The 144,179-nt window shown below is 40.6% G+C and overlaps 1 protein-coding gene and 1 pseudogene across 1 annotated transcript; both read right to left on the reverse strand.

The window, feature by feature from the left end:
* Window positions 1-2,278: 2,278 nt before the first annotated feature.
* slc2a15a (solute carrier family 2 member 15a) lies at window positions 2,279-112,759 on the reverse strand. Its single transcript, XM_072391613.1, has 12 exons — window positions 112,715-112,759; window positions 106,875-106,973; window positions 84,481-84,641; window positions 82,458-82,582; window positions 81,791-81,936; window positions 46,428-46,560; window positions 33,673-33,860; window positions 16,389-16,499; window positions 14,947-15,048; window positions 12,683-12,758; window positions 7,387-7,514; window positions 2,279-2,533 (listed from the first exon to the last, which is right to left on the reverse strand). The coding sequence occupies exons 1-12, from the start codon at window positions 112,757-112,759 to the stop codon at window positions 2,279-2,281; spliced, it is 1,569 nt and encodes a 522-aa protein (XP_072247714.1).
* A 25,514-nt stretch (window positions 112,760-138,273) lies between these two features.
* The window catches only part of LOC140312524 (general transcription factor II-I repeat domain-containing protein 2-like), a 15,424-nt pseudogene continuing 9,518 nt past the window's right edge, over window positions 138,274-144,179 (reverse strand).

Genomic DNA, 144,179 nt, shown 5'->3' on the forward strand with positions numbered 1-144,179 from the left:
TATGTAGCACCCCCTACAAATTTTCTAAATACCCCTGCCATTGGGCTTAGTTTTGCGTAAGCTGGCGAAATTCGGTACACACATTTGTCATGCCTGTCGTGCACTAAAAAAGCCTCTTGACGACATGGCACCAGGTCCACAGGACGTCGGCCATTTTGAATTGAACATGCAAATTGGTGCCATTTTGCCTTTTTCCACACCTCGCATATGATCGAACTCCTCCTGCATATTTAATGGTTACGCTTTCAAAATTGCTCTGGCTTCAGCCATAGGGGATTAAAAGTTGTGATCAACTTTTCCAAAGCCTGAAGGGTGTGTCTGTGGCAGACCCTCAAACTTTGAAGACTCGTTCCTGCTCGCCACAAAACATAAAGTTACTTATAACTTTTGCATACATTGTCCGATCTTCACCAAACTTCGTAGACTTACCCAGGACTCTGCCCTGACTGCGAATATATGCACATACTGAAACTCACCTATAGCACCACCTGCTGGGGGTTGGAAACGTCACTTTGTTGCAAATCTTCACATATGATCGAACTCCTCCTGCAGATTTAATGGTAACGGCTTCAAACTTGGTCAAGTTACTCTTCAGCCATGGGGGATTAAAAGTTGTGATCAAATTTTCCAAAGTCTAAATGGTGAAATTATATTTATTAAATTGTCTGATTCATCAATTTGGAAATTCTAGTTGTTTTTAGCCTGAGAGCATTTTCAAGCAATATAGATCTTTTGGATAAAGTGTACAACTTTACTGTGTGTACCAATTCTGTAACATTATTGATAATACAGAGTGCATATAAAATAAATGTTTGTCAGTATGAAATTGTGTATAGGAAATCATGAAAATCATAAAATATGTGCATCATAATGTCTTTTAATTTTAATTCTCTGTTTGTTGTGTGGCACCCTGAGCACGTTTGGGTTAATATTTGCACATTTTCATAATAGTTTTGTTGCATTATTCTGGTTTTTACCATACTCGAGTGGCTGCTAGTATGGAAGAGGTAGCTGTACCAGGGAACAGCTCCTGGTTTTCCAGTTTCCTGGTTCACTCTCTCTCTTCCCAGGGTGTAAAGTTTGTGAGGCTAACACAGTAAGCCCATGAGTTTGATGCTCATTGAATGAGAGTAACCAGCCCATGTCATTATTTTTTTGCTGTTTATTCTCCACAATACTTGGATTAGACTTTGAGGAAGTGCAGAGAGGCTGTGGGTGGAGCTCATTAGTATATTCATAGATCACCACTCCATGGATGAAAAAGTTGGAGAATCATACCCCATGCTGTATCAAGACCATGGGAGGTTTGTAATGAGGTTTGTCATTAAACAAACCCAGGCATGATTGTAACGTATGTGTACATATGGGGTTCTTGACTGTATTTCAGGTACAGCTGCCATGCAGACAATGGAAGCAGGCACAATGTTTGTTTCAGTGAGCTGTGTACATTACTCATAAACAAACTATTAAAACTAACACATTTTTTATTTCAAGTGCCATGAAACCCTTTACTCACCAACCCCATAAATCCTACTGCTGACCCACTGAGAAGAGTGTTGATGAGAGGATGGAGTACAAAACAATAAACTTGATGCACTGAGAGGTTAACTATTTATTCCAAACAAGATTCTATTTTCATAGCCCTGATTATCCTTCAAACTTATCTTAAGTTATTTAAACTCAGGGCAAATTATAGAATTCTGACCCACAAAATGCTGTAGACATTGATCACAGAGATAATTATTGGAAACAATAACCAAAGCAATAAAATACAATTCAAAACGATCAAAGCAATATGTTTTTAACATTTTCTGCATTTGTTTGAGCTATTGTCACAGCTGTGTTAATATCATGCAATCTGTTTTTGCCAAGGTTGACATTTTTCATGGAATTAGTTCTGAAAACTGTTAAAAGGTAGTGTCCTCCTCCCTTTTTTTTGCCAAATCTGTAAAACTTTTTTTTTCAATCCCCTTAAATTATATATATTAATTATATATATAGTTAAATTATATGTATAATATAATGTCTTTCAAAATGTACTTTTTGATTGGAAATTTTTTGTTAAACTGAATAAAACATCAAATTAGTGAAAGAAGTTGCAAATTCCACAAAAGTTAACAACATCGTGTATGAAGCAATGTTTAGAACCTGAATGTTATCAAAATGGAAAGTCCATCTTAGCTCAACTAGAGCCCACTCAATGCAGGTGAGGTGTCTTTTGGTTTACATAATTATGTATTCCATGGTTTTCTATTCCCAATTAGAACCTGAGTCTCAGTTAAGGTACAGATGAGGAGCTGTCAGACTCCAGTGAAGCATGTTCCACACCACCATAGCCATTCATTTTCTTTAGCTTCAGGTGGTCAACATGGATCAGACCCTGGGTCTCCAGAACTGCTTCTTTCTTAGAGAACATCCAGCTAATCTCCATGAAGGTCTTGTTTTTAGTCTCTGGGATCACAACATAAACATAGACAGCCACAGACACACAAATGATGGCAAACACCAAGTAGCAGTAGGACCCAGCAGACATCTGACGGTTGAATGCAGAAGATGGATGGATGGCAATTGGAAGGACAGAGAGAAGAAGGTAGGAACATGAGTTTTGACTTCAGTGTTTCAGAACTGAGAGCATATATTTTCACTTCATGTCATGTATAGATAAGACACAAATATTCAAAGTTCATTGGTAGGAAACAGAAACCAAAACTGAAAACGCAGTAAAAATGAATTCTGTCATACGATTCTAAGTTTGCTTTGAATGTGTGCCCAAGTACATCGGAATAGCCCTTGAACATGATAACTTAAAATTGTTTAAGAGCAATAATGTGGATTAGAACCAAACACAGTGGGTAATCAGTGATCACATCACATTAAAGGGGAACTCTGGTATTTTTAAACATAGACCTTATTTCTGGCATGAAATACATTTATCTACTCACCGACAACAGTTTGGCGAAGGTCGGCGTCCTTCGGGAAGCTATTTAGAAAACTCGCGATCAGCGTATATCCATATAACGGAGTGAACAGGGCAGGGACGATGCAGCCTCTAAAGAAGGCATTATCTGTCTTTATTTCACCAATACTTTAGGAAGAATGAATGAACGAATGTGTACTATAGCTATGTTAGCTCATAGCTGCTGTTATGTGGCTACTTACGGCTATAGGAGAGCTAACTGAGGGATTTCTACACAGGCACTCTACTGGGACCACTTCATCCACACGCCCCCCTGAAGCACAGTTGATTTACTCCTTGCTCTGTGACAGTCGGCTAACTTCACACAGAGTTTGCTACTGCTAGTTTTGTGCAACGTGGCAGGATATTTATCAAATGTTTACAATGTGAACGACGACTTTGAGTAAGATGGTTCTTACCGGAGTGAATGAGCTGTGCTGCAGCCATGCGTGTGGATGAAGTGTTCCCAGTAGAGGTGTGTGTAGAATTCCCTCCGTTAGCTCTCTTACAGCTGCAAGTAGCCTCGGAACTGCACGGAAAGAACTGTGTGTCTGCTAGTGTAAGTTTTTTCTAAGTTTCTTGCCTAATTCAATATCTGTTGTTGTTGTGAGAGTGATCAAAACCCATCCGTGGGTGAAACCTGTTGCCTAGTAGCCTCGGTTGGGCCATCGCAAAGCAATCAGAGTATTCAGGAGCTGTGAACGGGCGGTCACTCTCCTCTCTGAAAACACTTGCTGGTTAACTCTCGGTGGGCGGTCTCAGCCTAGTGCAATTAACGAACACATGAACGGCTGTGCACAACATAAAGTAAAAAAAATGGAAATACACCCAACTGCTACCTGAAGCTAAATACAATACCTTTGAATACCACGCCATCTTGGTAACTGCACGTGATTGTCGTATATCGCCCACCAGGACAACTCGGTGACTTTCTAAATGAACTCGACACCTTGCTCTCTTCTATCTTGGAGCATGACTGTCCCACAATTGTCCTTGGTGACATGAACATCCACTTTACCAAACCAAACCAAACCAACCAAACCCTCCCGATCCTCCCAGTCTCACCCCTGGCTTAATGATACTCTCCAAGTGTTGCGCACCAATCTCAGAAATGCCGAAAGAAAATGGCAAAAGTCAAAAGATCCGGCAGATCTAGCTAAATTCCAGGTGCTACTATCATTCGCATCCAGTGTCACTGATGCAAAAAAGTCTTTCTACAGACTTCTAAAATCATTGAAAGGGCCGTCTTTAAGCAGGTCAACGATTACCTCTCTCATAACAACCTCCTTGACCCAAACCAATCTGGGTTTAAAAGTGGACACTCCACGGAGATGGCTCTGTTAGCTGTGACAGAAGCCTTAAAAGAAGCCAGAGCGACAGCTACTTATCCTGCTCGACTTATTGGCTGCATTTGACACTGTCAACCAACCACAGTATTCTTTTATCCATGCTCTCAAGCATGGGCATCACAGGGAGAGCACACTTCTGGTTTGAATCGTACCTCACTGGTCGGTCCTTCAAAGTATCCTGGCTTGGTCACACTTCTGCAGCGCACCACCTTGCCACAGGGGTCCCCCAAGGCTCAGTACTGGGACCTCTTCTCTTTGCCATATACACCAACTCACTGGGACAGATCATCCGATCACATGGCTTCTCATACCAATGTTATGCTGATGATACCCAGCTCTATCTGTCATTCCCACCTGACGACCACACGGTCTCAGCATGAATCTCAGACTGTCTCTCTGACATATCAGCATGGATGAAAGCCTATCATCTCCAACTTAACCTCCCAAAAACTGAACTGCTTGTCTTTCCAGCCAAACCAACCATACAACACAGCATCTGCATCCAAATCGAATCCCTATCTCTTGCTCCATCAAAGGTTGCTAGAAACTTGGGTGTCATGATTGATGACCAACTAACCTTCAAAGATCACGTTACCTCGGTTGCTCGTTCATGCCGCTTTGCATTACTAAACATAAGAAAGATCAGACCATACCTGACCCAACATGCCACCCAGCTCCTGGTGCAGGCCATGGTCATCTCCCGCCTTGACTACTGCAACGCTCTCCTAACTGGTCTCCCAGCCTGTGCTGTGAAACCTCTGAAGATGGTCCAGAATGCGGCGGCGCGTCTGGTCTTTGATCAGCCTAAAAGAGCACACGTCACCCTTCTGTTCATTGAACTCAACTGGCTACCCTTAGCCGCCCGCATCAAATTCAAGTCACTGATGTTAGCTACAAAGTGCTTAATGGAACGGCTCCCATCTACTTGAATGCTCTTGCAAAGGCTTATGTCACAACTGGGTCCCTCCGTTCGTCGCAGGATTGTCGTCTAGCAGCTCCTACACCACACCTAAGACAATCCAAACTCTGTTCATGTGTCGTCCCACGATTGTGGAATGACCTACCGAGCGCTACCAGAACAGGGGCGTCCCTGTCTATCTTCAAGAAGGTCCTGAAAACCCAGCTCTTCAGAGAGCATCTCCTATCCCAGCACTTACCTTGTACTTCCCTACCCCCTCTATCTCTGCACTTTATCTTTCTGCACTTCTTTCTATGCCTACACCCTATCTCTACTCTGTCACCTCTGACATAGTCAGACTAGTGGGTTCCTTCTATGTAGTTTATTGTTAGCTTTATATAGCTTGTTAAATCTTCATTTGTAAGTCACTTTGGATAAAAGCGTCTGCTAAATACATAAACATTCATACATAAACATAAACATAAGTAGCCACATAACAGTAGCTATGTGCTAACAGAGCAATAGTACGCTTTCGTTCATTCATTCGTCTTAAAGTATTGGTGAAATAAAGTCAAATAATGCCTTATTTAGTGGCTACATTGTCTCTGCCCTGTTCACTCCGTTATATAATAGCTTCAGAAGGACGCCGACTTTTGCCAAACTGCTCTCGGTGAGTAGATAAACGTATTTTATGTCAGAAATAAGGTCTAGGTTTAAAAAAAACGGAGTTCCCCTTCAAGTTTAACAGCCCCAATCCTGAAAAAGTTGTGATGCTGTGTAAACTGATTAAAAACAGCAACATGCAATGATTTGCAAATCTCATAAAGTCATTTTCATTCATTAACACAACATAGAAAACATGAAATGTTGAAAGTGAGACACGCTGTTACTATAACATTACTAATTCATGACAAATATTAGTTTAATTTGATGGCAGCAAAAAAAGGATAGGGGTAGAAAAATTGGACAGCCGGGATATGTAAGAAACAGCTGGAAATAAGGGATATGTAAGAAACAGCTGGAGAAAGGTGTTGTAACAAACCAGCTTAACTGGCAACTGGGCAGTAACACAATGTGGTCTTTTAAAAAAACATCGTAGTGAGGTAGACTCTCTTAGAAATAATAATTGTCAGAGGTTTAGCAAAAACCTGCATCTACAAATTGTGGAGCAATTTCATAATAATGTTTCTCAATGTAAAATTGTGAAGACTTTGAATATTCCTTGATATCATCAAAAAATTCAAAGAATGCAGAGACATTTCTGTGAACAAGGGACATGGCTGAAATTCAACATTCTTCAAGCCCTCAGAGAGTGCTGCAATAAAAACAGACAAGATTCTTTCATGCTTATCACTGTATGGGCTCAGGGACACAAATAATCGTCTGTGAACACAATTTGTTATGCCATCCACAAAAGCAGGTTAAAGCTCTATCATACAAAGAAGAGGCCATCCAGATGGATGACCAAGATGGCCAAATTTATTTCAAGATTGACTGAGGTACCCATCTTAAATTAACTCTGGCCTAGGGTTCTGTGGTCAGACAGGGTTTAGAGGAACGTCTACAACCATCCAGACAACTTTTTTTTTCTTATTCAGGGAAGACCTTGAACATTCCAGGAGGGCAATGCCAAACGGTATAATGCATTCATTACAACAACATGGCTCAGTAGCAGAAGAGTCAAGATGCTACACAGACATTCTTACAGTTTAGACTTTTTACCAACTTAAAACATTTAGTGGATCATGAAATGTAAAATATGACAATGAAGACCCAGGACTGTTGAGCAGCTTGAATCCTATATGAGACAAGAATTAGACAATATTCCTCTGTGAAAGGTCCAGCAACCTCAGTTCCCAGAAATGCAGTAACTTAAAAGAAGTTAAAAGAAGAGGGGATATTACACAGTGGTAACATGACCCTGTCCCAACATTTTTGAGATGTGTGCTGACACTAATTTCTAAATTATCAATACTTTTTCATGAAATAGTAAAATGTCTCACATTCAAAATTTGATGTTTTGTTTTCTATGTTCAATTTTCAATAGAATATTGGTTAATGAGATTTGCAGATCACTGTTACGTAAACTTATGTTCATTTCACAGAGTCAATATTTGTGGAATTGAAGCTGAATATCATTGTTTAGGACAGAGACTCATGACTTCATAATATATAGCATTCACCTGTAAGAAGGGGAAGACAAAGCCCACAGTGAAATTGGACAGCCAGTTAAGTGACCCTCCTATGATGTAGGCTGCAGGGCGATGGGACTGTTTAAACAGCTCTGCTGTGATCAGGAAGGGAACACCCGCTGTAGCAGAAACATATAACATACATATAATACAAACATGTAAAAAACAAAATTACTAATTACATTTTACTGTTGTTGCAATGAGTATACTCAAAAAGGAACAATAGTGAATTTGTGGTTCATTTCAGTGAGGTTTACTTCTTGTGTGACATACTTAAAGGGGAACTCCTCGTTTTTTTTTATTATAAACCTAGACCTTATTTCTGCCATGAAATATGTTTATCTACTCACTGAGAACAGTTTGGCGAAAGTTGGCATCCTTTGGAAGCTATTTAGAAAACTCGCCATCGTAGTATATCCATATAATGGAGTGAACAGGGTAGGGATGATGCAGCCTCTAAATAAGGCATTATCTGTCTTTATTTCACCAATACTTTAAGACGAATGAATGAACGAACGCATACTATAGCTCTGTTAGCACATAGCTACTGTTATGTGGCTACTTTCAGCTATAGGAGAGCTAACGGAGTGAATTCTACACACACCTCTACTGAGACCACTTCATCCACACGCATGGCTGCAGCACAGCTCATTCACTCCGGTAAGAACCATCTTACTCGAAGTCGTCGTTCACATTGTCAACATTTGATAAATATCCTGCCACGTTGCACAAAACTAACACTAGGAGGACGCCGACTTTCGGCAAACTGTTCTTGGTGAGTAGATAAACGTATTTCATGCCAGAAATAAGGTCTAGGTTTAAAAATACTGGAGTTCCCCTTTAAGAGGAAAGTCAAAACCTTCTCCTTATACTGAAATGTTAAAAGGAAAAGACTTCACAGGAAGTCTGTGTAAAATAGTCAATCTGAATCAGACAAACAAATTCAGGAAGGAAGAAGGCAAAATTGAATGAATAAATTAAAAAATGCCGAGGTTTAACACTTGTAAAATGGTGAAAATCAATGGAAACCTGAGGATAACTGGTGTCCAAACCAGGCACGCTGCCTTGTGCATGCTCAGGATAGAACATTGAATCAAAGAGAAGATTGCATTAAAATTAATAGAAATATAATTGCCTTGAATGGAACTGTATCTTTACAGGGCCTTGAAATAAAATTTGTTGGGATTTGGCACCATTTAAATAAAATAAAAATTTTAAGCAATTAAAAGCACAGTCGCCTCACAGCGAAAGGGTTCCAGGATCAATTACCAGCTGGGGCCTTTCTGTGTGGAGTTTGCATGTTCTCCCTGTGTATGCGTTGGTTCTCTCTGGGTACTCCAGTGGGAAGCCCCACTGTCCAAAAGCATGCATGTTAGGTTAACTGGTGTCTCTAAATTGTCCCGAGGAGTGTGTGTGTGGTCATTTGTCTCTGTGTGGCCCTGTGATGGACTGGCGACCTGTCCAGTGTGTACCCTGCCTCTCGCCCAATGACGGCCGAGATAGGCTCCAGCACCCAGTGTGTGGACACAAGTGGAAAATTCATGTGTTTGGGATAGTTGATGTGAGAAAGCATCTCTGCATTGTGAGGGCGCAGAATAGTATTCATGAGCCGAAAAGTGCTTTCAAGAGCGCATGCACATAGGGGAGCTATTTGCACAAATGTAATTTGCAAACGTGTAATCCTTTCTAAAAAGAAATGTCGTTAGGGGTGAGTGTGAGCGTGTGTAATTGTTTGTCTAGTTTGTGTGGCCCTGTGATGGACTGGCTACTTGTCCAGGGCATACCCTGCCTCTCGCCCGATGACCGCTGGGATAGGCTCCAGCCCCGCTGAGACCTGACCGACGAATTAAGTGGGTATAGAAAATTGATGGATGGTAATCCTTTCTCTACACACTCAACTGCTCAACACAACTTTGGTCTTTGTTTTTTCTTTTAAGACCCTGGATGCAGGAACAGTGTAAAATGTTTCTGCTCCTCTAATTACCCCATGTTAACTCATATCATTTTAAGGATCAATTTATCATATTATATGTCAATATATAGTATGATAATATATCTTTTAATTCTACTTTTATCTAAACTTTTATCATCCCTATTACAACTACTGCTTAATCCTGCATGCTTGTGAGCTTACCTTTCCACTCATGAAAACCACTATGTATCCTAGCAGTGCACAAACGCTCCTTCTTAATGTTAGTTTTAAACCCATGATAGAATTATGCTCAATGCTCAAAGGTTTGAATTGGGCTGTAGCTGAGCTGAATTATGTTTCTCATACTGCTGCTAAATTATATCATGTGCATTCAGTTTGAACTTAAACAGGTTTTTAAAACCAATTGGACTAACTAGACTACTTATGCCCTATTTCCATGGGGATACCTTTATTTAACTCTTCTGAAGAAGCAAGAAGGCCTTTATTTGTAACAGGCTTGCATTTCCTTATAAATGTTTGATAAGTACCATATACATGGTTACACTCCAGGCTATTATTCAAGACCTGCATATCAAATAACTAATATTCTTGAAGAAATATGGTAATAAGCAAGAGGCTAGCTGGGAAACAAACAATGAACTGGTTTGGACAGGTAATAAAACAGCATGACACGATAAAACAGGAAACACAATAAGCATGAACAGGGTGTTAACAATAATTCTGATCATTCTAGAATAGCGCCACCATAGAGCTATTTTTTACTAAGCTTTTTGTCTCTGAAGAAGATAGATTTTAACATTATTTCTTTTGCATGGAAAACTGCCAACAGATGCTTAACTTTGTAAACTGGCATTTTTTCATCTGGAAGACTGGCTTTGGCTGGCTTCATCAAAGGGACGTGAACAGTGGACTGCACTTTTTCTTGGTCAAAAGACAATGCAGCCAGACTTTGGCAAGATTGATGGCTTTAAATATATGAAAAATAGTTGGGTTCAACTTGTGGAGGGGAAAGTCTTGATAGGACAGCTCAAACTTCTATTCTAATTGATACCCTTGAGCTCAAGAGCAATTCTTATCAGCTGAGCGTATAATCACAGCTTGTTGTCTAGAGTAGTGCATCCCAGGCTTTTGCCTATTTAAGGCAGTACGGCCCAAAAAATCATCAGCCGCCCACTCTCCTTCCTGAAGGAGAACTGTACAACATCTGAATTATAAAGCAAAGAACAGTGACATCTATTTGTTGACTGTGCAATATCATCTAAAGTCATATCAGTGCATTTGTAATGGGATTTTGTGATGTTTCAGTTAATTTGATTCTTTACTGATACTGCTAATTATTTATATATTTATTTGATCTTAAATAAATTGAAAATACACTTTAATTTAATCTTATTTATCCATCCATCCATCCATTTTCGATACCAGCTTAATGTTTATGTTTATGTATTTAGCAGACGCATTTATCCAAAGCAACTTACAAATGAAGATATAACAAGCTATATAAAAAGCTAACAATAAACTACATAGAAGGAACCCACTAGTCTGACTCTGTCAGAGGTGACAGAGTAGAGATAGGGTGCAGGCATAGAAGGAAGTGCAGAAAGATAAAGTGCAAAGATAGAGGGGGTAGGGAAGTACAAGGTAAGTGCTAGGATAGGAGATGCTCTCTGAAGAGCTGGGTTTTCAAGAGTTTCTTTAAGAGTTTCTTGCTTAATCCGTGGTCGGGTCATGGGTGGGCTGGAGCTTATCCCAGCGGTCATCAGGCAAGAGGCGGGGTATGCCCTGGACAAGTAGCCAGTCCATCACAGGGACAAACAGAGACAAACAAGACAAACATCTATGCACGCTCACACTCACTCCTAAGGACAATTTTAGAGTCACCAACTAACCTAACAGCATGTTTTTGGACAGTGGGAGGAAGCCGTAGTACACAGAGAGAACACACACATACACGGGGAGAACATGCAAACTCCACACAGAAAGGCCCCAGCCGGGAGTTTAATCTTATTTAACTTAATGTATTTATACAATGACAAATAATGATATAGCCTATTCTATTCTACTAGTACATAAGCAGCTGAGTAACATCTTAATCTTGCATTTGCATCCTGTGAACTTTCATAGATAACACCCCCAGAGACCCAGAAAAGGAGTAAGACCTGAAGCTGATGAGCACATGAAAAAAAATGTATTCCAAGTTAAATGATTAGAGAGAGAGACATAGGCTCTGAGACAGGTGATAAATATCCTGCTTGTAATGCTCAACTTATTATTTTTATTCTTATGAATTAAAGTTATAGACTTTAAAGGCTTTTTCTGTCAGGTAGAAGGATTTTAATTCTGAGGAGTTACAGCAGTATATTATGTTCCAAGCGGTTTTCAAGAATATTGTGGACGGTTCATTCATCTTTTCAGGGTCAGAACAGTCATTTACCAATTGATGTAGAACATTTATGTAGTTCCCTAGATCCCTAGATCTAGGGAAGATGTTCCCTAGATCCCTAGATCTTCAAATTATACAGTTTTGACACCAAAGTAGCAACTTTAAAGTTGTTGTTTTTTAACAGAGATACTCTCGGTAAAATAAGTTAATTAACAGACTTTTCCATTTAATGTAGTGGTAGGTCTAGCATTAGTGCTCTGAGGGTTCAAACCTACTGGTCCAGTTTACCTCTACCTTCCAAAGGACTGACTGGCATTTTACTTGTCATCTTGCCTATAAACTTTGTAGTTGCTAGTTTATCAGCTTGAAAAGAATCGGTAAACCTGATTTATTTTGTAAAGAGTAAAACTATTCTTTCACAGTTGCACTGAAACTAAACTGAAATTATGAACATACATTCTCCCTCACTTGTTGTTAGCAGTGTCTGTGCAGGTATTTTCATTTGAGTTATCTAACTGAGAAATGTTTGCCTTCTTATCAAAAGAATGAAGAGCAATTTGAACTGACATAAAAAAAATAGAGCTGAATGGAGAAAATAATTGAACTGAAAAAAAATCTAATTATGTATATTTGCAGTGGATTTGGTATGTATTGTATTTTTATTAACCTTTATTTATACAGGTAAAATCTCATTGAGACCCAGGGTCTCATTTGCAAGAGAGACCTGTTTGTGTACTGTACTGTATGTACAGTAATGATGGGGCACCTATACTTATCCAATGTTTTGAGCTTATTGGTTATCTGTTTTAGAAATAATTATAAACAAAAACATGAACATAAAAACACAGTAGGTTCAACTAATATAAGTGTTGAACATCAGTAACTACACTAACTTCATCAGAAAAGGGATAATTAGAAAATAATTTTGGAATTTAAATGAACTAGTCTTAATATGCAGTTAGGCAACTTGCCTGGTCCAATACAGAAGCCAGCGATGATGCCAACCACACAGCAGACACTGATGTAACGCATGAATGACAAGTGAACCTGTAGGGAAAAGAAACAGCATAACACTGAAAAAGTCAATTTTATGATTATTAAATTTTATTATAATATATTTTCTCTCTCCAACCTTTTTCACAATTTGTCTTAACAGTAAATAAATCATTGAAATTACAACTAAAAGTCGTTTTGCTAATGATAGTGTGACCTAAGTCTTTCACAAAATGCTGTATTTTGGTTTGGTTTCAGTTAAATTAATAAAAACACAGTATCAGATATGTTGATCATCTGAGGTTATATTTACCTAATTTTCAGACTTGGTGAATGGTTGATTTTTTTTTCAGTATGTCTTGACATGTAAAATCTTAGAATTAACAGATGGTGTACTTTCTTTTTCACATGACAAAACATTAGTAAATATAAACATGTTTTAGCCTGTGTAAGCAATAGGAGTCTATTTCTTTGTTGTCCTTTTTCTTTCGGAGACAGCGTTTGCTGCAATACTTAACAAACTATCAAAGTACACAATATAAATGAATCAGCAGTCCAGTAAAAAGTGCATGTTTTAAAAGTCCACAATCATGTGTTAAAGTTTAAAATTACCACATTGTTTTGACATTATAGCAAAATCTTTTGAAATACACACACTGACTGAGCTGGGGTCCATTTCACAAAGCAGGTTCAACAAACTCTACTCTGAGATAGAAAACTCTAAATGCTGATTTGAGTTAGTTTAGTCAACTCTAAGTAGTTTCACCTTGATTGAAGCGCTATAAAAAAACAGCATCAATGGAGCCCCGAGTTGACAAGTCACCATGGCAACGGGGAAGAGGAGGGCTACGTTTTTCACCAACCTTGAATCAGAAATTTTAATGCGCTCATACGGCGAGTTTCAACAAGTTTTTAGAAAGAAAAGCAACACCGCAGCTGCAAAAGAGAGGGAGACGGCGTGGAAAAACATTGCTGCTCGGGTCAGTGTGTAAGTTTAAATGTAATCCTTTGCAATCACAATAATAGTACAGTGGAAAACTGCTTGAATGGTTGTCTATTAATTTAATTTAGGTGCAATTCCGTGGGGGAGAAGCGCACTTGGCAGCAGCTTAAGATGAAATATAAAAACATTGTTCAAACAGGTAAGACCTCAGCGTGGAGGAACCTCATTTTGATGTTTTACACTGTAAAGTAAAAATTAAGTGCAGTTGTTTTATCCCCAACATAATGCTGTTTTCACGCACAAATGTCTTCTCATCTATATCATGTTCTGTTAACTAATTAAGCCTATTTAAACTAACACAGACTTCTACTCAGCCAACAGAAAGAAGGCGCCGATGCCCGTAAAACGGGTGGTGGCCCAACACCGCCACCTCTAACGGAGGCAGAGGAGCTGGCCCTAAACCAGAATATTGGAAGGCCAGTGGCTGAGGGATTTCCTGGAGGGCGCTCATCCTCTGAGTCCACCCCCCAAGACACAAGTGCCTTTATAAAACGTATAGATATTTTTTTTTAAGCCTATTCATACAAATATTTATTTTTCTTTTGTCCCAACAGATTCTGATGGTGCCGCTCAAAAGGATAATTGTCAAGAAATGCTAAAACATTTATGTTTGATAACCATCTCCCGATGAATATTTAATTCTCTGCACAGTAATGCTGCACCTTTATCCATGGGATCGTTGTCAAAAGGACATGTTTGTGAAAAAAGTCGCCTCCCACTATGCCTTATGGACTTCAAGAACTAGAAGAACTAGGCTACGCCAAAACACGCCTGCTGACTTAATGACTGAGTGAGGAAATCAAATGGCATGTGTGGCTGAAAGAGGGCGGAGACAGAGAGAAACTCGAGGTTCACTGAGAAAAATTTGGTCCCGACCAGGTTAGGTTCATAGAGTCTGTTACTACGGGAGCTGATCGAGAGCTTAAGTTACGTCTCTCTCTGAAACAGGCTAGAGTTACCCCTCTCTCTCTGGTTTGACTTACCTGCCTTTGTTAAATGGAAAACTCAGATTTTCCCTCATTTCAGGGTTAATAAACTCAGTTTTCACTAAACGTGCTTTGTGAAACGGACCTCTGGTGTTTAAGTAAACACTAAAGTATTAAATTGTTGCTGTAACTTTTACAAAACTTCTAGTCTTCCCAGTCTTATTCTCTCTACAACCCCCCCCCCCCCCCCCACACACACACACACACACACACAGACACAAGCCCACGCGTACGCAAACAAATAAACACACACCTGTAAAATTAGGGTTAAAGTGATTCCAGCACTGCAGATACCCATCACTGCAAAGCCCCCAATCATAAGAGGCCTCCTGCCAAGCTTCTCTATGGTGAAACACTGCAAGGGATTCAGAGCTCATGTTAGGCACTGTTAAATAGCTCACAGCTTTTTTCCTGTTTTCATGTTTAAGTCAAATATGACATAAAATCTCACAGCAGAAATTGTAAGCTTCAGAATAAACCAGAATAATCATATAATAATCTGGCATGCCTTCTCGGGGCTATAGAGCAGTTTGACCCCTGTTAGTGCAGCACACTATGCACTCCACAACGGCACAGGTGCTTTTATGCATATATGTGTGCAGTCTGTTGCTCCGATTATGCTTGGCAGTCCAGCCATGGCATGAAAGTCCCTCTTAATTTGTACTTGTTCGACAGCGGTGTATGGGAATTTGATGTACCATGGGTGATAAACTGATGGAAAGTTTTGATGACCAAGGGGAGTGTACAACTCACAGAGGACTGGGACATACTCGATCGGTCTCCAATCTCCCTCTGAAAAGTTCCCGTGGCTAAAAATCCAAGGGTGTTGAGGACGTGGAATTGGGTTTGATCGGCATGTTTCTCTCTGGAATTGTGGCTCTAGCAAGCTGCATATTTGCAGCAGCACAGTACTTGGCAATTTAAATCGCAATGTCAGCCATTTGTCTATCTCCGCGAGGATATCGACACGGTCTTAGAACACACACTCGCTTCCAAGAGCTTGACGTGCTAAGGCATCCAGAAGTCGGCAAGTCAGCCGCTGGTTACACTTCCCATTGACCTTGTTATATACAAATCAAATTAACCTTCAATTTAAGTCAAACAGAATAAAGTCAGCATAATTATGGGGTGTAATGTATATTTATTTATGATTGCTAAGTAATTAACTGTACAATCCATTAGTGAAGCAAACTTGATTCGAATAACAATGGACTAATTTACATGACTCCTATAACAGGTCTGGATCACTCATGAATTTTCTTCGTACCTGAAAAAAAACTTAAAATAGGAAAACATTGTTGAATGTGCAAGTTCTCTTAAATCACTCGTACGCACGATTTAAGAACAAATCTGTTAGTATGAATGGTTGTTGCATGAGCTAGGACTGCTACTTTGCAGCTTTTCATTTTTCATTTATGAACCTTGTAAATACAGTAACTCCAAACTGAAATGATAAACACCAAACAAGTGCATATATATAGTTAGCATCAGCAATATTTTTTCTGTATTCAGTTTATAAGTTAGAAAAATATGCTCAACATTACTATTTATCCAAAGTTCAACCACACTTCTTGACTCAAGTTATTAATTTGAAAACAATCAATAATATGAGTTCTTTAGAACACAACACCAAAAAAACAGAAGGAAAAAAATAAAATGGGTACAATATCACTTTACATGTTATTGTATGTTTACCCCAATAAGTCCAGCGATGATCTCTATAATTCCGGTTCCTGCTGTAGTATACTGGATCTCTGGAGCTGGGATACCTGCATTCTCAAAGATGTCATTTGTATAAAACCAGATCTGTGGTTAAAAAAATAAAAAGGCACATAAGATCAGTCAAGTAAAATATATATAAATATATATATTTATATATAAAGACAAATATACTGTCTTTCACAATTACAAATAACTTGTTTTAACACTCTTTTTGGTCTAATATACCTGTGGGCCCTGTCTCTTTTTAACTGTTAGGGGTAAGATAAATGTTTGAGGGAGTGAGGTAGTTACCATGGAGATATTGTAGTAACGTTTTTAAAAACCTCAAACAACAACTTTCCTGAATAGAAATGACTTTTAATTGGGGGTCCAGCAGCAAAGCTGCAGACACCCATTGTTGTGAGAATGCTTTAAGGCATTGCAGGTGCTTAACTACTCCTGCACCTACTCTTTCACTGATTTCAACAATTTTGGTATCAAAACGTTCAGCTCGTTCAGGAGATAACTGCTATGACTGTTATGACTTTGGTGTTGATATCTTTTAAACTTTTTAAACTATTCAACTTTAATTAAACTGTTTTCCCTCATTCAAATGAATGGAAATTGCTTTAAACTCTTCAAAAACTTCCTCCTCTTTCCAACCTAACTAGTTGAGCATACTTTCAGCTAGAGACACCATTCAAACTTTAAACGGGTCACAAGACATTCAGCTATTACCAAATTATTCAGTTTTGTTAATATTAAGCCAATTTGGAAGTATGACAGTTTCAAAAACATGAAAATTGTAGCTCCTTCTTCATTTTTATGAATGAAAGGCCAGCTGAGTGGCATTCAACGAGCCCCAAACTGCCCTATTTTAGAGGACTCATAACTTAGCCACACGGTATCACAGAGACATCGTTCAAAGTTTATGTGTCAGGAAAGACTAAACTTTAACTGTGGTAAAGGGCTTGTTGATAGCTTATACAGCTTTGACACAACGGCAGTTTACGTTTTATGTAGCCAGAGGACCTCAGCTCATGCAGCTCACACTCTAACTCCCACTCTAAAATGATTAAAAAAAAACTTTCTCAAACAAATGTCTCTCACGTCCAAAATATCTGCCTGATCTAGACAGATTTTACATCAAAACGTAGGTATTTTAGTCCTCTTTCACCCAAAGTCACTCTCATTGAGCTTGGCCTCACAGATTTCTCACAAATCATCTCCAAGCGCAGAGAGAAGACCTCCAGCTCCAGCAATGAAATCAGTGTGAAAGACTCATTTTAAAACTGCCATAAAAAACAAACCTTACACAAGAGCAGAATAAAAATTACACCTCTGGCTTCCCACATCCCTTCTGGCGCTCACGGTGCAAGAATTATTGGGATACGACTTCTACTTTTCGAACAGCAACCGTTTGTTCCAGACTTGTGCTTCATTATTAAACCCCCAGATTTTAAGGGGACAAAGTGAGGTGCAGATTTGTCAGTTGGCACGTGCAGCTGTTGCCCACAGACACTGATAATGTTTTTATGAATGAGAAGATTAGAGTGGCAGACTGATCATTTTAACTTTTTCAGATATTCAAACAAATTCCTCTAACTTTCATACTGTTTAACTCAGACAAACAAATTATACCTTAAAATGTAGGTACACTTGTCCTCTTTCAGCTGATGTAACTACTAAAGAGCTCACATTTACAGAATTCCAGCTATGAGCCTTGAAGCTAGAGAAACCTTTCAATTTCTCTCACTAACTCCAATGGAAATTTGGTCTGACGCCAGAGACAGGTTCAACTGTGTTCAACTCACTGCCGTTTAAATTTTTTTCACTCCATTGAAATAAAAACTACATTGCCACGTTCCTCCAAGCCTTCTGCTTCTTACGGTCTTCAAATTATTTTCCTCGCTCTTCCAGTTTTCTCACAGGAGGTCATAGTATCCAAAAAAGCAATTTCTGCAGGTTATACAGGGAGAGAGCTCATTAAGCCGCAGCTGTTTACAAACATTCCTATCACTGATGATGTCACTCTTCCACCCCCTGCTGTATATTACACTGAAGCCATTAACTATTACTCACTTGATTTCTGCTAAATTTTCACTAGATTCAGCTTTTTGAGTATGGTCAACTAATCCCATTCAACTTAAAAAGCATTCTCACTGCTGTTTCGCAGGGACAGCTTTTATCTTGTTTCAGTAGCTTTTCCTATTATCATTATTATCATTGGGGGTCGAGCAGCAAAGCTGCAGACAACCATTGTTTTAGTAGCGTTTCCTATTATTAGTGATCTACTTTTCACTGCAATTGAAGTCTATGGCAGCCCCATAAACCCTATGGTAAAAAGTTTAGAAATTTGGCACACGTATTCAGAACAGTCCCATTAGCAAACTCAAGAATTTTTGTGCCCAAAAAGCAAACTCTCTAGCGTCACCAACATGCCGAAGTTTGAAGTGCATTCAGCTGCGTAACTTTGGACACGTTGGTCCAAAATTCACAAATTCGGTACCGTTGGAATCCTTGGATCATAACGTCAATTTCCACCTCACTAGATTTTTCGTCATTTTGGATTTTGTTGAAAACCTTAAAAAATTTCCAGCGGTCGCAATTTTCTACTGATTCTCTCGAAAATTGGCACAGACTATCTTTGGACTAATCCACACAAAGGTTAGGAGGTGGATTTTTCAATTTTAACTTTATTCACCCACTACAACCAATCAAACTTGGCTGTGACAACATCAAACAGGAAGTGAGGCCATATCCTTTAAGTGCCATTTAAAGAGATGAAGTCACTGATTTTGGGAGGGGAAAAAACAAGATTACCTATTTTTGATATGAAAAATGATTGGAGACAGGAGATTTTTTACCTGTTATTACAGTCTTGGATATGTCAAAGATTAGTAACATAATTGAATTTGATGCATATTTAGTTTTTGTGTAGCATCAGATTTTCAAAATAACTTCCTTTCACTCACAAGTGGCTGTTTTCAACCTCAGTCAAAAAAAATCTACATTTGAACCCTTTAAATGCCCATTTAAAAAATAAAGTCACTGTTTTCGGGAAATAATACACACAAAATGAGCTATTTATACTATAAAAAGTGATCGGACATCGGAAATTTGGGTCAACATGTTGTCCTGTAAATGAAAGAGGGACTTAGGGTGTCAGAGTCATGTGTGACAATTTTTTTTTACCACCTACCCACTTGCTCAGGAGCTCCTGAAGAGGAAAATCGCCTTGGTTGGAACTGTCATAAAGAACAAGCTAGAGGTGCAGGTTAAAGGCCGAGCTGCCCTCTCCTCCAGATTTGCCTTTACCAGGAACACTACAGCTGTGAGCTACGTTCCAAAACGGGGGGAGGAACGTCAACCTGCTGAGCACGAGGCACCCGGAGCCAGCAGTGACGAAAGGTCCAAAGCAGAAACCAGAGAATGTCGCCGCCTACAACCGCTGCAAAGGCGGTGGTGACAATCTGGACATGGTATGTGCCAGTACATATTTAACGCATGCATGCTATTCTTGTTCATTTTTACTGAAATTGTGTGCTTGTAAGAGATACATTTAGATAATGTTTGCACATGTCATGTGCAACTTTAGTTCAAGGTAAACACAAGAAGCGTGTGCTAAAGAAAAAAAATGGACCAGACTCTATATACCATAATCCCTATATAGACCATTGAGCAGTGCTGACACTGGGTTCATCAGGTGGGAACCTTCTTTCATTAGTATTTCATCTAGTTGGGCCCACGACACCTCCAGGAGGCTAGACAGTGATCACTGGTGTCCCAGAGTCACTCCCTTAATGCCAGCCATCATTGCTCCTCACACCACAACAACCATCTTTTTTTCCACAACCACCAGCTTCCCCAGCATCTCACCAACTCTGCACCAGTCATAGCGGGGTGGGGATACAAACCCTTGTTCGGGTAGGGTGTAGAAATAGAACAGGGAAAGATAAGTAGGAATGCGATTCAAAACCTGGTTCGGGTAGGTATAATGAAAGTATACAGGGTGCCAGAGGTGGAGGCAGTACAAGACACACTAGCAGATTCAGCAGACAAACTCACCTAAACAGTCCTACAGTCACTAAAAATATGGGCTAACTCACTTGAAATGGCCATCTGGTTTCAAGAGGCTCACATGGGCCACGCCCTCCACTTAAATATATCTTGGATGAGACTTGAGGACTGGATCAAGATGGCGGCGTAGCCTGAAAGCTCCACACAACCGAACACAAACTTTAGAAAAACCCCACAAATGCACCGATAATTTTGGAGCAAACAGAGCGCCTCTTGATATGTCAGAACCATCCTAATCGAAACCCTACGATATTTTCACCAGAGCATGCAAAGCAAGTATTGTTCAGGCAACAACTTCTCCGGCATCGACGGTGGCTAATGAAGCTAACAGCATGGCTAATATATCTGACGTGCTGGCAGAGCTGAAGTCCCTCCACTCGGACTTTGGATCAAGACTGGACAACATTGATAACTGTTTGTCGGATGTGGCAAACTCAATTGTGGCAACTGAAAGTAAACTTTCAGACATGGAAGAAGACGTGGCTGCAAATGCAACACGTATCGGAGAGGCAGAAACACGTAGAGCAACAACAGAAGACAAGCTGCGGAACACTCAAGAGGCATTCGCCTCAGCCACTAAACGAATTGCCTATCTTGAATCAAAAACAGAAGATCTGGAAAATCGAGGCAGAAGAAAGAACCTGCAGATTTTTGGTCTACGTGGACGAGCTGAAGGAAATAAGCCACTCTTCGACTTTTTCAACTACACTACCACGATGGCTCGGCTGTCTTGATAAAACTTTCACTTTGGAGCGAGTTCATCGCACACTGGCCAAACTTAACCAGAACCGAGCAGTTTTTGAAGTTTCGGGAGAAGGAATTTGTGTATCGCAAGCTTTTTTCACTCCGAATCTGTCTGCAGAAACGGCCCATATTCGGCGAGAATTTGCCCCGGTTGTGAAGCAGTTTGTGGCCATGGGAAACTTTCGAGGATTTAATCACAATCCTTGTAAACTGAGAGTGCTTCACAATGGATGAATTCATCTCTTTTCAACACCGCAAGAAGCCGAGAAGTTCCACCAAGTCATGACACGACCTGCATAAACACTGTACAGACGCAATGCACAGTTATTATGATGTTTCAAAAAGTGGAGAGTTCGAAGAGCCATGGGACAACAGACAACAGACGGAACACTCTGAGATAAATTTGACAACTCAGTACATCATCCTTGGAAAACAAGGGGCAGCCATGAATGTGGAACCAAATGCATTTATTTCTGAATGGTACAACGTGCCAGAATCTGCTCCACATTTTACTTTGTTGGTGAATGAAATTTCAAAGCAAAGGATTTGGGGTCCATGATGAAAACTGCTTTAGGAGTAAAGTGGAAACAAACAGAAAATCCATTAATCTTCCAATCACAAGATGCAACAATGATCAAAATCCTGTGCAGTGTATCAGCATTGGCAAAACCACAGGTAATAATGGCATTGGCAAACCAATCAGTTCAAATAGCAAAGCAAAAAGAGTGAAAGTGATTTGTTGAAGGAAATTATATCTCACATCCCAAACCAAGTGTGGTCTGAAAATGAGGTGGATGTTGGTTTGGTGAAATCTGCTAATCCAGTGAAAGTACAGTTGACACTCAACGTAAAACTTCTTAATCGTCGTCAGTATCCACTCAAACCAGAGGCAGAGGAGGGTGTAAGTGGGACAGTAGAAGGCTTTGCAGGAAAAGGAGTGCTGGTTGAGACGGATAGCATGTGTAATACTCCAATATTTCCAGTATTGAAGGCAGACAAATCCAAGTACAGGTTAGCACATGATTTGCACATGATAAACGTGATTGTCCAGGACTGGCCAGCAGAGGTGCCAAATCCTTACACACTCCTCACCAATGTGCCTCCTGATGCAATTTTTTTTTACAGTGATTGATTTGTGTTCTACATTTTTCAGAGTTCCTCAGGCAAGATGTTTGCAGTTTATGCATATTTTGATGTATCCAGATGTGAGAATACAGAAATGTGCTACATCAAACCCTGTAGATGTCATTCCACTTGAGTTTGAAGGAGAACCACCTGAGTGTGTAGCAGAAACCATGAGGTACAATAAACTAAGACCTGACTTAAAAATAACTCCACTTGTACAGGCCGATGTTACCTATTTTGTGGATGGATCATGTTTCAGAGATCATTTGGGTAATGACGCAGGTTATGCAGTTGTGAAACAAGAAGGTGGAGACTTTGTGACGGTGAAAGCTGAGAAGTGTGAACAGCCATGTTCGGAACTCAGTTGGTGGAACTGAAGGCATTAACGGAAGCATGTATAATGGCAAAAGGTAAGGTTGTAAATGTGTACACAGATTCTGCATATGCTCATGGTTTTTGCTATTTGTATGGAGCAGTTTGGAAGCAGAGAGGGTTCAGAAGGGCAGACGGAAGTCCAGTGCGACATGAGGACCACATAAAGGAGTTGCAGCCATGATGCTCCCCTCGAAACTGGCAGTGACAAAGTGCCAAGCTCATCGTAAACGTAACGAGATGGTCAGTCAAGGTAACAACGCGGCTGATGAAGCAGCAAAAGTAGCATTGAGATGCCAGCTTGCTGTTCTGGCACCAATGGTGTCACTGGAGCTCAGAAGGAACTCCAGAAGGAAGTGACAGGAAGCAGGTGTGAGAGAGCACAATGCCTGGACATGGAGAGGTGCCACAAAGAACGAAAGGGGATTGTAGAGATCACATGATGGGCTCCTGGTGGCACCGGTGGCTCTGTTGACAATGCTGATTTCGGATGTTCACAGTGTGCATCACTGCACCAGGGGAGAGGTACTGAAAAAGGTAAAACAACAAGGATATTGGTCACTGTACATGCATGCGATGGTTGATGAAGTGTTGGGTCAATGTGAAATCTGTGCACAGAACAATGTGCGAAACGGTGTGATGACACCAGTGGGACACATTCCAGTGCCAGAAGGACCCTTTAAATCATTGGTCATAGACTATGTAGACACGATTAAAACATTACAGGGTAAAAGGTACATGCTCGTGGTGATTGAACGTTTCAGCCGATGGGTCGAAGCAACTCCATCCAAGGATTTGGGAGCTGAGACAGTGGTAAAGTTTTTGGTAAGGGAAGTGATTCCATCAAAGATTAGCTCAGATCGTGGGTCTATGTTTGTGCAGAAAGTTGCAAAGGGCATTTTGCAGCAGCTGCGGATCAAGCAGCGCTGTGGGGCCGTGTATCATCCACAGAGTCAGGGGATGGTTGAGAGAATCAATGAAACCTTGAAAGTAAAACTGAATAAAATCTGTGCTTCAGCTAAACTAAACTGGGTGGATGCTTTGCCGCTTGCACTAATGAGCTATCGTATGCAGACTCATAGGGTCACGCACCTAACACCGCGTGAAATGCTAACGGTTTGACCCATGCCAGCACCTTATTTGAGGGCTCCCTTTAAAGGGCCCCCACTTGAACAGTTGCAAACACAGTTGAAAGCTTATATGAAATAACAAACTGCTATCCATAGAACAATCTATCTACAGGAGAAGGCCAGAGACTTGGATCTCGAACAGCTGGTTGAGAAACCAGTGGAACCAGGTGACCAGGTGTACATCAAAGTGTTCCGGAGGAAGTGGCACGAGCCAAAATGGGAAGGACCGTACACAGTGGTGTGAGCAACGCCAAAGGCAGTTCAAGTGGAAGGTAGCAACACATGGTATCACTTAAATCACTGCACTAAGGTTCGGACCAAAGACACAGACAAGGTTAAGTCCGAGGGAAAGGATGAACAAAATAAATGTTTTAAAATCTCTGACACTGATGAGCATCCAGATAAGGGTATTGGCAAACAGCATTTGTCCAAGAGAGCAGAGTCTGGAGATGATGGACAGGATCCCACAAACAGTAGGGTCTGGAAGAAGTCCCGTGATGAAGCCACCCCGGAGGGGAAGGAGCCAGACTGGGTCAGATACGTATGATGCAACAATACACCCCCACTCAGACCATGACACACCAGAAACTTTGCCAACAACACGAACTAGGATTGAATGTGAACATGCATCTGAAAAATTTAAGCTGAGAGGGATTCCTTTTGAGTTCAAACCATGCAGTGAGGTGGCGGCAGGATTTGAGTCTATTTTGCCATGGATTACAATTAACAAAAATGTGGATTGGATTAACTACATATACTACAACCAACAGAGAATTCTTAACTACACAAGTGAAGGGCTTGTAGCCTTTGGAGAACAACTTCATAAGACAGGTAGGATGGCTTGGAAGAACAGACAAGCCATAGATTGGATATTAGCAGAGAAAGGTGGTGTTTGCCACATGATTGGATCTGACGGGACTTTTACAACTGCTATGAATAAAATCAAAGATTTAAAAGAGGCGCTGAATGAAAATACTGGTGAGTGTGACTAGTGGTGGAATGATCTGGATGGGATTTTGGGGACTTGGGGAGCGAGGGCATTTGAGATGGGAATGACTGTATTGGTAATACTGATAATGATCTCCCTATTGGTGTGTTGCATTATACCCATTTTGAGAAGGTGGTTGCTACAATTGATATTGTGACCTTGCGAGGCGTGGTTTGAGGACCACCGCATGGAAGAACTGGTCAGCAATCGGGTTGCCAACTGTTCACAAAATTCTTTCCTTATGTGTAGAACCGAAGATAGCCTAACAGGGAGAGGAGGTGGTTAAAGAACTCTCTAATGGAAGTGAAGTGCTAGTAACCTCCCCTTCCAAGATAGCTTAGCAGTTCCAGAACCAGCCGGACTGGTGTTCAGCCAGAAGCAGACGACTCCAGAGTTGGTGACGGGACTGGACTGGATGAGCTACATTACAGTTTATTATTTTTATTATTGTTTGAGTATTTCTGATTTCCTGTATTGTACACGGTACAAAACTGTGATTTATTGAGTTATTCACTTGATATTATGTGTGCATTAATTTTATGTTTATCATCAGTCATAACTAATCACACATATGTTCATTGCCATTCGTGTCAGTCAACTGTTCGAAGCACGACCTTTAGTACTAAAAGAGTAATTAAGTTGTCGGTCGCCAAGTGGGGATGGGGCCATAGGAGAATTTTCCCGTAAATAAGAACATGAGGTACAAAAGTAGCAGCCAACGGGTTTTTCGCTCCTATGCACTGCAAACAGTGGACAAATGTAATGGTAATGTTTAAGGATTTAAATGATGATTGTTCATTCATTATTATTGGTACGAAATGATGAGCTTTTACAGTGTCTAATTTGTTGATTCGAGGTGTAAAACACACACTTTATACGTTTTTCAGTCATTTTATCATTCATTCATTTTATTATTCATTCATTATTAGTGTGATTTCCTTGTTTTAGCATTGCTTTTACTGCACACATATATTCCCTTTTCAGTCGATTGTATTTAATTCTGTATGGTAGATATGTTTCAATTGATAATTTTTTTGATTATTAGAATAATTTTGTTAAAATTTCGTGATAGTTTTTTCTTTAGATATCTGCGCATTGCAGATTTAACAATCAGTTGAGTAATGAAGGTTGAACTATTCTGGAAAAGAGGTTCTGTTCCCAGCATCATGATGAACACTCCTGATTTAGTAGGTTTAACTAATTTAGTTGGATTTGGGCCACGTACACACTCGGTGATATTGAAAGGTATAACGACTGAAGTCGTTGGGAATTTCCGTGTATGCTGAAATGTATGGCTCTGTGACGGTCTGTTCAATAAATTCCCCATAAGAGGTTGACCACGCTGAGTCTGACCACTCTTTTCTCTACAACACGATTTGCTGGAACTGATACCTCGCACGTACAGACGAGGAAAAAACTGACTGAATTCGTAAAAGATTTAAGGCTAGTCGATGTATGGAGGGAAAAAAATCCAAACAAAAAAGAATTTTCCTGTCACTCTTCTACTTATAAAACGTGTTCACGTATTGATTATTTCCGATTATTATTATTATTATTGATTATTTATCTGTTGAACTGTTTATTAATGTCACAAACTGCTGGTATGACAGCATAGTGATTAATGATCATGCAGCTGCCTCAACGGAAATATACTTAGGCATGTTTGCTCAACATTCTCAGAGATGGAGGTTCCGGGTATATTGGTTACAGGATCCATCCTTTCTTAAATTCATAGGAGCCTGCATAGATAACTGTTTCCTACTAAACACGGATGAAACAACCGCCAGTGTAAGATGGGAAGCATTCAAAGCATATATATATTATTAAATACACAAACTCAAAGATTAAAATGAACAAAAAAGAAAACATTGGAAGGACAGATTAAAACACAAGAATTAGATCTTTATGAGAATAATGACGAGGACAAACAGCATTAATTAACAGTAATGAGAGCTGAATACAATAAACTCACAACTGACAGGGTTGCTAAAAACCTCTTATGGACAAAGCAAGCATACTATGATCAGGGTGAAAAGCCAAGAAAATTACTGGCTTGGCGGGTTAAGAAAATGCAAGCCGAAAGAACAATTAACAGTGTAAAGACAATGTCAGACCGAATTGAAATTAATGCAACCTTCAGAAATTTTTATGAACTATTGTACAAATCAGAATATGCAGAAGTTACACAACAGCAAGTATTTCTCGATCAGCTACAGTTCCAGAGCTTATCTGAAGATGAAAAGGAAGCACTGGATGGGACATCGGAACTGCACGGAAAGAACTGTGTGTCTGCTAGTGTAAGTTTTTTCTAAGCTTCTTGCCAAAGTGATCAAAACCCATCCGTGGGTGAAACCTGTTGCCTAGTAGCTTCGGTTGGGCCATCGCAAAGCAATCAGAGTATTCAGGAGCTGTGAACGGGCGGTCACTCTCCTCTCTGAAAACACTTGCTGGTTAACTCTCGGTGGGCGGTCCTCTCACTAAGGTTAGAGCTTTAAAAACTCACAACAGTACACTGAAGGTATCGGAACTGCACGGAAAGAACTGTGTGTCTGCTAGTGTAAGTTTTTTCTAAGCTTCTTGCCTAATTCAATATCTGTTGTTGTTGTGAGAGTGATCAAAACCTATCCGTGGGTGAAACCTGTTGCCTAGTAGCCTCGGTTGGGGCGTCACAAAGCAATCATAGTATTCAGGGGCTGTGAACGGGTGGTCACTCTCCTCTCTGAAAACACTTGCTGGTTAACTCTCGGTGGGCGGTCCTCTCACTAAGGTTAGAGCTTTAAAAACTCGCAACAGTACACTGAAGGTATCGGAACTGCACGGAAAGAACTGTGTGTCTGCTAGTGTAAGTTTTTTCTAAGCTTCTTGCCTAATTCAATATTTGTTGTTGTTGAGAAAGTGATCAAAACCCATCCGTGGGTGAAACCTGTTGCCTAGTAGCCTCGGTTGGGGCGTCACAAAGCAATCATAGTATTCAGGGGCTGTGAACGGGCGGTCACTCCCCTCTCTGAAAACACTTGTTGGTTAACTCTCTGTGGGTGGTCTCAGCCTAGTGCAATTAGCCAACACACGAACGGCTGTGTCCAATTGTGCGCACAACATAAAGTAAGGGGTGGCGCCTGAAGCATCAGCGGAAGCGTCAGCCATTCTCGTGTGAAGACTAGCATGTCTACCTGCGCGTGTCCACCGAGCAAGGCCACTGAACAAGGCAAACCTGTCCTACTTGCCTCATCCATGTCGCTCTGGCATCACCACCTGCTTTAAAATGTGCCTCAATCCCATTCCTGTTGTCTCCGGCTTGCACAAAAGGTTTCACACAACCAAACGCCACCGCAACCTTAACAACCTCCGCTCTCTAAAGCCCACTTCACTCTGTGACACACCCCTGTCTGTGGGGTTGTGGAATTGCCAATCGGCGGGAAACAAAGCAGATTTCATTATGACGTATGCCAACCACCTGTCTCTTGACATCCTGGCTCTCACGGAAACCTGGATTAAGCCTGAAAACAAAGCTACCCTGGCTGCACTTTCAACCAACCACTCATTCTCCCATACCTCTCGTACATCTGGGAGAGGTGGTGGAACGGGCTCATTTCCAACAAATGGAAATACACCCAACTGCTACCTGATGCTAAATACAATACCTTTGAATACCACGCCATCTTGGTAACTGCACCGGTCAAAACCTATATGATTGTCGTATATCGCCCACCAGGACAACTCGGTGACTTTCTAAATGAACTAGACACCTTGCTCTTGTCTATCCCGGAGCATGACTGTCCCACAATTGTCCTTGGTGACATGAACATCCACCTTGACAGTCCTAACTCTTCTGATTTTCTGACACTAATGCACTCGTTTAAGCTACAACTGCTCAGCAGTCCTCCGACCCTTAAAGCTGGCAAAGTGCTAGATCTCGTTTTCTCAAGAAACTGTGCCACAGAGGCCCTATCTGTCACACCTCTGCATTTCTCTGACCACTATTTCATTCAGTTCGGAGTGAGTCTCTCGAGAAGACCATCTGCTTCTACCCCTATGGTTTCCTTCCGCGGCAATCTCTGCAACCTGTCGCCCACCCGCTTCTCCTCCGTTGTTGCCTCCGCTCTTCCAGCCTCCAGCACATTCTCCTCCCTTCAGGTTAATGATGCCACGGAGTCCCTTTGCTCTACACTGAGCTTATCTCTGGATAGTCTGTGTCCTCTATCCACCAAACCCTCCCGATCCTCCCAGTCTCACCCCTGGCTTAATGATACTCCGAGCGTTGCGCACCAATCTCAGAGCTGCCGAAAGGAAATGGCACAAGTAGAAAGATGCAGCAGATCTAGCTAAACTCCAGGGCTACTGTCATCATTCGCATCCAGTGTTACTGATGCAAAAAAGTCTTTCGACATCAACAAGATTCATAGTACTACTGACACCCGGAAACTTTTTTCCACCTTCAAAACTCTACTTAATTCTCCGCCTCCGCCACCTGCTACGAATCTAACAGCAGACACCTTTGCCTCATTTTTTACTGACAAAGTGGAAGCTTTATGCAAACAGATTACCGAACCTGTTACCACAAAATCTGCATGCAGAAGTCCTACTGCATCATTTTCCTCATTTACCCCTCTCACTCAGAGCAGTGTGTCTAAACTTCTCACATGTAGCCATCGTACTACATGCCCGCTGGACCCCGTTCCTACTAATCTTCTCCAATCCATTGCTCCTACTGTAACTGCAGTTACAGCAGTCACGTATGTGATTAATGCTTCACTGACATCGGGCACATTTCCTACCACATTCAAACAAGCTCAGGTTACACCGCTGCTCAAGAAACCTTCCCTCCCTCCAACTCATGTGGATAATTATCGCCGGTCTCTCTCCTCCCGTTTCTGTCTAAAACCATTGAAAGGGCGGTCTTTAAGCAGGTCAACGATTACCTCTCTCATAACAACCTCCTTGACCCAAACCAATCTGGGTTTAAAAGTGGACACTCCACCGAAACGGCTCTGTTAGCTGTGACAAAAGTCTTAAAAGAAGCCAGAGCGACAGCTAAGTCCTCTGTACTTATCCTGCTCAACTTATCAGCTGCATTTGACACTGTAAACCACAGTATCCTTTTGTCTATACTCTCTAGCATGGGCATCACAGGGAGAACACACGCCTGGTTTGAATCATACCTCACTGGTCGGTCTTTCAAAGTATCCTGGCTTGGTCACACTTCTGCAGCGCACCACCTCGCCACAGGGGTCACCCAAGGCTCAGTACTGGGACCTCTTCTCTTTGCCATATACACCAACTCACTGGGACAGATCATCCGATCACATGGCTTCTCATACCAATGTTATGCTGATGATACCCAGCTCTATCTGTCATTCTCACCTGACGACCACACAGTCTCAGCACGACTCTCAGACTGTCTCTCTGACATATCATCATAGATGAAAGCCCATCACCTCTAACTTAACCTCCCAAAAACTGAACTGCTTGTCTTCCCAGCCATACACCACAGCATCTGCATCCAAACCGAATCCCTATATCTTGCTCCATCAAAGGTTGCTAGAAACTTGGGTGTCATGATTGATGACCAACTAACCTTCAAAGATCACGTTACCTCGGTGGCTCATTCATGCCGCTTTGCATTACTAAACGTAAGAAAGATCATACCATACCTAACCCAACATGCCACCCAGCTCCTGGTGCAGGCCATGGTCATCTCCCGCCTTGACTACTGCAACGCTCTCCTAACTGGTCTCCCAGCCTGTACTATGAAACCTCTGCAGATGGTCCAGAACGCGACGGCGCGTCTGGTCTTTGGTCAGCCTGAAAGAACACGTCACCCCTCTGTTCATTGAACTCCTCTGGCTGCCCTTAGCCGCCCACATCAAATTCAAGTCACTGATGTTAGCCTACAAAGTACTTAATGGAACGGCTCCCGTCTATTTGAATGCTCTTGCAAAGGCTTATGTCACAACTCGGTCCCTCCGTTGGTCCCAGATTGTCGTCTAGCAGCTCCTACACCACACCTAAGACAATCCAAACTCTTTCCATGTGTCGTCCCACGATTGTGGAATGACCTACTGAGCACAACCAGAACAGGGGCGTCCCTGTCCATCTTCAAGAAACTCTTGAAAACCCAGCTCTTCAGAGAGCATCTCCTATCCTAGCACTTACCTTTAACTTACCTACCCCCTCTATCTTTGCACTTTAATCTTTCTGCACTTCCTTCTATGCCTGCACCCTATCTCTACTCTGTCACCTTTCACAAAGTCGGACTAGTGGGTTCCTTCTCTGTAGTTTATTGTTAGCTTTTTATATATCTTGTTATACCTTCATTTGTAAGTCGCTTTGGATAAAAGCATCTGCTAAATACATAAACATAAAACATAGACATTAACAGTTGAGGATCTTTATGACGCCATGAACAGTATGAACAGTGGGAAAGTACCTGGCCCCAACAGGATACCTATGGAATTTTATAAGAAGTTTAAACAGAAACTCGCGCAACCTTTACTAGATATGTTTAATAAATCATATAAAACAGGAACTCTTCCTGTTAAGATTAGTTATGATAACTGTGATACTAAAAACCTGACAAATCACCAACCAGTTGTTCATCTTTCAGGCTCATTAGTTTAATGGGATGCAATACAAAAATATTATGCAAAGTACTCTCTAAAAGATTAGAACAATATCTTCCTCAATTGGTTAGTAATGATCAGAATGGTTTTGTATTACAAGGCTTTCATAACATCAGGAGAGGCTTAAATGTACTGTTTGAAAAAATGAATGGCAAAGACACTGCAATGTTGTCAGTTGATGCTAGTCAAGCATTCAATAGAATAGAATGAAAATACCTTTTTGATTTGCTGCCTAGATATGGTCTAGGAAAAACATTCCTCAAATGGATTAAATTACTGTATACAAACCCAACAGCAGAAATATTGACTAATAATACAATTTCTAAACCTTTCAGTTAACAACGCTCAACCAGGTAAGGCTGCTCTCTGTCTCCTCTGCTTTTCATCTTAGATATAGAACCTCTCGCGATCGCAGTAAGGACATGTAGGAATATATCCGGCATCAGGATTTGAGACATAGAGCATTATATAGCATTATATGCTGATGAAATAATTTTTTTCTTAATGAACCTGAGGAACAGTATTCCAAATTTGACTACTTTACTCGAAAACTGGCGAGTTTTCTGGATATAGAATAGATGAATCTAAGTCAGTATTGTTATTCCTAAAGAAGAAGAAAGACGCCATCTCAAAATAAATATACCATTTATGGCCCACGCAAGATCGATTTAAAAATCTGGGTATCAAGATTGGCCCAAAAATTTACGACATTGTCCCTATAAACTATGACCCTCTCGTAGATGAAATAACAGGAAAGTGGGACCGGTGGTCTAAATTGCCAATATCAATGATTGGTCAAATAAATCTTACTAAAATGTCTATTATACCCAAATTTATATATCTTTTCCAAGCATACCCGCTTCCATTACCAAGTAACTATAAAAAAAAAGTGATAGTATATTTAGCCAGTTCATTTGGAACAATAGAAAGGGTAGAATCCGGCTCAAGTTATTATATTTACCCTATGAAAGGGGAAGACTTCAGAGGACACCCTGCAAAACCTGGTATTCCTGCCTTCTGCATAGTAGTATCTATTAAGTTATTCTTTTCTAAATAACTAACTAATCTCTGTGCAAGTACACTAAAGAAAATCTTCCCCTCTACATTTAGGAGGGAGATCATCCAAAAATGACTCGGGTCCGAGGATTCTTTCTCCTTTGGAATGAGAACGCCTCCTGCCCTACACCATGCTTTAGGAATAAACTGTTTCTTCCAAACTATTCTTAATTGCCTCCACAAAAACTTTAGGATAACAGTTGCACTTTTGTAAATCCAGTAGGGGACTTCATTTGGCCCTGTGGCCGACGAAGCCTTTGCACACCTGACTACCTCCTCAACCTCTTTCCACCAAGGTGGTATAAAATCCATCTTATGAGCTATCGCTCCTAATGGTGGCATGTCAGGTGGAAGGCCTACAACTCTACACTGCTCAAGATCTGAATATGTATTTCTTAGATACTCTTCCACCTCTGACTTTGTTGCCTTAAGCTACCCTCCCTTTTCCTGGTTAAACAACCCTTTAACAAAGTTGAACGAGTCCCTTTAAAACACAGTCCATACATATCTTCTTTCTCTTTTTCCTGAGATATTCAGTCCTTCTGAGTATTGCTAGCCTTCTTTCCTTCACCAATTTCTCCATCTCTCTTTGCAGTCTAGACTTAGCTAAATGTACTCTTTCAACCTTCTTTCTATCTTGCACCCCAAATCTTTCTACACCATAAGAATAAATTATCGTGTAGAAATAATTGCTGCTTCTGCTTTGCGGCTTTGCGGTAAGACATATTGCATCATTTCCTGTTGCTTTGTGTGTGCACTGTGATATTTCTAGCTCATCTTGAACTATTAATAATCACCTTATTTCTCCCTATAATTTACACATCTTGCATAGTTAACTCTATCGCATACTTGTTATATTCTAACGCTCACTCTTACAGATCTTTAGTTTTTATTTTTCACTTTTTAGCGGTGTGTCGGGTTCTCTAGCCGTTGTGTTCTTTGATTTGCCGTTGTTTTCTCTTTTGACGTTGTTGTTTCTCTTTTGCCATTGTGTTTTCTCTTTTGCTGTTGTGATTTGCGCTTCAGGGCAGTTTTGTATATAAAATTAAAAAATTTATTGAAATATTGACTGAAGTTTGATGAATTTCTTCTTGTGAGTAACCACGTTAGACAGCTACAGAATACTCTTTTTTGGTAGACATCACACAGTTTAGTGTACTTACAGCATCGATACCAGACAGTTGCATGCCAATGTTGATGACCACCACACTGAACACCTGCAAGCGGACGGTGTCATCCAGCAATAGTTTCCAAACTGACAGTGTTTCTACCGACAACAGGGAATGCTGCTCCTCTTGCATTTCTTCAATCTCAGCCTGGATGTTACACTTGGCTCTGTACCATTTCAAAGCTAAAACAGACATAACATCAAAAGTTATGTAAAACATTTAACATTTAGGCCAGTTCAAGTTTATGTATTTCTGTGGATTATTGTTTTTTAATTCAACATGTGGAAAGTCAGACAAACAAACATTACTGCCTGCTAAGACAAAGGTAAATTTAGAATCACCTATCAACTTAAGATCCCTCATGGCATCGTTATAATAATGATAAAAAAAATAATAATAAGAAAAAATAACTTGATGCAAAAACATTGTCATTCACTATATTCAGATCAACTTGAAAATATTGGTAACCTCATTTAATTAATAACCACAAATCATGGCTCCTAACAGGTAATAGGTCACTATTACCTCCTTCCATTCACACATTTCATGGTATTATTATAATAAACGACAACATATTACATCAAAATAAAAATCCAGAGGTATACTGATTACCTTAAATTAAGTGGAAATAGGTAATGGGTCAATTTGCAACTCTGATTAATGTTTTTTACAAAGCAACTACCATACGTTTTCACTTAATCTTTAAGTCTCAGGGTATCAGTTTTAATGAAGTTTTTTGATTAGAATGAATGGAGAGATGGCTTCCGACGACGCCATAAGCTTCATGCTGCACAAGACACTTTCCAGCGTGGAAACTCGAATGGGGAACTATGTGAGAGCGCTGTTTGTGGACTACAGCTCAGCATTCAACACCATAGTTCCCTCCAGGCTGGTTGCTAAGCTGTGTGATCTTGGACTGAACTCCTCTCTGTGTAGGTGGGTCCACAGCATCCTAACCAGCAGATAACAGGTGGTACGCGTGGGTTCCCATTATTCATCCCCCCTCACACTCAACACTGGATCCCCTCAAGGCTGCGTGCCGAGTCCCCTGCTGTACTCCCTGTACACACATGACTGTGTGTCCACACCAGACAGCAATATTATTATTAAGTTTCCTGGTGACACTGCCATCGTGGGAGGAGGAGGCCTACAGTAAGGAGGTCATCCACCTGGAGAGCTGGTACCGGGAGAATAACCATCTGCTGAATGCCAGCAAAACTAAGGAGCTGATTATCAAGGTCAAGATCAAGGTCACATTTATTTATATAGCACATTCAAACAACCGAAGTATACCAAAGTGCTTTACACAAATATTAATAAAACTACCATGAAAATAAAAAGCATAAAACAAGAATAAAAGTATCATAAAATAAGAACAGTAAAATAAATACAACAGTATGCAAAACCCATCACACATAAAATAATACAGGAATCACCAGGAAAAATCAAGTCTGATTCACAGCAGGACCAAGAAGACTTGAAGCCCAGGAGAAAAAAATGATTTTTAAGGAATACTTAAATGACTCCAACGATTCAGCATGTCTAATATGAAGTGGCAAGATATTCCATAGCTTTGGAGCAGCCACTGAGAACGATCGCCCATAACAGTTTTAAACCTGAATATTGGGACCTTAAGTAGCAGCTCATTAGATGGTCTGAGGGCTCTGACTGGATTATAAACTTGGAGTAGTTCTGCGAGATACTGAGGGGCCACACCACTTAAAATCTTAAAAATAAACAGTAAAACCTTAAAATGTATTCTAAAATGGACGGGAAGCCAGTGCAAGGAGACCAGAACAGGAGTGATGAGTTCCACGCTTCTCAGTGCCAGTCAGAAGGCGAGCGGCAGCGTTCTGTACTATCTGCAGGCGACGGAGGGAGCACTGATCAAGACCTATGTATAAAGAATTGCAACAATTAAGCCTAGAGAAAATGAATGAATGAATGACTCTTTGCAAGTCATTAAATGATAAATATGGCTTCACTTTTGCCAGGAGCCAAAGCTGGTGAAAGGAACTTTTACATCCAGGTGTCTCTCCTTAAGTCTGTTTGGCAGGGGTGTTTTTGTCTTAAAAAAAAAAAAGTTCATGCATTATAAACTTATCATCATAAACTTGCTTATTATACGCATTATTCTGGTGTAGACATGAATTGTGATAATGTTCTCAATCATATCTTACAATCTTGAGCCATTGCGAGTCAAATCCATTGGCTCTGTGTTTTTTAGACCTGGAAAGAATAAAAAGTTACTGTAAAGTAATTATAACATTGTTTATATTCCCAACTTATATTGACACCAGAATGACTGCCTGAATACCCTCAGCTTGACTCGTTGTGCTGCAGAGGGGCTTCACTCGCTTCCTTACCCTGGTCTTCGGCTTCTGGCTGAGGCTGAGCTGTATTGCTTTCGTATCTGGCAAATTTACCACATCTCATCAATGACACAAATTATTGCATTTTAGCTGCCTGTCTTCAGTGTCTACACTCCTTCACCTCTCTTGTCTCTCCTCTTCTCGCTCTGGTTTGTAAAAAATTTGCTGATTGTCACGGTTTATGTTCTGTTCCATGTCATGTCTCGTCATTTCCTGTTTTATTTTGAAAAGTCACTGATCTTGTCCTCTCGTTTCAGGTAACTTGCCCTTCCTCCCGTGTCATGTGTTTCATTGTCTTCCCTGATACCCAAGTGTTTCCACCTGTCCCCCTTGGTCCCTCATGTGTTCAAATAGTCTGCGTTTCCCTTGTCTTGTGCCAGTATGTTGTCTCTTGTCTCTTTTGAGTACCTTACCAGCCATCTGTCTTGTCCCATTTCCATGATTCCACGAGCCTGCAGTGAGCGTTCCTCCTGTAGTGCATCTTGCTTTGTAATTTATTGTTGTCCATAGCCTTAGTTTATTTATTGTAACGGTAAGTTTCACAGCTTTGTTTTTCCTCCGTTTTCAAGGAGCGATTTTTGTTGTAACTATTCCTAGTCGCCTCCGTTCAAGGAGAGCTTTTTATTATCGCTAAAGTTTCATAGAGCCTCTGTTTTGTGAAGAGTGCACCTTTTGTTTTATTCCGTCTCATTTTGAGAGCGTGACTTAGTTTTGTTAAAGTGTTCATAGCTTTTCGGTTTTCCTCCCAGTTTGGAGAGATTTTATGTCTGTTAACTTTCATAGCTGCGCTCCTTCTCCACCTTAGCTACGGAGGACAGCACTTAGGATTTTCACAGCTTTTCTTTTGCGCTGCCGGGAGATCGCCCTGCAGTGCATTGCTTTGTGTGTTTATTATAATAAACCTTCTGAACCCAAGAGACCCTGCATCTGTGTCCTAAGTCCTTGAGGTTGCTGACAGTACATATTGGCCAGTGAGGACGCAGCAGGGTCGAGTCACGCCCCCAGTATGGAGCCCTTGGTGTACCACACTGTCCTGAGCCGGTACCGGGCCCTGACCAACTGCTCGGTCGGGGGGGCCGACATGTCTGTCTGGTGGAGGACTGCTGGGTCCGTTCTGGACATGTTGCGGGCGGGGCTGCTTCTGGGGACCCCCACATTCTGAGCAATCTGGGACCAGGCCAAAGAGCAACAATTCAAAGCTCTGATGGAGCTATGTGGAGCAAAATCGACCATGTTAGTGGTCACGCTCCAGGAGAATTTCGCTTCTCTCCCTACCTCCCCAGTGTCTGCTCCTGTGTCGCCGTCCCCTCAGCCCGCCGCCACGGCACAGCCCGCTGACTCCGCCGCCACAGCACAGCCCGCCTTCCCGCCGGGCTCCTCCACGTCTCTGCTGGCTCTCCAGCCGGGTGCCACGTCTCGCCATCGTCCACGGAAGCCGGAGTGGGCTCATGGTCCTTGCCCATGAAAGCTTGGGCAAGCTCGCGCCATCACCAATGGGATCCTGGCTGGTGGGGGCCCAGGCTGGCTCACGGCTGATCTCGCCTCACTGCCCTAAAGGGGCGACCGGGTCGCCGGAAATCTGGCCGTCCGCCAGACCGACCCGGCGTTGGGTCCTTCAGAGCCCCTCCCTCCCACCCTATAGGGATGTCTGGTAGCCATCCTTGAGGTGGGGGTTCTGTCACGGTTTATGTTCTGTTCCATGTCGTGTCTCGTCATTTCCTGTTTTATTTTGAAAAGTCACTGATCTTGTCCTCTCGTTTCAGGTAACTTGCCCTTCCTCCCGTGTCACTGATGTTATGTTCCGCCATACCTGCAAAACTGATATTGTTAACTAATACTGGTAATATGATTTTATGTAGCATACAGTGTTGGTCATCTTACTTCCGTACGTTGAAGTAATCGAGTTAGTAATAGTTACCTCGTAAGAGTAATTAGTTACTCAGCAAAGTAACTGTGACGTCATATTTCATGTTCTATAACATCTTTAGCGTCAAAGATGTTTATATTAACTGATTGAAGAATAAAAAAACTATATACAGTATTTTAGAACATCTGGTATTCATTTGAACTCAATAGACTTCAGCCTGCCATATGACATGCATAATAAATATAGAAAATAAAATTCAAATGACCAAAAGTGCAAAATTGCAAAATTAAGAAACGCATGTAAACTTGGGTAAAACGAAACAAGGGAAAATCTGGCCATTAAGTAATGCAAATCTCGGTGACTGTATTTTACGCCTACTGCACAATAAACAGAGTGTCACTTGGTTTGGATGTGTGTTTCTGAGTTTAAGGCTGGGTGAGCAGGTTTCCTTGGTTACCAGTTTGGTTGCTGCCTGCTGGCACACCTGTGCTTCATCTACAGTCATTAAGATCCAGACCTAAGGAGCAGTAGGAGCACCAGTCTTCGCCACATCGTTGTACCATTTTCCCTGGTAATCACGCCGCTTTACTCTTGCTTAAAGATTAAGCTGTTTCTGTGTACTCACCTTGCTTCCATCATTCCAGCGATGTCCCCTCCGAGATCCTGTCAGATTACTTTGTCGCCACTCTCAGCCTACCTACACTTTACCTTCATCGAACCCACCTCCGTGTCTCTCCAGGAACACAACCTCTAGCCAGTCAGACTCTGCGTCCTCCTTCAATCTATTTCCACCGGCTTACAGTAAGGTTGTCCTTGCTTTCTCTCCCTGGATACTATTCAGTTTTGGATCATAAATTAACTTCTCTCTCTTCGTCCAGTTATGCCTGCCACATAGTCTCCTGCGCCATCCGGTTCCTTCCATTCCTCAGACCCTGGACTCCACATTTACCACTGTCTTATGAGAAAATAAAATAATTTATCTTTACATTGAATCTTGCGATTGAGTCCTTTTCCTGTTTTGGCTCACGCCCGTGACAGAACACTATATTTATATATTTGGGCTTGGGGGTGGGTTAGCAGCAGCAGCAACAAGTGTCATTTTAGCATGTGTTGATGTGAGTGGTTTCATAAGATTTGAGTTGCTTGAGGCGGATGTGGATAAAGTCTTTTTTCCTGGGCATAGCTGCATGTTACAGAAACATTCTTGCCTTTAATTGAAATGAGCGAGAAGTAGTGCCGGTACTTCCAGTTTGAGGATGCTACCTTTGAATTTCCCTGGCTCATTGTCATTGTCGCTGTCTTGTTGTGTTTGGTCCGACCAACAAGCCAGGCTGAAACCGGTGAGTTTTCCCAGATGCCAGAGCCAGATGGGCCTTAACTGGGCGCTCACACCAAAAGCGACCAGAGCGACCGGCGGGGTGAGCAACACGATGTTAGGGACTTGAGCGATGCGAACACAAAGAAAGTTAAGAGAGGCTCAACTTTATGCAAATAAGCAGTGGTGCGACTGCGCTGGCAGCCAATTGTGGGCCAATCTGGATTCCGAAAGCAGAAAAAAGGCTGAAAAGAGCGGAAAAAGGCGAGAGAGAAAAGAGACGAAAACAATGAAGGAAAAATTAATTATTGCAGTGGCCGGTTTCCCAGAGCTTTATGATACAAGTTTTTTGTCTACAGAGACAACCAAACAAAAAGATGCTTGGAGGAAGGTTGCAGACCTTTTTGTAGTATCTGGTGAGTTGTGGGATACAATGGCTACATATTTGGCGCTATATAAATAAATAAAAACTGAATTGAATTAACGTCTATATGCAGAGGGAGAGTTAGTGATGTTGTGTATGTTGTTTACAGTTGATTGTAGGAAGAGATGGAAAAGTTTGAAAGACACAAAGGAGGGAAGAAAAAAAAGAGAAGGAGAGGTGCAGGAGCAGGGCTGAGCGTCCACAAATCGACCGTGGCGTTAAAGCCAAATCATGACATTTTAAAATGCTTTCATGGAGAACAAGGCCACCAGCAGTACCCATTTATAAATGGATTATTATGTATGCCTGCTGTTTCACAGACTTGTCCCTTCGTTCGCTTTGGTCACTTCAGTCGCTGCCTGCCAGGCAACTGCAGGCGACGCGATGTGAGCGACCAGAACGATCACAGGCGATTTTGTTTCTTTTTGTCTGAACATACAGTAAGAATCAATACTGTGAGGATGAGGAAAAGCTTCTTCCCCTAGGCCATCCGTCTGCTCAACGGTGAACATTAAATTGGGATTGTCACTTTCTGTCTGTTAATATTATACATTTTTCATTATTTTATTTATTTTTTATTTTTATATTCTTAATTTTTCATTTTAATTCTTACCAATAAAGGTAGCAGGACGAGAAAAAAAATCACTGCACATTGTGCTCTATGTGATTGTGTATGTGACAAATAAAACTATCTTGAATCTTGAGAATAGGTAATTGTAATGGGTTTGGTTTGGACCCAATAGCAGTACAAAGACAGGCAGGTATAGCTGATAACAAACTTTATTAGCACACGTCCAGGAAACAATGGCAGCAGGCAAAACAGTCTGTCTTCTGGCCGCTAGCGTTTAACAGTCTTTATTGAGGATTGGAGGTTAGACCCAGCCAACCCAGACCAGGACACTGGTGAGTGAAACTCAGTCTTGTGCTCACTCAGTGAAGGAATAATCAGAGTTCCAGAACTGCAGGAAGCCACAGAGGAGACAGGAGTAATACTCACTCTGTAGAGATGAATCAGGTAATCACCGGATAGCCAAGGTAGGAGACAGGCAGAATCCAGAAAGGGACAGGCGAGGATTGTGGTCGGGGATGGAAGGCTGAGGTTATTTCTGGGATATCCGTGAGGCAGGGATGAACTGTGACTGTTTATTTGATGTTTTGTTTTATGCAGTTTTATGGTGAAAGAAAATGGAGACAGGTGGATTTTCATAGTTATTAAAAAATAATGTTAAATGTATCCCATCCATCCATCCATTTCCTATACCGTCAATCCGTCAGTCGGGTAGCGGGTGGGCTGGAGCCTATCCCAGCAGTCACTGGGCGAAAGGCAGGGTACACCCTGGACAGGTCTAAATGTATCCCTCCATGACAATAAAGTTTCAACTTAATTTAAGAATATTTCTGATTTACCGTCATTTCTAATTTCCCCATTATTAGGGCCCGAGCTTTGAAACAGCGAAGGCCCTATTGTTCCTGAAGGCGTTATTATTAGGGCCCAAGCAGTGAACTGCAAAAGCCCTTTTGTTCCTAGGCGCTATTATAATTGTTTGTGAAACTTGCTCCAAACCAAGCTAATTTTGGCAGGGACGCCAGTCGTGGGGGTGGGGAAAGCACAATTTGGCATTTGTGAACGTTGGCGGCACAATATGGTTCTGTAGTGCGACTTACATCATTGTAATTACGCCAAACGAATGGGTCATTTTGCCGTACCCTGACGAAACTCGGTACACGCCTTCGTCATGCCTGAGGCACGAAAAAGCCAATGGACACCATGTTGCCAGGTCAACAGGAAGTCGGCCATTTTGAGTGGAACATGCGTTTTGGCACCATTTTTGCCCGTTTCCACAGCTCGCATTTGGTTGAACTCCTCCTACACATTTCATGCTACAGGCTTCAAACTTGGCCATGTTACTCTTCAGTAATGGTGGACTAAACGTTATGCAAAACTTTCTCAAACCTTAAAGGGTGTGGCTATGGCAAAACCTCTAAATTCGATGACTGGCCATTGCTTACCATGAAAAACAAAGAAGATTATAACTCCCTCATACATTATTCAATCTATCCCAGACCTCATAGGCTGCATTTGGGCTCCACCCAGAACACATACATATGACCAAACTTACACATGTTTATAGCACTACCTATTGGTGGCCAAAAACATCACTTTTTACACCTGGCAGTACTACACCTGGCTGGAATTCTCACATCCTGCTCTACAGTTGATGAACGGCTGTGCGGTGCGCATCAGACTGAGTCCAGCGCATACCCCAACGTGCGCATCTGCGAGGGCCTGTTCATGGCTGCTTGCAGCTTTAATTAGGGTCCGAGCTGTGAAACAGCAAGGAACCTATTGTATCTGTTGACGTTATCATTATTATTCTTTGCACTTTAATCGCATTTTTGAGGGCTTTGCCGTGCGTGAAAACTCACATATTTTGGCATGCGCATCAGGGATTGTGCGGCATTTCGAAAAACTGTAGTTGCATCATAATTGCTCGATAGCGCCCCCTAGAAAAATGAATAAATATCTGTGACGTGGGACTTAGTTTTGAGTAGCCGGATGAAATTCGGTACATGCCTTCGTCAAGCCCAGACGCACAAAAAAGCCTCAGGACATCATAGCGCCACGTCCACAGGAAGTCGGCCAATTTCACTTGAACATGCAAATTGCTGACATTTTGCCTTTTCCCACACCTCGCATCTGATCGAACTCCTCCTACAGATTTAATGTTGACGGCTTCAAACTTGGTGTGCTTACTCTTCAGCCAGGGGGATCAAACGTTGTGATCAGATTTTTGAAATTGTAAAAGGTGTGTCCGTGGCAGATCCTCAAACTTTGACGACTTGCCACTGCTCGGCACAAAACACAAAGTCACTCATAACTTTTGCATACATTGTTTGCTCTTCACCAAACTTCATAGGCTTGTCGGGGACTCTGCTCTGACTGCGTACATATACGCATAGTGACACTCACCTATAGCGCCACCTGCTGGTGGATGGAAAGTCCCTCTGTTTCCACACTTCTTAAATGATCGAACTGCTACTAGATATTTAATGCTACCGGCTTCAAACTTGGTCAGGTTACTCTTAAGCCATGGGGGATTAAAGGTTAGGAGCATTTTTACCAAAGACTGAAGGGTGTGGCCGTGGCGGGGGAGCGAAGATTGTGTTATGGCGGTTGTGGATTAAAAGCTATATCATCATCGCAATATCATGACACTTGGCACACATGTCCACGCTGACGACCTCATATGTATGTAAAGCGCCCCCTACAAATTTTCAAAATACCCCTGCCATTGGACTTAGTTTTGCGTAGGCTGGTCAAATTCGGTACACGCCTTCATCATGCCCAGGCGCACTGCTTCCGCACTGCTTCCGGTAGCGCTCAAGATGGCGGCGACCGATCTAACTCCTGTAAGAGATGTGCGATTTTCGTTAAATGTATCGTCTGTTTCGTCTCAGTCCTGTTCAAGAAGAGTCTACAACAGAAGCCTACTACTTGCATTACGGAACTCCAAGTTTTCAAACTATCTTTCCGGAGTGGACTTTGGACCCACATACACTTGGCAAGCTAGGTATGCTAAACCGGAAAGCATCGGACTCTCCTCCAGATACCGGCCAGCGCTCATGGCGATACAAGCAGCGGGAGAGAACTCGCAGAGCCAGCTTACGACGCAGACGCGGTTGCCGGGCAGGAGTTAGCACAAGGCTAAAAGCAAACCCGTTCAGACCTGCACTTCCCTCGATTCTACTCTCCAATGTTCGTTCGCTGGAAAATAAAATGGACTACCTCAGATTGGATCTAACTTCACAAAGAAAGGTGAGAGACTGCAACGCCATTATTCTCACAGAGACTTGGCTCAACCACACTGTCCCAGACAACGCCATCCAGGTAGACGGCTTTACATTTTTCCAAGCAGACAGAAGCCAAGTTCTCAGTGATAAATCACGAGGAGGTGGTGTGTGCATTTTCATCAACAATAACTGGTGCACAAACGTTAAAGTCATTTCAAGTCACCCTGTGAGGATAGCACAGACTTTCTCAACGCATTCAATGTATTCTTCAGCCGGTTTGAAGAAAACAACACCACCACTCCAACAAAAGCCCCTCAATGCTCAGAAGATGCAACACTGCAACTGGACCCAGCTGACGTGCGGAGAACCCTGGGAAAGGTGAATCCCAGGAAGGCTGCGGGCCCAGACAGCATAACTGGGCGTGTGCTTAGAGACTGTGCTGACTCACTCACAGATGTTCTCACAGATATCTTCAACATCTCTCTTAAGCCAAGCTATCATACCAGACTGCTTCAAAGCCACCACCATCATACCGCTACCCAAGAAATCTCCAGCAACATCACTTAATGACTACCGGCCCATAGCACTGACTCCCATCATGATGAAGTGCTTCGAGAGGCTGGTCAAGGCTCACATAACATCCAGCCTACCCACCACCTTTGACCTTTTTCAGTTTGCCTACCGTCCCAAGCGCTCCACTGATGACGCCATAGCAGCAGCACTTCAACTAAGCCTGGCTCATCTAGAAAACAAAAACAGCTGTGTGCGGATGCTGTTCATTGACTTCAGCTCCGCCTTCAACACAGTCATCCCACAACACCTGGTGGACAAACTCCAAACCATAGGCATCAGCACACCACTCTGCAACTGGTTACTGGACTTTCTCACAAACAGACCACAGACAGTACGAGTTGGCAAAAACTTATCACAGACCACCATCATGAACACAGGGGTCCCCCAGGGGTGCGTGTTGAGTCCCCTGCTCTTCACCCTGATGACCCATGACTGCTGTGCCAGAAACAACACGAACCGCATCATTAAGTTTGCTGATGACACAACAGTAGTTGGCCTCATCAGCAACGATGACGACTCATCCTACAGGGAAGAGGTGCACCATCTCATCAACTGGTGTGACACCAACAACCTACACCTTAACGTCAACAACAGTGGACTTCAGAAAAAAAATCACAAGCCACACACACCTCTCACCATCACTGGCAGTGCTGTGGAATCAGTGAAAAGCACCAAGTTCCTGGGAGTGCACATCACTGATGACCTGACATGGACCACCACCGCCCTCGTCAAGAAAGCACAGCAACGTCTCCACTTTCTGCGCAGGATGAGGAGAGCCAGTCCCAACATCACCAATGACCCTACCCACCCCTCACACACACTGTTCACCCTCCTGCCTTCGGGCAAGCGCTACAGCAGCATGCGCTGTAGAACCAACAGCTTCTTCCCACAGGCCATCAGACTGCTAAACTCACTCCTGAGGGCATGACTTTAACCCCCCCCAAACATACACACACACACACACACGCACTCAACCAAAGGACAACCACTCTATACACACTGGCCTGCACCAAGTTTACAACTTTCATCTCCATGTTGCTGCTTGCACCATGCACTCTGCCTCATTGCACCTTGTTGTAACTCAATACTATTGCAGCAACATATATACCTTAATGGACTCTTGTAACACTGACAGTCTAGAATGTATGCCCACAGTGCCTTCTGTTGCTTGTTATATGTTACTGTCTAATGTTAGCGATATCTGATATCAACTGCACTTTATGTTCTAGTGTGCTGTAAGTCTCAATACAGTTATGTCTTAGTTGTATGTCAATTTTAACTCATGCACATTTGGAGTTAGATAAACGAAATTTCAGTCTGCTTGCAATGTACTGTTGTAAAGCTTCATTGACAATAAAGTTCACTTTGACTTTGACAAAAACACCTCTTGACATCATGGCGCTTGGGCCACAGGAAGTCGGCCATTTTGAATTGAACATGCAAATTAGTGACGTTTTTGCCTTGTTACACGCCTCGCATCTGATCGAACTCCTACAGATTTAATGCTACCAGCTTCAGACTTGGTGTGCTTACTCTTCACCCATGGAGGATTAAACGTTGTGATCAGATTTTCCCAATTTCTAAATGGTGTGTCCGTGGCAGACCCTCAAACTTGACCAAACTCACACATGCTTATAGCTCCACCTGCTGGTGGCCATAAATGTCACTTTCTACGTCCGGTGGTACTACACCTGGCTGGGATTCTCACATCCTGCTCTAAACTTGACTGACGGCTGCGCGGTGCACATCGGACGGAGTCCAGCGCATACCCCGACGTGCGCACATGCTCGGACCCGCTCATCGCTGCTTGCAGCTTTAATTTCACTTGTGTTTTTGTTTCTTATTACCCTTTCACCCTTCGATTTCCACATGTTACTATCCCTATTAACCTATTGTTGGTGCCATGGTATTACATAGTTAATATTGTATAACTAACCTTATTAAATCATATTATAATATATTTTAACTGAGCTGTGATATAAAGTGTTACATAGAAGTTATTTTTTGTATCTCCAAATAATTTTTCCTGATTCAGTACAGTGGTGTCATTTACTACTCATCTGCACTATTGATATTAATTTGGTTATAAAATGGTTAATTCCTTCTCCCATCTTGTTATTCTCTGTTGTGTTACTACTCTAGTACATAATTAGCTAATTCAGTATAGTGCTACAGTACCATAGATAAATGCATCAAAGTACTGAAAGTGTAACTACATAAAAGTGACAAAACAATCTCTTTTGAGGGAAAGATACTATTAAAAATTGAAATGTTGAGACTTAAAGTTTTTTTATTTGGGTTACTACTCTCATTTAATTGATCCCCCAGCTCAAGATATTAAAATAGTGCTTTGTTCCTCTTGTACATCTCTCTCTTTGTAATGAGAGGCCGGGTCACAACACAAACCTGTTATTGTGGCGTGGATATTGTCCTTCTCAATCAGCAAGTACCGAGGGCTCTCTGGAAACCATGGCAGCAGCATCAACTGGATAAATGTAGGTACCACCACCACCGAAAGAAAGAGGGGCCAGTGCTCCTCCTGTAAGAGTCACAACATCAAGGGCATCAGTTTGCATAGGTACTATTGGGACAAGTCACAAACAAGGTTTGGGAAAGACAGAGTTGTCCCTACCAAAATTTTTGATAATATTCTAATATAAAATTGTTTTTACATAATGCATTAAATATATATATTTTTTCACAAACTCATTTGTAGCATTTGTAGTGAACTATTTTTCCGACGTGCCCTCTCCTTGCAATATTCAGTATAACCTGCATGGCAACAAGGTTAGATATGCTGCCATTTGATAGGCTGAATGTCAGCTCCTCTCGTCACCACTCCTGACGAAGAGTGGCGCTGTGTGGCAAAGTTGCTGTAAAATTCTGGATTGACGTTAAAAATAACAGATTGTCTAGATGCCACAAAATCATGAATGTAAATCCACATTGATATTTCGTTTGGTCTCAAGATTTTTGCCTGTGTTTCTGCTTTGTAAATAGAAAATGTCACAGAAAAATAAAAGAATTTCACCACTCAGAGAGTAAGTAGTAGTTAACTATACACACTATGGTAGACTGGGAAGTGTCCCTACCAAAGATAAGACCAAACTTACACCTTTGCACGACATCTTATATTCACATACATGCAGAGAACATACGGAAAGTAATACCATAATGCTATTATCAGGTACCCTGGAAGTCAGAAATTTTGTCTGTCTTAATTTTTGAATAAATAAAAAATTTTGCTGAAATCCATAAGCTTCACAAAGAACAATAAATAAACCAACGGTCAGGGTAAAGCTGTGAGACTCCAGCCATGCCTCAGATACACAGTGCTAATGGTCATAGGGTTGCTATAGAGGGCAAATATGTAAAGTTATCCCATCGATACAGACTGCAAAACCTCTTGTTTTTCATTTTAAGGCCCATGTTAACAAGTTGGAGCTGCCAGAAGAGCTACACAGCCTTGGCACAACTAGAGACCAAAGATAGGAACATGTTTTTTTCCCCAGTTCTAAAAAAGGAAAAAGGTAGTCAAATAGACAAAGTGATAAGCTAAGTTTCTGCAGCCATGTTTTATTAAAAAAAAAAGAAAAAGAAATAAGGAAAAGTAATATTACCATCCTAATATTCTTGCGACATTCTCATCTGGGTTCCAAGCACATCCATTTTATCTGCCAGTGATCTCACACTTCCAGTGGTGATCCATGAAAGAAATGGTTTAAACTTTTGTCTGAAACCGTTGTTTCAGTCTTAAAATAGCTTGATTTCAATAAAGGGAGTTATATTGTACAACTAGTTATTTCCACCCCCTAAAGTACCTTTAAAACACTAACATACATATTTGTAACACCAACAACGTTTTGGTGTATTTTACCTGATAAAATATAACCCCCCAAAAAATACTTATAAAATATATTAGAACACGAAAATACAGGAGTCTTGCTGAACACCTAGACAAAACAGTCCTGATGACTGATGGAGACAGCTATGACAAAAACAATGATGTGTTAACAGATCTCAACTACTGAAGATGCCTACGATGGTAACTATGATGATACAGGAGTCTAAGCATCTACCCTGGGAAGAAGAGTGAATGGCTGATGAGATACCCTACGAAAATGATGATGTATTCTGATTCACTTGTATGTAATATATATTTTTTTAAATAAAGTTTTACTTTTTTCATGCGTTTTATTCCTTTTTTGGGTTTTGAAATAAGCATAAAATATTAACAGGAGGGAAAGGATAGGTGGTCACTTCCTGTTTTATTTCATAGAGCTCCCCCCTTGTTTACTCTGTTGAGTAATTATTGCTGTGTTACACCTGTTTTTGTTGCTGATTACCTCTCACCTGATTTCAATCCTCTCTTCACTCCCTATGCATGAATACCCCTGGTTTTAGTTCTTAATATGTCATGTTCTTTTTTTCCAGTGGATTCTCTCTCATGTTTTCTGCCTCAGTTCTGTCAATTAAAAGCCACAAGACCATCTACCTTCTACATCTTGTTCTTCTCTCCATTATCTGCACTTGGGTCCATTCCTCCAGTAATCCATAATCGTGACAGAATGATCTGACCCCAAAAGGACCCAGAAGACTCTTTTGGCCACGACCAACAAGCCCCAGTCCAGTTAAAGATGGTTAAAGTGGCAGTTAAGACCTTCATGGACACGGTGGATGAGCCCTCGGGACCCTGGGAGAAACTCCTAGTGTCAGGTGAACTTGTGGAGGTGCTTAGAAGTATATCTCAGCTTTTCTCTTCTCCAGGTGTGGTTGAACTGAAGGAAGAAGCTATGCTGGAGCGCTGCTGAACTTTGGCAGAGATCTCCAGTGCGGTGCCTCCAGCTGCCTGCTTCTCCTTTCTGGTGTGGCAGACACCACTCATTCAGCCTCTGAGGGGATCAACTATGCTGCGTCCCCTCTTCTGGGGTAAGTTCCAGGAGAAGGTGAGGCTCCAGGGAAACCCCTGCGCCCCTTATCCTGAGCTGAAGGAAGATATGGAGGGAGATATAAATACTCTTTTTGAGCATTTCTGCCAGTTGGCGGTCAAAACAAAGCACTGCCAACTCTGGGATCTCAGCAGATGCTGGTCCTGGCGAAGCCCACTGAGAGACACCTACAAAGGAGCAGGGCCAGTATCCATGTCCGAGCCAGAGCCAGCATCCATGCCTGAGCCAGGGTTCTCACCAGAGCTAGGTGTACCTTCAGGACCTGCCGCAGATTTAGCAGCACTAAGCAACAACTTTCTCCTGAGCAACAGTCTTCTCCTGAGCCAGAGCTTTCTCCTGAGCCACAGACTTCTCCACAGACTTCAGAATGCTCCTGAGTTTTTGCTGCAGCTGTTGTGTCAGCCAGCACATCAGCCTTCGTCAGAGTCTTCACTTCAGTCTAAGCTATTGCCAAAATCTACACCTAAGTCTGAATTTTCGCGAGAGCTTGCCCCTGAGCCTGAAACTTCCCCATAGTCTGTGTCAGAGCCTTAACCTTTGCCCGACTTGGTGTCAGAGACTGTGTCTGCATCTTTATCAGAGCTTCAGCCTTCAGAGTTCAGGTCTCCAGCACCGTGGCCATCAGGGCTCCAGTCTCCAGTGCCCCAACCTTCTGATTCCCAGTCTTCAGAACGTCAGTACTCAGAGCCTCAGACTCCAGCGCTCCAAACCTCTGTGGTGGAGTTCCAGCCCTGGTATACGCCACTTGCAGTCCAGCCTTTGTCCATGCCGCCTGCATTCCCATTCCTGTCCACGTACTTGTGTTGATGCCCACTGCTTCTGAATCGTTGGCACCTGCAGTGTCAATTCATTTTCCTGAGTGGGTCCTAGAGCGGGATGCTCCTAAGTCTGCTCCCGTGTCTGAGGGGGCCATGGGGGGCTCAAGTCCATTACTGCTGGTCCCTCCATTCTTTGGATTCCTTGTCCGGTTGCCCACCTGAGAGGCTCCTTGGGTTAGGGCCCAGGAAACAGGCCCCCCAAGGCAGGGGGACAAGGAAGAGGGACTGGTTGTCTGGTTCTGGGTCTGGACTTGCTACATCTCTTGGGGGTGTTCGCTATCTTGGGTGGGTGGAGTTCCCTGGGGGCTAGACACTTGCCGCTCCATTGAGGTGGAGTGTGTGTCTTTGTATTTGCGTGACTGTGTGTCCTTGTACCTGAGAGGCTGGGTCTTTGGGTGAGTGTGTCTTTGTAAATACGTGAAAATGTGTTTGTGTCTGAGTGAGTGTATGTCTTTGTATTTGTGAGTGTGTGTCTTTGCGTCGTGTGCATGGTTGTCCACCGTCATGCCAAGGTTCGAGGCCTGTTGTCCTTTGCCCCGACTGTGCTGTTCACTCACAGGGGGAGCAACATTTGGGTTCCTGGAGAAACTTTACATGTCCTCTTGGGTGGGTGGAGGTTTGGTCCTTGGGCACGTGGGACTCTTGGTTTCACGCTCAGCTCATGCCAGGCACACAGCCCGTCATCCCTGGTTCTCTGGCTCCTTCATTCTCCAGCTGTGGGGGCTCTACCTGGGGCCTTCCTCTGCGGTCCACTTGGCTGGAGCATGGCTTTCTTGTGATGGGCTACCTGATTTCCCTCCTCCTTACCTCATCAGGGTTACTGGTTGCCCAGTTATGGGGGCCATTCCTGTCTGCTCCTAATCTCTGCAGTGGGGTGTGGTTGCGGCCCCTTTTGATATGTAATTGACACACACACACACACAAGCATTCATTCATTCACATGGTCACCCCTCTGTTACTTTTAGATTTAATGATATGATACACGTGGTTTCACCCTAACCCTCACCATTAAAATAATTAAATAATTTCATCCAGCAAATTATTACAAACAATAGTCTAATTGGTTTTTGTTAAAAGTTACAATTAAAACAATTAAGGAGTAATAAAATCACTCTGCTACTTGGAACACTAGTGGATCAACTGGGTCATTACAGCTTAACAAATTGGGTCTTACTCACCTTAAGTGAACAACTCTGTACCCTAAGTATATATTCTGTAGCCTTGCATATCACTTTTGTCCTCAGCAACTGATGGACATTTTTAACACTTAGCCACCACCCGTTTCAAGAGTAAACTCTTGAGACCCATACACTTTTGAACATTCAGATATCACTTGGATATCACTTTCCCACCTTTCCGAAGTTTTTAGAATTTTGGTGTGACAATATAAAAACTAGCAGACTGTTACTGATCGTTACGGACTTACAGTCTTGCACAAGTCAGACAAAACACTTAACTACCATTAACTACCAGTCCGTTAACGGACACACAGTCTTGAAATAAACCCTGTTTTTCGGAAGTCTGCATCTGGGTCCTCCTTTCTCGAACCACGATCTTGACAGAAGGATTGCCAGACATGGACCCAGCAGTCTTCCAGGCTCTCCAGAGTCGACTCGCGGACTTGGTCAATTGCTTGGCCAAGTTGGCCGACATGTTTGACCGGTGGAGGGTGTCTGGTGACTTCCTGGAGGTATTCCGGTGGGGGCTGGTTCCAGAGATCCCCGCACTCCAGGAAGCCTAGGAGGCGGCAAAAAAAGTCCAATATGCGGCGATGGTGGACCGTGGTATTGGCCACGCTCCACCAGACTCACCTCTTCTTTTGCCTCCCCAGTGTCTTCTCCCGTGTTGCCGTCCCCACAGCCCACCGCTATGCCCCAGCCTGCTGCCGCCGTCCTACCCCAGCCTGTTCCAGCCATGATCGAGCCTGCTCCAGCCATGACCCTGCCAGCCCGCCCCGCCGGTCCTTGCTCCGGCGTTCAGAGCCCGTCCCTCCGGAGGGGGCTTTGGTCTTTGCCGAGGGGTGGCTGGGTGGATTCATCTCTGTCCTTCTTTTCGACAGTGGGAGCCCAGGCGGGCTCACTTCTGTCCTCGCCTTCACCAGTGGGAGCACGGGCGGGCTCACTTCTGTCCTCGTCTTTGCCATGGGGAACCCGGGCAGATTCACCACTGCCTTCACTAGTGGGAGCCGGGGCGGGTTCGCTTTTGCCCTCGCCTCTCCTCGCTGCTGCTCTGGAGGGGCGTCCAGGTTGCCGGAGGTCTGGCACTCCGCCAGACGGGCTCCAGCCTTGGGGATCACGTCGCCGGAAATCTGGTCGTCTGCCAGAAGGGATCTGGCCGTAGGCCCGTCAGAGCCCCTCCTTCCCACCCTTTTTGGATGTGTAGTAGCCATCCTTGAGGGGGGGGCTCTTTCACATTTTATGTTTTGGTTGTCATATTTTCAGGTTCTTTTTCAGGTTTCCAATTTACTTTGTCATGTTTTTTCCCTTGTCACTTAGTTTCACTCAAGTCACCTGTTTTCTGTTCCACAGCTGCACATGGGCACATATAATACAATTTTCCCTCGCACAGAGCACGTACAATGGATTTTTGTATCACGGTAGATAGTATGTTACAGTCATTAGGAATACATTACCTAACTTACATTGTTTAAAAGGGGAGAGGAAAATTAAAATCAAATAATACAAAAACAAAAAGGACTCAATCAATCTTATCATCCATCCAACCCTCAACAACCATGTTGTGATTTTCAAGAAAATTATAGAAAATGTTACATATTTTCCAAAACTTGTCAAGTCTATTCTTGTGTAGCTTATCTTTTCTAAAGCCAAGTAAGAAGTCATTCCCCTCAACCATTGTGATGTGGCACAGGGTGAATCCGATTTCCATGAGCAAACTCTACATCATTTGGCTTCTAGAAAACAAATATTCAGTAGAGATCTACCTTTTTAAGAGATAATGAAGTCTTCTGGATAGAGTTCCAACAGACACAATTTAGGACCAAGAGGCACTTCCTCACCAATGATTTGGCTAGCAAGGTCCACCACTTTCCTCCAAAAAGGAAGTATCAGGTATGTAAGGAATAAAGTGATGCAGTTCAGCTGGTGTTATGTACAATCTACTTATCCATTTCAGCAAAACTTTGAAGATTGTATTTATGAATTGCTCTGTCTTGGAAGGATGAAGTTGTAGATATTTAAAAAAAATGTTTTGCAGCAATTACATATTTTGATTTGAGCTCTTCAAATGACATTAGAACTGAGTGTTCATTGTAAAAGTCAGTTACATTGGCTATACCCTGGGCTGCCCAGATTTTAAACCCTGGGTTCACACGAGGGGCGCTGCTCAGTGGCGACCTGCAGTACAGTCTGTCTGTCTCGTCCTTTGTTTGTTTGATTAAGTTGTTTGTTTGCGATTGCTTTCAGCAAGTCTCATTAGATGAACTAACTAAATGGATCGTTAGCCACTATGAGTTGCATATGGGAACTTGTTTTAATAGTCGGACCGATACTGTTTATTATTAGCGTGGCGAGTGAACCGGCCTGCAACGCGGAATCACAGGTACGCTACAACAGAGACTTTCTCCTACAACTGAGCGCCTATCCAGGCAATTGGAATTATACCGATGTTAATCTACCTACGGAGATAAAAAGAACCTTCTATGAAAAGGAATACAAGAGAAAACGAGGGAAGAGGGGAGGAGTGCGTCAAAGAAAACAAAAGTTCCATTTTCAACTATCATTCTCTCCAATGTCCAATCGATTAAAAGAAAATCAGACGAGTTGCGAGCAAACACTCGTTACTTGCATGAATACAGGGAAGCCGGTGTCCTTGCCTTCTCCGAGACTTGGCTCAATGATACCCTGACAGATTCCGACCCGATGGATTCAGTATCATGCGCTTGGACCGATGCAGTAAGGCTACAGGCAAGGAACACGGAGGGGGTGTGTGCGTCATGATAAATGACAGTTGGTGCAAAACAAATGTGTTAAGAAAAATTATCTGCACTCCTGATATTGATGTCTTATCAGTTTGTATGCGACCGTCCTACCTCCCCCGTGAATTCCCACAAATCTTTCTGACTGTTGTCTATATACATCCAAGAGCTGACTTAAACAATGCAGCAGACATTATTTATAACATCATCCAAGAATTTGATGAAATCTCACCAGATGCGCCCAAATTCATAATGGGGGATTTTAATAACTGCACCCTCAAAAAAAACTGTCCACCTACTCGCAGTATGTCACATGTCCTACACGGAAAAACAAAACATTGACTTATGCTACGGCTCCATCCCCAAGGCATACTCATCTATCGCCAGGCCCCCCCTGGGGGGCTCATATCACAACACAGTCCTTCTAAGACCCATCTATAAACAAGTTTTGAAAAGGGTTAAGCCTGTGGAAAAGCAGATCCAGGTGTGGGATGAGGACAGCGTAGAGACATTGAAAGGGTGCCTGGAGTGTACATCGTGGACCATCTTCGAGGACACTTCATCTGACTTACATGAACAGACAGAGGCTATTTCGGGCTACACAGACTTTTGTGTCAGTGCGGTTATTCCAACTAAGACCATCAAGGTGTACCCAAACAATAAACCGTGGGTGACAAAGGAAGTAAAGGATATACTAAATGAGAAAAAAAGAGTATTTGCTTCAGGTAGCTTACAGAACAGAAAAGACATGCAAAGGAAGGTCAATAAGGAGATCTATAAGGCCAGGTGTCAGTACAGGGATAGGGTACCGAATACCCTGGCAGCAGGGAATTCAAGAGCTGCATGGACTGGTATAAAGCAGATGGCAAATGCCCCCTTTAAGACGGGGAAAATAATTAACTTCATGGATGACACAGCATCCCTTGTGCTGGCCAATAACTTAAACATTTCACCCGCTTTGAATCTAATGACAGTGGTAACGCCTGGCAACAGATTAAGACTGTAAATGACAATGCTGGGATGGAGAGCACTTTGACCATCAAGGAGGAGATGGTCCAGTGAGTGTTTGAAAGGACCAATGTACGGAAGAGCCCAGGGCCGGATAACATTGGAGGTAGAGTGCTGAAGCACTGTATGGCCCAATTAAGTCTGTTCCCTCTTCCAACGCTCAATGGACACCCAGGTGGTTCTACTGCTTTGGAAAACAGCAGTTGTGACCCCCCTTCCAAAGGTCTCCTATCCATCCTCATCCAAGGATTACAGGCCCATTGCCCTCACCTCTCTTTTAGTTAAATCACTTGAGCGGATCATAAAAACTCACATCATAAATTCCTGTAATCATGCCCTTGACCCTCGACAATTTGCCTATAGATTTGGGAGGGGGACAGATGATGCCATTGTAGTGCTGTTAAACTATTTGTATACACATCTGGAGGGCTGCAAAACACATGCTCGAGTTTTATTTGCAGACTTTTCATCAGCATTCAATACAATACACCCACACATTTTAGCAAACAGACTTAGGGACAACTTCCAGCTGAACTCTACACTAATTAATTGGATCTTGGACTTCCTGAGTGGGTGGCCACAAAGAGTGAGGGTGGGGAACACATTATCTGGGGTCCGCTTCACTTCAGTTGGGACACCACAGGGTAGTGTCTTGTCACCATTACTATACATACTGTACATGGACTGTTGTCGCAGTAGGTACCCTGGACATCATATCATTAAATTTGCAGATGACACTGCTGTGATCTGCTTATTGGAGCGAGACAAAACTGAACATGGTCCAGTGCTGCAAGAACTTGTTGAGTGGTGTGAAGCCTCCCAGTTGCAACTGAATACCTCCAAGACCAAAGAGTTGATCTTTGATTTTAGACGTGAGGCTCTCTCACCTACTCCGTCTCTGATAAATGGAGAGGAGATAGAGATGGTGTCTATGGAGTATAAATATCTTGGTGTTATTATTGACCACAAGCTATCATGGGATCAGTGTGCTGATGCTGTTTTTTTTAAAGGGCCAACAGAGCTTGTATTTTCTTAGAAAACTGAATTATTTTAATGTTGATAACGAAATTCTGACCATGTTTTACAAGTCCTTTATTGAGAGTATTCTATCCTACTGTATTGTATGCTGGTATGGGCATTCCAAAATCACCAATAGGAACAAATTGGGGAAGATTGTTAAAACCTGTGGAAAAACCATTGGCAAGCAACAGGTAGACATGTACCAACTATATCTGACCAGATTACAACAGAAGGCAGACAGAGTTTGCATGGACACAACCCATCCACTTTCAGTGGAATTCATGCCACTCCCTTCTGGTCGTAGATACAGATACCCTAAAGTGAGGACCAACCGAGCAAAAAACTCTTTCATTCCAAAGGCAATAAGCCAATTAAATAAGATGCGGGGGGAAGTACGACTAGAACAATATTAGTAGCCCTGCATAGCAGTTTAATTTATTTATGACACATATGCTTCTAGGCAAGTGCAATATAGTTCTTACTGTATTTGATTACTGATGTGCATATGTTACGTATTGCATAAATAGTGCTGTTGATCTAGACAAATATTTGTAGCACTGCTTAGTAGTTCTTACCTATTTGTTTTTTAGGCCTTCTAGGGAAGTGCAATATCCTTCTTACTGTACTTGACATAGATGTTATTAGATAAATAGTGCTGTAGATTTATTTATGACATTAGGCTTGGTAGGGAAGGGCAAAATGCTCTATTTTAGTGTACAATATTTAACTGATGTGTGTATGTTATGTGTTAGACATATAGTGCTGTAAATGTCTGGTTCAATGTCTGTTTATAGATTATATGTCAATGATTGTACTGTAAAACAAATTGCCTCTCGGGGACATTAAAGTTTTCTATGTCTAAGTCTAAGTCTGGGTCTGCTCTACCAGGTGTGAAGTCATCATTACCATAAATTGGAGAAAACTGGGATAGTTTAGTTGTTTCTCCTTGATATGCAATAGATTTGTGCCACACCATCAATGTATTTTTGAGGAATTATTGTTTATTGTTGAGAAGTGATGTTGGTCTATAAGATCCACAGAGGTTAGATGCTTTACCTGGTTTTAACAATAGTGTGATTACCGCCACATTTAGAGAGGGTGTAGGGACACACTGTCTAAAGACTCTTTAAACATTTCAAGTAGAGGTGGTAGTAGAGCGTCTTGAAAAGGTTTATAAATTTCGAAAGGAATCCCATCTGGGCCAGACGCCTTATCCCCCTTCATACTCCCAGTGGCTGCAGACAATTCCTCAGTTGTTATGTCAAGATCTAGATAGCCAAGAAGTTTTCCTTATAAGGTTGGATATTTAATGAATCCAAAAACTCTTTTTAGTTTATTCAAGGCTGAGGCTGAAAAATCTGTGCTATATAAGTTTAAACCTTTAAAGTAGAAACCTTTAAACCTTTAAAAGCTTAATTGATTCCCTTAAGGTCGCAAGTCTCCAAACCATCATCTTGCTGAATAGTATTTATTGTTCTTTCATATTCAGATTGTTTAATACGCCAAGCTAAGAGTTTACTAGCCTGAAAGTGTGCCGCCTTCCCCTGATAGTCACCATAAGTGTAGCTGGGTGAATTATTCTGTAACGCAGGCCACGGACAGAAAGGGAAGACAGTTCTTTCTTTTCTGAATCAAGGACCTTTCTACATTTGAGCAAATCCGCAGATACGTTGGGGAAAAATACGACCTTCTTATCGTCGACAAGTATCTTTCCCTTCCTTCAGACCGATTGTAATACTCGTACCTTGTCAGCGTAGTTCAGACACTTCATTACCACCACTATGGGTCGTGCAGCGGTTTGTTGGTTCCTATCCTTACTGTTGATTCTACCAACTCGATGTGCTCTTTCTATAAATAGTGGCCCAGGAAAGTTATGTTTATCAAGAGCGTCGGGAAACCACTTTTCCAAAAGGTTACGCACATCACCTCCATCTCTTAACTCAGGCAGACCCACCAGGCGCACATTTGAGTGACTTTCCAAGTCAACCACCATTAGCTCATTAGCTATCCATAGCTGCTTTCATGGTGGTGGTCTGTGTTTTCAGAGATGCTAAGTCATCTTCATTGGTGCTAATTCGATCTTCAGCTTTAGTCATTCAGCCAGTCAATGCCTTTAGTTCACCTTGCACTCCCTGAATAGCGCCCAGTAGCCCACCAAACTTCAACATGAAATCTTCCTTGATTGTGTGAATGGGTTTAAGAATTTGACCAGAGCTAATTGTGTCGTTGTCGCCAGTATTGGAACTATTTAGCTTCATTGGGGTGGAGGATCCATCTGATGGTTTAATGCAGGGGTGTCAACCGTACACCCCACAGGATACAGGATAAATCTGAAAGTGAAAAATTGCAATGAGACATGAACTAGAATTTTTTTAATAAACTGCTGTTCCTAAATTGTCTGCTAGGGGCACACTGTTTTAGACATGGAGCAGCTGAAAGAAGAAGAAGAAGAAGAAAAAGACAAAACAATGCTGAGATAGACTAGCTAATGTTCAGTGATTACTATGATACATCTATTTACTTTTGTACTCGCCTTTACACCCTCTTTAGCCAAAATGTCTTTTTCAAAAAGGAAAAAAGTGGCTACTGAGTGTAGAGTTTTCCAAGAAAAATGGACAGCTTCCTATTTATTCACAGAGGTGAATGGGAAACCTGTGTGCTTGGTGTGTATGCAACACGTGTTGGTGTTTTAGGAATATAATATTCGGCGCCACTATGAGGCTCAGCATGGGGCAAAATACGACAGCCTGCAAGGACAACTGAGACGAGAGAAGATAAATGAGTTGCTGGTGGGTCTGAAGAAAGTAAGAAACAGAAGTCTGTTTTCACTCGGGGCCGAGAGGTCAGTGCCAGCAGTGAAAGTCATCTACATAATTGCTAACGAAATAGCATTAGCATCAAAGCCGTATTACAAAGGGGAGGGGAGTTCATCAAAACATGCATGCTGAAGGCTGCAGAACTCATATGTCCTGAGAAGCGACAAGCTTTTGCCAACATCAGCCTGACGAGGAATACTATTGCAGAGAGGATTTCGGAACTATCCACAGATTTGGACAGCCACCTGAAACACAAAGTCAAGTAATTTCTTGCATTTTCTGTTGCAATTGATCAGAGCACTGACATTACAGACGTTGCTCAACTGGTTATATTTATACGTGGAGTTAATGAGACATTGGCTGTCACAGAGGAGTTCCTTGAACAGCAGAGGACATTTTCAGCTCTGTCGTTTGTGCGCTGGGCAGAGTCGAAGTAGACTGGTCACATGCGGTCAGCTTGGCTACAGATGGCGCGTCATCAATGATTGGAAAAAAAGCAGTCATTGTGACAAAATTCAGAGAGAAAGTACAAGCCGCAAATGGAGGAGATGCTTTTTGAAGATTTCACTGTATTTTGCACCAGGAGGCATTGTGTAGCAAGTCATTAAAAATGGCGCTGTGCTGAAGCGTTTCTTTGAGCTACGAGAGGAAATTGTACAGTTTATGGAGACAAAAGGAAAGCCAGTGATGGAATTACAATCTCTGGAATGGCTGCATGACCTTGCACTTATGGTGGATATTACAGAGCACCTCAATAGTTTGAACAAAATGTTGCAAGGTCATAAAAAAGTTGTCACATAGTATTATGACAACATACGTGCATTCAAGTTGAAGCTGACTTTGTGGGAGACACAGCTGGCATGTGGTGACCCTGCTCATTTCCCTTGTCTAAGAGATGTAAGTACAAACGGTACAAAGACAAGATTTCAGTTTTGCTGTGGGAGTTTGAGACACTGTTTCAGATCATTGGTGAACTCGAGACAGAATTTGTAGGACCTTTGTGAACAGGTTTTCTCTGTAATGAACATTAATAAAACAAAACTGCACTCAAGGCTCACACACCAACACCTAAATTACATTCTGAAACTGGCTGCTAGTCAGGACCTGATGCCTGATACTGATGCACTTGTGCAGGCTAAAAGATGCCAAGTTTCAGGAGCAAAAACAAAGTAGTCTAAACTAGACAAATTCTTGTAAAATGCTGCTTCAGTAACATTTTGCACTCCAAAATGTTCTGTATAGTTCTGTGAAAATGAATCCTTGCTGTAATAATAGCTAAAAACTGTGGTCAGTTGTAATGCACACATGTAAATAATAAATTATAATAAATTCTTTCTTGAGAAATCTTTTTCTTGAGAAAAAGTTATTCATAACATGTTTTGTAAAAGGATAGTTCATTAAGTTAAGAAATATCCTAATGTAATTGTACTTGTAATTTTCCACTAAAACAAAGGGCAAGACATGAATTTATTGTTATTCATAGCTATGTTGAGCTGTGCTATGATTTTAATGGTCCGGCCCACTTGGCATGAAATTAGGCTGTATGTGGCCCCTGAACTAAAATGAGTTTGACACCCCTGGTTTAATGGATATTAAAGTCATTTTGTGGGCATTTTAGCTGTTTCTTCATTTAAGTGATCAGTAGTAACTGTTTAATAATTGTTAGTGGCCTGATTACTATCCTGAGAATTTTATATGGGAGCTCTCACATGTCGGCCATAACCCAGTGCAGTGCGCCATAACCAGAAGTCCAAAGGGACTTTCTTCAGTGTGTACTAATAGATACTCTTGCATAGATACTCATAACCTTTAATTCTAAGACTTTAACCCACTCTGAACCACTGCTCGGACCAGAGACACTATTGCAATGATATAATATGAAGACTGCCTTTTCGTCCTTGAACAAATTTAAATCCAGAAAACAAAAATGTAGTAAAACCCTTGGATCAATAATCACATTTCAGTTCAAAACTGACTCTGTAAAGGCCAGCAAATCTGGGGAACCACACAATGCTCTTAAGAATTAAATGCTAATTCACCAGAAAGTTGTTAAAGATGCTAGATCAGCTCACAACTGATATTCAATAACAATGATATCCCTAGAATACTGTTTAATGGAATCAAAACTGTTAATCTAACAGATCTCTTGTCTTCCTTTCAAGAATCTGATGCTTAATTACTTAAAAAATTACATAAATAAATATCAGAACTCATATCCAGCCTTGTAGAATTTTCTTGTAGAATTTCTATTCCTCATGTAAATTCTGCCACTTTCAACAAATCTCCCTTTCAGAATTCAAGTGCACAGTATTCTTTATGACCTCCTCCTGTACTCTAGATATTGTTCCCACTCGTTTGGTTAAAGAAGTACTCTCTGCAATCAGCTCCATTATCTTAGAAAATTTTAATTATTCTCTTGCACCGTAAAAAAAAAAAAAATCGTAAAAAAAACAGTAATTGTCTTGCCGCAGGGGTGCCAGAAAAATACCGTGAAATAACAGAAAATTACTTTCTCATAAAAATTCAGTTTATTTCTATAATTAAAATACAGTTTGTAGTTGTAATTTTAACAAGATTTTGCCTTATTTTCAGGTTGTTTAACATTAGAAACATTTTCACATTTTAAAACAATTAAGTTACCTAGGAAAATGGTAAATAAACGTATTACGAATAATAATGCTTACATTTACAGAAATGTGCCGTTATTAGTTGCTGTTAATGAAATTATTTTATGGAAAGAGGTTGTATAATAATTTATATTTTATGTAATATAACAGTATATGACAAAATGTGATTCATCTTTCAAAACGTAAAAAAAAAACTTGAAAAAACTAGATATTGAGTTTACATTAGCAGGAATTTACTGTTAATTTCGGAGAACATAAATTGATATTTAATTATTTTACACTTAAACGTTTAGTTACAAATATTTTACATTTTAAAACAATTAAATTACCCATGAAGATGGTAAATTAACATTGTTATATGAGTAATAATGCTTAAATTTACAGAAATGTGCTGTTATTAGTTGGTTTTAATGTTAAATTATTGTGTAAAAAGCCTGTATATTATTTTATATTACATGTAATAACCGTATTCAACAATAATGAAATCTATAGAAAGAACTATACCTCCCTAAAACACCATAATCATTTAAATTTTACGGTTTTTGGCCAGTCGGAAAAGGGACTTAAATGAATTGTGTTTGAACGAGACAAAGCTGAACAAGAACAACTACAACTACTTTCCTATTCTCTGTATACATATATATATATATATATATATATATATATATATATATATATATACATATATAAATAAAAACTGTAACAGGTAACCATATAGCAATTGGTTCTGAAAATTAACTTCAACTGAATTGGAAAACGGGCTGCACCGTCACCTCACAGCAAGAGGGTTCCAGGTTCCCTGCCTGGGGCCTTTCTGTGTGGAGTTTGCATGTTCTCCCTGTGTGTGCGTGGGTTCTCTCCGGGTACTCCGGCTTCCTCCCGCTGTCCAAAAACATGCATGTCAGGTTAATTGGTGACTCTAAATTGTCCGTAGGAGTGAGTGTGCATGGTTGTTTGTCTCGTTTGTCTCTATGTGGCCCTGTGATGGACTGGTGACCTGTCCGGGGTGTACCCCGCCTTTTGCCCAATGACTGCTGGGATAGGCTCCAGCCCACCCGCTACCCGACCGACGGATTGACGGTATAGAAAATGGATGGATGAATTGGAAAACAAACAAAAAACAAATCCACAGACTCTTGATATCTCTTCTAATATCATTTTCAACTTGACTGCAAATGTTCACCTATAGTATAAACCAGGACAGGATAGTATAGTGGTATGATTGCCACCTTTTGTGTGGGTTCAAATCCCCTGCATGCAAGGTACTACCTCCAGTAGGGGTCCTTAGGCAAGACCCTCTTACCCTACCTGCCTACCCGTAAGTCACTTTGGATAAATAAATAAATGCATAAACATAAACTAGAGCAAAACAAACTTGTGGAACATTATTGAAGTTTGACTAAATAACATCTCTTTCTCACCTCAAGTGACACAAAAACAGATGTGCTATTCAGTCTACTTTCAACCCAAAAAATGAATTGTACAAAAAGCTTTCATAGACTTTTTGTCCATGATGACGAGACATACACAGTGCAGCTCCAGGACACAGAGTTGAGTCAGTCCTTGATCAAACTGTGTACTCCTTCACTCTTTGAGATGGTTTTGTTCACCGGAACAGGCACACAGACACAGACACTCTCTCACACACACACACAACAAAGTATCATCTTCTTATCCCCTCCACTCGTAGACAGCAATTTTCGTGATCAGTGTGAGAACCTTTGGACTGACTGCATGTTTTGAGCCCTTGTGTGGGTTAATCTTGAAGAGGCACCTCTCAAATGAAAAAAAAAAAAAAAACGGCTTTAGTAACTGCGGACTGTACTGTAATTTAATTTTTTCATACATTTGCAATAAGGTTACACAACACTCTTTTCACTTGTTTGGACATATAGGGAACTGTGGAACAGTGATGTAATGAAAAGAGAAGAAAAAACAAGATTGTTTTTCTCTTACAATGAAATCAGAACATTAAAATTAAGTTTTTGATTTTATTATTTTGTTATTGTGATATTTGGATAAATTCAGCAAAGCCTGACTGGAGATCTGCCTGCCAACTGACTGCAGACTGCAAGCACTACCACTGAGAAATATCCACAACACCCTTTTCAGTTTACTCCATGAAACCAACTTGCACCACTTATCTGCAGAGAGACAGAAAAAAAAAATAAAAATGAACGAATCATGAAATTTGCCAAGATCTAAATAAATGTTATTGGTTGTGAAATAGTTGACCTAAACTGTGTTAGAAAATCTGCCCTCAATAAACTAAAGCTTATCCTTTACATATTTTTCAGTATTGTTTTGAATTTCATGTTGACCGGTGGCTTGTGTTGCACCAAAATTAAAATTAGAAAAACCTTGAAAAAGGCAGAGTAAGTCGCTCCTACTATATTTTATAAGAGGAATATCAAAATATTTGTTTTAAGAAAGAGTAACTGGTTGAAATAAACCATTACCAAAATCTCAGTATCAAAAATGGCTCACTAGCAACACCTGCAAGTAGAGAAGGAGCAATCTGCGTGAAGATTGACATCAGCTTGTTGCAATGACAGTTCCCAAACTTCACCTTCACATGTATACAACTGTACACTGTAAAATCCAATAGCTGCCCTGACATACATTCATTAGTTAACTTTACTAGGTTATCAACAATATGCACTTACAACTGGTATTTATGAAGTAACAGCTACTTGCATGATGAAAAACGCAAAATACTCAGTGTTTAGAGTGAAGATTACTTTGTTTAGAGTTAAGCTCACTCACAATAATAAGTAAACAACACAGTCTCACTCCCACTGCGTCTTCAAAGAAGAAGAAGAAGTGTTCATGCGCTGCATCAGTATTCAGTCTCTCCCGCTCAGCAATCAACGCACCAACACACTGGAGGCTGGGGCACTGAGAGCAACCTGCTGACTCAAGTTTTGTGCCGTCTTCTTTATTCTTTTGAAAAAATTAAGGTAAGTTATCAAGCAAGTTTTTCTGTGAATTTTTTTAATCACTGCTACGCTGTTAGCGTTCGCTAGCTAATGCTAGTGTCTGTTAGCTAGCGAACAAACCAAACAGGCATAGTTCAGACCATTAGTGTTGGGAACTTTGAGTCTTTTGGCTGAATCGGATCATTTACTCTCGAACAGTAAATTGAACGAATCTTTGAACGAATCATCTCGTTCATTATTCCAGCAGGTGGCGCTGTAACCCTACTGTGGGCGTTGCACAAAATGGCCACGGTTCTAAACACTTAACACTGAAGGAAACATAGTTTGCTTCAGCTGAGCTGACAAAGTACAAAACACAAAATGCCACAAACAATTCAAACCATGTGAAAACCTGGGAAAGCAAATACACAATAAGGTGACTTGTGTCTGTGTCCTCCCTGCCATTGTTGTTTAAAGCCCGACACTGACTCAGTAGCTGTCACGTGACAAATTAACGAACGAGAACGATCGTTCAGCCCTGTTACGTGACAGCTGGTAGAGGACAAGGGAATGTAAAACTCACATTGATTTTGACAATTAGTAACACAATTAAGTGAGAAAAAAAGTAACAATAAGGTCCCTAAAATGTTAAATAGTGCATTTATTGTGTCTTATTATTATTATTATTAGTAGTAGTAGTATATTATTTTATGGTAGAGTATAACACAAAATCAATATGTTGATATAATTTTCAAAAGTATCTATTCACATTATTACATTATCATTTATCTATTTACACTCAACAACTATACATATCTACAAGAACCGAAGACCACTAATTAATTATGATGTCATGACAAATGAATGAACATCACAAATCAGACATCATTCATTTCCTCCTTCGTTTCTCAGTCCACAGTAGAGCCCTGTGTGGGACTGTTTTCTTCACCCCGCTCCCGCTGAATTTCTGACCATTACCACCGCAACGTGTGTGTTACACTCCCGGCCGCAGCCGCAAAACTTTGAGAATAAAGAGATTCACGGACAATTGAGAAACTTCTCCAAATATCACACTTGCCTTGCTTTGTCTTTGTGCTGTAAAGACCTTCTTTGAGCTTCCTTTCCACATCATTTATTGACATCCTGTCGCTAGGCTACATCCTGATCTGCAGTGTTTTTAGCCGCCAGCCGCCAACATTTGAGTTGTGAACGAATCCAAACTGTTTCCTGTGCGAGGAGCCATAACCCGAGGAGTTGACTCGTGAACGAATCAAAACTGTTTCCTGTGCAAGGAGCCGTAACCCGAGGAGTTGACTCGTGAACGAATCAAAACTGTTTCCTGTGCGAGGAGCCGTAACCCGAGGAGTTGACTCGTGAACGAATCAAAACTGTTTCCTGTGCAAGGAGCTGTAACCCGAGGAGTTGACTCGTGAACGAATCAAAACTGTTTCCTGTGCGAGGAGCCGTAACCCGAGGAGTTGACTCGTGAACGAATCAAAACTGTTTCCTGTGCGAGGAGCCATAACCCAAGGAGTTGACTCGTGAACGAAACAAAACTGTTTCCTGTGCGAGGAGCCATAACCCGAGGAGTTGACTCGTGAACGAAACAAAACTGTTTCCTGTGCGAGGAGCCATAACCCGAGGAGTTGACTCGTGAACGAAACAAAACTGTTTCCTGTCGTGCTGACTGAGCTTATGAAGCTGCCGCCTGTCATATGGGGAGGAAGGGTACTGCGTGAAAACGAACGAATCACTCACTGAGACTACTCGTTACTCCCGAGTCATATAAAAGATTAGTTCATCTCGAACGCATACTACAGACCATGGTTCAGACCATGGCAGAGATGGGGGACTTGACTCGAGTCAGACTTTAGTCGGGAGATTGAGGACTTGTGACTTGCTTGATTAACAGTGATAAAATACTTTACTTGACTTTGACTTGCTATTCATGACTTGAGACTTGACTTCGAGGAGGGAGAGGAGAAATAAAAGCGAACTGGCGGCTCAAGGGACAAAATGTGTAGTCAATTGAGGGGCTGTATATTTAATGAGAAATTAGAGATGACAGTTTAGTAGAGAAGCATTTTCAAATGTTAACAATTTTGATTGATTTAGATTAAAAACTATATTAATTGCGATGTTACCAATGTATTTAATGGAATACTATGGAATGATAACATAAGCCAAAGACGTAGACATTTTGGGGTGCTTTTTATTCGGTTTGGCCTGTGCTTACCACACATCTATTGTTTGGAAAAATACAGGAAGCTGTTTCACCGTGGAGCTCCAGCAGTGCTAAGAGGGCTAAAATACCTTCACCTGACATCTTATCAGCAAGGGGGTGAGTAGATGATGACCGTATTTTCATTTTTGGGGGAAATATTCCTTTAAGGATTTATAACCACAAGCAGTAGAACTGTTTTTGACAAAGTACTGCACCTTAATTAGATTAAACTGAGAGACCTTTCATACTTAAAATCTCCTTTGAAAATATTTCTTGCAGATACATTGGAACTGTAAGCAGTGCCTCTTTTCCGCAGACAAAAGAGGACAGTTGTTAAAACACTGTCGCCTGAAACATGGAGGTTTTTCTCTGCAACAACCAATACCATGTCTTTATATGGATTGTTTGTACGTTTTTAAATCTTTTAATGCACTGAAAGTTCATTTATCTGTTTGGCATTTACAATCAGACATTGGACAAGCAAGTAAGCCCAGAGTTGAGTATCATTGCCAGTTATGGGAATTTATGGAGCCCTGCACTGAAGATGAGTTTTTCAAACATTTTCGCAGCCATTTAAAGCTTAAACAAAGAGTTCTATGTCCATATGAAGGCTGTAATTTTCAGAGCAGTGTATATGCAACATTTAATGCACATTAAAGTAGAGTACACTGTGGGAGTGCTACGTCACAGTTTAAAACTGGAATAATGTCAAACATTGAAGGCCCAGATCAGCTGACTGAAGTAGAGGAAGAAAACTCTTTACAGGATGACATTGAGGATGAGTTTGAGTCTATAGATGACATACAAGACTTTGAAATCCAACTGGAACGTAACCTGGCTGCACTTTTTTTGAAAATGCATGCAATCTTGCACATAACTGAAAGTGCTGCACAAGAAGTAATTCAGCAGATCAACCAGATTCATTTACTTTCACAGCCATTACTACAAAGTGCAGTCCAGAGAATTATCAGTCAACATTGTGGTGATGTGGACAATTCCATATTGAGTGAGATTTTAGGTGTAGTTTCACAAAGTAATGTCCTGCTGAAGCACACCAAGAAAGGAGGATCCCTATATCAACAGCTGCCAGGAGAGCATCTTATATACTGCGAGAATTTCCAGTTGTAATGCCAGTTGAGTTTCTTCTTGACAGAGATAGTCAGTCTGTTGTATATGTCGCCATACTGAAAATGCTACAGGTTTTGTTAAGTAATAAGGATATTTTGGACAAGGCACTGTGTGAAGAGATCAATTCATCAGAAGGATACCAGTCATTCAGAGATGGCTCTCATTTCAAAGAAAATGTTCTTTTGAATGTGGAAGAATTCAAGATTGCTCTTGGGCTTTATATTGGCTAATCCACTGGGAACTTCCAAGAAAAAACACAAACTATGTGCCATATATTGGGTACTTGCTAATCTTGACTCCAAATATCGATCAGCTCTTCTCTCCATTCAACTTGCACTTTTGTGTAAGGTCAACACTGTGACAGAACATGGCTGTGCAGAGGTTCTTCGTCCACTCCTTCAGGATCTTGCAACTCTTGAGGAACATGGTGATTATGTTCATTCTGCCTTGTGACTAAATACTAAAATGCAGTCTGCCAATTACTGTTGTATGTGTGTAGTTTAAATTATTAACAGTTGTGAATGTATTTTTCCACACTGGCCCAACCCTATTTAGTCACGATGCTTTTTGTTTGGTCAGCTTGTTGCAGGTGTTTGCAGAGTTCAATAGGGTAGTCACCAAGAACCTACAGGTTGACTTCTTTGAGGCCCTGGACCACCACACACCACGCTTTGTCGAGATCTTCAAGGCAAAGAAAGGAAGAGTGGGACAGACCCTGACAGAGTTGGTGCAACACATTGATGCCGGGGTGAGTCTCTTTTTTTGCAGCAGCAGCAACAGTTGTTAGGCGGAAGAAGATGGGAGGACATGGCTAGAGGGGCACCAGTAGTATTGTTGTTGTAAATTCATTAGCAACATATTTCAAATTCATGTCACAACTCAAACGGGACCAAAAGATAATATTTTTCTGCTCAGTCACTGCCATTCATATTTTTTTCTGATCGAAGGTCACATGAGGTCCACCGGAAAGGGTGTGACTGAGGCACTCTATAATGCTATTATGTGAACAGTTGTAATGAATTTGAGTGGGCTGGGATTAGGGAGTCAAACTATTTATTAATATTTTATTAATGTAATGCAGATTAACTGTCGTGTCTACGATGTTATGCAGCCACCCACCACTAGCCGGTGCTACGACCCCCTCCCCAGCCACACTTGCCAGAAACATCTCGTCAGGGTGTATTCTAATGGTATGAAGCTAGTTTTTGGCATTTAATTAATTCTCCAATCAGTAACTTGTTTGCTGCACTGTCAAATAATGCAGTGACACTTGATTTCGTATAGACCCGCAGACATTTTTGTACTGTAGCTTTTGAATGCTGCATTATCTATAGCTTAATTTGTTCATCATCCACTTCTAGAAACCAGATGTGACAGCAGTACGCACTGTTGTACTCTGAGGCCTCCCTCTTCTACTTGCTGATGACCCCAGTGACTTCTACAACACCTGCTTTGTAAGTTCTCATAGGAGCATCTTAAAGGAGCACACACAGTTATGGGGAAATTTGATTTGATTTGTATTTACCAGTGTCTCAATGAGAGTGAGATAAAAAAAAAACGTGATACTGACTATATCCGTGAGTTCAGTACAAACATTGGCATGAGCTGCTTGCTGACTGAGAGTTTGGTGTATGCCAGCAGGGTGAAGTTAGCAGCCTAGCTCCTGTGAAGTGAGGAGTACCTTTCATCTCCAAAACTAAGTTATTTAAGTACAAGACGTTGTACATATTCTTTTTTGTGGTTTCTGTTTCATTTTGAATGATGCAGTGGAGAGAGACAGTAAATCCAGTGGGAGAGTGAGGGGATGACATGCATCAAATGGCCCAGGACGGATTCAAACCTTGGGTAGCTGTGGTAAGGACACAGTCTCTATGTGATACATGCTCTACCAGGTGAGCTGACAGACCCCACCACCAGAGCTGGTTCCACAGTCACTATCAAATAAAGCAGAAATGCCTTAAAAAAAAAAATGTAGGTGTTAATTTAAATGTTTCCTAGATTCATATATTCCAGTGGCTGGCTTCCAGCTGTTAGCATCACAACTTAGCTTAGCGCAAATGACGGCAGTGAATATTTCGTTCACTTTTACCGAGTATGCCACTGACTTTTTTCCACTGCCGTTTGTGCTGAGCTAAGTCGTGATGTTAAGAGCTGAAATCCAGCTACTGGACTTACAGACACAAAAAAAGGTATTGATCTTGTTGTCTCACTATAAAAATGAAAGGGTTAACTCCCAAATCGTTGGGGTATTCCTTTAATGCATAAGGCTGGAGGGCAGTGTCGAGCAGGACACAATTGCCAACAACATTTCCCTGTTGTAATGTAAAGTTTTTGTTTGGTTTCATCACGGGATTGTGATGCTAATGAGACCTGGACACAAGTATCTGTCGGGGTGCTGACTGTCCTACGTGAAGATGTGCAACTCCTTCCAAATCAGCTCCACCTTCACCCAATGTCTACGGCCATCATTGTTGAGGGAAGTATTGTAATGGAAGATCTCCAGAACCTACCTGAGGGACTTTGCCTTTTGTTTGGACTCTTATACGCTTTGCATTTAGACTACCCTAAAGCCATGAAAAACACTTTCTGCTTCATTCAAAGAGTGATGCTTGGCTTGGGAGAGAACAAACTCCCACCAAAATTGCAAAGTCTTAAAAATCTGTTGAGTTAAATGCAAATGTTCGAGTGGATTGAGTTGTTTTTTATTGTTCACTAAATTAACACACTCCACTCAAATTGTCAGCCCATAGGTTCATCAGCAAGTTACTAGAGGCTGTACATGTACGTATATTCATTCACACATATGTGAGATCCATTGCCAGTTATTACCCTGTCAGGTTTTGGCGCTCATTGAATAAAGCCACTTTGCACTTTTTCTTTGTTCTATATACTTTTTATTTAGTGATTTTTGAGTAACATTATTTAGGAATACAAAAGTGCACTTGTCAGCTTGTTGCAGCTTTCCCATGGGTGGGCTATAAACCGTTAGTTATTACAGTTTTAAGGCTATGTTTACTGTATATTACGCTATTAAAGCTGTTTGTGGATGTCTTTCAAGATGGTCTTTAAAAAAAAAAGGTGATATAAATGAAAGAAAAAGAAAAATTGTAAAATTGTACTTTCAACTGTGTTATTACCTTGATTTATTTAGCTGAATTGTAATTCAGTTTATTTTAGGAGATTTTAACCTGTTTTCTACTCCTGTATAGACATTTGAGCCACTTAGATTGCTGAAGTAACACTTACTTGCTTTTTTCAAGGCATTCAGTTTGCATGGTTTTAGCAAGTAAGTCAGATTGCTGTTCAAGTAAATATAACTTAAAAATGCTAAGGTAGTCCAACTTAGACAAGTGTGTTATATGGACTAAACAGAGTGAATTTTACATGCACTGCCTTAGTAGATTGAAATAGTAATTCTGAGTAGTCTTAACTTAGTCGAGAGTACATCTAAAGTAAGTTATCAAGTACACTCTACTTGATTGTTTTAGTTGCTTAAACTCATGTATAAATGTACTCTACGAAAGAAGCACTAGTTAGTACAACTTAAAGTACCTAGTTCTCTTTACTTGTTTTTTTAAGTGCAATCGGTTTGTATGCTTTTTTTAAGTAATGATAACTAATTGGATTTTACAGTGTATTGACCTAAGGTGAAGGCACAAAACCCACATATTGTGACAAACCACTGCATTTTGCATCGAGAGGCCTTATTGTGTCTGTAAATCTTTCATTCCCAGCCATGCTCTGAGCATAAGAAATATGTAGCTTTCATCTGTTGATTATTTAAATGATTAACCTATTAGTTGTTAGGTCAATAAAATGTTAAAAAAAAAAATTGAAAATATCAGTCTTTGATATCTTTGATTTGGTGCCTTTTGCCGACTGAGTAAACTCAGAGGCATGGTGGTAAATAAAGCTAACGCTACTCAGCTTTAGTTCGATAGTTGCCTTCTGCGTTCCTCTTTCCTCCAGCATGGACATTAGCTTTCTGTCGACCAAATGGCACGGCGCGGTGGTAGTAGACGGATGTTCAGTGTTCCAACAGCCAAAGGCATTGTCTTCCTTTTCTGTCGACCAACCCAAACGGGAACCGCGCTTTTCACAGCATGTATTCCAATGACATCTCGCGTTGTTGTCCCAGTCTGTGCTAAGACGTTGTTTTTTCTTTTTTTTTTGGTGTAAGTGTTTTTTTCAGGGAGATGTTGCAGCAATGAATGTCTGATTACACGTAATATATATATATATATACATACATACATACATACATACATACACACATACAGTGTGGCCCTGCAATGATTCATACTTTATATTACTTTTTATTCCTATCAATTATATTTTCACTGTTTACCTCTGAATTGCTGAAAAGCAATTAGACACAGATGCCACATATTACTGCAATTCTCTCTCATTAAGATCTGTTCTGGGTGACAGAACATAATGCTTTCAGGTGGTAGGTTGAGGAAACAGATGAAAAGCATGTAGTTTTTGTGGTTTTCTCCTGGTGTTGGCCTCCTTCACTAACAGTTCTTGGTTTGTGTTATTGTGACAGATATTGCATTTCATATTAGCCTATTGCAGTTCTAGGCCACTCACAAATGTTTATTTTCATACGGTCATAGTTACTATGGTACTAATTATTCATCTTCACATGATGTATGCAGTTTCACTTTAGAGATGGCTCAAATGAAATTAAATGAAATAGCAGTTAAGTTTTAACCTCAACATTAAGGTAAACATTTGCAGTACACATGCCAGGAGGTTGAGTGGTTCTGATGGCAGTGGTCATTCAGGAGCAAGGGTCTGCAGGAAATTCACACATGGATTAAAATCAGGTGGTGGGTAGGGGGATGTTAGGTTACAGTACCACCACCTGATTTTTACGTTATTTTTGCAATATACAACCACACAAAAATTATTATTTTTCAACTTACTATATCCGTAATTTGTATGCACTCATTTTATAATACAGAGGCAAACTCTATACCTAAAAACCTTTAAAAAAATCCTCAGAGAACCCCATATTTCGATGTTGACGCAGTTGCGCAGGTGGGACTTATAAGACCGTGACACATCAAAGGCTGAAGGACAACATTAAAACAGAAAAATGCAAGAGGGAAAATGGAGCGCTTTCTTGTGCAGAGCAAACCACCAACCACCAGTGCAGAGACTGCCTACAACCCACCACCGAAAGAAAAGAGGAAAAAAATGTCAGCAGACAGTATCATGAAAGTTATCTGTCTTATGGCTTCAGTTGGACTGGGGAGTGCGTCCTCTGTCGGGAGAAGTTAGCTAATGTGAACATGGTTCCAAGAAAAGCTGAAGAGGCACTTTGAAAACAAACATCCCTTCCATGTTGGGAGAATCTTGGCCTATTTCAAAAGAGCGCAGGATCTGAACCAGATGCAGCAAGACCGTTAGTTGGATTATTGGACATATTGTGACAAACCACTGCATTTTGCGTCGAGAGGCATTAGTTGCCAAAACCATGCCCCCAGAGTTGACTGAGGTGCTGAATCAGACTGTGCAGATGGGGAATTACATCAAATCAAGGCCCCTGAAATCTCGCCTCTTCTCCCAGCTGTGCGCCAAGATGGGAGCTGACCACCAAAGCCTGATCCCGCACACAGAGGTACATTGGTTGTCATGCGGGAAAGTCCTATCCTGTCTTTATGAGCTTCGGAAAGAGTTTTTGGGATTTTCAAGTGAACACGCTGTCCCACATAAGGACAAGCTCGTGGATGAGAGGAGGTGCGCCAGGCTGGCTTACCTTCCAGACATATTTGGGCATTTCAACTAGTTACAAGCCAAGCTTCAGGGCAGGAATGAAAACATTTTAACATCCACAGACCAGATTCGGGGGTTTATGGGCAAACTTATGTGGCGTGAGGCTTTGCAACAGGGCTCCATGGACATGTTCCCGCTGGCATCAGACCTTAAAAGAGAGGTTTGAGCGCTATTTTTCACGTGTGGCTGACATCGAGGACTATGACTGGATCCGAGACCCATTCAACCAGGAATCCTCAACAGAAAAGCTCACTATGAAAGAGTGAGGAGTGTGCAGGGCTATGTGTGGACCGCACACTGAAACTCAAATTTAGTGTGCTCCCATGGATCAGTTTTGGTTGACTCCTGCATCGGAGTACCCAAGCATCTCCTACCACGCGATTGAGCAACTTCTTCTTTTCCCCACTACCTACCTGTGTGAGTTGGTGTTCTCTACTCTGGTTTACATGAACAACAACAGGAGGTCATGGCTCTCTATTGAACAGGACTTGCGAGTGGCCCTCTCCTCAGTGTTGCCAAGGATTAAAAAAAGGGGTTCATTGGGGTATGAACTGGGAGGCAACGTGGGGTTCAGTGTCTTGCCCAAGGACTCTTCGACATGTAGCCCAGGGAAGCCAGAGTCGAACCACCGACCTTCCGATTGGTGGGCGACTGCTCTTCCTCCTGAGCTACAGCCGCCCCTTTTCATCAGAACAGAAGCTCGAAGAAGGTCTTTACAGCACAAAGACAAAGCAAAGCAAGTCTGACATTTGGAGAAGTTTCTCAATTGTCCGTGAATCTCTTTAATATTATTGTGCGGGCATAAATTCTCAAAGTTTTGCGGGTGTGGGCGGGAGTGTAACACACATCGCGGGTGCGGACAGTAATGGTCAGAAATTCAGCGGGAGCGGGACGAAGAAAACAGTACCGGTCAGGGCTCGAGTCTGGGTTTAACTGTTTAGGAGGATTTGTGAGTTTTTCAACCATAGCAAACAGAGTTCGAGAATTGTTGGAGAAACTTATTAAACAGTTCAGATAAATGCAGCTCTCTGGCCTTGCACAGCTCATTGTTATAACTACAGAGACTTTGTTTGTACAGCTCATAGTAACCCTGAAGCTTTGTTTTCCTCAACTTATGTTCAGCGTTCCTGCATTCTTTTTTCCGGTTGTTGACCATTGTGGTGTTTCTCCATGTTTTTTTCTGTTTGCTTAAGGTGCTCTTGATTCTTATCGGTGCAACAGCTTCCATTACATTCAAAGTTTTCAAGTTGAAATGATCCAGCAGTCCGTCAACCGACTGTGCGCTCACTGTTGGTAACATAGCTATGGCCTCCCTAAACTGAGCACTTGCTTTCTCATTAATGTACCTCTTCTTAACTGAGAAGCTGGTTCTGAAGATGGCTCTGAAGATGAAGAGGTGCATTAAAAGAGATGTGACGCAAACCTACATTGGAGAGACACGGTGACTGGCAGCAATCAGACCCCCCCCCCCCCCCCCCCCCCCCCCATATCCCCATGCGCAAGAACCCTCAAGCAGCCCAGCAGGAGGGAGGGATGACCCACGAGAAACACAAGCTGCAGCAGGAGGACGCCGCGGACAGCGAGGGACACCTCCACCCACAAGCCATGTCGGATCCCCAGCTTCTGGGAGTACCAGCGCCAGATGGAGGACACGACCCTATCCCAAAGAGAGATGGGACCAAGAAGGCAAGAGTATAGTGACCCCCGCCACCCCCAGACTGGGCCCCCCAAGCCCATCGAGAGGCTGCAACCAGGATGGGATGCAAAGTAGCACCAAGGCCCACCCAATGCCCACAGCCACAGAGCCAGACAGGATACACAGTAGTGTAGCCAGAACCACTCTAGTACACCCGGGCCCCTCCAAGATCCATCACCCAAAAACCAGGGCGGCCCCAACCCCAACCAACCCATTACCTCCTAGGAGCAGCTGCCTACAGAGCCCTCGACAGACCAGGAGGGCTGCCCTTCAGTTAGAGGTCAGTGAGCAGCCAAACAAATTGCGTGCAAGCAGTGATGGAGATGCCAGGATCATACCGATTCTTCCTGTTCACTCGGGGAGGACAACATACTGAGCAGTTAATAATGAGGAGAGTTAATAATACAGGGTAAACAACAAATTAGACAATATAAATAATTTTAATTACAGAATCAGTATGCATGTATCTATTCATTGATTTGCTGTGAGAGTATAGGTGTGAATATTACTGTGTAAGATTGGCTTGCAGACAAAAAAAAACTTTTTTTTTTTTTATTTATTTTTTGCGAAAGTACTAAGTCACAAATACTACCTTAGGTGGTAATGATTTTTATTATGAATGTCAATATTAAGTCAGATGTTTTAGGTAAAATAAGCAATGAATGCTGACCAGACAGATTGTTGGTTCAGTGGTATCCATGGAAGGAGATGATAAATTAGCTAAAGAAATGTGGTCTGAAAGCAGATTTTTCCAAATGAATAAATTCACAGTGTTGCTTAATTTCCAGTTCGTGAAGATAGTTTTCTTGGCAATAGTTAGGGCTGTGAGGAGAAGTTTATTCTTACTTGTACCAAGATCACATTCTGATGAATCACCCAGCAGGCAGAGTGATGGAGGTAATGGGATGAGGCAGCCCAAGAAACCAGATTTTTTTTTTCCCCTGAAAGAGTTTAATGGGTGTGCAGTTCCACATGGCGGGAATATATATGTGTCAGGGGTGTTTTGTGAGCAGTATGGGCAAATCTCCGATGAAAAACCTGTTTTTGGCCATTCTTTGTCCAGTGTAATGAATTCTACGGAGAGTTTTATATTCAATGGTTTGTAAGTTTATATTCTTAGTCATGAAATTAATATTTTTACAGATTTGAGTCCAAAATTCAGTGTCAGGAGCAATAAATCTTTTTCCCATTTTATAAATGGGAGATAAGTTTTATCTGAGAGAACTATTATTTTGTATATTCTAGGAGTTTTTTGTGGAAGAAATATTCATTAAATCCGTTGCTGCAGGAGGGAGCTGCAGGTTGGACATTCTTATAGAAATTTTAGCTTGTATTGATGATTTCAGTTGTAAATATTATCAGAACAGATTGTTCCTGATGACATACTCATGGACCAGATAGGAAGATGAAACCAGACTATTGGATTGAAAGATGTGTTTGAGATGAGTGACAGCCTTTTCAGCCCATGTGTGAAAAAATTCTTTGTTGCTTCCAAAATTGGGGTTATTCCAGATGGGAGCGAAATTTAAAGAAGCAAAGGTTGAGTTAATGATTGTGAGAATGCTTTAAGGCATTCTCACTATTGTTTTCCTGTTTCCCTTTATTATTATTATTCCGTACGATTTCCGGCGCTTAACTACTCCTGCAATCTTTCACCGATTTCAACAATTTTGGTATCAAAACGTTCAGCTTGTTCATGAGATTTCTGCTATGACTTTTGGTGTTGATATCTTTTACACTTTTTAAACTATTCAACTTCTATTCAACTTTTTTCCTCATTCAAATGAATGGAAATTTCTTTCAACTCTTCAAAAACGTCCTCCTCTTTCCAACCTAACTAGTTGAGCATACGTTCAGCTAGAGACACCATTCAAACTTTAAAATGTTCACACGACATTCAGCTATTACCAAATGGTTCAGCTTTTTCAAATATTAAACCAATTTTGAAATATGACAGTTTAAAAAACATGAAAATTTTTGCTCCTTCTTGATCTTTATGCATGAAAATAGGGCAGTTTGGGGCTCAACGAGCCCCAAACTGTCCTATTTTAGAGGGTAGTAACTCAGCCATACGGTATCACAGAGACATAATTCAAAGTTTGTATGTGACAGGAAAGACTCAACTTTAACTGTGGTAAAGGGCTTGTCAATAGCTTATACAGCTTTGACACAACGGCAGTTTACGTTTTATGGAGCCAGAGGACCTCATCTCATGAGGCGCACACTCTAATCCTCACTCTAAAATGATTTAAAAAACCCTTCCTCAAACAAATGCCTCTCACATCCAAAATGTCTGCCTGATCTAGACAAATTATACATCAAAACGTAGGTATTTTAGTCCTCTTTCACACAAAGTCACTCTCATTGAGCTTGGCCTCACAGATTTCTCACAAACCATCTCCAAGCGCAGAGAGGCGCACTCCAGCTCACATACTTTTCCATTATAAACAGGCAGAGCAATGAAATAAGTGTGAAAGACTCATTTTAAAACTGCCATAAAAACAAACCAAACACAAGATCAGAATAAAAACACCTCTGGCTTCCCACATCCCTTCTGGCGCTCACGGTGAAAGAATTATTCGGATACGACTTCTACTTTTCGAACAGCGACCGTTTGTTCCAGACTTGTACTTCATTATTAAACCCCCAGATTTTAAGGGGACAAAGTGAGGTGCAGATTTGTCAGTGGGCACGTGCAGCTGTTGCCCATAGCAACTAATGAGGAGGCCAGACTCAACGAGCCCCAAACTGTCCTCTTTTAGAGGGCAGTAACTCAGCCATACGGTATCACAGAGACATCATTCAAACTTTAAAATGTTCACAAGACATTCAGCTATGATCTGAATATACAGCTTTTTCCAAATATTAAGCCAATTCTGAAATATGACAGTTTAAAAAACATGAACATTTTGCTCCTTCTTGATTTTTATGAATGAGAAGATTAGAGTGGCAGACTTATCATTTTAACTTTTTCTGATATTCAAACAAATGCCTCTAACTTTCATGCTGTTTAACGCAGACAAACAAATTATACCTTAAAATGTAGGTACACTTGTCCTCTTTCAGGTGATGTAACTACTAAAGAGCTCACATTTACAGAATTTCAGCTATGAGCCTTGAAGCTAGAGAAACCTTTCAATTTCTCTCACTAACTCTGTTACTAAATGTTTTTCACTCCATTGAAATAAAAACTACATTGCCGCGTTCCTCCAAGCCTTCTGCTTCTTACGGTCTTCAAATAATTTTCCTCGCTCTTCCAGTTTTCTCACAGGAGGTCATAGTATCCAAAAATGCAATTTCTGCAGGTTATACAGGGAGAGAGCTCATTAAGCCGCAGCTGTTTACAAACATTGCTATCACTGATGACATCACTCTTCCACTCCCTGCTGTATATTACACTGAAGCCATTTTTACTATTAATCACTTGATTTCTGATAAATTTCCACTAGATTCAGCTATTTGAGCATGTTCAACTAATCCATTCAACTTAAAAAGCATTCTCACAGCTGTTTCGCAGGAACAGCTTTTTTCTAGTTTTTATAGAATTTCCACCTGGCAGTTAGAGTATAAGCTATTGTTGTTGCTTTGAAACACGGATGACGTTTAATGGATTGACTCAGAAATAGGATATCTGAGATCTGCAGTTCTTTACAAAGCGTTTCCTCAATGTCCCATCAGGTGATGTCCGACTCACTGGGATGAGTCCATCTGTAAATATACTGAAATTGGTTTGTGAGAGAATAGTGTTGGAAATGTGGGTCTTCCAAGCCACCCTGAGATTTTTAATGTAGCTAGCTTAATCCTTGGTGTTTTATTCTTGCAATCGAATTTATTAAAAATTGAATCTAAGGATTTAAAAGATGAACTAGAGGGTTGAGTTGGACTTATTGAGAATAAATAGTATATTTTAGGGAGAGACAGCCCTTGCTAATTGTCAAATGATTCTTTTAAATTTAAGTGATTGGATAATGTTGACCACAACATTCTCCTTCATTACCTGGAGTCTGGGGATAGGATTAAGAATTCTGCTTTTAGCTTATTACACTCATATGTCTCTAAAATAACTTTCTGTCACTCTGGGGGGGTTGTACCTCCTCAGTGGCTCGGCTCAGTTATAAGGGTGAAGACTTGGCGTTAAAGAAAAAAAAAAACACTGAGAGCCTGCCTACTTTTCTTTTCCTTTTTAATTTTTTAATGTCCAGCTAATTATGAGATATTAGTTCATATGAGAAAAAAAAAAAATTAAAGACTTGCTGATCTGACAGAACAATTTCATAATTTCACCCCGTTTCTTACATAAATCAAAGTAACTATGCAAACATGTGTCACAACCGGGGTGGTTGTGCGTGGCACGGTGGGAGTTAGGATGCAAATATTATAAAAGTAAAACTTGATTTATTCAAACATAAAACAACACAAAGTGTGGTTGACTTCGATAACAAAAAAAACTTAACTTTGAGTAAGAAAACAAACAAAACAAAACTTGGTTTGGACCAAGACCAAGACCAAGACCAAGATGACAAACTTGAGAGAAAGTGAGGATCTGGCAAAGTGCAAGGGGAAACCTGGATACTAAATACTGAAGGGAGGTGGTTAGCGATGGAGTGCAGCTGAGGGAGAAAGCACAGGTGAAGTGAGTTGATGACCAAGAGTGACTGAGAGGAAACGTAGCAAAAACTAATGACTAAACACATAACAAAACTAACACACGACATAAGAAAACTATGATTAAACTAATGACTAAAACATTAATCACTAAAACAGAAACCTAAAACATGAAAACAAAACTATAATCATGACAGAAAAATCAAAACACAAAACCCAAGACATGACAAAATGTCAAGAAAGATTATTCAAGAAAACCCCTGAATCAGGTTCTTATGCACAGGGGACTGTTAATGTAATCTCACACCAGCTATATATCTGCATCTGCACCGGGCAAGGATAACTCACTAAGCTAGCTTTTGTTGCTCCTTGTACTTCGTTACTTTGCTGCTAAAAGATTCACTCACCTTCAGTTGACCAGTGTAAAGAACATTTCAGGAACCTTGTTACTCATCCTTATAACTTACTCAACATTTGATTAGCTATATTCAATGTGATCTGCTGTTTTCATTGCAATTTATTATTAATCAAGGTAATCACACACAGCCAAAGACAAACAACAAAGTTTTCAGGACAGCAGACAGTTTCCTGTGTGTTAAATCTGAGGGAAACTTCATCTGAGAGCAAATACTAAACCAGACAGATTTGTCAGACTACTCCAGGTAGGCTACGTCTAAATAGGAGTCCGCACACCTATTAACTATCCCAGAGTGAATAAAATAAAGTTTTCAAACAGAGTGCAACATGTTCCTAAAGCATCAAAACGTTTACAACACCGAGTTACCCACGAAGTGATCAGAAGTGTCAAGAGACAGATGTTTCTTTGTGATAAGATGATTAAATTAAAGTCAGCATTTAATAGACTTCAGATTTTTTTTCCAAAGTGGGAAAATGATCATCATCATCTGCATGAATTAGCACTTTTATTTTTTAACGCCAAGTCTTCACCCTTACTCTACTCCCATCCTATGATTAGTTACAGATTTATGGCAAAATAAAAAGGAGTAAACAATCAGAAGATTTTGTATTTGTGCTATTGAACATGAAATCAATTTTTGGGCCACTCACCGTGACCTTTAATGTAATGTGTTTCAATAGTATATCTGGCTTGTGTTTCCAGCACAGTCATATTTGTTTGTTTTTTTTTGCTGAGAAAAGGGGACTTGGCTACTATTAATTCAAGAAAGCATATTTCTATAATACAATATTACAATGTCTGTTTTTTAATGCAAGCAGTGATGTTTTCTCTTCCCTCACCATCTCATTTTAATGATCTAGTTTTAACCATCGTGTTTCAATGCCTAACCATGACTTTTTAAAATATTTTTTAAACAAAATATTAATTACTAAAAAAACATGCAACTTTTAATATCTAGACTTAGTAATGTAATTTCTAATACCTAAACTTACCTAATTAGTACATGAAAAGAATGGCTGAATACAAAAATGACATTTCAAAGTCGAGTTGATTTCAAAGTTAAATTCAATATTGGCTTTTATACATGTATGTCTTGTCAATATGTATGTATGTAATCCAATCCCTTTTTTTTCTTTTCACTTGTTGAATTCTTGCAACAGTCAGTATGTCACTATCTGATGAAATGTCATAACACTATAATACTCTATGTGCTTAATTTTGTGTGAAATGGCACAAAAAACAGGAAAAGTCATGGCTATGAACACAGTATAAGATTAAGTCTGTTGCATGACTATTTTTTCTTAAATCTGGGTTGTGATTTATGTATCAGGCAAGCTCCAAGAAAAACGTGTTAAAAAGTTCCATAGATAAAGTAAATTTTGCTTGAAAAATTAAAAATGGTTGATTCATAATATTTACTGAACAGCCACATTTTATATTTTACTTATGTAACAAAACAAAACAACAACAACAAAAAACTGCCATTAGGGTGTGGTTCATCTTAGCAAAGCCAATTTTAGCTTAGATTGCTTCTCAGGATTGTTCCTCAGTCACAAAACTGTAACCCCATATTTTTATTTTTTAACTCTTATGGGTATCTGTTTTTTAAAATCAAAATTACTTAAGGTCTTTCCATAATTTTCACCATGCATTGATATGAAAAAAATGCTGAAAATTACAGCATTTTTATTGGGTAAATTCTAAAAAGCCAGACATTTCAGCTGTCAAATTAAATGGTTTTGTGTCATACCAAAAATGATAATTTTTAATTTTTTACAGTGCCCACTGTGCATTGGATTTTGTTAGAACGCTGTGTTGGGTTACCTTTCCTAGAAGTTCATGGAGGCCGAGGACTTGGGCAGCAAAGACTCCAGTGCCAATAAAGATACTTGGAACAAGACCCAGGAACCCTCTCAAGTTCTTTGGTGCTATCTCACCCAAGTACATTGGTACTACACTTAAAGAGATGCCTGCAGGAACAAAATATAGTATAAGAAAATTTACAACATAATATGCGAACATTTAATATTTCTAGGACTGAACCAGTGAAGGGGTCTCGGGTATAATTGTTTTTTCTTTTAAACCAACAGTGGTGAGAAAGAAAATACATCATATTTGAATTAAAAAGTTTCATGAATCAGAAGATAATGAAGAATCATCTGTTTCTTATTAGCTCCTAAAATTAGGCAAATACAACCTCAAATGAAAGAATACATGATATATTACACCATGTCATTACCTATTAAACAAACACAGGGCCAAAATGTGTGTGAAATCTAGGTACAACCCATGGGTCAATAGACTGTAGAACCACGTTTAGGTTATGATGTTATGCAGGCCAACATGGAACATTCTATATCTATGTAGGACTTTCTTTATAGACACCATACTAAATCAGAAATTAACATTACCTTAAGTGGATATGGAGCATGTGCATACTTTTGGACAAGTTGTATACATGCCCAATTGTTGGAAAATTGTGTGTGCATACCTGAGTGAATTCCTGTGATGAAGCGGCCAAGGATGACCATCTCAGGTGAACCACAAATTCTACTGAAGCCCATGAGTGAACCAGCAATAAACACCAGAACTGTTGTGTTTACCACTGTACCCTTCCTAAAAATTCAGACAGACAATCATTTTGAATATACAAAAAACCAAAAGATATTTATTTATATCGATCTCTCTCTCTCTCTCTCTCTCTCTCTCTCTCTCTCTCTCTCTCTATATATATATATATATATATATATATATATATAACAAAAATAACAAAATAATAACAGAAATCTATGCATACATAGATATTCATCTCCCAAAGCCACTACTTTGCAGGGCTCTATTTTGACGCAATTACATCTTTAAGTCTCTTGATTTATGTCTGTAGAAGGATTTTCGAACATCTAGCCAATGGAATTTTGCTAATTTGTCACAGTAAAACTAGCTTGAGTTTGATCTTATCTGATCAAGACTGGGAAGTCTCTCAGCTACCCTTTGACATACCCCATTCTTGATATACACACACACACTCGCATATATGTGTTTGTGTTTATTTTTAGAATGGCCACTAGACTACAATGCTTTTTATAGTGTATGGTTTAATTTGGTCAAATAGACAGGCACTACAATCAATGCTGTGAGGTTTTGCAGCTCTTTCTGTGCTATTTCTGACATCCTTGGTATCTTTCTGAATGATACCCTTCCTGTCTGATCTATTAGTTGGTGTATAATTTCCTGAGAAGTTTGTTTAGGTGTCAGATTTCTTATATTTAAAGAAAAAAATATGACTGTAATCTGGTGGGACATTCAGTTTTCTTTTTGTTTTCAATCTACCTTCTTACCTTTCTTAATTTTGGTTTTATTACCCAACCCTTGTTCAGAACTTTGTCCTTACCCTGTTTGGAGTGCTCATTACTCCTCGGTGTGTGATATCTTACTTAGTGGTGTTGCATTTGCTGGGGCTTTTTACAACAGATGTATCATGCTAAGATCATGTGACGTGCAGAATGCACACAAGTGGACTCATTTGCAGCACTAGATAGATTTTAGTTCAAACCAACAGGGGTTGAAAATGTATTCATCATTTCAATAGGTGTTCTTCCTGTTCAGGTTGCCAGGGTAATGGAGCCTATCCCAGCTGCCACAAGGCAATAGGCTGGGTACGTCCTGGACATATTTGCAACCTATCACAGGGCCAACACAGAGACAAAAACATACACACTCACATCTATGATCAGTTTAAGCCTGATTACACTGCCATATTTCATGCCTGAGCTTTCTCTTGCAGACAAATGTTGGGGGTTATAGATAAATTAGCAGTTTAATCAGTGGTCATCAATCACTATGTGTGAACATGTGAAATACATTATTTGAGACTTCCATAGTTTTCTCAGCCTTTCGGTAAATATTAGTTAGTTAGTCTCTGGGTTAGGAATTGTGAGTGAGCTGTAAGAAAAAATATACAGCCAAAGAGAGCACAAATAGATGGGGTTATGAGTAAACCTGGAAAAGGATAATAAATGCATCCAACAACATGCAGTGCAAAAGGAAAAAAACTTTGGTCTGCACAGGAATTCGGTTAAACCTCTCTGAGAGTACTTTGGCTTTCTTGATGTTTCCTGTTTGCACATGATTTCCACAATGCTAGAATGTATATAAGATTTGAACAGGCTATCTTCTTACAGTTACACCCCCCCCTGTGACACACTTGGTCACAGGTAGATTGATTTAAAAACTTTGGAAAACCTTTATGTGGATTTAGGTGAAACAAAAACATCTCAGACTATTTTCATACACCTGACCAACTACAACTACAATGTTACAATCATGCACTCTCTTTTTAAGAGTAGCCTTACATGTATTTTAAAATAAAATAGATCTGCAAAGGATTCTGTGACACTCTGTAACCCAAAGGGCATAGCTGTATAGCTTGTACATACTGAATTGCACATGTGAGCATTTCATCATGAGAATATTATCATCTTTGCAAAAACAATCAAAGCAAAGTAATTTATTACCTGCCAAAGCGAGTGACCAGCATGCCCACAATGAGGGAACCCATCAGGCCGCCAATTGCAAAGACAGATACCGTGAGAGAGTACATAAGGGTGAGCGTCTCCCCACTGAGTCCTGTTCCATTACGACTCAACACTGTGTTGTTGTAGAAGTTCTTTATATACTGATTGGAAAAGAGAAAGTAAAGAAAACAGATGTTTGCATGGTCAGATCACTCGTAATTTTGAAGCATACCACATATTTCTTGTTTTGACAGCTGCTTATTTGCTGTATGCACTGATCAGAAAGCTTTTAACTAAGAAAAGAATAATAATAATAGCAACATTCTAAAAACAAACTATGCAGCAATGAAAAATCAATGTAAAATGCATATATACATTGTGTAAAAGACTATCCCAGAGAAAAAATTAAGACTCCCTACAGGTAGCAGGACAATTAGGCACTGGCTTTTTTTCTCAAAATTAAAATTAAAAGGCCCTTTTTTTGCACTTCATTATGTCAGAGATCGTGTTTTAAATGGTTAAAACCATTTTGAATAAAATAATTTTAGATTACCACAAATTAAACCACTTTAAATTATAATAAAATGTTTTAATACCAAATAATTTGCTTAAGTGAATATTAATGATAAACTTATTGGGATTCTCATGGCCTTCTAAAACAACTATTTGAATCAGACAGTTACAAATCCCTGCTCATATGGACATATGAGGTAGCACTGTGAGGGTCATGCTCTTCTTCAACCTGCAATGTTATGTAAAAAGTTTGAAAAAGTGTTTGTTGATGTGTCTGGATTATTAACAGACAGACACCAGTTCTCAAACACACAACAAAAGGGGTCATGTTTTTGAAAGGGTCGTTAGTAGCGTTGGAGCAATGCAGGGATGGTATGATAACAATTTCTATTAAGGTTGCACATCTTAGATACTTCAATTATAAATTAGAGTCTTGTCATCTGCAGAAATATTCACGAGTCTGCAGTTGTAGGTGTGACAATTATGGGTAGGAAACTGAGTAAGACTTTATAAGACTTTATTTTTATATAGCACATTTCATACAAGAGTTGCAGTTCAAAGTGCTTTACATGAAAACAATAAAAACAAGCATCAGGAGCAATGCATGTAAGAAGAATAAAAGTTTTAGACAGTACATAGTTCAAGATAAGAAACCTTGTGCATAACAAGAAGATACTAATGCATGAAATAAATAGGGGGATAAAACAAAGGTAAAACAGGTAAGAGATGGACAATAAGACACGATAAGATTAATAAAATGCTTTTTTGAAAAGATGGGTTTTAAGATGCCTTTTGAAAGTGTCTAGTCCTGCACGTAACAGGCAGCCAGTGTAAAGAAGCTAGGACAGGATTGATGTGTTCTCTCCTTTTAGTTTTTGTCAGTAATCTGGCTGCAGAGTTTTGAATGAGCTGGAGTCTTTCAGTGGTTTTCTTCAGAAGACCAGCGAAGAGTGCATTACACTAATCTAACCGACTGGATATGAAAGCATGTATTAGTTTCTCGGCATCACTTTGCTATATGAATGGTCGCACCTTTGCAATGTTCCTGAGGTGAAAGAAAGCTGTTTTTGTCACTTTGATTATGTGGGAGTTGAAATTTAAGTCTGTGTCTAGGATGACACCGAGACTTGTCACCTCGGGTTTGAGCCAGGGGGTTAAGCCTCCTAGATTCTTTGTTAGTATCTCTCTTTTTGATTTAGGGCCAATAAGCAGAACTTCAGTTTTGTCCTTGTTTAATTTGAGAAAGTTATTGTTCATCCATTTGTTTATTTCCAGCAAGCAGTTTGTGATGGAATGTATTACTGTCACATCGTTAGGTTCAGCGGATATATACAATTGTGTATCATCCGCGTAGCTATGGAAGTCTATATTATGTCCTCTGATGATATCACAGAGGGGTAACATATATAGAGAGAAGAGTAGTGGACCTAGGCAGCTCCCTTATGCTACCTTGTAGCAGTTTTCATGTTTCTTAGAGATATGATCTCCTAGGCTAACATAGAATAGTCTTGCCGTCAAGATGGCGGCGCCCTGCTCGGCTGCGGCTTCTTCGGCTCCGGTTAGCATTGCAAACCTTAGGCTACTTTCGGCAGTTAAGACAGCGATTCCTGTACCTACAACACAGCGTCATGGTGTTGGAACAGTGTACACCCGTAAGACTGCAATTAGTCTCAGGAAATTAGGGCTCCAAGACTTCCTCTGCACGGAGACGCGGACCGCACTCGCTAGCCTCGGACTGCTACGCCGAGCGGACCGAGCGGCCAGCGAAACAGCGGTCCCTCCCACAACTAGTGGCCGCCCATGGAGACGTCGGAGACGGTGCGACAGGAAGCAGAAGCGCGGCTGCCGCGGAGGACTAACAGCTAAGCTAAAAGCTAACCCGTACAGATCGCCGCTTCCCTCACTGCTGCTCGCCAATGTACGCTCCCTGGAAAATAAAATGGACTACCTCAAGCTGGAACTACATTCAAAGCTTGAAACAAGAAACTGCTGTGCCATTGTCCTCACTGAAACATGGCTCAGTGCATCGGTCCCAGAAAGCGCAGTTAGCCTGGACGGGCTAACAACATTTAGAGCCGACAGAAGCAGCGCTCTCACAGGTAAAACTCGAGGGGGGGGCGTTTGCATCTACACGAAGAACAGCTGGTGTAACAACGCTTCCTGGGTCTCCAGTCACTGCTCTGCAGACATTGAACTCCTGACTGTGAGATGCCGACCCTTTTACCTGCCACGTGAGTTCACCAGCGTCACCATTGTTGCTGTTTACATCCCACCCAGCGCCAACACGAAGCAAGCCCTCAGTGTTCTCCACCATAACATCACGGACATGCAAGCCACACAGCCGGAAGGGGTTTTTATTGTTGCTGGCGACTTCAACCAGGCCAACATGAAGACTGTGCTTCCAAACTTTTACCAACACGTGGACTTCGCTACAAGAGGGGCGAACAAGCTGGACCTTGTTTACACCAACGTAAAGAAGGCCTACAGAGCAGCCCCCCGCCCCCACCTGGGCTCCTCAGACCATCTCTCTGTCATGCTAATTCCTGCATACCAGCCCCGGCTCATCAGAGAAAAACCGGCAGTGAAGAAGGTGCGAGTATGGCCTGAGGGAGCGATGTCTGCACTGCAGGACTGTTTTGAGTGCACTGAATGGAGCATCTTCAAGGAGGCTGCAACAGACAACCAGCGCACCAACGTGGAGGAGTATGCTGCATCGGTGTCCGACTACATCAGTTGGTGCATGGAAAAAGAGACAGTAACAAAAACAATAGTCACTCGGGCAAACCAGAAACCCTGGATGACCAAGGAGGTGCGAGCGAAGCTGAGAGAACGAAATGCTGCGTTCAAATCTGGTGATTCTGCGGCTCTCAGGTCTGCTAGGGCTAACCTGAACCGGGCCATCAGAGACGCCAAGCGAGCCCACAGCCGGAAAATCCAAGGTCTCTTCCAAGACTCCAAAGACACGAGGAAACTGTGGCAGGGCATCCAGTCTGTCACAGACTACAAACCCACATCCTCATCCTGCCAGAACGACACCAGCTTCCTCAATGAGCTCAACAACTTCTTCGGAAGATTTGAGGAGCTGAACTCCAACCCTGCGAGGAAAGCGACACCACACCCCGACGAACAGGCGCTCAGACTAGAAGCATCAGCAGTGCGGAAAGTTCTGAGGAAGGTCAACGCGCGGAAAGCGGCAGGTCCCGACAGCATTCCAGGTCGGTTGATCAAAGAATGCTCGGACCAGCTGACCCACGTGCTCACGGACATCTTCAACACGTCCCTGGACCAGGCCGTCGTCCCACGGTGCTTCAAGTCTGCCACTGTCGTTCCGGTCCCGAAGACAACCACCATCACATGCCTTAACGACTTCCGCCCCGTCGCACTCACATCCTCCATCATGAAGTGCTTCGAAAGACTTGTTAAGGACCACATTATCTCCACGCTGCCCCCATCACACGACCCGTTCCAGTTTGCATACCAGTCCAAGCGCAGTGCTGAGGATGCAGTCTCCACTGCTCTCCACCTGAGCCTGGAGCACCTGGAAGAGAAGAACACCCACGTGCGGATGCTGTTCCTGGACTTCAGCTCAGCTTTCAACACGATCATCCCCCAGGACCTGGTAGGCAAACTGGGCCCTTAGGAATAAACACCCCCCTCTGCAACTGGCTGCTGGACTTCCTCACTGACAGAACCCAGGCTGTCAGAGTGGGGAACAACACCTCCGACGTCATCACCCTGAACACCGGCACCCCCCAGGGCTGTGTCCTGAGCCCCCTGCTGTTCACCCTGATGACCCACGACTGCCGTCCACGCCTCAGGTCCAACCACATCCTGAAGTACGCGGACGACACCACAGTAGTGGGCCTCATCCGGGACAACAACGAGGCGGCATACAGGGAGGAGGTGCGGCATCTGGTGGACTGGTGCAGAGGGAACAACCTGATCCTGAATGTCAACAAGACCAAGGAAATTATCGTTGACTTCAGGAAATCTAGACCCACCCACACACCCCTCCTTATCAACGACTCAGCTGTGGAGGTCGTCAGCAGCACCAAGTTCCTGGGGGTGCACATCACTGACAACCTCAGCTGGTCACCCCACATCTCCTCACTGGTGAAGAAGGGCCAGTAGCGCCTGCACTTCCTGCGTCGGATGAAGAGAGCATCCCTCCCGCCCCCCATCCTTCAGACCTTCTACAGAGGGACCATCGAGAGCCTGCTGACCAGCTACATCTCCATCTGGTCTGGGAGCTGCAGGGCCTCTGACTGGAAGTCTCTACAGAGGGTGGTGAGGACAGGGGAGAAGATCACGGGGGCTCCGCTCCCCTGCATCAAGAACATCGCGGACAGACGCTGCCTATCCCGGGCTCACCAGATCCTCTCCGACCCCACCCACCCCAACCATGGACTGTTTTCCCCCCTGGCGTCCGGCAGAAGGTTCCGCAGCATCTCCTGCAGAACGACCAGACTACTGAACAGTTTCTTCCCCCTGGCCATCAGACTGCTTAACGCCACATAACACTCCTCCACCCCTAAACACACACACAGACACTACAAAAACCACCCCCCATGGACATGGACAATACACGCACCTTAGTTAGTCTAGTTTTGTCTTCAACATGAACCTGGGGACTCCTTGGCACTTACTTTACTCTGACTGTGAAATTCTTTTCTAGTTCTCTTAAGTGCAATTGTTATAGTGCAATATTTAATGTTTCTCTTTGCAATAACTCAGTGCAATATTTAATGTTTCTCTTTGCAATAACTCAGTGCAATATTTAATGTTTCTCTTTGCAATAACTCAGTGCAATATTTAATGTTTCTCTTTGCAATAACTCAGTGCAATTTTTAATGTTTCTTTTGACAATTAGTGCAATATATCAATAACTTAGTGCAATATACATGAATATATATATACTTATTTACCCTGCATATAGTTAGCTCTTAGCTCTTAGTTATAGAAAACATATTTATTGTATAGGAATAAGGTCTAGCTCTGTTACACTGGTAGCCAAGTAACGACATTTCGTTGTCAAGATTCACCTTGTGTTTTTTGTGCAATGACAATAAAGGAAGTCTAAGTCTAAGTCTAAGAATCGCCTCCCTCTTATATATGTTTTGATCCAGTTCAGTACACTGTCATTGAGCCCAATATGTTGTTCAAGTCTATTGATTAAGATGTCATGATCAATAGTATCAAATGCTGCACTAATATCTAACATGATAAGGATAGACACTTTATTTGCATCAGAGTTAAGTCTGAGGTCGCTGATTATTTTAGTGAGGGCAGTTTCAATGCTGTAATATTTTCTGAAACCTGACTGAGAGACTTCCAAGATGTTATTTTCTTAAAGAAAGGAATTCAGTTGAACTAGTACTATCTTTTCCAATATCTTGCTGATGAATGGAAGATTTGATATCGGTCTGTAGTTTGCTAGCATATTGTTATCCAATTTGGGTTTCTTTAGGGGCTTTACAACAGCTGTTTTAAAGGTATCTGGGAAAATGCCAGTTTTAAGGAATGTGTTTATAATGTCTAGGACCGGACCTGAGACGCTATCAAAGACTTGCTTGAAGAATGTTGTGGGTATAGGATCAATATCGGAGGTTGCCGAGTTACATTTGTAGGAACAGCATTTAGCAGTTAGTCAATAGTGGAGAAGAGAACTCTAGAATTTCCAGCATTTTCTGTAATAATGTTGTAAAATAATCTCCTTGCTAGGCGGATGGTTTTGTTATAGGTAGTTAGTGTATTTTTATAGATATCATGGTGGATAATAGTAACAATAATAATTTTCATTTTTCAGCCACTGGGAGGTTCTGTTTGTGGCCTTCTTGGTTTTCAGTGGAGCTACAGAATCTAGAACAGATGATAGTGCATCATTAAGGTTCTCTACGATGTCATTCAGAGGGCATTCATGACTAGTTAGCTCGTATAGAGTAATCTGCTCAGAAAATTTTGCTGTGGCTTCATCATCAAGATGTCTTCTTTGAACTAAGATTTCTTTTGTTGTTTCTGTTGAGGTGATTTCCACATCAAAAATTATACAATGATGGTCAGAGAGGGGTAGGTCAGATATTGAGATATTGTTGATGTTTAGTCTAGTCTAGTAATTACTAGATCTGGTGTGTTTCCGTGCTGGTGTGTTGGATCTGTTATGTGTTGAGTTAGATCAAAACCGACGAGGAGGTTTAAGTGCTCAATAGTTCTTGGGTCTGCTTTGTTATTTACATGTATATTTAGGTCCCCATTTAGAACTACTTTGTCGTATCTGGTGACACATAGAGATAATAACTCAGAGAATTCTTGTATGAATATTGGCGAGTGCTTGGGTGGCCGATAAATAATAACAATCAGTATTGATTCAGTTTTGAGCTCTATGGCAAGATATTCAATTGATGTAAAATAACCTAGTTCCGTGATTTTAAGCAACAGTTTAAATGAGAAAATAGCTGCAACACTCTTTTTGTTTTCCTAGAAACTTGGTGGAAGCTGTAATCAGATGGACACGCTTCTATCAGTGTTGCTGTTGCTGTGTCATCGTTTAGCCAAGTTTCTGTAAGACAAGTACAATCTAAGTTGTTTTCTTTGACCAGATCGTTAACTAGAAAAGTTTTGTTGTTTAGTGATATGAAATTTAGAAGGGCCAGTTTCATCTGTGGGGTGTTGACAGATAACACAAGAGGAGATACATTCGTAACATGGATAGTCTTCAGACATCTAGGACTAGTTTCAGGTTTATAACACATTTTACTATGCCATTTGCTAGAGGTAACAGTAGTGGTTTTAATTAGCACAGGTCTGGGGCTAGGCTCAGAGTTGTACTTAGAGTTGGGGATACCAGAAATTAGATCAGTACATTGGTCTGTGGGAGACCAGTTGTCTGTGGGGGTAGTGTTGGTTGTGGCCTCTTGGCGAAGTAGCTCCGAGAGACCGTGCCCTCTGAATAGTCCGTAGAAGAAGAAGAGATAGGTACTGGGAAAGGGGTGTTACTGGTAAACAGTCACGCATGTGCTTGATGACTGGTGTATACAGTATACTGGAAATTGATCGTGAGCATGTGTGTACCCAGTTTACTTGGATGGAGTGCTGGTAAAAGGAGGGGCGGTTCCAAAATAAGTTGAAATTGTCTATGAAATGAAAGCCAAAACAGGTGCAGGCAGCCTAAAGCCAAGAATGGAGCTGGAGGAGCCAACTGAAAGTTTTTTAATGCAGCGAGCAGACTGTTAAAGTTGCTCTTCAGCACTGACTCCAAACCACATCGTTGGTTCCGACGTGCTGAAGATGGTTAATGGAGTCTGGAAGAGTTTGTATTAGGTTCGGGAGTGTTTCTGTGATTTTTGCAACGGTGGCTCCTGGAAAGCAGTGAGTGGTGGAATTAAAGAAGCGGATGTACTTTGTTATGGAGTCACCCACTATGGCTGTAGTTGGGGGAAATAGGGGATGTGGACGAAGAGGCGAGCACTGCTGGTCTCAGGGGAGTGTTGGTGGAATGTCCAGTGACGTCACTGACTCAGTGGTGACAGGTGGGCTATTTGACTTTTTCCAGCGAGGGAGACCACCGGAGCGTCTCACCGCAAGAGCAGCCTGCTTGACGATCTTACGCCGTGAGGTGGAGGTCACAGATCTGCCTGGAGGTCTTACGGACCCACTCATCTTCTGGGCAGCAGGCAGTAGATCAGACACAGAGCGGGCAGGACTGGGACCAGACTGGAGTGGAGGAAAATCCTTGATGTTTAGGATATCATATCTGTTGTCTAATTTGATCTGGGATGGCGGCAGAAATATTGAACTGGACCCTTTTTGTCTTTTTCCATGTACTATGGACCATTGTTCTTGGCTAGGTGTGGAACTGCTTACTTTAGACCTCAGTTTTGGGCTTAAGGTGAAAGTGGCCTCAGCTGTCTTGGTTGCCCATTTTGGCCTGGCCCCCAGCAACAACTACGAGTCCTGATGTAGATGCGGAGTGGGAGCTGAAAGGGCCGGCCAAAGTGAAGCAGTGATGGATGACATATTTGAAATATTTTGGAGCTCAGATGGCAGGGGGACTGTCTTCTCGGCTGGAGTCAGCGGTGGTCGTGGAGCCGACAGGTGATGCACTGAGTTCTGGGACCGTGGAGTCCATATCTGCAGTGATCCCAGGAGGACCGGCGTTAATTGCGACAACGGGATCAATGACAGCTTCTTCATCCCTGATCCAGTACAGGTTGGAGATCCGCTGCTCCAGCTCCGCGATCTTCTGGGACTTGTGGAGGCAGCTATTACAGTCATGTGGAGAGGTGAGTGGACCCATCGGGAGAAGATGAGATAGTCTGAGAAAGAGAGAAAAAACAAACTCCAGCAGCGACGGTGTATTGCGTGATGATGTGGCATTTGTGCGTGATGACCAACGATTGTTTACACGGGGAAGCTAGTTGTTTGTAGCTGTTAGCAGTTGGTCATAAGGCCAGTAAAAAGAAAGAAACTTCCGCGCGGGGACCCCGAAAAGGGGTCCGCGGCATTGTGTAGTCACAGATGAGGATCGGCAGAAAGTGACATTTACCCAGTACAGTGGGCCCGTAGAGGTGTTAGGGAGAGCCGCTAGAAGAGCTTTAGCTGCAGCTGCTCTGGCGTCACTTTGTTGCGTCACTTCAAACATGCCCACATCTTCCTCTGATCATCAGTTTGGTGTAACGGTTCGTTGTGTACAATGTCATGAGGTCCTTCCGACTCGCGGCCCTGTATAAATCAGGCGAAGTGTCGAGAGCTCTCCGCGAGACTCTTACCTCTCCTTTTGCCTCCCCAGTGTCTGCTCCTCTGTTGCCATCTCCACAGCTCGCCACCACGTCCAAGCCGGCCGCCACCTCCACGTCCAAGTCCAAGCCCACTGCCGCCTCCACATCCAAGCCGGCCACCGCCACCATGTCCAAGCCGGCCGCCGCCACCACATCTAAGCCGGCCGGCGCCGAGGTCCTGCCCCAGCACTCCGCTGCCACCGAGGTCCTATGACCGAACGAAATTTGTGCTTCGTTCTTTAAGATCTTTACGCCGCAGTTAAGATTTATAGTTTTTTGAGAGAGCTTCTTTTGTTTAAGTCTGCCTCAATAGGAGAGTGTGTGAGTTTATTTGTTATCTTTTTATAGCCTTTTCTGTTTTCCTCCTAGAGTGGAGAGTTTTTTTATTTCATAGCTACACCCTCCTCTTCCATAGTTATTGAGGAGAGTGCTCAGGAGTTTCACAGCCCTCTCTTTTGCTCTGTTTGGAGATCCTCATCCTGTTGTTTATAAATAAACACTCTTGATTCTGAATCGACCCTGCATCTGTGTCTGAGGCCGTGACAAACATGAAACGACAAAGCAAATGACTGTGGATTTTAAGAGGATGAGACTTTCCAGACCCTGCAAAAAGCAATGTTTTACAAGCTAATCAGCACAGTGGACAGCTCTGGAAGTTTTTGTTGGACTTTGATATTTGTAACCCATTTGAGTGAATCAAAAAATATGTTGCAGGTTACATAAAAATGTCACTTTCCACAAATATGTATTATTTTATGCAAAAGACTTGCAAATATAAATAATTTGTTCTGTACACATTTTACATTTATTGATTCACCTGAACATGCGGATTAGATCAATTTGGGTAAATTTGGGGATTATGTTACATTTGTGACTTTACTCCGGTTTGCTGATTTAAATTTTTGTCCAGATGGTATCACAGCAGACAATTCCCAAATTTCTAACACATATGGTTCAGTGTTGTGTTATATCATGTTCACAAAAATATTAAGCATTTCATGATTATCTATACTTTGTTCTGTAAATATTTTTGCATTTATGCATCAATTTGTATGTGAAGATCGGGTTTTGCAGGTCAGTTTTTTTTGTTAATTTCTTATTTCAACAGAAGTCATAATGTTGAGAATAAAGCTGAAATACTACTTCAAGAATAAAGTCAAAATGGGAATAAATTCCTCTGGTCTATCGAATCAATTTTTGATGGTGATAGCATAATTCCATCTGGAGAAAAAAACACAAATGGTGCAGTATACAGATGAGGACAGAGCCACAAAAGAAACGGGCTGCTTATGAGGAATGACCAACAGGCAGGGGCACTGAGCAAGGATGTTTGGGAGGAGGGTGGGTTTTACAGCATATAACCAGTTGGTGCTGTTGGAATTGCTGCATACCGTACAGCTGGCCAGCCAACACGGTCAGTCCACACTCGCAGGCAGGCAGCGAGTCTTCCAAACTGCAAAAACTTGCCAGGTAAGTCGATAAAACGTTGTTCAATGTAGCATTAACTTTTTTTGAAAAAGTGCAAAAAGTGAATATTTAATGCTAACAATAGTTAGCTAGGTAATTAAATATAGAGAACCTAATATAGGCAACATGCAGGATCATGGTAAAATTGTTGCAGCATGGTTCTAAAAAATACTAATGAACTGATGATTTTTTTTTCTCCTCTGTTGCAAATATTGGACTAGAACAATTTAAAAGGTATTTTGGTCCCATTTTATGTTTGCTATTCATTATGTTTGGTTTTGTAGAAATTATATAAGATTTGTTGTAGCAAACAAAAAAAAATCAAAGCATGAATTGAAAAAAACAATAGAACAAAAGGCTAACCAACTATTTGCATGCGCAGCTGTGACTGCATATTAAGGCTTCCTGTACTACATGAAAAAACAATCCTTTCTGAATTTTATGTGATAGAAATGCCCCTGTTTTTAATATGGCTTTTATTTTTAAATATATCCTTTAATGTCATGCAACAGCTTACTGAGTAGATCTGAAGTGGTTTGAAATTAAGAAATCAAACATCAACTTTGACAAAAGCTTAATCTAGTACAAAACATGTTTAGAATAGCATGGTCATTTATTTGAATAGATTTGATATACATACAGTACTAGGGGATAGATCTTTTCATACACATTGTAAAGACAGAAGGACATGTCTGTTTTTTTCAGCCCAAGCCATGATAAATAAATCTATATAAAAAATGATAACAAAACAATATCAATGATGGTAATGTAAGGAAATGAACAATAGCTTATGATTTGAAATGTTGTAGTTTGTTGAACCATGCATCCATATAGTTTTCTTTGACAACTACTGGTTTTATAAAAACACCATCCTACCACTTGCCTTGCTGCTGTCAGAAAACAGTCACATAGCCAAAAGGGCTATGAGCTTGTCTTTAAAACACCACTCATTACAGCACAATGACCACATTTTCAATCAAGTAGGATTGGTTGGGGCGATAAGAATTAAGTAATGAGAAGCCTCTATTTGCATAGCATTATTTGAGGTCCATGGAGCAAAATATTTTGTTTTGGTAGAAAGAATAGGTTAACTGAAATTGATGGCACATTGACTGTTTAAATGGGAGGTCCACAGTTCAAAACATAGGAGTTTTATGATACAGGCAGTTATGTTGTGAAATGCCAGTTAATAAATTAATTAATTAAATGACACAGTCAAGTGACTCAAATGTATTTCTATCAACTTTGCAGGTGGCAAATGCCACCAATCCACTTTAAGAAATGGGGAAGGTGATACAGGGATAACTCATATATAGGGCTTCCAGAAAGGAAAAAGAGTTTGTTCTTAATCATACTCAGTAGGGATTCATATATTTGCTCAATTGTTGTTTGTTTGGTTTAGGCCCCGTAATGACTAAGTTACTTTAGGTTTAACCCTTAGATGCATGAGTGACAGGACCCTACACTGGGTCAAAAATTACCTGTGTTAGAATCAATGTGCTTTATTTTATTCTTGTCATTTTGTTTAATAATAATCCTCAAATATATCATTTGTAATATATTTTGTTCACACAAGACAATTTAATCAACTATAATTTGGTCCACCCAAGAATGATTTCATGTTTGAAATAATTGTATTTCAAGTGTTTGAAATAATTTTATTTCAAACATTTTTAATGTTGATCAATGTCAAGGATATTATACCACAGCATCATGGGCCACCTCTGCATTTGACATTTCGCAGGTGTATGTGCTAGCCATCTGCTCCATGGTGTCTACACCTCCTTTGGTCTTATTGTAGTATGTGAAGACTTCTGTTTTTTTCTTTCTGCTAGTTTCATCCACCTGGATTTAGAAGCCTTCATCAGAGGAGGGATGTCTGGCTTGTTCTAGCGTAGAGTCCCCACAATATTGAGATCCTTCTCCAGGAGGTGTTGTGCAAGAGGCACACTGGTGAAGAAGTTGTCCATGGTGATGTTGTGCCCTGTGTTTCTAAAATCACTACTCAACTGCCGGACAATGTTTTCGCCCAGATTCTTCTGAATTTCTTCCCCTGGTTGTCTCCTCGTGTAAACTATTCCATCTATTGCATAGGAGATTTGTGCATCACAAACCTAGAATATTTTCTGGCGGGCTTGTTTGGCATTGACTGTAAAATCTTGCACCTCCCTCAAAATGGCACAAGCTTGTGATTGTCTACAGTGAGACAATCACTTGGGATGAATCGCTGTCTGCAGTTGACCAGGAACAGGTCCTATATGTAGCGGAAGGCTGCCATGTGGTCTGTTTCCAGTCGAATGGCTCTTGCCATCAAAGCACAAGACGCAGCGAATATCTTCAAATTATCCAACAGCCATGGTGGCCTTGTATGTGGGATTATATAAAGGACTTCGAAACATGTTGCAGTGTAAAATAATCTTTAGAGGTGACACTTTTGATATAGTCTGTGTGGTACACAAAATATATATTGCTGTCAGTCACAGCTGATCAAAATCAAATATTCCCATTAAAATCAATAGGAAATTAATGGGAGTAATTTTTTACCCTTATACATCTAAGGGTTAAGAAGACACAGTTTAAGTCCAAAGATAACTTTTAACAACATCTATCACATGTTAACAGCTCCATTTTCCGTTTTCCAAGGGGTCTTGTCAGGGTGAAGTCCTGTTATGAGAATACATCCTCAAAACACTGGCATTTCAAATTCTCATAGCCATTATTGTTGAATAATTATGTTTTGTCCTGTTAACGGGGACAACCTCAGATGATGCTGCATCATCTTTTTCTTTTAATTCCCTATTTGTTTGTTTTTATTACTAACATTTGAAATAGTCTTATAATTAAAACTTTTCTGTTTATATTTTTTCTTATGCTGCATCTTAAGCTTACAGTATGGTTGCCGCGATGGGTTGCGGCCATATATAGTGGCACGAGTCGTTGCGCCAGTAGTTGCAATCTTCTCCGTCAGAGAGGCGTCGCTGCTATGTGAAGGTTACCGCTAACTACTCTGGGATAGGTGTGTTATCATCATTATAGTCTGATATAGTGCTTAGAATATTGTTATAGGACTTTTATGTTTATTGTGTTACTTTTGTTACTTTGATGGTTTGTTATGAAATAGTGTGCTTCAATGGACACGAATTATCGAATTATCGTTGCCTTTCAAGCTTTCACATATCTATCCCATAGCTTCTTCCACGCACTCTTACAGAACTCTCTCTCTTTCCTCAAAGTTCTGCCAATCTCTGTCCATGAGTTATTGGAGTTGACGTGGTCACTGTTGTTTCAGTTCAGTGTCGTACAGGTGCCTGTACAGACACATTTCCTTGCTGAGTCTGTTTTTGAATTGGTTCATCCGGTTTGTCGTTATAAATTTTGACTGGTGCACGACTACGCGCCGCCTTTTCATGATGCGCGCTGGGCAGAAATACATAATTTTGACGTCACACGCCGTCCGCGCCGTGAGCGAAATGTCAACTATAAAACAAGCTTTAGCCAGGACTCCCTGGAAGAAGAGATCTTGTATCTCAATGGGGCCTTTCTGGCTAAACTATGGAAATAAGATAAACTATAAAAAATAAAAATATATCTTAGATCTGGGAAGTTGAAAGTATTTTGCTCTTTGCCTTTGCTTTGCTATTAACATTAAATTTCATCAGTTATCAAGTTCACTTAAGTTAAGAAACAAATTAGTTAATATTTCTCTAACAGTATTTCAATATTCTACATTATGACAAGTAGTATGACATTAACAGGCACAATTACATTTTTTTCATCAACTGGAAGTTGGAAATTCTGATTTTCCTTTTGTCATCAAACGTACCATTCGTACAGCATAATTAACTAGGACCATAGTTCTTAAAATTTTAGACAAAATGCAGAGGAATGGAGCGAGAGTCAAATCCAGAGTTTATACAGCCAATGCGTGACAGAGCAATTCATTTGTATGTTTTCAGTGGTGTTATCAACTGGTGTTAGAGTTTAATCTGTTTCTTAACTGGCAACCTTCCTCTAAAAGTGTTATTGGTTGTGGCTAGCCAAAACAGCTTGAAGAGTCCACATAGATGTCCATGATTTCCACAATATTTGTGTTTCACCAAACTGTCATTACATGATGTTTGGTTATTATATTGAGTGTTGCTAGAGTGTCACGTTCAAGAAATATCCACTTGCATTTGTATTATTGCAGGTTGAAAGAAGGTGTAGAAAGTAGAGTAGAGAGAAATAGTTTTCTGCTTAAATTTAACTTTGTCTGCTTTCCTCAAAGGATCTATTTGACTTGTGTTGAAAAATGTATTGTGATTAAGACTCAGTGGGTCTACATGATGAGATTAATTAGATTATAGCTATAGTTGGATTGTGCTTCTTATTTTAGCAAGGGCAATTATCAAATTATATATGGTGTTGAATAAATCGAATCATTGGCATAAAGCATGTCATACCCCGGTACGATAGGTGGCGCTGTACCTATTTCAACTGTTAACTAATAGAGCCACTTCCGGTTCACCTCTCCACCACCAAAAACAACAAACTCAGGCATTCGAGAGAGATCGCGAACGAAGAGCAAGATGAAGCTACGTCCCTCTACATTTCGTTTGTGATGAGCATGGTTATTGTACAAACGCGATGCACAACGGCGCATTCTCCATCGCGTTGTTTCTTTCTTTCCGACGGTGGCGACAACAACAGTAATACCGTCTCCTTTGACTTCTGGGTCACGACCCCGGAAAAAATCTCAAGCATGCGCAGAACGCAATGTCCAATTCACCACGTGCTCCGTGGATTACTCCTACCAATGGTTGCTACCAGCCGTACCAGACGCCGGGTACCCACGTCCCTGTCGCCGGCCTGTGAGGATCCGCAGATGGGGCCGTGCGCTGGAGAATCTCCGTCCAGTTAACTGGGTCTACCAACAGACGGATCCCCGTTTGGTTTGCATGGCTCTCATCAACAGCAGATCCATTGCAAATAAGACATTTATCCTAAATTACTTTTTTATTTCGAATTCCTTGGATTTCCTCCTGGTGACTGAAACCTGGCTTAAATAACAGTGCGTTCTCTGAGCTCCTTCCATCCAGTTGTTCTGAGTGTCGGGCGAGGAGGGGGACTTTCTGCTGTTGCCTGTTGGCAACTTTTAATTTGACTCAATCCGTGGATAAACCAACACACCGTCTGGGGCAGACATTGGACCTTGTTATTTCTTCTGGGCTTTCAGTTTCCCTTAAAGAGATTTCTGAGACTGCAATCTCAGATCATCTCCTTATTGTTTTTGAATGGATAGCCCCCCAACCAGTGAACAAACCACTTACTCCATCCCATCAGTGGCGTATCATCACTCCCTCCACAGCCGATGAATTTACTGCTGCTGTCAATGACTCACAGTTTCCCTTGAATGGCTAGGCTTCCCCTATCTGTCCTGATAATTTTCTCTCCTCCTTTCATTCCACCTGCGATTCTGGACTCTTTTGCCCCTTTTAGGCAAAAATCTGTCAAGCCAAGAACAGACCCCTGGTTGAACGACACCACCCGCGCTATCAGGCAACGTTGCAGATTGAAGACGGACAAACTGCATGTATCTCTGGAAATGTTAAGGGACTGTCTCACTGATAATCAGAGAGCTAGACGTGAAGCAAAATCTCAGTACCTCTCTAATATTATTTCTAGCAGCAGTCATTGTCCTAAGGTATTATTCAATACAATTAATGCTCTTGTTAACCCATGTACTTCTGCTGTGACTGATGTATCGATAGCCACTTGTGAGAATTTTCTTCTTTATTTTGTTGACCAAGTTGATTCTGTCAGAACAGACACTAATGTTATTTTTAGTACAAATAAGGATCCGTCTGTTGTCTGAACTCATTCTGCTGTGTTTGATCAGTTTGAGCTGGTTTCCCTTTCTTGTCTCTGTGATGTAGTGAAATCTCTGAAACCTACAAATTGCCAAAGTGTTGAAAATAGTTTTTAATACTGTGGGGCCCAGTCTCCTTCCTTAGATTAGGAACTGTCCCAGCTGCCTTTAAACATGCTGTGGTCAGGCCCCTTCTTAAAAGGTCTAATCTTGACCCCTCAATGTTATCAAATTTTAGACCTGTTTCCAAACTGCCCTTTCTTTCTAAGGTTTTAGAAAAAAGTTGTTTTTATACAAATACAGTCCTTTTTTGAGGATAACTCTGTTCTTGAGAAGTTCCAGTCTGGATTTAGGTCTCGACACAGCACCGAGTCTGCACTGTTAAAGGTGCACAATGATATTGCTCTGTCTGTGGATGCCAAGTGCCCTGTTGCCTTAGTGCTGCTTGATCTCACAGCAGCCTTTGACACGGTTGACCATGCAGTCCCCCTATTACATCTAAGTAATTATGTTGGCATCCACGGCACTGCATTGAAGTGGTTTACATCTTACTTCTCCAGTAGAACCTTCTCTGTTATGGTTGGTGACCTGTCCTCTTCCATTGCTCCTCTCCCGTGGAGTCCCACAAGGATCTATTCTGGCCCTATCCTTTTCTCATTATACATGTTACCACTTGGGTCAATTATAGCCAGGCACAACCTTTCTTTTCACTGTTATGCAGACGATTTATAAATCTATCTGCCAGTGAAGCCAAATGGTAACACTGCACAATGTTCTTTGTTTGATTGTATTGCTGACATTAAGCAGTGGTTGGCCCAAAATTTTCTTCATTTAAATGATGACAAAACTGAATGTATTGTGTTTGGGGATACTGTGACGGTTGACTTTAGCACCTTGTCTTCAAAGCTCAGGTGAACCGTCAGAAATCTGGGAGTGACCTTTGACAGTCATCTGAGGTTTGACAAACAAATTAACAATGTTTATCTGAGCTTTTAACTGTCCGTAATCCTGGTAGAGCTCTGAGGTCAACAAATCAACTTTTGCTGTAAGGGCCCAGGTCAAAATACAAGAACTGGGGTGACCGAGCTTTTTCCGTTGCTGGCCCCAGCCTCTGGAATAAGCTCCCCCCCAGATGCATCTTATTTCTGACCTGGGCCTCTTTAAATCGAGGTTAAAAACCTACTTATTTCAGATGACTTTTAATACTGAGTAGTATGATGACACTCATCTTATTCGATTTTGTTGTATTTTATTGTTTTTACTGTTATTTTATTGGTTTTTACTTATTCTTTTCTTTATTTATTATCTGCTATAAAGCACTTTTGGTACACCGAAATGGATTGTTGTAAAGGGCTGTATAAATAAACTACATTTACATTAATCCGATTCTTTACATTGCCATGTAACCCCACTGACTGTGCCTTAAAGAGAGATGGGTATTCTACTAGCTGTTCATTGTTGCGCTTTACTTGAGAGAAATGTATTGAGAATAATCAGTTAATAATCTGTTTGGTGTGTTGTATGGTCTCTCAAGTTATTTACTGTATACTCTTTTATACTGTAGTAACATGTGCTAAGAGTTATTAAATACTATAGGTTTAAAAAAATCATCCCTTGGAGAAGAGAAGAGCACAGTGGAGTCAAGTGGGTCACTTTTTTTCAACCAAAACATTTCACTGACATTTTGTCAAGACCTCAGGAATTTGCATCAGTTTGTGATAAAAGGGTCATAATATGTCTCATTTAAGTTTGACTCTCATTTTCTTTAGGAAAATACGCTCTAATTTTAGTGGATGACTAAACATTCAAGCAGATTGATCATATTAGAAAACGTGTACAATTTATTCCGCTAGCGTCCAAACACCACCCCAAACATTAATGGACAACAGTATGACTAACCTTAAAGGTTTAATTGTTGAGCAAACACACCACACACAAACAAACACACACTAAAAATAACATAAATAACAATGAAGAATAATTAAATGAAACATTGACATATGTCAATAGGAACCGCTAGCTGTCATGTGCACCGATAATTCGTCCCATCCCCCTCTTCCATAGTGGTAAATGGTAAATGGACTTGTATAGCGCTTTTCTAGTCTAGCTGACCACTCAAAGCGCTTCACTACATGCCGCATTCACCCCACTCACATTCATACATACGTCTTAGGATATAACTACGTGCTTTTTCTAAGCATTCACACACATTCATACCCCCAATGATACACTGGGGGGGCAACGTGAGGTTCAGTGTCTTGCCCAAGGACGCTTCGACATGTATCCTGGGGAAGCCAGAGTCGAACCACCGACCTTCCGATTGGTGGGCGACTGCTCTTCCTCCTGAGCTACAGTTCAGGGGGACAGGTTCAGGGTCTGGTCAATCAAATAATGAGAAACAACAAGTGGTGTTGTTTATTTTTCTGGGTTTTTTTTTATTGTTTGCTTTCAAGACAGAGCAATAGGAAAGAGCGCCAGTCGAGGCTGCGAATATATAAATATATGTTATTTATTCTATTTTCTCTATTGTTTTAATCCTTGAACAACAATCTTGTTGCTGCCAACAGGTTTCAGCATTCGCATTTGTCATTACCACCATTGGTGCAATTTAAAAATTTCTGAAAGTTGAAAATGAGAGCTTTATGATGGTGTTTGGTATGATACATTAGGCATTACAATAAGGGTATGCTGAGCAAAGGAAGCTAATTAATGGTCAAATGAGGGTTATTTTTTGTTGTTTCTCTGAGGGCTTGCAGCAGTGCCTCCTCCAACAGGTGGCACCCTAGGTTTATGTGGCCTATGTGCCAACAGCTCTGAATATTTCTCATTAATATCAAAGGAACCCCTAATTTTTATGTCCACCTGTCTTTTGTGTCTAACTCCTGCCCAACATCCACAGCGTTTACTCAATCGTTGGGAATTTGGCGTCTTATTTCTGGCTTTAGCTAGCTTAGCTGGTTAGTTCTATTAGTTGCTCCTGTTGGTAAACAACTTTTTTTGTGGCAGCTCATCATAACAGATGTTTAAAGGTGTCAAAAATATGAGGAGAATCAACTTATAAGCATCTCAGCTTCCAAACCAGTGCAGAAAAGTCGAAAAAAAATGCTCAGTATGAATAATTAAAAAAACACAGAATACTAACGTTGCTACTACAAATTTCAGACAGCTTGCAGGCTTTTGAATTATGTACTAAAAACAAACTGGATGTTATTTCTCTCTTTCTGTTGATTGAATGAGAAAAAAATTCTATTTTTTCAGGCCACAGCCTGACAGTTTTCACTGTACCTCTATCCATGCTGAACATGTTTGGGCCAAGAGAGGGCAACAGTATCTCAACTTCTTGTTCATAGATAATTTATCTATGCAAGGCTGAGTTTCAACATATATTTGTGAATGCAGTAACAAACTACACTAACAATGGCACTATTTCTGAGCTTAAGCCTTTGTGTTTTCATTTCTATGCTAGCTGAGGGCTTGAACATATTTCTGAAATATTCTGTCTCTTTGGAATGCTCCGTTTATATCAATCTATGTTACTGATCTGTTGATAATTGACCCAGGATGTTGTAAAAGGTTGTAAATGTTTCAACAGTGTTTACAGCAACAATTTGAACAGCTCTAATTTAATTCTAAACTATTGCTTGCAAATGAGCTTATATTGTAAAAAAACAAGAAACTTTCAGTTTCCACATCTGATAGTTTCTTTTGACACCCCCAGTCTCAAAATAGTTGGGACCTTGTATAAAATCGAATATCTTTTTATCTTAAATAAAAATGTGCAAAGATTTGCAAATCTCATAAACTAATAATTTCTTCACAACAGAATTTAGAAAACATATCAAATGTAAAAAGTGAGATGTTTCACTATTTTATGAGAAATATTTGCTCATCTTAAATTTGATTGCGGTAACATAAAAAAAGTAATAAGAGAAAGGCGGAAAAAATAAGTGGTTCTAAACAGCTAAAAGATCATGATGTGTCTAATAAGGTTAACTGACATGGTACAGCAATTGAAAAAAAACTGCATTAACAAATTGTGGAGCAATTTCTGAATAATGTTCCTCAACAGAAAATTATGAAAACTTTGAATATTCCATTTTCTACAATACAGACTATCATCAAATAATCGTCAAAGGATTCAGAGAATCTGGAGACATCTTTGAAAGAAAGGACACTGTCAATAATCAGTATTGGAATGCCATTGTCACTGGGTTTCAGGCAGGACTGCGTTAAAAACAGGCTCAGAAATGCATCCAGAAATATTGTCTATGTACATAGTATGCAGTGCCATTCACAAATAAAGGTAAGTGAAAATTAAGGCCCTATGATCCAAGCAAGAAGTCATATGTGAATATGATCCACAAACGCCAGGGTCTTCTCTGGGTCAAAGGTAATAAAAAATGGACTGAGACAAAGTTGGCAAACTGTTATATGGTAACTGAAGTTTTAAACTCTTTCTGGACACTGCGTCCTCAGAACTAAAGAGCAGAGTGAAGGTGAAGTGTTATCAGCTCTTGGTTAAATAGCCTGCATCTCTGCAGATTTCAGGTTCTATTAGTGCCTATGGAACTGGAAAGTGTCACACCAGATAATAATGGCACAACATTCCTCTCCCAAATGTTAATCAACTGGTCTTAGCTCCCAGACATTTCCAGATTCTTTTCAAAAGTGGAAAGGTAAACATGGCTGACCCAACTTTTTTGAGCATTGTATGCCATCAAATTTAAGATGAGTAAATGTTATTCATGAAATAGTCAAATGTCTCAGGTTCAAGATTCAATATACTTTCTATAATCTGTTTTGAATAAAATGATAGATTAAGGAATTTGAAAACCTTTAGATTCTGTTAGTCATTTAAACTATGAATCTGACTGAGAAAACAGGCTTTTAGAAGTGGGTTGCAGAATTTAGTTTTGCTCTTAGGAGTATAACTGAAGTGTGTAGACAAGATATTTTTTAATAAGCTACATTGTTTTTACTTCTCAGATATTCAGGAAACTAATTCATTAATGTAGGGAAAGTCTAAAAGTCTTAAAGGGGAACTCCAGTATTTTTAAACCTAGACCTTATTTCTGGCTTGAAATATGTTCATCTACTCAACAAGAGCAGTTTGGTGAAAATCGGCGTCCTTTGGAAGATATTTAGATTCCTCGAGATCCATATAACGGAGTGAACAGGTTATAGACGATGCAGCCTCTCGGTGAGTAGATAAACATATTTCATGCCAGAAATAAGGTCTAGGTTTAAAAATACCGGAGTTCCCCTTTAAGTCCAAAGATAAATTAGCTTTTTCTGCTGAGGATAATATAATAATTTTGTGTTCACAATGCTTACTTATTTAAAGCCTAATAAGAAGTTCAATAGGTTTCTGTTATTGTTTGTTAATATTTGAGTTTTGTATTACAAACTAAATTCAGCCATGAGGTGACTTTGCTTCCAATATTTCATTTTTATGTTGGTGTTGAATGAAAGTGTGAACCGATAAGCAGACAGATAATGCTAGCCCAGAGGCCCCACTTCTTATTTTACTATTATCTTTCTGAGTTATTTGATTTGAACCTACTGGGTAAAAGTTTTCTCCTTCTTTGAAATCGTGGCAGTCTTATTTTAAAACCTTCAAGGAGCAGGCTATGTCATGAGTGAACACAAGGCACGTCTCCACAACATGCCATAGCAGAAATTGTTCTGTGCCATCTTCAGTTCCAACAAAATGGTTAACTGAACACAACATTCCAGAAATTAGGGGGCTTTTAGGATAAGTGTGTGCTTGCGTGTGCATGTGTTTGTCTTACTACAGCAGGGGAGTTGACGACAGCAAGGTTGTAGCCATAAAGCATAGAGCTTCCAAATGAGGTAAGGAATGCCACTGCTAACAGAGAGCCAGTTAGATGCTGCAAACAGAGGATAAAAGATGAATTACCAAACAGAGAATGAAAGATGCATCAGAAATTTCACAATCGGCCAGTTTGAAAAGTCTCATTCTTGTCCCCAGTAACTATGTGAAATGAAGTTTCTTTTTTTGCTATGATAAGAGCTGTTTGAATTCACTGTATGCTAAAGAAATAAGCTTCTGTGCTGCCTTTATTATCTTCTTTGACATAAGTAAAACTAGACAATTTTTTTACAAAAAGTAAAGGATATAATGCTGCTCCACAGTTTCTTCCAGCTGCAGAATTCAAATAAACACTTATTTGTCAGAGTTGTAGACTGTGTGTTGCAGGTGGGGCAGAGCAGGTCATGGAGAGTGTCAGGCGGAGTCTGTGAAGCTCCTGCAGCACACCTCTTGCTGATCTACCTTCACCAGTAACTGGCTTTATAAGGACTGGCTGGAGCCACAGACACCACCAGATTGTCTTACTACCTTTGTGGTAAATCTGTTACCATGGTTAACTCGCATATCAAAGATATTCTTTTCCATTTATTCCCCATTGCAATTTTTGTTCCTGGAATCCTGTTGAACCATACTCCTTCGCTTGTTGGAGTATGTCTGCTAGCCCTGCCTGCACCTCTGAACAGTTTCACAACCGTCTACAACTCCTGGTACCCCTCTTGTGTCAAACCCCTCCTGGAAATAAGTAAGAATCTGTCTGCTTCACATTATGGATTCTCCTTGGAACTCACTAACAACCGCTCTAGTTATAGTAACCCACAAAACCAGAATCTCCTGGAAACCTCCTTACCTTCAAATCATTAGAAATAAACTATTCTTCATATTACTCCATATTGCTCTTGGGTTCAGACCTTATTTGTGTGCGTGGCTACCAGCAGCCATGACATAATCTTATTTAGTCAGAAAAAAACTATTTTTTTTTTACTATTTAAATGTACCCAATATGTAGATTTCATCCACAAAATGGTAACAATGTAATTCCTTGTTATGAATTTTACAAATAACATAAAATTAATTTGAATTTAATTAGGTTTGGCTGTCTTCCTCTAATGTATTTCTCAGGACTGAATCAAATAAGCTTTTCTGTTTTGAGTCCCACTACCAGACCCCCTCCTCCTACCCGGCTGGTAGACCACGGTCCTGCCATAGTTGTAACACAAACAGCATTGTGACAAGGGGCAGTCCTGGCAGAGACCAAAATGCACTGTTAGACTTAATGCCAAGAATGCAGACACAGCTCTTGCTTTGGTTGTACAGGGACCGAATTGTTCATAAAAACAGCTCCAGTACACCATACTCCCTTAACACCCCCTATAGAATCCTTCAGGGACCAGGGTTGTAATCCTTTTCCAAGACTACAAAACACATGTAGACTGGATGGTTAAACTCCTACGATCCCCTCATTAACTCTGCAAGGGTAAATATCTGGTCCAATGTTCCTGGAACTGGGCAAAAACCACACTGTTTCTCCTGAACCTGAGGTTTGATAAATGGTCGGAGTCTCCTCTCCAACACCCTGGTGTAAACTTTCTCAGGGAGGATGAGTAGTGTGGTCCCCTGTAGTTGGAACACATATTTAGTGCCTCCCTTTAGGGGGCACTATATTTAGGTCAAAGGTCACCAACATTCTTGGGCCTCTTAAAGAAGGAGTCAGAAGTTTGATGTCAAAAGACATTCGCTGCTAAACCCCTAATAATAGCAAAACCTTCTAAAACAATAGATGTCTGCAACTTCGCTGATAGACCCCTAATAATAGGAAAACCTTCTAAAACAATAGATGTCTGCAACTTCGCTGATAGACCCCTAATAATAGGAAAACCTTCTAAAACAATAGATGTCTACAACTTCGCTGATAGACCCCTAATAATAGGAAAACCTTCTAAAACAATAGATGTCTACAACTTCGCTGATAGACCCCTAATAATAGGAAAACCTTCTAAAACAATAGATGTCTGCAACTTCGCTGATAGACCCCTAATAATAGGAAAACCTTCTAAAACAATAGATGTCTGCAACTTCGCTGATAGACCCCTAATAATAAGAAAAGCTACTAAAACAATAGGTGTCTGCAGCTTTGCTGTTAGACCCCTAATAATAGGAAAAGCTCAAAAAACAATAGGTGTCTGTAGCTTCGCTGCTAGAGCCCTAAAAACAATAAAAGCTGCAATAACACTAGGTGTCTGCAGCTATGCTGCTAGACCCCTAATAAGAAAAGGTAGAAACACAATGGGTTCCCGCAGCTTCGCTGCTTTGACCCCCAATAATAATAATAAATATAGCTGCATGCAGCAATGCAGGGGTCCAAGACAATCGGTCGATCATGGAAGAAATAAATTGAACATAAGGTGCATCACTGCTTTGTCAACATAAATAATCAATTCATTATTTGTTGTGCATGTTATCTTTAGATGTGATGTATATTCGCTGATGTGGACAGCCAAACTTTTGAGAATAATCTTTACCATTTTTGGTATATTTTCAATGAAATGTGTTGTCTGTTTATGAAATAAGATACATGATATGCTACTAGTAGAATAATTAATGGTATATTACAAAATGCATGACTTTGGGAACCCAAATACTATTATCAAAATCAAAACTTTTCTAAAATTGTATAAATCTAAGATGGCTTATTGAGTTATTTTGAAATCAATTAATTGGATTTCACTGGATCATGATGACAATGAATAGTACTGCAATTGGCTTGAATTGGACTATATTACTTAAGTGCCTTGATATGACATTTGTTTTAATTTGACACTATTTAAATAAAAGCTGAATTTAATTGAATATAAGCTTTTCCACTACCACACATATTCACAATTATCTTGCTGCACAACAAAAAGACAGGCCAAAAGAGGACACATTCTGCGAGTATCCCTGTTTTTTAATGAGCATTCTGAATGTTATGCATACTTTGTTGGAAATACTATTGGTCATAAATGAAGGCATGTGTGTTTTCTTTTACCTGTTAACCAAAAGTATGTGTACTGTTGCTTACAACTACATTTGCTCTTTGATTACATGCAGGCATGTTTGCCCAATGTGGTATTTGTGTCAATAACACAAGTTTGTGATTAAAAAACCCCCACCCTCAATAATCATACATTTAAATGTCATTTTCTTTACCTACATGGGACTATTCCAACCTACAATTAACAATCTTGATTTTAAATAGTATTTTGACTGTTGCTTTATTTAGTCAACAGATTCAGAACCATTCAGTTGACAACTTCATTACTTTATCCACAAATAGCAACTTTCAGTCAGTTTTTCAAAATAATTTGAAAATTAGACATGAGGTACTTCATTCTTTTGTACCGTTTGTTTTGTATTTGAATATCTTAAGAATGTTATACTTTTTTTTTTCATTGTTACCCTAAACAAAAAAATCACAATGTGGGCTTTAGCCTCAATGACGCCTGTCTTATATTTCCCAAACGTTTTTTTTTTGCTTGATGTGAAACCACGATTATTTTTACAAGAAAAAATAAATCATGGTTTCACATCCCTTATCCTGAACTTACAACTTTGCCATCTTTAAAATGATGTGCAATTATTATACATAACTATATACCATAAACTGATACCATACCTTTACCATATGCATCATTTCCTGGCTAACTGTGTTATTTACACATTTTCAATGGTAATAGATCACAATGATGTGGGACACTAAAGGAATATGTTATGTCTCCTTATCTTATGACATATTTCACACAACATTTGGACAAACTGTTACGTTACATTTATACTGCTTCATTGTCATTGTCATTCTTGAGTGAAAATTCAATATGCCGGTCGCATTCTTATGATGACGAGAAAAGTTTTGTAAGGTCCATAAATGGGACAGTCAACATTATCAGCAGACATGAAAAATTTAGTTTAATTTCCAAACACGTCAAGAGAAAAGAGCAAAAACACAGTTTTTCTAATTACAGCAGGGCGGATGACACCAAAGTATTTTTTGCATGCTTCAGAATGAGTCTGGAAGCCTTTTCACGATTTCATTTAAAATAAAAATGCATCAAAAGATATTACAAAAATAATGTTTTGCTTATTACAGTGCCCTCTAGTGACCAAAAGACACCAGATTTGTTTCCTGCGCTGTCCTCACATCCATGGCTTTTTAACAATGACTCTTGACATGTTTTTCTCAAATGTATTTATTTATTTATCATTATTATTGTTGTTGTTATTGTTCTACTATACAATCATTAATATAAAAAAAAACAACTAATTGAATTTTTCCCCACTTGGTGATGAATAAAGTATTTTTCTATTCTATTCTATTACAACTGAATTGCAAACAAATATACTCTAATTTACATATATTTGTTCCTTTTGCCACATGGCTAAAAAATTGTGACCCAAAAGCAGCTAATTAAGAATGCATACCAACGAGGGGTCGCGTAAAACGTTTAAAAAATATTGTTCTGCTCAAATAAAATCAGGATTTTATAACCATAGCATCATCTGACAAAATTGCCACTCAGATAACCTATACAGTGAATATCGGCTAACCTAACATGTTGAATTATCCCCCACCGAGAAAGTCATAGGCATCAGAACGTCTTAACTGTTAACACCTCACGTGTATGTATTTTAGAACGAGGCCTGGTCTAACTCTAACCATCTGAAATTAATTGTGCATCTACCCATATTGACTGAATTGTTAGGTATGAATTTGTGTCTGTAATATGTGATGAGAGACTTCACTTGTGTTATTCTAGTACCAGTGCATATCTTACCATCTGATGCAGCCTCTTTCAACCATATTTCTCTCTGCTATATATTCAACTTTCTTACAGTTTGTCCATTCCTCCACCAGAAGAAATATAACGTAGGATTTACTCTATGCAAATGTAAGAGATGCATTCAGCCCGTCTACCATCTTCATTAGGTGAATTAAAACTACAACCTGGTTATTGTTATTGCCATAACATCCAACATCATGAATGTCCCGAGAGATTTTTTACTTCATGGGGCTGTTGTTAAAGTTGACCGCATCCACTTTCATTACAAATTAGTACTGGGCACTATGTAAATTCTCATATATATATATATTAAAGAAATACTTGTGATACATTTTTAAATATAAATGTTAGCATTAACCATATGGCATATTTTACTGGGCTTTTTCATTGTCTTTGAATGTGTCTTTGTAAAAGACAGGGTCTGGCCAAGACAAAGTTCATCAACTACTTCCAAATTTAAAAATAACATGCATTTAATAAGTTATTTGTATGTGATCATTGGTCACTGGTGCTTGGCTTGTGTGTGCGCACTCTCATACTGTATGAACTCACATCTATGTGATTAAGTTTTTTTCTTGTGCTTATCTGTTATGCTTTAGTTTTTCCACTGTTGTCAACTAAATTTGATAAACTCTGATGAACTTCTTGATTGGCTGAAAAACCATTTGCAACTTTACTTAAGTTCAAAATCAGTTTTAGTTAACCATCCATGTGTCTTACTTAGATCTACTAACAATACCAATTAGATAATTGCATTTTTATTATCAATATCAGTTTATTTTTTTATGGTGACATTCATTATTACAAAGTTTTCCACTATCTTTGAAAATCTCAGATTTCACCAAAGCCTAAAACTGAAACAAGTACAGGACTTAAGTTGGTCATGAAGTTTGTTAGGGTTATAAATATATGTCAATTGGGGATCACTAAGCTAACAACCATGACACTGCATCTGACCTGATTCATGTCGTCAGTCTTGACTTACCGATGTGATTTTCCCTGGCGATGGAATTAAAACCTCTTCAGCCATTTAAGAATTCTGTCTAGCGGTCCCAAACAGCAAAGAGCAGAAGGGAATTCTCCCTACACTGCAGATAATGTTGTAGCTGTAGTAGCAGGCGTGGTCACACAAGCTTCCACAGCATAGACTAAGGTTGTTTCTATAGTTCATGTATAGTGTTAGGCCTCTCCTCCACAGAGCAGTTGTCCACACGCTCCCAATAACAAGCCCGCACAGTGTCATCACATGATGGAGGGCAACGTGACAGACAGAGAAAAACCTGCTGGAAGCCATTAGCTCTAACTGAATTTACAAAGAAAGATGAGGAGTGGAAAGGAAAAGAAAGAAAAGAAAAGGAAAGGGGAAAAAAAGAGATGACAGAGAAGGTTGTAGGGAAGCGACACAAAAACCAAAAGATGATTAGGGGACATGAAAAATATAAGTAGAGAGAACATAGAAGTTTGAAGGGAGAAGTCACAGAGTGAAGGAGGAATAATTTGAAACATACAAGAGTACAGGAGATTAGAGCAGGCCCAGGTGGGGAATGGGGTGTGTGGGGAGGTGGAGTTTAATATACAAATAACTTGTGGTTCTGAAGAAAGATTCAAGTTAATTTTATTCATAAAGCACATTTAACATAACAAGGTTGAACCAAAAACAACAAGGCTGAACTAAATTTGGGAAAACATCTGTGGTTAAACGGACCAGAAAGGTTAGCTCAAGTCAACTGTAATGTAAAGCCACAAGTTTAGTACTTAAAATGCAACTTCATATATGTCTTATTGCTATGGTAATTTTCTTAAAATGTGGTATGAAAATATCATTTTTGTTCAACATATAGAGATACTATCAATTAGCAAATGCATTTTAAACACACCCTAAAGCAATTACATTGATCATGTGGTCATAATTCTGGTTCTAGCTAAAAGAAGCAAAGCTATGTTTACTGTGAATGATCATTGGGCTACAACCACCCGCTTGTAATTACACAGCTTTTAATCCTATGACTTTACTTCTGCTGTTGCTGCATGAATGGCTGGTTTTGTTCAGAAAATCCTTCTCTTTGGCACTGACTTTTTCTCTCTACAGTTCAATCATATACGAGGTGTGGATACAGGGGGACTTTCAAATCACCAGCAGGTGGCGCTATAGGTGAGTGTCACTATGCATATATGTACACAGTCAGAGCAGAGTCCCCAGCAAGCCTATGAAGTTTGGTGAAGATCATACAATGTATGCAAAAGTTATGAGTGAATTTGTGTTTTGTGGCGAACAGCAGCGAGTCGTCACAGTTTGAGGGTCTATCGCGGACACACCTTTGAGAAACTGGAAAATTTTGATCACAACTTTTAATCCCTCATGGCTGAAGAGTAAGCCCACCAAGTTTGAAGCTGTTAACATTAAATCTGTAGGAGGAGTTCGATCAGATGTGAGGTGTGAAAAATTCAAAACGGCACCAATTTGCATGTTCAATTCAAAATGGCCGACTTCCTGTGGCCCCAGCGCCATGATGTCAAGAGGCGTTTTTGTGCGCCTGCTCATGACGAATGCGTCTACCAAATTTCACCAGCCTATGCAAAACTAAGCCAAATGGCAGGGGTATTTAGAAACCTTGTAGGGGGCACTACACAGTCATTTTCTTCCAGCCACACACAATATTTTTTACATACATATGAGGTCGTCAGCGTTGACATCTGTGCCAAGATTCATGACCTTGCGATGATGATATCGCTTTTAATCCACAAACGCCATGACACGATCTTCGCCTCCCCGCCACGGCCACACCCTTCAGACTTTAGAAAAAATTCTCCTCATTTTTAATCCCCCATGGCTGAAGAGTAACCTGACCAAGTTTGAAGTCGTTAAATCTGTAGGAGGAGTTCAATCAAATACGAGGTGTGGAAAAAGGCAAAATGGCACCAATTTGCATATTCAACTCAAAATGACCGACTTCCTGTGGGCCTGGCGCTATGACGTCCAAAGGCTGTTTTGTGCGCCTTGGCATGACGAAGGCGTGTAGCAAATTTCATCCAGCTACGTTTTGCGTAGCACGTGTATTTAGTGAATCAGTTGGGGGTGCTACAGAGTTCCTTTGAAGCAACTTCACTATGACGTTGTGTACACGAGGCCTGACACACATGCCAAAATTTGTGAGTTTTCACGCACATGAAAGCACAGTAAATTGCGTCCAATGCACATAGAACAGCGTTGATCGGGCCCGAGCATGTGCGCACGTCGGGGTATGCGCTGGACTCCGTCCGATGCGCACCGCACAGCTGTCCATCAAGTGTAGAGCAGGATGTGAGAATCCCAGTTAGGTGTAGTACCACCGGACGTAAAAAGTGACGTTTATGGCCACCAGCAGATGGCGCAATAACCATGTGTATGGTCATCTATATGCGTATATGTATATGCGTTCTGGGTGGAGCCCAGGTGCAGCCTATGAAGTTTGGTGAAGATCGGCCATGGCCATAACCTTTAAGGTTTGAGAAAGTTTTATAACTTTTAGTCCCCCATGGCTTAAGAGTAACATGGCCAAGTTTGAAGTCTGTAGCATGAAATGTGTAGGAGGAGTTAGATCAAATGCGAGGTGTGGAAACGGGCAAAAATGGCGCCAAAACGCATGTTCAACTCAAAATAGCCGACTTCCTGTTGTCCTGCACCATGGTGTCCACAGGCTTTTTTGTGCATCTGGGCATGATGAAGGCGTGTACCGAGTTTCGTCAGGGTACAGCAAAATGACCCCATTTGTTTGGCGTAATTGAAATGTTGTAGGTGCCGCTACAAAAGCCATTTTGCGCCACCAATGTTCACGAACGCCAAATTGTGCCATTTCCCCCCATGACTGGCGTCCCTGCCAAAACTGGCGTGGTTTGGAGGAGGTTTCGTAAACAATAATAATAACTCCTTCAGGAAAAATAGGGCCTTTGCAGTTCACTGCTCGGGCCCTAATAATAATAATAACACCAAGGAATACAATAGGGCTTCACTGCCTTGCAGCTTGGGCCCTAATAACGCCAAGGAATACAATAGGGCTTTTCTGCCTTGCAGCTCGGGCCCTAATAATAACGCCAATGAATACAATAGGGCTTCGCTGCCTTGCAGCTCAGGCCCTAAATAATAATAAAAATAATAACTAGAAAATTTCTGGAAATGGGCATGCCCTACTGCCCATTTCTGCCCCCTTGCTGCATTGCTTATGAGGTTACAATATGTTGTGGTCCAAATTGTCCCGAGTCTTTAAATGTATGAACGATGTGTGTGCGATAAACTATGGCCGAGCAAAAGGCTTCCGAAATCAGCATGTGTATTCATTAGCATTCAAATTACGATAGAATTAACGTTGAAAATTCTCAAAAATTGTAAATGCCACCCTGACGAGACTTAAGTATGTTGTAGTTCAAACTGTCCCGAGTCTTTAAATGTTTGAACGATGTCTGTACGATAAAGTTTGGCCAAGCAAAACCTCTCCAAAATCAGCATGTCAATCACTAGGCTCCCTCTTAAATTTCTCAGAAACCGTAATAGCCAGCATAATGAGACTGAAATATATTGTAGTACAATGCGTCCCGGGTTGGGGAACATTTTAATGATTTTTCTACAATGACCTGTTGCCTAGCAACAAGCATCCAAAGTCAAATTTACACTTTTTTTTTCAATTTAAACTTAGCTATCGCAAAAACCGGAACACCTAGTGTAATGAGGCTTAATGAACATTTAGTACAAAGCGACCCAAGTGTTTGAACGCACGAATGATGTTTCTACGATAAAGTTGGGCCAGGCAATAAGCGTCCAAATTTCTTCGCTTCCTGGCTTCTAACACTTTTGATTGAGACAAGTAAGGCCCATCGAGGCACGATGGAGACGCACGTGATGACGTATGCATTACGTGGGTTGAGAGTTTGGGTTCAGGCCGAATTAACAGATTAATTTTTTTCGTTTTCGTGGTAACAAAATGTTCAGAATCCTCATAGAAATGCATTGGGGCGACTCGACAAAAAAATAAAAAAAAAGTGCTTTTATCACAGCTTCATGAGATTTGAATATGTCGTAGTCCACAGTGGGGCGAGTCGTGGAATATATTAATGATGTCTCTACGACAACCTGTTGCCTAGCAACAAGCGGCCAAAGTCAAAATGACGTTTTTTTTAATTCAAAGTTCAAAATCTCAAAAAGCGTAATAATTCACATAATGAGGTTGTACGGGCGCTTAGTACCCATCAGCCTGAGTCTTTGAAAGTTTGAACGATGTCTCTACGATAACGTATAGCCGAGCGATAAGCGCGCAAAATTTTCGACCTTTTTCCGGTTTTCGGCACCTAGCGTTGCCACAGTAACACTTTTGAACAATAAAAGTAATGCCCATCGAGGCATTGTGGAGATGCACGTATTGATGTATGCCATGCGTGGCTTCACGTTGCGGTTCGAGCTACATTAATGGACGAAAAAGTGTGCAGAATAATAACTAGAAAATTTCAATGTAGTTTTTATTTGAATGGAGTGAAAAAAATTTAAAGCGCAGCGAGTTGAACACAGTTGAACCTGTCTCTGGCGTTCCACCAAATTTCCATTGGAGTTAGTGAGAGAAATTGAAAGGTTTCTCTCGCTTCAAGGCTCATAGCTGAAATTCTGCAAATGTGAGCTCTTTAGTAGTTACATCAGCTGAAAGAGGACAAGTGTACCTACATTTTAAGGTATGATTTCTTTGTCTGAGTTAAACAGCATGAAAGTTAGAGGAATTTGAAGTTAAAGCACCAATATGGAAAGAAGACATAAATAGCTTCATGTTAAGCTAGAATTTATCCAGTTTTAAGAGAAATTGTGGATGTTAAGGAGGTTTTAGGCTGTGATTAGTGTGGAGGATGAGTGGTTTCTGTGGATTTCCCTGTATTTCTAATGAAGAGGGACAGTGCTGATTCTAAGGTCATTTTCTCAAAAACCATTTTAGTAATGAGGCAATAGGAGGACGGCTTTGCTTTGCGGTAAGACGTATTGCATCACTTCCTGTTGCTTTGTGTGTGCACTGTGACAGTTCTCGCTCTTCTTGAACTACTAATAATCACCTTATTTCTCCCTATAATTTACACATCTTGCATAGTTAACTCTATCCCATACTTGTTATATTCTAACGCTCACTCTTACAGATCTTTAGTTTTTATTTTTCACTTTTTAGCGGTGTGTCTGGTTCTCTAGCTTAGCATGGCTACCAGTTCTCTTCCTCCATCTCCTGCTTTCACCTGCTCCGTGTGTCAGATGTTTAGTTACTCCTCTGCCTCCTTTAGTGATAATGGTACATGTAACAAATGTAGTCTTTTTGTAGTTTTGGAGGCAAGGTAATCTGAATTGGAAGCTCGGCTCTGCACTGTTGAAAACCACCCGATAGCGAGCCAGGCCCCTTTAGTCAGTGCGGAGCCACCTAGCCTAGTTAGTTCTGTTAGTCGTCCCCGAGCAGATCCCGAGAAGCCGGGATTTAAGAGTGGCTGGGTGACTGTCAGGAAGAGGAGTCATAGTCCTAAAGTCAAGCCCGTGGTTCACCATCAACCTGTCCACGTTTCAAATAGATTTTCCCCACTCAGCGACACACCCGCTGAGAACAAAACCCTGGTAATTGGCAGCTCTATAGTCAGAAACGTGGCATTAGAGACACCAGCGCCCATAGTCAAATGCATTCCAGGGGCCAGAGCGGGCGACATAGAATCCTATTTAAAACTGCTGGCTAAGGATAAGCGTAAATACGGTAAAATAGTTATTCACGTCGGCGGTAATGACACCCGGTTACGCCAATCGGAGGTCACTAAAATTAATGTTGCATCGGTGTGTAATTTTGCCAAAACAATGTCGGACTCCGTAGTTTTCTCTGGACCCCTGCCAAATCTGACCAGTGATGACATGTTTAGCCGCATGTCCTCATTCAATCGCTGGTTGTCTAGATGGTGTCCAGCAAACAACGTGGGCTACATAGATAATTGGCAATCTTTCTGGAGAAAACCTGGTCTGATGAGGAGAAACGGCATCCATCCCACTTTGGAAGGAGTTCTTCTCATTTCTAGAAATATTGACGAATTTATTAGTCATCCAAAAACATGACAACCCAGGGTTGAGACCAGGATGCAGAGTTGTAGTCTTACACACTTCTCTGCGGCTTCCCACCTGATGCTGCCCCCCCCCTCAATGAAAAAAGACAAAAGGAGCAAATCCTCTTGTACAAAAAAAATTTAAAACAAAAACTTTAACTGAACAAAAACATCAAACTATTAAATGTGGTTTGCTGAATATTAGATCTCTCCCTTTGAAGTCTCTGTTAGTGAATGATTTGATCTGTGATCATCATATTGATATATTTTGTCTTACAGAAACCTGGCTGCAGCAGGAGGATCATGTTAGCATTAATGAATCAACTCCCTCTGACTATTTAAATGTTCATGTTCCTCCAACCACAGGCAGAGGAGGAGGAGTGGCAGCTATCTTCAGATCAGGGTTACTAATCAGTCCTCGACCCAAGATTAGTTTTAGCTCTTTTGAATCTCTGATTCTCAGTTTTTCCCAAAGTGGAAATCACAAAAACCTCTTGTGTTTGTTGTTGTGTATCGTCCACCTGGCCCTTATTCTGAGTTTCTATCTGAATTCTCAGTTTTTATCCCAGTTAGTACTGAGTACAGATAAAGTCATTGTAGTGGGTGACTTTAATATTCATGTAGATGTTGAAAATGACAGCCTAAATATTAACTTTAATTCTATATTAGACTCTATTGGATTTTCTCAAAGTGTTCACAGACCTACTCACTGCCTTAATCATACCCTTGACCTTGTGCTGACTTATGGCATTGAGAGTGAACAGTTAACAGTGTTCCCTCATAACCCTGTCTTGTCTGACCCTTTTTTAATAACTTTTGAGTTTACATTACTTGACTACACGGTTTCTGAGAAGAATTCTACATATAGAAGGTGTCTGTCAGAGAATGCTGTAACCAGATTTAAAGAGTTGATTTCATCATCCTTTTCTTCACTGCCATGTGCTGATATGACAGAGGACGACTACCTAAATTTTACTCCAGTAGAACTTGATTCTCTTGTTGACAGCACTATAGCTTCAATGCGTACAACACTGGACAATGTTGCCCCTCTGAAAAGGAAGGTAATCAGTCAGAAGAGGTTGGCTCCTTGGTATAATTCACAGCTGCTTTAAAGCAGACTGCAAGAAAGCTGGAGAGACAGTGGCTTTCCTCTAATTTAGAAGAGTCTCAATTAGTCTGGAAAGATAGTTTAATAACGTATAAGAAAGCCCTTCGTAAAGCTAGAACTGCTTATTATTAATCATTGATAGAAGAGAATAAGAACAATCCCAGGTTTCTTTTCAGCACTGTTGCCAGGCTGACAAAGAGTCCGAGCTCTGTTGAGCCATGTATTCCTTTAACTCTCAGCAGTGATGATTTCATGAGATTCTTTATCAATAAAATTGTTTCTATCAGAGAGAAGATTAATGGAATCCTTCCCATTATTATCACTGATGTATCATCAAGTAGAGCAGCTTTAGAAGTATCTTTAGAACCTGATTTGTATTTAGACGGCTTCTGTCCAGTTGATCTCTCTGAGCTAACAACAGCAATAGTCTCTTCTAAACCAATCTCCCTTTTTTGTCTAAAGTTCTTGAAAAAATAGTTGCAGCTCAACTTTGTGATCATTTACATAGAAATAATCTGTTTGAGGAGTTTCAGTCAGGATTCAGAGTGCATCATAGCACAGAAACGGCACTGGTGAAAGTTACCAATGATCTCCTGTTAGCTTCTGATAGCGGACTTGTTTCTGTGCTTGTCCTGTTGGATCTCAGTGCTGCATTTGATACGATCGATCACAGCATTCTGTTACAGAGACTTGAACATGTTATTGGGATTAAAGGAACTGCATTAGGCTGGTTTAAGTCATATTTATCTGATAGATTCCAGTTTGTTCTTGTAAATGAAGAATCTTCCTCACACGTTGGAGTAAGTCATGGAGTTCCTCAGGGTTCTGTGCTTGGACCGATTCTTTTTACTTTATACATGCTTCCATTAGGTAACATTATCAGACAGCATGGCATAAATTTCCATTGTTATGCTGATGATACTCAGCTGTACTTATCTATGAAACCAGATGAAACCTACAGGTCGGTCAGACTACAAGCCTGTCTTAAAGACATAAAGACCTGGATGACTCAGAACTGTCTGCTTTTAAATTCAGACAAAACTGAAGTTGTTCTCTTTGGACCTGAGCGCTTCAGGGAGAAATTGTCTAGTTATATAGTTACTCTAGATGGTATTTCCTTGGCTTCTAGTTCTACAGTGAGGAACCTTGGAGTTATTTTTGAGCAGAATTTATCATTTGACGCACATATAAAACTGGTTTCTAGGACTGCCTTCTTTCACCTTCGTAATATTGCTAAAATCAGGAACATCCTGTCTCAGGGTGATGCAGAGAAACTAGTTCATTCATTTGTTACTTCAAGATTGGACTACTGTAATTCCTTATTATTGGGCTGTCCCACATATTCTCTGAAAAGCCTCCAGCTGATCCAAAATGCTGCAGCCAGAGTTCTGATGAGAACTAACAGGAGAGATCATGTTTCTCCAGTTTTAGCTTCTCTTCATTGGCTCCCTGTTAAATTCAGAATAGAATTTAAGATTCTTCTTCTCACATATAAAGTTCTTAATGACCGAGCTCCACCATATCTTAAAGATTTAATTGTGAGATATTTTCCTAACAGAGCACTTTGCTCCCAAACTGCAGGTTTGCAGAGTTTCTAAAAGTAGAATGGGAGGTAGAGCCTTCAGTTATCAGGCCCCTCTCTTGTGGAATAAGCTGCCAGTAAATGTCCGGGAAGCAGACACCCTTTCCACTTTTAAGATTAGGCTTAAAACTTTCCTTTTCGATAAAGCTTATAGTTAGGGATGGCTCAGGTAATCCTGAAACATCCCATAGTTAAGCTGCTATAGGCTTAGACTGCTGGGGGACCTCATCTGTCACACCTTTCCTCACTTTGCTCTTTTTCCCCGTTTAATTTCAAAATTGATTTTATGTACATGTGACATTATTGTGATTATTAACGTATGTTTCCCTGTTCCAACAGATATCCTTTGAATGGCGTTATGGTGCTGGTCGAGGCGGATGGCCACCCTTCCTGAGTCTGGTTCTGCCAGAGGTTTCTTCCTGTTAAAAGGGAGTCGTTCCTTTCCACAGTCGCCACAGAAACGCTCAGGACGGGAGATTGGACTGAAGACACGCTTCGGTGCAATCTGTTGGTTTCCTTAGCTAGGATATAAATTTTTTGAATTGGCTTTATATGAATTAATTGGATTATGATTACAATGAATTGAATTCCAATTGGCTTGAATTGGACTATATTACTTAAGTGCCTTGAGATGACAATTGTTGTAATCTGGCGCTATATAAATAAAATTGAATTGAATTGAATTGAATTAATGAGAGAGAAAAATACAAGCACACTTCTGCAGACCCAGACGCACGTTTTGAGGTATCATATGTGTGCTTTAGACAGCATGAGTGAGGGAAAGTACACAGAATGAAGGCCTGAGCCAGAGAGAGACAGAGGAGGACAGGTTGTGCCTGTTCAGAACAATCAGCTGCTTCAATAGATTTATAAGTCATAGTAAAAGACAATTTTAACCTGTTAATAGCAGAAAGGTATGCTGCAGACAGTTAAGTCATTTCTATCAAGGTCCTGTGTAGAATACAGGTTTTATGGCAGTTTTAGCACAGCCCTCACTGTCAGTTTAAAGGAGAGAAGTGCAGCTTCTTTATCATGGAAGTTTGTGCTGTGATGGCTGAGAGACAGATAACGCCATGTTACATTGTATTAGGAGCACACATAACACAGGCTGGCATAAAGCTTTTACAATAGGGCCGCCATGTTGGCTGGAGTAACTGTCAGCAAAGAAAAGCTGAAGGGTTAAAAACAACAAAAGGATTTCAAGCAGGTAATAAGTGAAAAGTCTTGACATTTCTAAAGTGTGACATTTCTAAAACTAAAAATAGTGAAAGTTTAGCAGAAAGCAAGTTGCTGAAATCCTGGTTGAAGCAGTGAAGATGAAAATAAAATAGTGGAATCATTTAAACCTTTTGGAAACAAAACTGCAGAAGTCATAGTTGAAGAAGTTGAAAGGTTAAAAAATTTTGAGGAAAAATGTGCAGTTGAAATATTAGTAAAAGGTAAAGCTGCAGTTTCAAAAGGCCTGAAATGTCTTTTTGAAAGGAGCTGGAGCTTTAAGAAGGCAGAAAAGTAGCTGAATGGGATTAGTTGAACATGCTCAAAAAGCTGAATCTAGTGGAAATTTATCAGAAATCAAGTGATTAATAGTTAAAATTGCTTCAGTGTAATATACAGCAGGGAGTGGAAGAGTGATGTCATCAGTGACAGCAATGTTTGTCAACAGCTGCAGCTCTCTCCCTGTATAACCTGCAGAAATTGCATTTTTGGATACTATGACCTCCTGTGAGAAAACTGGAAGAGCGAGGAAAATAATTTGAAGACCGTAAGAAGCAGAAGGGTTGGAGGAACGCGGCAATGTAGTTTTTATTTCAATGGAGTGAAAAACTTGTAAACGGCAGCAAGACGCACGCACGCACACACACACACACACAGGTCTTTGCCCTTCGGGGGGCCCTCTTGTTTTTTGATGCTTTATGGGATCCACCCTTTCCAGTAGTCCCACACTGCTGTAAAAAACAATGTTAGATTTAAAAAAAAATCTAAATCATTAATATCACTTGAGTTTAACAAATTTCTAAAGTTTTGTCCAAAAAGGTATTTGGCCACTTGTGAGTTCCCGTTTCTACCATTGCCGACTTGTGAGGTCCACTCACATACATATCAACTATTTATATATTAATGGGGCCCAAGGTCACCATCTGCAGATGCTGATACCAGCTTTGATTATTAATCCCAGTTTCCACATTTTGGACCAAAATTGTTATTTTTGTAATGAGTGATGATGTAAAGATATGTGAACTTTCCATCAGCCTCGAGAGATTAAAAGAAATACACTTTCAAAGACAGTTTCCTGACAAACTGAAATGACCGCTTTTATTGTAGGTATTAACAGTTTATCCCACAGCTGTCAAACTTTTTATGACATTCGTGTCCCTTTCCAAACATGCTCCTATCACTTTTAGTGTTCAGGCCCTAAATAAAAATAAATACAAAATTAAACAAAAATTATGAAATGTGTATATTTGTAGGCCACTGGACAGCCACAAAACCTGAGCTAATCCACACAACAACAAAGCAAAAATAAAAAGAAGGATGAAACATTTTAAGATCCTCCCCATAATGTTTTGGTTTTACCTCAGTTCCATTGGGTGCTTTCAAACTAAACTTTTCTTCTCAGGGCTGTAATGCGATTTTTAACATAGTATTTAACTGACTTCCAGTCTCTGTTTCTGAGGGCTTGAGGTTCTGCAGTAATACAGCGCTGACACTCTTCTTTACCACGAACTTGATTCCTTATGATAAATCTCCTCAAATGTGTGTCTACTGCAGAACACTCGTCTGGGGTCCAGCTTCTTTTGACAGCAGTTTTTTTTCCTATGTAGGCAAAAACACAAAATGTCGTAAGTTTTATTTTGTAAAGACATTTTAATCTTACAACAGCAACAATTGAATGGATAAAATATGTCATTCTACTAACATGCTACAGGGACTAAAAAAATCTCTATCACTGAGAGACCTGTATAGTTTTATTATCCGCAACAATTATGCAGTAACTGCAATGTTCTCTCACACAGAGGGCAAGGAGGACAAACCCGCACAATCGAGCCCTGTCCCTGTGCGCCAATGAGCAGGACCCGGTGACTGCATGCGGGGAGGCTTAACAGGGCGGCCCCCCCATGACGACCTGCACCTGCAGCGAGATGCTGGTGTGTCTCGAGAGAGAGAAACTGGCAGTGCTGCGGGGGATAGAGGGCCGACTGCAGAGGCAGACTGCCCTCCAGGAGGAGATGGTGCAGATCGAACGCCAGAAGCAGTGGTATATTTGTGCCAATTAAAAAATATAAATAAACAGAAACAGCGGCGGCTAGGAGTTAGCAGCGGCGGACACAACACGAATACTCTTCAGCTGCACGAGCTCAGCAGGGCTCAATACTACTTTAAAGAACTACTTTAAAGACACATGAGCATTGCCCCACTTTAGTAAAAGAACAACTTGTTAGCATACGGGTGATTCTCACGAAAATGCATTTTGACGTGTCTGTAAGGATTTGATAGACTAAACTACTAAAACAATCAAACTTTTGTATTATATATAAACTATGGTATGTACTAATTGTAGGACTACTGTTGTTATTGCATTTGACGGATTACTCTATATTTTATGACAGCATTTCAACCTTAAAATTCATTACCGTAACGTGTCCGGGCTTTTATTTTTTATCTTAAACCCAAAATTATCACAATACATCCCCATAATTTAATATACATATAAATAGAAAAAATGGTTGGGGTTATACCCTTTAACTAGCAGTGTTATCATTTTGGGCCAAGTATTTGTGAATAATTATTTTCTGGGCAAAATACATGTGTCCGGAGCATGAACAATTCATTTCCGTAACAATGATATTTGGCTCCATTAAAATCCCTGTGTTCCAATAAATATTTTTTTTTTCATCCCATGATGCCTTGTGTGGAAGAGAAGTTTCAAAATGGCTACTAGGTAAGATCATATTTCAAGTTCTTCTAGTAGATATTTTAAAAATTGTAATTATATACACCCTTTGGCACACTACTACTGTTCATTACCGTAACAGGGTATATTTAAAATAGTTTTGTAGATAATTATTTTATATTCTGTGGAAAAGTAACTTATATAGAGCCAAACTGTTAGTGAAAATATTTCTGCCCAGTCATGCTAGCTATGCTAATTAATGCTATCAACATGGAACTGCCATTCATTACCGTAACGCTCTGCATTCATTACCGTAACATATGCAAGGCTGTTACGGTAATGAATTATGTATGTATAATCAGGGCTACAAATTTTGTGGTTCGTTATCTAGGGGTTATACTGTACTGTAGCAGCATGCCTTCTCATATCTACTAACTACCTAGCTAGCTGTAGCCATTTTTGCTAATACATTTTTTTTCCTTTAAAAATTCATAAAAAATTACAGGGTCCCTTAATTAACATTAGTTAGTACATTATTAAGCATTAATTAAACGTTTACAGATATATTAGCAATTCCATCCATCCATCATCTACCACTGGTCGGGGGTCGGGTCGTGGGGGCAGCAGCTTTAACAGAGAAACCCAGACGTCTCTGTCCCCGGCCACTTCCTCCAGCTCTTCCAGGGGCGATCCCGAGGTGTTCCCAGGCCAGCCGAGAGACATAGTCTCTCCAACGTGTCCTGGGTCTTCCCCGGGGTCTCCTCCCAGTGGGACGGGCCCAGAACACCTCACCAGGGGGCATCCTAACCAGATGCCCGAGCCACCTCATCTGGCTCCTCCCAATGGGGAGAAGCAGCAGTTCTACTCCAAGCCCCTCCCGGATGACTGAGCTTCTCACCCTATCTCTAAGGGAGAGCCCAGACACCCTGCGGAGGAAACCCATTTCGGCCACTTGTATTCGCGATCTCGTTCTTTCGGTCACTACCCACAGCTCGTGACCATAGGAGAGGATGGGAACATAGACTGACCAGTACATAGAGAGCTTCGCCTTCTGGCTCAGCTCCTTCTTCACAACGAATGGTCGGTGCAGAGCCCGCAACACTGCAGATGCCGCACCGATCCGCCCGTCAATGTCACGCTCCATTCGTCCCTCACTCGTGAACAAGACCCCGAGATACTTGAACTCCTCCACTTGGGGAAGGATCTCATTCCCGACCTAGAGAGAGCATTCCACCCTTTTCCGGTTGAGAACCATAGTCTTGGACTTGGAGGTGCTGATTCTCATCCCAGTCGCTTCACACTCGGCTGCGAATCACTCCAGTGAGAGCTGAAGGTCACGGCCCAACGACGCAGAGACCCGATTCTCAGGTCGCCAAATCGGACACCCTCAACGCCCTAGCGTGCCTAGAAATTCTGTCCATAAAAGTTAGGAACAGAATCGGTGACAAAGGGCAGCCCTGACGGAGTCCAACCCTCACCAGAAACATATCCGACTTACTGCTGGCAATGCAGACCGAACTCTGACACCGGTCATACAGAGACCGAACGGCCCCTATCAAAGGGTCCGGCACTCCATATTCCCAGAGCACCCCCCACAGGACTCCCCGAGGGACAAGGTCAAACACTTTCTCCAAGTCCACAAAACACATGTAGACTGGTTGGGGGAACTCCTATTATCAATTACTAATACTAAATATTAGCGATTATTGTGTATTACTTATAAAAACACAAGGGACCCTTATTGTAACCGGGGGCTCACACCAAAAGCGGCGTGAGCGGCCAGCTGCCATTCATTTTCAATGTAAGCTGGCGTCGATGAGAGGCCGGCGTTGTGAGCGGCGCGTTGTGAGCTTCGTGAGCTTCAAAAGTTGAGAAAGGCTCAACTTTGTGCAAATGAGCAGTGACGCAACGTGATGACAGCCAATTGGGACCGATCTGGATTCCGAAGGTGGAAAAAAAACAGAAAACGGCAGAGCGCAAACACAAAGAAACACTAAGAAGGCTGCCCAGAGTACGATCCATGGTGAAAGAGGGAACCAATGTACGGATGGCTTATTATCTGCTAGTTGCTATACATATAAGCCCCGCCCCTTTAGCCGCTTGCGGCTTCTCTGACCGCTTCTGGCAGCAGAAGAAGCAGAAGTGGCGGGTTGTGAGCGTTGTGAGCGACTACAGCCGCTCACGGCGCTTTTGGTGTGAGCCCCCGGTAAAGTGTTACCATATTAGAAATATACTTGTGTCAAGACCAGCTGTATTCTATAATGTTGTATAAGGGTTAGGGTTAGAGATTTGGGCAAAACATGTATAAAGGAGGGTTGAAAAGTTATTCATTGTTTGATTATTGTATTTGATTATTGTATTCTTATTCGTCTTATTCGTATTGATTGTGGTTACACTAAACCTTATGAATTGCTCTTGATTCATTGTTTTATTGTAAAGTCGAGCTTAATTTCTCATTACCTAAGACAACCTAATCATTCAGTAATTCTAATGTAGCCTTGCATGATAAACAGTGAAAAAGATTGGACCATATAGCCTACTTTGTGAATACTAAAAACATGGCTTCTATGTATGAATGCCATTTGAGTTCATTACCGTAACAAAACTTTTCATTACCGTAACAGCTTTTCATTACTGCAACACTTGCTGTATGGGAATGAGTGATACCTTCAAATTTTATTTTTGTACAGCAACTATTTGTCAAGTCTTTTCAGATTACTGAATTGACATTTAATTACTTGTGAAATTTACACTACAGGAAAAATTTAGTGTAAAAAAATGCAATTTTGATACGATAATGAACATAATAACAAAAATACTGTATCAATAAAAATATTTCTGAATGTTTACACTATGTGACTATTCTGAACTATTAATAGAACATGCATGAAAAAAATAAAAGGTCTACCTTTCATACATATTCAATTATCATCAATTGAAAATGTGTTACGGTAATGAATTTATTTGGTCAACGACTCAATAAAACATTCCGAAAATGTATTAAAGAACGTGTATTGATCACTAATTTTAATTGAGCCAGTTAATCGAGACCCTGCTTAATACTAATAAGAGAAAAAAATAGCAAAATTGACCTAAATTTGTTTTTGCAAAGGTTAGGACAGTTTCGTGAGAATCACCCATACGTGAATGTGTCTGAACGTACTTTTACCTGTGCGCAGGTCTCATCTGGGTTTGGTCCATCATTAAGCATCTGAAGAACAGGGCTGGTCTCATCCTCTACTTCTGCAGCAGGAGTCTGAAAGCTTTTCAGCTGAAATATAGATAATAGACAAGAAGACACTTAGAACTGTATGTAGAGACATTCACAGGGAAATAAGGTCATCCAATGGTGCAACAGTTTCTCAAACAGCACAGAACTTCAACCGAGCACAGCATGGTGTTCTGGGCCCAGCAGCTCTCATGACCATTACAAGGGTTTGCAGTGGATCAAGTCAAAATATCACTTTCAAACATGTAACAGCCCAGAGAGTGTCCAAGTATGAATGCTAAAATCACAGTTGAGGTCTTGCCATAGTGCCTTAAAAACTACTCCTGTAACAACTGGAGGGAAGGGCCCCGCATGGGTCAGACTAGAGACATGCAAGTGTGTAAAGGAGAGACTATGAAAAGAATATGTTTGGAAAGAATATGTTTGGAAGATAGAAGGACCCCATAAGGACATGACTGGAAACATGCCGGTGTGTCACATTACCTGGCCGTTAAAACCATATAAGTTTTCTTCTGCTGATGCAGGAGCTTGGGTTTTTTTCACCTGAATTGCAGACAAAAAAAAAAACTAATTTTAAATGACATCACAGATCAAAGACTAAATGCATTTCTATAGTCATAGTTAAGAGTAATATTGGAAAAATGGTTAATATTGGAGAAATACAAAATTAGCTATTTGTATAAAAAAAAAATTCTATACTTAATCCAACCAACTTACCTTACTGCGCCAGGGCCATTTTGTATCACCATCGTTGTAATCAATTTCAGCCACAATTTCTATTTTCTTCAGAGAAAAAAGGCACAAATGTGGCTTGTTGTCAACTATGATTTTTTTCATGAGGCAATTTGGATTTTTTTGGTTGTCATTGACCAATCTTCCAAGAGATCCATCTTCTTCAGATGCATCCAGGCTGAAAAGTATAAGAAATGTTTTTTTCTTTTTAACAGTTTTATTGAAAGAGTTATTTTAAAAAGAATTTCCTAAGACTAGTTGTGCTTTAATTCATTCATCAAGTATTAAACCCATGTTCCAGGGTTAACTCTGAATTTCTCTTATCTATACAAGACATCCATCTTTCCATGCTTACCATAAGCGATGGTTCTGCCACTGAAAGTCAAAGAGAAATGTGCTTTCAATCTCTGAGTATTGTCTTGACTGACATTCTTCCTGTTTGAGGAGTTTACCCCTGTACTCCAAGACGAAGTACCCTGGTTCAATGGGGTGTGTGGCAAACGCTCCTCTTCCTACAATTATACATAATAATTAAATATTTCATTCTGGGAACACAAAAAGAGATGCTACAGTATTTTTTAAAGTAAGGTTGAGGTTCTCACGTGTCGTCAGTGTATTACCTGCAAACAATGTTCAGCACTCTCCCAGTTGTGATTCACAGTGGACGGGTAAACTGCTTTTTTGATTAGACTTTTTTTTTTATGTGTCCAAAAAATGTTTTTGATGCCAACCTGTCCACATCAATGTATCACTGAGGTCCTGTCTATGCTCTGTTGCCTTAAACTGAGAGTGCTGTGTATCATTTAGTGCAGGTAACACACCAGTGAAGCGTAAGAACATCATGCAACTCTCACTGACCGACGTACTTTATTGATTCCAAACTGGAAAATTACAGTGGAGCAGCAGCATGGCATAAAAAACTTATTAAATAGCAATATAATAAACAGAAAGTATTCCTATTTACAATATAAATATACAACACAGATGAGCAATATAACAAATGTATATTCCCGCACACTCACTTCCATCTCTCTGTTTGCCTCTGACAAAAGCAGACAAAAAAGGAATATATAACCTGAAACAAACAAAAACTCTACTCTCCCATTATACCCACAATACTGTTTTGCTTTTGAAATGCAAAAGTTGTGTCAAGGAATCTTCTGCCACTTACCTTTGTCAACTGTCAATGAATCTCGACATAAACCCATCCTTGTCAGTGCAAGACAGAATGTATGTCTTTGCATCATCTATTGGCTTTTTCCTTCTCCTTCTTGTGGACATAATGGCTCTATTAAAAAAAATGAATAATTACTTAGTCAGGGCAAATCTAACAAAAAATGTTTTTGAAAAATAGCAAGTCACCAAAAAAACACTAATATGTTAAATAAATAAATGAATAGACAGAGGGCCATACAAACACATAAACGCTTCAACAACTATGTACTGAGCTTTGCTATTGCAGGATGCACATTGTTTAACACCAAACACGGGCTAATTAAATATGTTAATTTTGAAATGTGCCCACATTGAAAGCTGACGGAGCATGTTGAAGCCGAGAAGTTCAGTTGTTCAATGCTAACCACGTTGTGCTGCACAGACACTCGGTAAACCATTTAAACAAGGGCCATTTAAACATGACTTCTGTTAAGTTAGCACGTTCATTTTGACAGCCCTAACGTAAACTAAGAGCAGCCACAGCGATGTCCTCTTTGATTTGCACCAGCCGACTCACAGTAAACATTTAGTATATATCCAGTTCACTTCAGTGGCCACCACGCACGTCAATAAACTTTAAGTGAGCTGCCGGTAGGCCGTGCGAGTCTAAGACAGTACCATGGCTTCAGGCCAGCTAGCGACAGGCCTGCGTTGGCCTCTGGCTGAACTTCATCTGCGAGTCCTGTCCTGTCTTGCTCACAACACTAACGACTCCACTTTTAACGGCACGACTTCACCGCTTCCCTCTTTGCCCTTCCCTCATGGTGGCATGTTATTAGGCTACGCCATCTAATCAGTAATATTATGTTGCTAATATTGGGCGCTAACTGCGGCTAACGGTGGCAGTCAACGTTTAATGTAATACATTAAGTAACAAACATATCGTTATAACGTCGGAATGATGCAACAGTAACGATGTATCATCGAACGTAACTGTAAAATATTTACCGTTTTTTAATCACTCCGTCTTCTTCTGTCTTTAATCTTCTTTCCTTGTTGTCTCTAATCTTCTTTCCTTGTTGTCTCTCACTTTCGCGGCAAACTGTACACGATAGTAATTTGATTGGCCAAAACTTTCAGATTCCCGCGGTGTGTATCATGACTTCCGGAAAGTGTGTACCCCTTACTTCTGGTATGGACTGGCTGAAGGATACACACCTAAACACACATACCCACTTTTTGCTACCGTAGGGGTCAATTTTAAGAAATGAAAAAAAAAGCAATGGTAGCATCAGCAGGAGCTGCTGAATTCATTTTAATTGAAATCCTTGTGGGGCCCATCATTTTGGGCCCCACAAGGATTTTTGACCTCCCGCGGTTGGTGGGCTCCCACCGATGGGATCCCCCAAAGATAGAAATGTAAGTACACACACACACATTCCTGTATAAGCTTTAGAGTGAGGACCATGAAAGTGTCCATTGGGAGTGAGGACCACCCTTTCTGCTACACTTACAGAGAAGTACTTACTGCTTTTTCCCACTAGATGACCCCGTGTTTCCCTTTGCCACCTCAGATTCTTTAAAAACCAAAGGGTAAAAAATCAGCATTAAAACCCAGTTTACTATTGAAGTGTGGACTTTTTCCACAGGTGCCATATTGGATTTGTTTGCAGCCAGACTATTTAACTTATCTTTCCTTTTTTGTTCAACAGTCACCCTTTGCCACCATTTATATTTTAACATAGACCAATTATGTAATAATATATCACTTTAAGTCTTTGAAAAGTGATATATTATATTGAGGCTCATAAACAAGTGTAATACTTACAAAATAATGTTGATTGACAGGTGTCAGTCTACTGCACAGAATCACATATGTACATAATAATTATGCTTAGTTCATATGTATACAGCCCCCCCACACCTGGACAATTAAAACACACATGTCCAGCTGCTGTTTGTGGATTTTAGCTTTGCCTTCAACACTATCATTCCCTGTAAACTGGTAAAGAAACTGAGCAACCTAGGCCTGAGCAGTTCACTGTGCAGTTTGATTCTGGATTTATAAATAAAGCAGCAGATGTCAATTTCAGTGTACAATTATATTTATTTCAGGTCATTTTAACTTTTAAATTCTAAGTCTTTCTATCCTGTTCTCGATTTAAATCAAATTAATTGATGAAAAGAATTTGTTTTTGGGTTGTCTTCTGTAATATATGAATGTTTCAACAATGAAACATTAAATGCAGAGAGTAGCCTATAACAGTGTTTTCCAATCCTGGTCCTCAAAGCACACCTCCCTGCATGTTTTCCATGTTTCCCTGCTCCAGCAAACCTGATTCAAATGAATGGGTTGTCCTCAACCTTCTTCAGAGCTTAAAGACCTGACCCATTCATCTGAATCAGGTGTGCTTGAGGAGGGAAACATGGAAAACATGCAAGGCAGTGGTACCCAAGAACTGGAATTGAGAAACAATGGCCTACAATAATAATTAAGTGACTAAAACATGTGTCACATGAATTTTTGAACATTACATGACATCTTTAAGCTGCTAAAACAGCAAGAGCATCCAACTGTGTCATGATGTGTTGACTAAAGAACACTAAAGTGCCAACCATCAATACAAATTATGTAAACAATATTCAAAAATTAAGAGTGTGCGAAGCAGACCTCCGGTTCATTGTTACAATTCTGTTGTACACTAAGTTTTTAACATCATTCCAGGATCTCTCGCCCAGAATTTTCCCTTTGTTTATGCATTTTATGCACGCTTCTTTTCCTGGTACTCGGCGCTCTTTGATAAACGCATCCAAGTGCTTGTGCACTGCCCTCCTCTCAGCCTCAGACCATCCTCTCCTCGCCTTTGCTAGAGGTGACAAATGACAGAAAACAATGCATACATTCAATAAACAGACATCAATAATTTTCACTTCATTCAGAGTTTTTCCATTTTTACAAGCAGTTCATCTCAAAGTGTTTTATACAGCATCATGACAACATCCGCTGCCCTACATCGACTGAGAAAAACTCCATAGAAAATCCCTTGACGGGAAAGAAAAACTAAACCCACTCATTATTTCCATGGACTTGGGCCGTTCTACGCTCTTGATCACAGTTGTTACTGGAGCCTGATCTACAACACAAACAGGCAAATATTAGGAGAACATAAAATAAATAAAAATATATATGACTTACAAAACTCAACAGGTTACTGTTAACACTAGATGATAACAGATGATGCCAGACTACGTTCCTTCTACATCTCTTGTCTAATAAAAGTGTACAAAAAGGTTGTATTTTGATAAACATAATTAATCTCACCATCTGTGTCAGACTTCCCGTCCTCAGCTTGTGGTTCACGGCTGATTTTGCTCAACAGGTCAGAAATTCCATCTGTAAAGAAAGTGCAGTGCGATCATAGAACTATCTGCAGAGAAGGACACAATTATTCATATATAATGAATGTGTGCAAAGATGTCAGCATCAGCTTTGCATTTTAAATAACTTACCGCTGGTTTTCACTGTCCTGGTTTTTTTTCTTTTCTTCTGGGAGGGCCTTGTATCTGGGCTCGATCCTAAACTCTCATCTACAGCAGAAACAGACAAACAGTCAAACTTGAAAGTTAGAGTTCAGAATTCAAAGTCTCTGAACATTACAATAATTTACACTATGATCTGGGGGAAATACTCGATTCTGATTGGCTGACATTTCAGTCGAATTACCTGATGACACTTCTAAATATTACTGCGCTGGCTCAATACTCTGAGCATAACAAGCTTTCTTCAACGCATCATAATCAATAAGGACAAAATAAAAATATCTTAATAAAATGACTCAAAGTAGTGAAAATGCTTATCACAAAAATGTTTACTTTTTAAATTCTATAAATCGGAGAAAGGCATCCTCACATTTAAGATGCAGGAACCAGCAAATGTTAACCTTATGTTCTGTCAGTTTTGACTGCTCCTCCTTTCCTACCTTTCCTCCCTCCCTCTCTTTCCTTCTTCCCTTCCTCCCTCCTTCCCCTCTCTCTTACCTTCCTTCCTTACTTCCTTCCCTTCTCCCTTTCCTCCCTCCCTCCCTCTCTTTCCTTCTTCCCTTCCTCCCTCCTTCCCCTCTCTTACCTTCCTTCCCTTCTCCCTTTCCTCCCTCCCATCCCTCTCTCTTATCTTCCTACCTCTCTTTCCTGCCCCTCTCCCTTTCCTACCTCCATCACAACAGGAAAGACAATTCAATGAAATCAAAACTGCAGATTAAATTATGTGCACCTCTAACACACAAGTTTAAAATGAACTGAATCCTTAGATACATACCATCATCTTCCTCTCTGTCTGGGATCCTCTTCTTCTGTGGGCCAATGTCAAAAGTTGATGTTGGAATTTCACCTAAGAAAGATAATTTTAGTAAAAGTAAGTGCTAAGCAGAACCAAAAAGACTATAGTTGAATAAATTGGATCAATAAGGGACAGGACAAAACTGTGTCAGCTGTAATGCATACATACCACTAACAGAAAGGTTTATGGTGTTTAGGTTCTTTCCCTTTAAGGTCCCTGTGCCCTGCTCCATTGCAAAAAGAAGTTTGCTGATCTTGGCGATTTGAAATGTTTTGTCAGCCTGCCGGTAAAAGTCCCGATGAACTCTGATATCATGTCCCATAAATCTTGCGACTTGTTCGAGCTCTTGCTCACTTAGATCGAGAAGTTGACACAGAGTGGCGACCTGTTTCCTTAACTTGGTCGATCTCAGTAGCTCAGGGTTGTCGGCTTTTCTCTCCTCAGCAAATTTTCGCAGGCAGTCACAGCCACGTATGTTTGTCATTGCACCTGGTCTTGCAAAGAGATAAATGTTTTCTGGGGGTATGCCAGCTTCATCCCTCCTTTTAATTAACAAGTCAATGGACGCTTTCATTCTCTCCGTAAAGAAAACCAGGACCTTCCTGTCTCTTTTTCCTCTGACCTCAATTCGCGTCAGAAGTTTGCTGAGCTGTTTCTCGAGTGGAGACAAGGTTTCATAAATGTCTTTGTTAATGGGGTTTGTGCTTGCTGTCTTGTAGATGTCAAGAGACAAGCGCGATGCTTCCCCCTCACGCCGTTTGTTGAAGATTATAACCTGTGCTAGGACCGTCTCATTCAATGTCTTGTAGGCTGTTAAAGTTAGCTCCTTTGTTAGTTCCTCCTTTGCTTTGTCTTCTACCATCCTCAGATGATCCCTCAGAGTGATCACATCTTTGGTAAGGGGGATGTCGTCTTGCTTGTTCCATCGCTTTTCTTGCAATGTCTGATGAGCACTGACAGACACATGATTTTTCCAGTTTTTTTCTAAAAGTTCCAGGAATTTCTTTGCCTTCCTCTCACACAGGTCATCATCATTCATAAGTGCTTGTCCAATGAGGACCTCCACCACTCCCTTGAGACAGAATCCGATTTTGACAGCAATAGATGGCTTCCCATACTCATTTTTACATTTTAGACTACAAACTGATACCTTGATGGAGAACACAAGTCTTCCAGGCACTTTACAGCAGTTTTGTCAAGGTCTTTAGCCTTCAACACGAAACGGCCAAGCTCCCTCATTCTCTGTGAAATATACTGGTGTTTTGACTTCACACGTCCATGTTTTGCAAAAAGTGCTTCACCGTACCTGCAAATCAAAGTATCTGTCCTTATGTGAAAAGCTACATCATCTTGCCGCATGTTATTGATGATGGTCTGACATCCAGTGGAAGAAGCAATGATTGGAAGAAGGCGTGCAGCTCGACTTTGTACTCTTCTTCTTCTATTTGGTTCATCATCTGTTGTGCAATATTTTTTGCTTCCGCATGCAGACTGATGTTTCCACAATTCCTTTTTGACAAACATCCCATAACAATATGTGCAAGGCAAATAATCCCCAACGCGGGTGTTATAAGAGGGCTGCTTGTACGTCACGAGTTGTCCCCTCCCCTTTTCCAGGACTTTTGTGTTGTGTTTGAAATCCCCTTTGTTTCGTAGTTGCTCCAGAAGAACCTCTTTCTTTTGATTTTACCGGGAAGCTGAAGGTATAGGCTACATCCTTGATCTCAATGTGTTTCCTCTCCAGATGCCTCGCCATCTTTGAGAGTGGCTTTCCACAGTAAAGACACTAGTGCTTTTTGTCCCATGATCGTTTGCCATCCTCCCTTTTTGAGCAGGTTTTTACAGTCACACTTTTTACTTCATCTTTCTTGATCTTTTCTCTATTCTGTTTTCTTTTCACGTAAGTTCTGAAGGTTTTGTGTTTTTTAGTTTTGCACTTGCCTGCTTGTTGATCTTCGTCTTCTTTTGAATCTGTATCTGGACCTTCATCAATGGACACATCCATGACATTCACATCCTCATCCCTACATGATGATTCAGTCTGAGGTGGGCTGTACTCTTCGTCTGATCCTGAATGGCTGGATAATTCAGATTCAGGGTACTCACTCTCCGACTCCTCACAACGACTGCCCAACTGTAAGCAAAATGCATTTACATCAGAGAAAAAGTTGATCCATACACTGAGTTCTAAATCTTGCAGTTTTCACTCACTAATATAAAATTGGAAAGTTTTGTTTTAATAAATGTTACAATCACCCATAGTGTAGCCATCCACATGCATTTTTAATTAACATGCATTTACTTTGTGTTTTTCTTAAATACATGCATGAAGAGCAATACTGATGCTGAGTGGGTTGTCCTGGTGAAGTAAACTGATTTTAATCTCAACTAACCAGTGCACTCGGTAAATATTAAGAAGCAGATGAGCCCGCATTGAGCAGTCTAAATAAGTCATTCAGTCAGTCTAAATTAGACTTCTTCAACCTGTTCCAGTTAAGACATGGAGTGAATTAACAAGTTCCATAACCCTGCAGTCACTTGGAGTTTGTGATTTTTGGTTCCCTTGCCTCAAAGTCAATATATACACATTTTGTTCTGTTGCAAAAAAACATATCATTAAATACTCACATTCTAAATAATTTCTTTTACAAGTCTTTTAAATGGTTGCAACTAATGACACTGTTAGTTCTCACAAAGATTAAATATCATCATGTTGAACAAGGAGATTCATCCATTCAGTAGTCTGTCTTTACAGGGTAACTTTAGTTACAAATAATAATAGTAATGCAATAAATAATCCAAAATCAAAATGAAAAAAACCATGAAAGCTTCGGAACTAGTAAGAGCCTTTTTTCCTGTATGGCTTAACACCCCCCCCCCCCCCCCCCAAAAAAAACAATGAACAATGAACTAAAAAAATTAAATAAAAAACACTCCCTTTACCATTCTAGTAAGTTTGAATATGTACAGTGTAGAGATTTTGTATGGTTACTTACTTGTGTTGACATCGGAGTCATCGTGCCTTGAACCTAACAACAAAAAATAAATATTTTAATATTATTGTCTGAAAAAGTTTCAGCAAAGAATTTCAATCACAAGTAACAAGTCACTTATAGTAAGTTATACACTTATCTTTCTGCTAAATTCATGTCTTCATACATCAAGTCAAGTGATCAATACTACATGGTTTAAAAAAGTCCCAATATGTATTAATATATAAATGGTTAAAAAAAAAAAATCTGAATCTTGTCATCATGAATACATACAATCTACACACTGCTTTCATTTATTGAATCTGGTCTGTATTATTAAAAGAATTGCCATCAGGCAATGTGTTAGTTATGTTTATAAATGACAAATTCTTCATTTTCAATGCAGTCAGTAGCCATTTTATTGGCCAGACACAGCTCTACCATCATTTCAGTTTTTCATTTCGTCACAGAGAGCTGCGCTGAAGCTGCGCTGAAGCTGCGCCGCGCAACACAAACTGTGCGCAGCCTGCGCTCACCGCGTACTATGTGAAAAAGGCTTAAGTGCCAAAAGTGCTAACAGAGTTTATTGGCAGAGTCTGCACTGTTCAATGACCCTCGATTCAGATACAATTTACAGCTCCTAGCTATCATAAATGGTTCAAAAGTTAATTAGGTTTTAGAGGTTCAAAACAGAAGCAGCGGCGCTACATCTCCCTAAACTGTCTAATTATTTTAAAGTCAGAGTTATAGTCACATACCAAAATAACAGCTTTCCAGCTTCTAATTTGGTAAAATTTGACATTTCCACCTTGCAATTTAGACATTTTGAATCATGACATGAAGCTCCTAAATAAGTTGACATGCAGAAGCAGAAATTAAAAAATAACACTTACTTGCTGACGAGTTCTTTGAGACAAACGTCTCTCGCAGTTCAAGCGATGCTGTCTCAATAGCTTTATTCTTCTCCTGGTCCTCTCTAGACTCCTTCCACACTCCTTCACCGTGCTGCTTTTGCTCAGTCTCAATCACTTTATTCTCCTCCAGAACTTCTCCAAACTCAGGCAGAGCGCCTCAGCCACAGGTGCCGAACCCCCCCCCCCCCCCCCCCCCCCCCCCTTAATGGGCCATTAATTAAGGCTGCACTTTGCTCTACAGAGTGCACCACAATATCAGAACTTCTCATCTCTGACGCTCAGACTGCTTTACAGGCTGCAAACTTAGATTTAAGTTGAAAAATCACATTTATCTGCACAAAGTAGTTGAAGTAGTGACGCTACAATGTTTAAAAATGTTTTAATCCTGCACTAATTTTTTTTAAGGTAAACAAAAAAGTATTTAAGTATTAAATGTAAATTACTAAGCCTCTGTCAGAATATACCTAGTATACTTGTATTTGTATTCTGTTTTAGCATTGTATTATTCCGATTCTTGGGAATTTGGATAAAACAAGTTTCAATTTTTAAAATAAAGTTAATTCTGTTACAGTGTGATCAGGCACAATATAGTCAAGTCAAATTTATTTGTATAGCACATTTCATGTACAAAACATTTCAAAGTGCATAACAGCTAAATGCTGCTTCTCCAGGTTCAGTCTGGACTCTGGACTGGACCAGCTGACCTGAGTCCTTGGATCTAAGAGCTCTGCTGGGTTTATATTCTGTTAGCCCGATTTTTTCATTGGAAGCTCAAGAATAAGCTGGAGAAATCGTTTATTAAAAAAGTATTTATTAGTGGTCACATGTAAAGTATATTGCAGCGCTGGACTCGGAGTGCCAGAGCTCCCGCAGGAAATCCGTCAGGCCGAGTCCCGTTATCCGGAACCATGTCATATTTATATTCAGCTTTATCTCACAGAAGTTGTTTTCACACTTGTCAGAGTATAATTGGCCAGTTTTGGGTGACATGCTCAGGCCAGCTGCTGTCCTTGTTGTGTTCTTTGGATGTGATAAACAATGTGTGTGTATGTGTGAGTGCTGTTTTAGGCGTGGATCTAATGTACCAGACCTATCTGCCTTAATAGAGATGTTTTGTCTGACCCAGTTGTTTATGTCATTCTAAGGTCTTGGACCATTTAAGGTCATCTGTTGTGCAGTATGAGCAAAGTGGAAAAGTACCAGCTAGGAACAGAGGTTATTTAGGAAAATACAGAATATGAATTTATAATGTCTAAGATCAAAGCCAATTATAACAACTCCCCCTTTTGACATGATTTAATCATGTCAACTAAATGAGGTAGGACTGTTATATTCTGTATTGTGTAACACCTGTTAGCGGCAGCCAACTTAGCAGGTCCCCAAACTGCAAGTGGCCAACTACCTTGAGGTGCAGCACAACCAGACAGGAGATTCTTGTTATCCCCCTTTTGATACAACTTCATTATGTGAGCTGTTATGTGTAAGCTGTTCTTCTTTGCGATTATCAGCAGCAAGCAAGTTTTCATTGCATATGCATGTGTAAAATAATTGTAATGCGTTAGCTAAACCTTTCTGTATCAGGAGTGTTTATCATGATGCTGGGAACAGAACCTCTTTCCCAGAATAGTTCAACCTTCATTACTCAACTGATCATAACTCTGCAATGAGCACATTTCTTAAAAGCTATAAGTATCACGCCTTTACGTGTATGCAAGGAATAAATCAATAAATATTTCAATATTTCTTAAAATTAGTGTGTGTATGTGGCCCCAAACCCAATCTCTGTGTAGAATCTTAGTTCATTTTGGCCCAAAACTATATGTGGTTTAAGCAGTGGCAAGACCCTGCTCCCCCATAAGTACCATTACAACACATAACAATAATTAACTAAGCTACAACAATTCATAAAATATTGAAACCCAAAAAGTGCTTAAGGCAATTAACATCACCATCAGGATCGTCCACTGTTCGCAGCGAATAGGAGCGAAAAACCTGATGGCTGATATCCGGGAAAATTCTCCTATGGCCCCATTCCCCCTTGGCGACCGACCACTTAATTACCTTTCAGTGCTTAAGGTCCCGCTCCAAACAGCCGATTCACACCAATGGCAATGGACATATTTATGATTGGCTATGATTAGTACTTGGTGTACTTAAAATCATTAAAGTACATAGGAACATCACAAAACACAACACACAAAACAATACAGTACAGACATTTAAACATGATGTGAATATGAAGATATGACCCTGTTGAGAACAGATGAGTAATGATAGACGTAGTGTAAAAACTAACAATTTCTTTTGAGTGAAAATTTTATGATAACATTGTGCAGAGTGGTGCAGTGCAGCTCAGTCTCTTGTGGTCCAATCCTGTCACTGCTTGGTGTTTGGTTGTCCTTCTGGCTGAACCTCAGTTCAGCAGTCTGAGCTAACTAGGAAGGAGAGGTTACCAGCACTTCACTTCCACAAAGGGGTCTTTACCACCCGTTTTCCCTAACTAATCTTTTTCTTTGGGACAATTCAGGAGAGCATTCAGATTATCTTGCTGACAGTGGTTGAAGGTTGTGTGGTTGTTCAACCATCATCTTGGCATGATGATCATGCCTCCCAGAATTTCAGACTGACGTCTTGTCAGTCACTTGGCTGTGAGTCCTGTAGAGGTTCTGCTGCTGATGCAGCTAATTTAAGCTGTGGATGAATGTTAGCAGGAGAGAACCGAGCAGCACAACATTTCATTTTCACAATGTTCTATATTCAGGAATTCCCTTTTAACAGGTTCAATCCCAGTATTCATTGGTCGACCAATTAAGTTTTCATATGAACCCCAAACAAAAACAAATAAATAAACCAAAAAATAAAAAAATAAAATAAAAATAAATTAAATGAAAAACAAAACAACTGGCCAGTTGATAGAAACCATGTTTTAGGACAGTAACTTTAGACTCACCAACCTGCTGTACAGCATTAATGAGAAATCCAGTACCATCAACTTTTTCTGTGGAAAAACTTGAAACCATTTAGAGAAAACAGCAAGACAAAGACAAAACACAAGACAACATAGAACAAAAGACAAAAGGAAGACAAAGACTCACAGAAGTTTGGGAAAAACTTGAGAAGTGTTAGTAAACTATGATTAATTGTTGTGTCTCCACCCCCCCGATGAGACTTAGTCTCCTCCGTATGTTAGTTCTGCTGAACTCTTCCACTGCAGTTTCTGCTCCTGTGTTGCTGCTGCAGGACAGAAATGTTTGTGGTTAGAGTTAATTTTGGGAGCAGCACAGCATCAAGAAAGCAGCCATTTCTTCTCAATGAGTAACTGATTAACCTTTTTGGGATAAATATTGTCTGTCCTCTTAATTCAGCTCAGAGTGCGTTTGATAAAATTTCAGCATGATCTGCTTAATTCTCACTTGTTACTTTATACTAAATTCCATTTAATTCTTACCAGTGGCTGTGTTTCGTGATGCTGAGCCATCCACAGACAGTTCAGGATCAGCATTAATTTAAAAATTTTTTTTTCCATTTGAATTAGAAACACTTCATGTGGTACCAACAGTGTGACATCAGAGTTTCTTATAACATCACATGATACAATAACATGTTTCCATACAAATTAGAATCAAAGACAAAGGTTTATTCTATTTTTCTATTTGTCTTAATTCCTCATTTATTTATTTTTTAGATGAGCCATGTGGCCTTGTGCTGCTAACTTTTTCCTTAGCAGTGCCACAGCATCATGCTTGTGTTGTCAGACATCAGATCTTTGGTTGGTTATTGATCACTGTTATCTTGCATGCATGCTTTGACCTAAGGGCCCAGATTCTTGATATTATTTTGTAATATTTTTCTTTGCTCGTAGCAGTTTTGGAATGTTAGCTAAATTGTTCAGGATCCTTCTTGTTTTTTCTTGACATGAATTAGACCTTTAATCGTGCAGTTCAAAGCTCTGTGCTTTACCTTACTTCGAGCAGCTCTGCCTCAGTTTATTATGTTTTACTTAATCTTTACTTCTTTCTTCCAGTATGTGTGGATGTATGTGGGTGTGTGTGTGCGTATAGATGTGCGTGTGTGTGTGTGTGTGGCCTTGGGTTTCACTGTTTTGTTTTATTTTCTTCTATCTTGTGAAGCACTTTGTGTTACATTTTCTTGTATGAAAAGTGTTATGAAAATAAAGTTTGAAAGTGGGAAGAGAGGGTGTGTCCAGATTATTGTTGTAGTTCTTTGTCACTTGAGCTTTTAATGTCTGACTTTCACACCGGAGAGGTGTGAAAATTAGTTATTGTAACCATTCTGCTACTGCGGTTCTACAGTCTAGTCTCCACAGTGGTGTTTTCCTTTGGTTTCATAGTCAGTGGTCCGTTCAGTCTCTGATAGAGTTTTAGTCCCCGTGGTCTAGTCTTTGTCAGCAGGTGAGGTTCCTAAGTCAGTCCGGACCTCAGTTAATGTTCTTTCGGCAGGATCTTGAGCCTGAGTACAGTGATCCTTGTGGATCCAGTTACTCAGTCTATTCTCAGTCAACCATACCTTTACACAATGTGTTGTAGCTTCTGCGTCCTGTCCATATAGGAGAGGACCAGTTAACTTTGTTCACTTTCCTGGTCCTGTTCCTTGGTGAGTATTTATGTAACCTGTTGAGATATCCTCATCACCGTGTTATTCAGTTGTTTCACATTCACACAAGTTTCCATACTGTAGTACAACAAGGGGTGAGCCTGTTGGTGCAGTTGTAAATGGACAGGGTGTTTCCTCCCTGTCATGACCTCATGTGGGACAACATGACAACATTCATGGTGGCATTTGGAGTAAATCTTAGGCTAACACAATACGTAGAGCTTCAGCCCAGGTTAACTGTGTGTCTGCACAGACTTCTGTTCGGCCTTTTTGATGGTTCTATTTGCTCTTTTCACTAGTCCTTGTAAAGCTGGGCGAGAGACTGCACCGAGCTTATGTCTAATTCCAAACATCTTTTCCACTTCTCTTAGTTCTTCATTAGAAAAGTGAGTGAGTACCATTCATTGTCTGATCTTATCACTTCTGGTACCCCAAATCTTGGAATAATTTCTCTTGTAAGCCATTTAATGACTTCTTTTCCTTTTTCGGTTTTAGTAGGTGTGGCTTCTACAAATCTAGAAAAGGGATCCACACCCACTAGAAGATATCGTTTACCTTCAGTCCTGTTTGCTGCTCCCATGTCAGTACAATCAATTACTATCTGCTTCCAAGGGGCATCAGGTACTGGGAAACTTGTCTAGTCCTGCTTTGAGATTGAACAGCTTGCAAATTTCACAAGATTGCACAAGATATTTTATTGTGTCTTTTAGGTGGGGGTGCCACCAGTGTTGTGAAATTAGCGCTGTTACTTTTGAGCTAGTACAGTGTGCTCTACTGTGTGCTTCTTGACATAGCAAATTTAGTAGTCCAGTTGGAGCTACTATTTTTGCCTTCATGATTCC

This window comes from Leuresthes tenuis, unplaced genomic scaffold (genome assembly GCF_036924035.1).
Source record: "Leuresthes tenuis unplaced genomic scaffold, fLeuTen1.0.hap1 SCAF_8, whole genome shotgun sequence".
In the NCBI taxonomy this organism is placed as follows: domain Eukaryota; kingdom Metazoa; phylum Chordata; class Actinopteri; order Atheriniformes; family Atherinopsidae; genus Leuresthes; species Leuresthes tenuis.

What these genes read in the sequence shown, in the direction of transcription:
- slc2a15a (XM_072391613.1), bottom strand. Translation starts at nt 112,759, where the DNA reads ATGGCTGAAGAGGTTTTAATTCCATCGCCAGGGAAAATCACATCG. An exon ending in CTGGTCACTCGCTTTGGCAG is followed by an intron (nt 82,583 to 84,480) that starts GTAATAAATTAC and finishes CTGAATTTTTAG; the next exon opens with GAAGGGTACAGTGGTAAACA. An exon ending in CTTTAACCCTAATTTTACAG is followed by an intron (nt 12,759 to 14,946) that starts GTGTGTGTTTAT and finishes TTTTCCCTACAG; the next exon opens with GTTCACTTGTCATTCATGCG.